Consider the following 135,000-nt stretch of genomic DNA (forward strand, 5'->3'; position numbering starts at 1 on the left):
GGAGAGAGAGCGATGGGAAACAGACCTAGAAACAGACTTATTTAAAGAGACATATTGTAAAGTCAAGTTTTGTGGATGAAGTCCTAGAGCAACTACACTTACAATGTCTTTTTTTTTTCTTAGGAACTTTATGGCACCTAGGGTATCTGCTGAATGTTTTGGTCATGGATTGGAAGTGATGGAGATAGTAATGGATCATATAATGATTCACTACTCTCCGGAAGACAAAGTTGACTTCTTTCAAAGCATTGTTCGAGGTTTCTTTCCAGGTATTACTATAGAAGAAGCTTGGAGAACCTACGACCGCACTTCCATGACCAAAGATGGGACACCCTTTCACCAGGTGTTCGTTAATCCAGAATGATCCCTATCAATGGTTTCGCAACCTACGCCTTTTGCAGATTCGAGTAAAGATGGGATACTCAGATGCCCTCTACCTTGATTCTGAGTTAGGTTGTTGTTCTATATCTGAAGTTTATAGCAAAATTAATGCGCTAAAGAGCATTGTAGGACCTGATAAGATAGAGAATCATAAGGAGTCTATTTTCAAGCATCCCAGTGCTAAACGCTCTTTTCCCATTTTCAAATGTAGATGGGGTTGAGCATGTATTGAGCAAAACTTTTATCTACTGAACAAAAGTGATTCATGAGCATTTTGGTTTGTTTTCCACTTCTCATGCAATCCTTTGTTGTTTTTCACATCTAGATAAACATGATGTATTTTTTATTCTAAAATAGCAAGCACTTAAAAAGTGAATATTCTACGAGGGTTACTTTTTAATTTACAAGCATTCAAACCTTCTCTTTGGTTGTCACATTTCTCTTTGCAACCACTGTAGTTTTTTGTGTACAGTAAAATGGAGATTAGTTGTGCCATTCCATTGGCTATTGCAACCAATGGCTTGATATCTTCTGGGATAGTTGTAAGTGCATCAGCGGGTGAAGAGGAGATACTGTCATCTCTTCCTACTATTCGCAATGTGCGTGCAGCAAAGAGAGCAGCTCGAAATGTCGGGAGGAATAGTGCACCTGCTAATGAATGGGAGATACTTTCATCTCTTCGTATTCGAAATGTGCATGCGGCAAAGAGAGCAGCTCAAAATGTCGAGTTGAATTTGAAGAAGCAAATTATAGAAACCTTGCTAGAGATCAAAGCCTCCTGCAATAGGATGGAGACAATGCACACCAATGTCTCGGATGTGGTTGAAACTTTAAGCTCTGCATCGGAGATTGAAAGTGGGATACTATGGAAATTGCGAGAAGAGACAAAAGCATCAAACTTGCAGAGATTAGAGAGTGAGGCATACATGAGAGAGAAACTTTCCAAAGTTGAGGATTCTCAAAATATGATATTGGCATCTATTGAGAATCTTCGAAAAGAGGCTTCGTGGAGTCAACGTGAATCAAAAGAACTAATGCCAGACAATAATCTACGACAAATCATGCCAGGATTGACAAGTATCGTCAACAAGCTCGGTGCTTTGACAAAGGTTCAAGGTTCAAGACTTTCAGATATCCGAGCTACCTCAAATAAATTAAGTGCTTTGGCTAGATTAGTTCGACCAAAGCAACGTCAAGTTTCTCAACGACCTATTCCTACTAATCCTACTAATGGTAGAAATATGTAATGTTTTGTTGTATCTTCATCAAACTGTTCTTTTTAATTGAGTCAAGCCGTTGTATCAAATGTATTTAGTCCTACTTATGGTAGAAATATGTAATGTTATGTTGTACCTTCATCAAACTGTACTTTTTAATTGAGTCACTATCAATGTGTCAAATGTATTTAGCTTAGAGGATATAGTTAGATGTCCCAGTTTATATTGATTTTTATTATGCATAAGAATGTTCTTTTAGTGACAGATCCAAATTATATCAGGTATATTGTATTTATATGAGATCTATTTGCACCTGATTTCATAGATGGTATCTGGACCACGTATATTATCACCTGGTCATGCATGACGTAGTCGACTATGTGATGATTCGCGAAAGGTGAGGCGCCAAATAGCACGAGAGAGAACAAGACATTCACTACAAAGTACTATTGGAACTTTATTGGAGTGCAATGAAAGGCAAAGCATGCATGTTTTACATGAAGGAAACTCTGAAGCCATGAATGCTAGGACGAAAATGAACTTAGTAGAGGGAAACTATTCTAAGGTAGAAAAGCACTGTTTGTCCATCCGCTTTGAATATCCAACGTCTCTCCTTTTACATCACAAGTCTATGGCACCAGTTCTATCCAAAAAGTGTGTGTTGCACAATTTAGGAAGCTTAGATTATGTTTACTCCAAATGTGGAGCAAAGGCCTGGAAGGACGAAGGAAAGACTATCCAAACATTTGTGGGTAAATATTGCTGCTCTGATGGAAAAATCCAAATACTTCCTTTGAATGAGCCACCAAATGAATTGAAATATTTGATGAGCTCAACCACAACAAGAAGTAGACAGTTCTTACAAAACATTCGAGGATATAATAATGCATTGGCATTTGTGTCTCTTGGTGCCCATATCGATGAGACTATTAGTTATGGTGGGAGAGGTGTATACACTTTTAAGGTTCACGGCTCTAACTATCATAGCATTGGTTCTTTAGCACCAGACGAAGGACAAAATGAAGTCCCACGCTTTGCACAATTATATTTTTTTGATACCGAACATTAGTTGAGCAACAGATTGCATCATGTTTAAAATTTAGATCGTAGTATTCTAAAGTGTTTACAAGTGATGATGCATAGAGTGAATCCTTATGCAAATGCTCTACGATCTGCTGCTTCTTTGTCTGGAGATGCTATTGTACCCAATATGAGGATAGTTATTGCGGAGCATCGTTGTGATGGTTGGCAATATCTTGCTCCAAGGGGTTCTGAAGTTGCTACAATTATGCCAGGACAAGGGGATGATAGAAATATTGGTTATCGCGACATTGTACTGAATTTTCGACACGGGGGTTTGAAAAGAATCTCCAGCATGCATCGAGCTTACATGTCCTTATAATATGTTTTATTATTTCCAAGTGGAGAGGATGGGTGGCATCTTTATTTACAGACTACCGATCGAAAAAAATTGAGTCAAAAGCAATATTATGTCTTTCGCTTACAAATAAGAGATGATACTGTGGAGTGTCTTCTTCGAGGAGGTAGGCTATTACAACAGTATGTCGTGGATGCTTATAGTACTCTAGAGGAGTCATGGCTTTTGTGGATGTGAAATAACCAAAAAACACTTCGTGGTGAAGTGTACCAAGGATTGGTTGACATGGTTGAGGCTAGAGATGGCTTAGAGAGGGCTGAAGGTCAAAATGTTGGCCGTAGAATTGTTTTGCCTTCGTCTTTTGTTGGAGGTCCAAGATATATGTGCCAACTATTTCAAGATGCAATGGCAATTGTTCGTAATAGGGGAAAACCATATCTCTTCATCACATTCACATGTAATCCATGATGGAAGGAAATAGATGATGCATTACTACCTGGACAAAGTGTTGTTGATCGTCCTGATATGACTATACGAGTGTTTTATCAAAAGTTCCAAGATATGATGCATTTACTTATCAAGCAAGCCGTATTTGGGGAGGTGATTGGACATGTTTCAGTGATTGAGTTTCAGAAGAGAGGTCTTCCTCATGCACATATATTGTTGATACTTGCATCCGAATATAAACCCACAGATACATTACACTATGACAAGTTGGTTTGTGCAAAGCTCCCTGACAAAAATGTGTTTCCAGAATTATTTGATGTAGTGAGTCATTGTAATGTTCATGGGCCATATGGTCCTTTGAACCCACGTTCTCCATGTATGGTTGATGGTAAGTGTAGATTCAAGTTTCCACGAACATTTTCTACGTCTATAAATGTAAACGAAAGTGGATATCCTGTGTATATGAGAAGAGATGATGGAAGGTTTGTTACGTCTAAAAATTACAATTTAGATAATCGTTGGGTTGTTCCTTACAGCCCTCTCTTATCACTAAGATACCAAGCCCATATTAATGTGGAGATTTGCTCAACTGTCACTGCCGTGAAATATCTTTATAAGCATGTCTACAAGGGACATGATCGAGCCACTGTTGTCCTTCAAGATGATGAAGGAGCTACTGATGAGATCAAGAGTTATCTCAATGCACGTTATGTTTCTGCATCTGAGGCTATGTGAAGAATATTTGGCTTCGACATGCATAGTGAAAGGCCAGCTATTCAACGATTGCAAGTACACCTTTCATTGCAAAAAATGGTTACATTTCAAGATGGTGATGATGTATCACATTTGCTAGATAATGAGCAAAATAGAAAAACTACCTTGACAGAATGGTTTGTTGCAAATCAAAATTATCCTGAAGCAAATAGCTTCACATATACTGACTTTCCAAATGGTTGGGTATGGAATAAAAGTCGAAAGGCATGGTCTCCACGACAACAAGGTGTTTCTATTGGAAGAATGTATAATACTACTGTTGGTGAGGTTTATTACCTACGGATGCTTCTCAATATTTGCAAGGGATGTAAGTGTTTTGAAGACTTGCGTATGTATGATGGTCACATCTATGATACATACAAGGAGGCATGTATAGCTAGAGGATTATTGCAAGATGATGAAGAATGGTCAATTTGCCTCCAAGAGGCATCTTTTTTTCAAAATGGAATGCAGTTGAGACAACTGTTTGCAATCATATTAGTCTTTTGTGAGCCACTTCATCCGGATGCTCTTTGGGATAGGTTTTGTACTGAATTGTGTGAGGACTATGTTTATGCCCTAAGGATGCGTATTTCAGATGCAAGTGTGCGATTTGATGTGGCAAAAAATCAAGCTTTGCTTCATATAGAATGCTTTTTGCAACAACATGGCAAGAGGCTTTGTGATTATATGTTGCCTGCAATAGACTCAACATTGGTATCCTTAAGTGAAAATGGTGCTATGGCTGAAGAAACAATGTTCAATGTTGATGAACACTGTAGTATAGCAGATCGTATGGAAACTTCTTTAAATGAGGATCAGCAAGATGCGTATCACCAAGTGCCACAAGCTGTTGACACACATTCAGGGAAGGTATTTTTCCTAGATGGTCCTGGTGGCTCAGGAAAAACTTACTTATATAATGCACTTCTTTCACGAGTGCGAGGAAGTTGTAGAGTTGCTCTTGCATGTGCATCTTCGGGTATTGCAGCTTTGCTTTTGAGTAATGGAAGAACTGCTCATTCTAGGTTTAAGATACCTTTGGAGCTTCACTCTGAAGCAACTTGCAATATAAAGGTAAATAGTTAACTTGCAGAACTTCTAAGGAATGCAGCTTTACTTATACGGGATGAAGCTCCCATGACACATCGCTATGCGTTTGAAGCAGTGGCACAGAACTTTAAGAAATATTATGCAACGAGATACTTTGTTTGGTGGAAAAGTCATTTTGCTTGGAGGTGACTTTCGACAAATACTACCAGTTGTACCAAAAGGTAGTCGTACAGACATTGTAAATGCTTCGTTGTGTCATTCCACATATGGAAATACACGAAGATACTGAGGCTTACCAAAAATATGCGTATAGTTGATTGCGACACAAATTCACTTCAACAAAGTTTTTCCCGTTGGGTGCTTGATATTGGCAATGGGGTTATGGATGATGGAGGAGACTTAGATAGAGTCAAAATACCTTCACACATGATGCTTCCAGGAAATAGTTTGACAGATCTTCTAAGCTTTATATATGGAGATTTGTGTCATTTGCAAGATCATGCAACTTTTTTCAGAGATCGCGCAATACTTGCTCCACGGAATAAAGAGGTGGATTTAATTAATGACTATGCATTGCAAAGAATGCATGGAGATCGCAAAGAGTATCTGAGTGCAGATTCAATTTGTATGTTAGATGAAAACACACATTTGTACACAATTGAATATCTGAATAGCCTTACTCTTGGTGGTGGTTTTCCACCTCATGCTTTAGTCTTGAAAGAAAATGCTCCTATCATGTTGCTGCACAATTTGGATCCAAGACGTGGATTATGCAATGGAACTAAATTGATATACAAGCAATTTCATCATAAGGTAATTGAAGCAAAGATAGTTACAGGATCAAATATTGGAGAGAGAGTTTTTCTTCCAAGGATTGACTTTATTATTGGAAGCCATCAGGGGCTTCCATTTCAAATGAAGGGTCGTCAATTTCCAATCAGGCTTGCTTTTGGGATGACTATCAACAAATCACAAGGGCAAACACTTGGAATTCTTGGTCTATATCTTGAGTCATCGATCTTCTCTCATGGACAGTTGTATGTTGCAATGTCACGTGTACGAAGTGCAGCTTCTATGAGGATTGTCGTCAATATTGAAAACACTCAAGCGGAGTGTTACTACACTCCAAACATTGTATTCAAGGAAGTATTACAACTAGCGAGCTCATAACAATAAGTTCAAATTGACATTGTGGCTCTCACTTAAAGTCAGACACACTTGATGTTAAATTTTATTCATACCTCTCAGATCAAAGTATTTCCCACGGATGGACCCTCGACGCAGTGCTTCCTATGTAGTGGGTCACATCACTGAATTCATTCGAGGTATTTATCTTCTTTTTTAAATTAGTTTATTAACTTGACCTATTATTTTCTCGAGAAGATTGGCTTATACATTGACTTAATCTGTTGAAGATCCACAGCAATGGAGGGGAAGAGTTCCTGCTATGTTTTTGGTGATCTTATTTGATCAAACTCATATTATATTGTAAGAGTTTTTATATATGGTATATTTGTAGTTTTAAGCTTTTATTGCTCTACATAATTCATGGATGCCTTTGCAGAGCTCACTCCCATCGAGGTTTTATCATCGTAGGTGTTTATGAAATGCTATACTTAGGTAGAGATATGTCCATGGAAGTTCTTGGATACTACCATGTTGCCTTTTCTTCGAACCACGAGCATCGTCAAATTCAAGTTAATATTTGGTTTGTGGGTGACGAGAGGCCAGTCAATGCACAACAGGTGGGGGTTGCTGGAGACCGCACTACACCATATCGATTGAGGATATTTACTCAAGTTGAAACACCACCCCGTATCTTGCAAAATGTATACAACATAGGTCCTTGGACTTATAGAATCCCTAATGTGGTCTCTCGAAGGCTACACTTTGAATAACTATTTTGTATTGTCTCTTTGTGAAGTTGTAAAATTTCAAAGTCTTTTGAATTGCTTTCGTTCCTCTCTCTCTCTCTCTATCTATCTCTCTCTCTCTCTCTCTAAAACAAAAGAAAGAAGGACATGATTCTCTAGGGCATGATCGTCAAAGTCTTCTTTATTCTATTTCATATTTTTTCCTCTTAAACTTCCAAATCTGTGCTGTTAGGGCAGATAAAGAATGGCACGACACATCATGGTTTCGTACACCCTCAATGATGTACCTACTTATATTAGAGGTATGTAAAGTAAAATTTTATCTTTGTTACTTACTTTTACCATGAATGAAATTTTTTTTGCCTTTATTTTGTATGTTTACACGTATAACATTTTTTCTAGATCCTCCATTGTGGAGGGGTCCTGCACATGCTGAGGATATTGTTCATATTGTCGAGGATTTTGAGATCCTTCGGTGCGTATAGCTTGAACTTGAATCCATATGACGTTAAATGTGTTGTTACTTTTTATGTCTGAATGGTTGGTTGTTATTTTCGTTGCAGGCTTCAATATTATTGCAAACATTCTGTCTTGGCATTATATGAAGCATGATATTTTAGAAGTGTTGTAGGTTATTATCACATAGAGTTTGATATAGATGATATGCGAATCACTGTACGAGAGTTAGGTATGCAACGCCCTCTCAATTGCAACTTTTCATACTGTAATGGAATTAACCTATTCAACTTGAGAATAGAGGAAATTAATGAGAATACTTTCGAGAAATAACTTTGTGAGCATAGCGGGTAGACATAATTGAAGATAGCAACATAATGATAGCAATTAATTAACTTGGCATGAACAATACTTTTGCAAGAGAGAGAATTTAGAGAACATGACAACAGTTGAGGACCGGATTTATGTGGAGCCGGTCCCCCCTCCAATAGGCATTTGTATTATGATTTCTCCCATTAAGAGAGACTTGTTACAATACATTCTTTGTGTTCCTTGTGACCTAGGTGATGCAATGAAGATGGAAAGCTTCATGCATCACAATCATAACATAACATGAACTTGAAGAAAGCTTTAATTGTCCCAAGCCTCAGTCCCAAGACCTCAAACACCTTCGAAGGTGGAGAGAGCTAGCAGGGAATGAGGGTAGGGAAGAGGAAGAAGAAACATTTCATAGGAGAAAGAACTAGTTCCTCACTTATCATACTCTTGTTGCTAGCATACATAATAGCATAGTAATGAAGAAGAAGGAGATGACAAGCTCAAGCATTGAAGCATGGCTTTTGGTTGGATTTGCACTCCATAGCCAAGAGTGTTGGTGTAGGCTCTCAACCTCTACTTGCTTGGAGAGGGAGCTCTTGCACTTTGCATAGCACACAATGAGAGTGATTGTGAGTGTGTGTGGGTGAGTATACCCCTCAAGCAAGCCCCTAGCTAGCTTGGGTCGACCCCCCCCTTGTAGCTCATGCTTGAAGCTCATTGGACCCTCCCAGGCCTAGCCAATCATGAGCAGGAGGCATTACAAGTAGTAGGGGTAGCCTTGAGACAAGTGTCCCCCTTTCCTTTTTGAGAGAGAGGGCTAGATAAATGCTAAAACAATTAGATAATTCATGTAATTTATCATTGGACCCCTTTGAAGCTTAGCCAATAGGCTTCAAGCAACACATGAAGGTAAACATGGGTAGGGGCCCAACATGTGTCCTTGCTGCCTCTTCAAGTTGGGGCTTCCCTTGTGTGTGTGAGTGGGTGTTCTCTCTCTAGCCCCTAGGAAAAGGGCTCGCCCCCCCTCTTGTAGGAATGCTTTTGACTTTAGGTGATCACGCACCTTACTCACCAAGCATGACAAAGCACTTGAACTAGGGGGTGTTCCCACAAGCATCTCAGCCAAGCTTCTCAAGGCACCTCAAGTACCTTAATCATGCAGCAAGTCAAGCACCTCAAGCATGGAGCCAATCAAGCACCTCAAGCATCTTAATCAAGCACCTCAAGCATGACAAACACCTCAAGCACGACAAGCACCTCAAGCAGGACAAGCACCTCGAGCTTGGGCCGGGTTCCCACCTCAAGCTCAGCCCTAGCTTACCTAAGGTCAAAGGACTTTTACACACATTTATTGGAGGTCTTCAATGAAGCTAACCCTAAGGTCTTATGCTCCATTGGTTAGCCTTGCTCTTTGATAGACCATCTCCCTTTTGGGCCCCTTTACCATTGGCCCCGTGTTGAGATAGATCTATAAGCACATATCTATATCTTAACACTTGTTCCCGTTTATTCTCCCACATTAAGTGATCAATTTAATATGAGAAAATCATTTGGGTTGGTTAGATATTAGATTTTATGACACATACGGTTCCTATGGAGTGAATGAATGGATGTTTAGAATCTATTCTTTGGGTGAATCACCTTGACGCTTCGGTCGCAGTGTTCGACGTGTCGGACCTTGGATCTTGAGAGTTCCAAGTAGAGTGCGTCGTAGGCTCAACTTCTCTAGATGATCGAACACTTTGATCCATTGTTTATGCATTCTAAGTGCCATATTTTTTTAGTTACTGTTGGCTTAATCAAGTGGGTTTTAATCTACTACATAGGTTAATGTGTGTGTGTGTGTGTGTGAGAGAGAGAGAGAGAGAGAGAGAGAGAGAGAGAGAGAGAGAGAGAGAGAAAGAGAGAGAGAGAGAGATTTGCGAATTGCTAATGTAGGTTAACATGGGTCATGATGTATTGGCTATTCTCCCAATACATATAAAGATGAATATATATTTGAAAGTTAAGGAAGAGTACATTTGTCAAGGATATGGTACATGGTGTTGGTGGCATCATTGGGTGTATTCATATGCTGATGGGTGGTATGGAAATTGTGGACGGTTAAGCATTACACTATGTAAAGTGTCACAAATATTGAGCGAAATAAAATTGATGAGAGTCCTACAAGAACTACATATGGTTGATATTTATTATGTCAATGTTTGTGGTTGTGATATTCAGTGTGGCGAAAGATATATCACAATCACAAATCTTACATTTCGGATGAAGAGTTTAAAATTTTGAAACTAATTGTGAAGTTTATCGATGCGGTATATTGGAGTGATCCTCATCCGTCCAATTATAGAGTAGAATTTGAGTCATTGTAAACAAAGAATTTGAGGTTGTTGTAAAGACTTTGACCTAATGAACCTCTTGACACTTTTTGGCATGACAATTAGTAATTGAAGTGTTCGTATTGCGCTTATACTTCTTTAAGTGTTTAAGTGGCCATGTTGATCATCTCTCTCTCTCTTTCATTTTAAGCTTTGAGTACTAATGTTGTCTTCTTTTCTTGCAGCCAATTAAATGGCCCACGAAATTGTGAATATTTTTTCAAGTGTAATTTTTTTTATTGTTGATGCCTTTGAAAAAAATATGTTACCTGCTGAACGGGGATGGCAATGGGCATGGGAAGTGATTGAGAAAAACTACACTGTTTGGGGTTCATATGTAGATGAAGAGTTGGACACGATTTACATCAAGTTGCTTGATCCCTATTTCTTTCCCAACATTAGGCTCATGCTCTTAAAGCAAGAGCTTGGATTGATTCATCATTACAAGATTTACTTGAGCTGGGTTCAAAAAATAGATTTAAGAGAAGTTTGTAGAGCTCCAACGCAATATCTTGATCCTGTTGAAATAACACGACTTAGAGTGCTATGCAAATATGTTCCTGAGCCTTTTTGGCAATAATGTAAACTTTTTTTTTAAAATATGTCTCTTTAGTTTAAAGGGGCCAAAGACAGAAAGTGTCGATCGTGTGTGTCATGGAGAAATGTATAAAGATGCGCACACACACAAACACATACAGAGTGAGGTGATAAAAACGAGCGAGGCCCGTCGGTAGGTGGGGCGCGCGAGTAACATAGTACGGCAGAAGGGGGAGCTCTTTACACGTGTCGACATGAAAGCTAAACTCAAAAACTGAGAGAAGCCCCTGTACACGCGACAAAAAGAGGGAGAAAGAGACCGCCGAAGGCAGCCGGCGTACTAGTTTCAAATATGCCCCTCATGGTCTATACAATCGCAGCTGGCGTGAGAAGACCTTTTTGCAAGAAAAGACGTGCTAGCCGGAAATGGATGGAAGCCTGATAATAAGCTACAATAGCAATGGAGGCAAGCTGCTAGGAGACTCATGCAAGCCCCATCATCATCATCTGCGCAGGAAGGCGGAAAAAAACCCTACCTAGGTTATTGGCCGACAGAGGCATGGACCAATTTTCCAAGAGATCTGATGGCAGGGGCAGTGATGGGTGGCGTGGCACACACCATTGTAGCTCCCATCGAACGCGCCAAGCTCCTGCTGCAGACGCAGGAGAGCAACATGGCAATTCGCAAAGGTCACCATGCCCGCTACACAGGCATGCTTGACTGCATTTTCCGCATCGCTCGGGAAGAAGGCCTTCCTTCTCTTTGGCGTGGCAATGGCAGTAGTGTGCTCCGTTATTACCCCTCTGTTGCTCTGAACTTTTCTTGCAAGGTATGTTTCCATCTTTGACTGAATCCAAAATTGTAATAGTCTATTGTATTTCTACGCTTAGGGACTTACTGCTTAGTGAACAGAAGTTATAGATGTTGAATATCTCATTGTCAGCTTCTGGCAACACATTGTTTAAGAGAGTAATTGAATGAAAAGCATCTGCTACACGTTTATGTATGCTGATCGTGATGTCCAATACGAGTGTACTAAACAGCAAGCAGACCCGAGGAGCATAACCTATTCAAGTCTATCAACCTGTTCAGAGAGAGAGAGAGAGAGAGAGAGAGAGAGAGAGAGAGAGAGAGATGTACTTAGGCTAATCACTATTACGAATATTCACAAAGTAAATTTATTTCAGAGTAAACACAACGTTTGTACCAATTTTGATAGCATGAATGTTTTCTTTAGTTATTCATTATTGAGATTATTTTGTTTCTAGATCTGTCGATTATCTTGTCCAGTATTTTCTTGCTTAACTTTGAATGTTCGATCTTGAGTTTGATACAAATCATCGGAATGCTTCAACCAAACGCAAATGTTAGCTGTTGCTACTCTTAAACTACACACGACCCACTTTAATGAATGAATGGTTCTCATCATTCAACCGCCCTTTTATATCCTTCACAAAAATGCTTGATTTGTGGCTCATTCATTACAATGTTTTCGTACTTAAATCACCTGCAATGGTAGATATATAATGTAAGAAAAATAATCTAGAAAATAGTTAATTATTTTTGCTAATACTGCATTGTATGTCAAAGTCGCTTCATCTTCATTTGAAGGAACTACTACATGTTCACCATGAGGTGGCTTTGAATACGATGAAGAAAATCTTCTTAAGGGACAATTCTATGGACAAATAAGAACCATAAAGATCGTACTCCTTGTACTTGGGTGAAAAAAATCAAAGTAGACCTATATGACTTAAATGAGTAAATTCGTCGTTCACAACCTTAAAAGTTTTTTTCACAATATTTTCTTAAAACACCTATATCTTTATTTAGATTAGTAGAGATAAGCTAGAGATATTTGTTATACCTCCTTCCTACTCTTTTGATATCTAATTATAAGCGTCAAATCTATACTTATAAACCACAAAAGTTTGTGAGTTGCTAAACTTGTGAGATGTATATTATATTATTCATATCATATTTTACATCAATGATGAACACAATTATCTGGTTACAAAATCAACGTTTCAGAATCAAGATACCTCAATTTTGATTTCCACGGAGGTTACTAAATAAAATCATAATCATATGAATACATAAGAACACACATCGTTTGATGTTTGAAACTCACATGGAATGTTATCTAGCAAATAAAGTTTATTTATAAGCATACCATTCATTTTCATGTCTACTCTTATCATCTAGAGTTTTTGGCAAGAAGAAAAACAAATTATGATATAAAAAAGGCATTTTTTCTCTTTTTTGTAATATGAAGTCAATTTGTGCTTCACAATAACTCTTTGTATCACCTCTCTAGGTAGTATAGAGCATGTACAATGATCTTCTTTGTTTTATAGAAGTTTCACCAAAATAAAAATAACTTTTATATATATATATGTCTTTTGCATGTCTTTCAATAGGTAGCATAGCAAGCCAAAAAAAATTAAAAAATATATATATATATATATATTTCCAAGTACTTTATGTCTTTTGCATGTCTTTCAATAGGTTAGCATAGCAAGCCAAAATATAGAGCAATTGGGATCGAAGATGAGGTAAGTAAAGCAACACTCAAAAAGAGCTTTGGAAAAATGTAGTGAGGATACAAGTTATGGGGTATTGGGCTGAGTGTCAATCTACGTGCTTGCATGTTGAAGATTATCATTATGCAGGAAGACGTAGACAAAAATACTTCATACTGACATTGTTAGTCAAGGGATTTTCAAAAAGGATAGCAAGGGAAGATTAAGGACATTGTGGGTTGTTTTCATCATATGCAAAGCTAGGTTTCCTTTGTAGATGCCATCACTTATAATTGCACCGTGAAGGCATTTGACATTATGCAAGCTATTGACAGAGGCAAAGAATTTTAGGATGAGATTTATAGTCAAGGGGGATTGTTTTGTGGTTGTGTCTGGCCGTACTTGAGATAGACATACCTTCTCGGCATGTGCAATCATCCACATCAAATAGCATATCGGACAGTTGATCCTTGTGCTCCAAAATGCATGGCCAAAATTATTGCTAAAAGACCGGAGAGATGCGGTGATATTGCCATACCTCTGACAGATGTGGACAGTGAGGAGAGTGTCTCGTCCTCAAGATGATCCTCCTCCCAAGGAATACAATGTACTCAAAAAGGAAAGATGGGGCCCATCTAACTGTATTTAGACCACTGCCACTCACCAGGATCCCAATCCAACTCAACCAGTGACCGTCCGTGCCTAGCTAGAACCTCCAAAGCGGTGCCTCCTTTGCTATGAAACAAGCCAAACACAAAGGCACCTCCCCAATGAGCCCACCCCTCAAACAGGCTGCCAACGAGCATCTAGGCGCTGATCAAGAGACACCTCATTTGAAAAGCTAGTCTAATGTAATAGCCATAGTGGCCAGTCTCTGCAATGTCTTAACGCCTTTGTCCTATGCTGCACAACAATCGGGTCTCCAGAGTCCGGGTCAAAGAACGCCCATGCCCATCAGCCATGATGAGAGGATAGAGCAGGCTGCCCCCCAATGAGGCCATGCCAGTCAGCAAGAATACCCACATCAATCTCTCGCAAACGTGCAACTAGGCCTCTGCGGATCCCATAGGCAGCACCAATGACCGCTGCACCAACCGAGGAAGCCTCTAACCAACGATGTAAAGATGCCGCCGAACCATCCTTTGTAAGGGGAGGGCACCACGTGCCAACGGAAAAGAACAAACTGAACAGACTTTAGACGCTTCAAAACAACTGAACTGAAAGAGATGCACTACACACGAGACGCGGAGTGGCGGAGTTCCACCCCAAGAGAGCATTGCCCCCAGATTGTGGTGCCCCTTTCGGTATTTCTTTACATTGCTTCAGCTCAGTACATGCCGTCAACACTGCTCTGCATCTCCACGCGGGAGCATGCCAGAGAGTGAGCCCTAGGCACATATGTAAAGGCCCCTTGGCCATCAAAAGCAGTCTACATGAAAAGCTTCAAATTCAAAAGCATGTGGTCTCCAAAAGTTGGCGTTAAAAGCTGCCAGTGCAATTCGCGGAAGTCCATATAGCATGCCACGTCATCAACCAACGCAAAACACAAGCATCCGTACAACTGCCACGTCTTAAGTCTTCAATGTGTGTGAGTGTGACTGCTTTCCTTTAGGCCCCATCAGACGGGAGTCCCATAAGTTGCTGGGGGTTAGGATTTTAATCCTAACCTTTCTTTAATACTTGGGCCACTCGACGAGGATCTCTAAGTTGGTTAGAACTTCATCTTCTTCTGCTTCTGCTAGGGGTTTAGGTCCCTCGGCCGGGATCTGTAGGCTGGCTAGGCGTTAGGCTGAGGGAGCCCTGACTCTTTGGGTATTCAGTGGCTTGACACGTCAACAATTTGTGACATCCTCCCATGTAGACTAGTCAATGTGTGTCCTCTCTCCTAGCTGTCGTCCCTCTAAATCTGTCACATATACATTCCAAATAAGTGGTTGCGTCTCTACCTCCTCCAAACAACAAGCTGGGCATTGATTCTGTTAGACTTACACCACTCTGTTGCTTCATAGGTGTAGGGCATACTTGTATGGCTAGTATGTCTCCGGGCTGGCCACCCATAGTCTAGGTTGTACCTAGTCCGGCCGCTCGAGTTGGGGCCGGCCGCCCACATATATTTCCATATATCATTTTTTTGTTGGGTCGTAGGGATTTTTATTAGGCCTTGCCTTACCTCCCCTTGGGCACCTAATTATAGGGGCCGGGGGGTACCCACTTCCACATCTCATCTCACAGAGATCACACGTCTGATTGTATTGGGTCTTCTACTCTGGCAGTTAGTGGGGGGCTGATTGCCCCCTCTTCACCATCTCTGGCGTTTGTCTACTGTCTCTCTCTCCTCTCTCACGCTTCCACACGCACACTCTCATTGATTCAAAGCAAGACGCATATCCATCAAAATCTTCAACAAGCAGCACATAAAGGGTGACAAATGAGATATATCTAAAGGTGCACATGTAAAAAGGAACAGATGGTCGAGTGCCAAGCGCCATCACTATCCATAGACCCAAAACGAGGAGAGTACGGGACAAAGTATGGTATAAAAATTGCTTCCAAAGGCTCAGCCTGAGGAAACAATCCGCGTACTATGGGCTTCGGCAAGCAATGCCTTGCTCTAATAACCGTGTCCTAATGAACTCGCGGCCGTGTATTAGTAGAAACACGTGAACCACTCCACAGAAAGTTGTGCACTAGGTGGCGCAAACGTGCCATAACTCCTTAGTGCCATGACTCCTAAGGAGTCATGTGGGATGGAAAGGGCCTATATTATATTATAAGTATGTAATCAGGAATTAGTTAGTCAGCAATTAGTAAGTTGTTAGTCATGAGTCAGTCAGTAAGCTTTCAGGTGATAGTTAGTCATAAGTTAGGAAAGGACATGTCACAACACGGGCACCACGTGCCAATAGAAAAGAACAGACTGAATAGACTTTTAGCACTTCAATAACAACTGAACTGAAAGAGAGAGAGATGACACGTGACACGGAGTGGCGGAATTCCACCCCAGAGAGTATTGGCCCCAAACCTTGACGCCCCTTTCGGTATTTCTTTATGTTGCATCAACACAGAACAAGTCGGTACTCCAAACTCTGCACCTTCTCCAAGAAGCATGCCAGAGAATGAGCACGAGTCTCATATTTAAAGGCCCTTGGCCTAAAAAGCAATTACAGTGAAAAGCCTTTAAACTTAAAAGCATCTGGTCCAAAAGCAAAGCCAAAAAGCTGTCAGCATAAATCACGAAAATCCGTACAGTTGCCACGTCATCAGCCAGCGCAATTTCGAAAATCTCCTTGCTGCCCTTAGGGTTAGGGTTTCAAGAATTAGGGTTTGCAGGCTTTAGGGTTTACAGGTTTTAGGGTTGGGGTTTCCAGAATTAGGGTTGCAGGTTTTAGGGTTAGGATTTCCAGAATTAGGGTTTCAGCAGTTAGGGTTTCTGCTCTCGGGCAACCACGTCATCACTTTGTGACACTTCTTCTGTTACTTGTTCTTCTTAGGGTTTAGGCCCCTCGATCGGTAGCTCCGTTCTTCAGTAGGTCGACACGTCAGCAGTTTGTTACATCTCCCCTTCTTGAAAGAGAGTAATCGTCCGCGATTACAGCATATCTACAAAACGACTCAAGTTAGCTCAAAAATTTCCGAGGAGACAATCAGTTTGCTTTTTTATTAAGGAGTTAGCTTCTCTTTTCTGCTCTTTTGATCAAGGAGTTAGCTTCTCCTTTCGTCCAGATCGGAACTCTTGATATTCCGGCGTAGTAAAATTAGCCATCACACCCAGACCGTATTGATCTTCCACAGGTGTCTTGATGCACTAAAATTACATAGCGAGACAATCTCATCCAATTAGGAATATTCAGTGGTTGGCACATCACAATGCAACACAAATGCTTACATATGCATGTTACAAGACATAGAAACATAAAGCCGCCGATGAACACTCCTCTCGCATAACCTATCAAGGTCCGGGCCGGGAGATATTCAACGACTTTGTTGCCAAATTGGCTTTATCTAACAGAAAAATAATTCTAAATGCATTATTGGATTTATAAGTGAGAGGGTTTTCTCGCTTGGAACATTAGGAAAAATAATTCTAAATGAATTATTGGAATTTTAAGTGAGAGGGTTTTTCTCATTGGAGACATCCGAGTACAAAGTATTCCTAGTGCGTCAGTCAAAGTAATGACGAGAGCACTAAGAACGGGAATATCTGTAAGACCACCAGGAACGGGTACTTCTGATGCGTCACATCGGATGGGTGACGGGGAGCATCGGGAAGAAGTATTCGACCATCCGGGAACGGACATCTCTGATGCGTCATAGGATAGGTGACATAGAGCATTGCGAAGGAGATTGTACCGTAAGTTCAGTAGGAAAGGACTAGGTGATGGGTATTCCTGATGCGTCACAAGGTGGGTGACGGGTGCATCTGAAAGGGAATATCCTTAGTCAGGAGGAAATTCCGAACTGTTGGAATTGTGCACAAGGAAAAAGCAAGCACTTGAATGAGGATGGGTTCAGATGAAACTTTGAGGAAAAACAGATGCTTTCTGAGAAAGCGGGATTGCTTTTCGGGAAAGTAGATGCTTTCCCGCGAGGAAGTCTATGTCTGCATTACAACTGTGCATGTGATTGCATCCAGGGACGCATGGGAAGTGCTGTGAAAGCATTGTTTTTAACTTATAAGGTTTTATTGAGTTTTTGGGCAGGTTCATACTATTTTTAAAATACGCCGGCCGCCCACTTAATAAGTGGGCAGCCGTCTGATAAATAGGGCAACAGATCAGCCAACGTTCTCTCTCTCTCTCTCTCTCTTTTTCTAGCAATTGTTTTTTATTTTTCTGCTAATTGAAAACGATTTTGCAGAAACTACCCGCGTGAGACACCGGAATCGATATGGTCTACAACTTTGCAGAAGGAAGTTTTTTCAAATTCTTCACTAATTTTGAGTTATCGTTGGCGAACTGTGTACATGCTTGAAAAGCAACTTTCGTTTTTGTTTTTTGATTTTTCTCCTAATTGAGAACGATTTTGCAAAACCAGCCTGCGGAGGCACTGTAATTGATATGGTCTACAACTTTGCAGAAGAAAGTTTTTTTTTCAAATTCTGCATTGATTTTTAGTTATCGTTCACGGACTGCGTACATACCTGAAAAGCAATTGTTATTTTTGTTTTTTTTTAATTTTTCTGCTAATTATCACTTGTGCGAAAAGCACTACCATGTTCTCCCTTACCGGGTAGAGGGTGTTGGTTCATAAGGTACTCAAGCTTAGTGAAAGCTGTTCTTGGTTGAAATCTCGGAATGGTTCCTTCCTTTCTGCCGTCCTACCCGCAATAGCAGGGAATTTGTTGGTGAACTACTGGATACGAGATCAATAGTTGACCTTCCGGATATTTGAGCAAACCAATCCATCGCATAAAGCAACGTTTCAACTCAATTCTACTCTCATAAACACTCCAGAGTGATTGTCTTGGTTAGACACATGCATATCTCGTGCATAAAAGCAATACGCAGTTTATGAGTTCCTTAAAGATTTAACTTTGATCAAAGACCTGCCCTCTCACTTAAAGTTTGAGGGTCTTCTATTCAAAAACTTAGGAGTTAGATTGAATTCCCTTACTCCAAACTTTCTCCGAATAGCAACGTATCCTTCGAGGAGAGGTAACAAAAATTCATTGTTTATGTGTTCAATGGTTCCCGTCCCACTGCGGGGATTAAAGTCTATGTACACTAAGGTTTCTACCCGGGCAGTTCAGTTGGACCTCTACAGTTGAGGACAACTGTTTATAAGTGAGAGGGATGTTGCTAAACTGACTTTATTTAACAAGAAAATAATTCTAAATGAATTATTGGATTTATAAGTGAGAGGGTTTTCTCGCTTGGAACAATAGGAAAAATAATTCTAAATGAATTATTGGAATTTTAAGTGTGAGGGTTTTTCTCACTGGAGACATCCGAGTACAAAGTATTCCTAGTGCGTCGTTCAAAGTAATGACGGGAGCATTGTGAATGGGAATATTTGTAAGGCCACCAGGAACGGGTATTTCTGATGCCTCACATCAGATGGGTGACAGGGAGCATCGGGAAGAAATATCCGACCATCCGGGAACAGACATCTCTGATGCGTCAAAGGATGGGTGACATAGAGCATCGCGAAGGAGATTGTACCGTAAGTTCGGTAGGAAGTGACTAGGTGATGGGTATTCCTGATGCGTCACAAGGTGGGTGACGGGTGCATCGGAAAGGGAATATCTATAGTCGAGAGGAAATTCCGAACTATGTTAGAATTGTGCACAAGGAAAAGCAAGCACTTGAATGAAGATGGGTTCAAAGGAAACTTTGAGGAAAAACAGATGCTTTTTGAGAAAGCGGGATTGCTTTTCGGGAAAGCAGATGCTTTCCTGCGAGGAAGTCTATGTCTACTCTTGCTAATTGGACTATTTTCTTATTTTCAATGATTAATCTCTTTTTTAGGATATTTTATTGTGTGCACTAAGAACTGTTAAAAGATTGTAGCTACAGGAATTGCCATCAAGAATGGACAACTCTGATGTGTCATTTGATGGGTGACGGTAAACATCGTGAAGGAGTTTCCGTAAGTTCGGTGGAAAGGGCCGGGTTACGAGTGCCCCTGATGCGTCACATTACGGGTGACGGGTGCATCAGTAAGGGAGCATCCCGTAGGCTAAGGAGGAAATCCGAACTGAGTAAGAAAATACGCGTAAGAACTCAAGCACAAGAATAAAGATGGGTTCAATGAAGCTTTTTACGAAAAGCAGGAACAATCGCAGGAAGGCAGACGCTTTCCCGCGAGGAATCTATGTTTGCATTGCATTCGTGCATGTGGTTGCATCCAGGGACGCCTGGGAAGTGTTGTTAAATGCATTGGTTTTAACTTATAAGGTTTTATTGAGTTTTTGGGCAAGTTCAGACCAATTTTAAAATATGCCGGCCGCCCACTTAATAAGTGGGCAGCCACTTAGAAGATAAAGCAACAAAACTAGCCAGCGAATTCTCTCTCCCTATTTCGGGTAGAACAGCGCAAAAAAAAAAAAAAAAAACCGGCCGCGATCTCTACGCGAGCAATTATTTGTGCCATGGCCAGGGAGCTATAAAAGCACCACATGCCCTCACTCACGGGAGGTACCAATATCAGCAAGAGAAGACTTTGCCGCAAGAGATCGCGAGACTACGAAGCACGGAAGTCGCTTTTCCCGCGCAAAAACGACAGGTATCTATTGTGGATTCGCCATACGAATTGTTGTCGCGTGTTTGTGTGGTTTGTTTTGCAGGAATCTCCCGTCTTACGGGAAGGCCCTTCATGGGAAGTACGGCTTCACGTCTAAGTCCCTTACGGGAAAGTATGGCTTCGCGCCTAAGTCCCTTATGGGAAGCAACGGCCTTGTGCCCAAGCCCTTTACGGGAAAGCACGACCTTCGGGTCTAAGATTACAGAACGGAGGGGTTTCCTCGGGTTCTCGTGCTTGTATAAGAATTCTCCCTGAATAAAAGAATACTCTTTACGGGGGGGGGACTAGCCCATCTTCTGGTCCCCAATACTGTGTCGATCTTCTCCCTTCTCTATGTTTGCAAAGAATTATAATTTTCAGATTTTCTAAGTGCTCGTGTACGCTCCCGTCTTGTGACATCTGCATTGCAACTGTGCATGTGATTGCATCCAGGGACGCCTGGGAAGTGCTGTGAAAGCATTGTTTTTAACTTATAAGGTTTTATTGAGTTTTTGGACAAATTCAGACCATTTTTAAAGGTGACCAACCGCCCACTTAATAAGTGGACAACCATCTGATAAATAAGGCAACAGATCAGCCAACGTTTTCTCTCTCTCTTTTTTTGGCAGAGCAACGAATTTTTTTTTGAAAATTTTGGAAAAAAAAAAGACCAATCTTTGCAAGGAGGAGATGCTGCTGCAGATTTCAGCCGTAAAGAAGATGTTGCCGGTGATGCCCATGGCTGCCCCAAGTGTACCGGATGTCGCCAAGACCCAGTGCGCGAGTTCCCTCGCGAAGAAGTGCCTATGAAGCGTGTTTCCATCGCGACAAGCTGCTGTTTTTCTCTGTTTTCAGCCCATAAACGTCGTAGATGGGGCTGATTTACAAGAAGGAACCCGAGAACACACCTCTTTTGTGTGTAGGATTGGAAGAGAGGAATTTTCTATGTAGAGATCTCTTCCGGGGAATTGCTTTTCGAGAATCGAGTTGCGTTTCGAGCGTTGAGACTTTGAAGGTAACGATTTTCATGTTATGATCTTTGAGTATTTGATTGCAGGTGTACTTTCTCTTCGTGAGGGAGTAGGAGCAGAGGAAGGCATGAGCCTCTGCAGGAGAAAAGCGCTCTGAGGAACTAGAGCCAGATCAGCCCAAGGGTTTCGTACTCGAGTTTGGGAAGTAGATCCACGGATCGGAGAGAGGTAGTCTCTTGAGTTGTGATCCGGAAGTTGGGACTCCCAAGTAAGGACTTCGTGTTCGGGAAAGCAGAGTTGTTCTGCGGGAAGAGGACTCTGGAAAGAGAGTTGGAAAAGAGTTGCAGGGATGCCATGCCCTGAGTCTGGAAGGTGAGATCCAGAGGCGAGAACCTTGATTCTCGAGGAATTGGAATAAGGAACGGAAGTTCCTTGGAATAGGGTTTTGCCCTAGGAATCGGAAGCTGAGGCTTCCGGGAACCATCAAGTCTTATTCTAGAACGAACGTGGTAATACGTTCGGTTCAAGTGCTTGTATAGACTTCTCTTTAGTAATAAAGATACTATTACGGGGGGGGGACAAACCCATCTTTTGGTCCCCAGTATTGTGTCGATCTTCTCACTCTTTATCTCTCTCTCTATTTATTTCTCTCTATATCCTCTGGCTTCAGTAATAAGTGATAAATGCTATTTATCCGAATGTATTTTATATTGTTATGCGCTCCCGTTTGTGACAGTGGTATCAGAGCCACTGTCACAAACGGGAGCACATAACAATATAAAATATACTCGGATAAATAGAATTTATCACTTAATACTGAAGCCAAAGGATATAGAGAGAAATAAATAGAGAGAGAGAGAGAGAGAGAGAGAGAGAGAGAGAGAGAGAGAGAGAGAGAGAGAAGATCGACACAGTACTGGGGACCAGAAGATGGGCTGGTCCCCCCCCTTAAAGAGTATTCTTTATCAGGGAGATCTTTTTACAAGCACAAGAACCAGAGAAAACCTCTCCGTTCTAAATCTCTGACTCGATGGTCGTTCCTTCCCGTAAGGGAAATCCGAGAGACAAGCTCTCAATCCTTTTTCCGTCTGTACTCAGAGTTGAGACTCCGCAGACAATTTCCGAATTCCGTTTCCGGAATTCCCAAGCGTAGGCCGAAGCCTTCTCGCTTCTCCTTCGCGATGAAGTACCTACAAACACACACGACAACAATTCGTATGGCGAATCCACAATAGATACATGTCGCTCTTGCGCGGGAAAAGCGACTTCCGTGCTTCTTAGTCTCACGATCTCTCGCGTCTTCTGGCGGCAGAGTCTCCTCTTGCTTGCATTGGTAACCTCCCTTCAGTGAGGGCATGTGGTGCTTTTATAGCTCCTTCACCACGGCACGAATAGCTGCTCGCGGAGAGATGGCGGTCGGTTTGTTTGTTTGTTTGATTTTTTTTTTTTCTGTTCTACCCGAAATAGGGAGAGAGAATTCGCTGGTTGGTTTTGTTGCTTTATTTTCTAAGTGGCTGCCCACTTATTAAGTGGACGGCCGGCATATTTTTAAACCTACCCAAAAACTCAATAAAACCTTATAAGTTAAAAATAATGCTTTCACAGCACTTCCCAGGTGTCCCTGGATGCAACCACATGCCCGAATGCAATGCAAACATAGATTCCTCGCGGGAAAGCGTTTGCTCTTCCCGGAAAACTCGTTAAAAATATTCCGCTTTTTAAAAAAAGCTTCTCAGAACCCATCTTTATTCTTGTGCTTACGTCTTTACGCGTATTCCTCTTTCCAGTTCGGATTTCTTCTCGACTATAGATATCCCCTTTCCGATGCACCCGTCACCCACCTTGTGACACATCAAGAATACCCATCACCTAGTCCTTTCCTACCGAACTTACGGTACAATTCCCTTCACGATGCTCTATGTCACCCATCCTCTGACACATCAGAGATGTCCGTTCCGGGATGGTCGGATACTTCTTCCCGATGCTCCCTGTCACCCATTCGATGTGACGCATCAGAAGTACCCGTTCTTGGTGGCCTTACAGATATTCCCGTTCACAGTGCTCCCGTCATTACTTTGAATGACGCACCAGGAATACTCTGTACTCGGATGTCTCCAGTGAGAAAAACCCTCTCACTTAAAATTCCAATAATTCATTTCTAATTATTTTTCCTGTTGTTCCAAGCGAGAAAACCCTCTCACTTATAAATCCAATAATTCATTTAGAATTATTTTTCTGTTAGATAAAGCCAATTTAGCAACATTCCTCTCACTTATAAACAGTTGTCCTCAACTGTAGAGGTCCAACTGAACTGCTGGGGAGAAACCGGAAAATTTCAAATCTTGCTCAATGGTGAGTTGAGCCAGCCCTTTCTCAAAAGAGAACTTGGAAATTAAATTAAACAAAAATTCAATAATTCAATACTTACCTTACCAGTTCATGTGCTTCCTCTAGTACCTCGAGGATTTCCTTCACCATTCATTAAACTTACGAGCCATGTAAGAACTCGTCATTCGCGTCTTTCCGAGAATCTGTTAACTCAATTCCACCTTCTCAATCCCGAGAAGAATCATCCTCCTAAAAATAAATTTAGGTCTATGTCCTTGCGCATAACCTTGCGCTATTAGTCCTCCCACATAGGGAATGCCCAAATCATAAGAGTATTAATCTTGATGTCTTCCTTCACAAACAAAGTGTGTGATCACCTTAAAGAAGGTTCTTGTTTCGGGCCGTCGCTCAACGTAGGCGGACGGTTCCAATCCGAAGATTCCTTGTGCACGGCGCACTTCCTTCCAATCTTTTCCTCCTTGCAAGCATCAATGACGCCTTGCCAAATCTCAGGCAGATAGGATTCTAGCCATAGCATTTTCTGAACGTACGTTCAAACCTGGTTCACAATAGAGCGAACCCTCTTTGATTCTCAGGGATGTTCTCCCATATGTAATTCTTCCCATTTTGAAACGGTTGGCGAACTATATTCTTACGAACATAATAGTTCGAATTTATTCCAGCAGCGTGTAAATGCTACTTGACCTGCTCATGGAGAAACATATACCGCAACCAAAAGTTGCTACTGTAATGGTAAAGGCATATAGCGTACTCAATGATCAACGACCATCAGAAAACCTCCTCTCCGTAGAGAAACTCAGATTCCTTGTACCGAACACATCTCAAATAGAGATTCTCGTATCGGAAAGATTTGGAATCTTTCCGGTTTCTCCCTGGCAGTTCAATTGGACCTCTACAGTTGAGGACAACTGTTTATAAGTGAGGGATTTTGTTAAATTGGCTTTATCTTATAGAAAAATAATTCTAAATGAATTATTGGATTTATAAGTGAGAGGGTTTTCTCGCTTGGAACACCAAGGAAAAATAATTCTAAATGAATTATTGGAATTTTAAGTGAGAGGGCTTTTCTCATTGGAGACATTGGAGTACAGAGTATTCCTAGTGCATCATTCAAAGTAATGACGGGAGCACTGAGAACGGGTACTTCTGATGCGTCACATCGGATGGGTGACGGGGAGCATCGGGAAGAAGTATTCGACCATCCGGAAACGGACATCTCTGATGCGTCATAGGATGGGTGACATAGAGCATCGCGAAGGAGATTGTACCGTAAGTTCGGTAGGAAAGGACTAGGTGATGGGTATTCCTGATGCGTCACAAGGTGGGTGACGGGTGCATCGGAAAGGGAATATCCATAGTCGGGAGGAAATTCCGAACTGTGTTAGAATTGTGCACAAGGAAAAAGCAAGCACTTGAATGAAGATGGGTTCAGAGGACACTTTGAGGAAAAACAGATGCTTTGTGAGAAAGCGGGATTCCTTTTCGGGAAAGCAGATGCTTTCTCGCGAGGAAGTCTATGTCTGCATTGCAACTGTGCATGTGATTGCATCCAGGGACGCCTGGGAAGTGCTGTGAAAGCATTGTTTTTAACTTATAAGGTTTTATTGAGTTTTTGGGCAGGTTCAGACTATTTTTAAAATACGTCGGCTGCCCACTTATTAGCTGCCCACTCCATTTAAGTGGGCAGCCATTTGATAAATAAGGCAACAGATCAGCCAGCGTTTTCTCTCTCTCTTTTTCTGACAAAACAGCGGGAAAATTTTTTTTTTTGAAAAAAAAAAAAACGGCCGCGATTTCTACGCGAGCAGCTATTCGTGCCCGTGGCTAGAAGCTATAAAAGCATCACATGCCCTCACTCAGAGGGGAGGACCAATCTTTGCAAGGAGGAGATGCTGCTGCAAATTTCAGCCGTAAAGAAGACGTTGCAGGTGATACCCATGGCTGCCCCAATTGTACCAGATGTCGCCAAGACCCAATGCGCGAGTTCCCTCGCGAAGAAGTGCCTACGGAGCATGTTTCCATCGCGACAAGCTGCTGTTTTTCTCTGTTTTCAGCCCCTAAACGTCGTAGACGGGGCTGATTTATGAGAAGGAACCAGAGAACACACCTCTTTTGTGTGTAGGATTGGAAGAGAGGATTTTCTATGGAGAGATCTCTTCCGGGGAATTGCTTTTCGAGAACGCAGTTGCGTTTCGAGCGTCGAGACTTTGAAGGTAACGATTTTCATGTTATGAATTATGAGTATTTGTTTGTAGGTGTACTTCCTCTTCGTGAGGGAGTAGGAGCAGAGGAAGGCATGAGCCTCTGCAAGAGAAAGCGCTCTTAGTAACTAGAGCCAGATCAGCCCAAGGGTTTCGTACCCAAGTTTGGGAAGTAGATCCACGGATCGGAGAAAGGTAGTCTCTTGAGTTGTGATCCAGAAGTTGAGATTCCCAAGTAAGGACTTCGAGTCCGGGAAAGCACAGTTGTTCTGCGCGAAGAGGACTCTGGAAACAGAGTTGGGAAAGAGAGTTGCAGGGATGTCATGCCCTGAGTCTGGAAGGTGAGATCCAGAGGCGAGAACCTTGGTTCTCAAGGATTTGGAATAAGGAACGAGAAGTTCCTTGGAATAGGGTTTTGCCCTAGGAATCGGAAGTTGACACCTCTAGGAACCATCAAGTCTTATTCTAGAACGAACGTGGTAATAAGTTCGGTTCAATTGCTTGTATAGACTTCTCCTCAGTAATAAAGATACTATTACGGGGGGGGGACCAGCCCATCTTCTGGTCCCCAGTACTGTGTCGATCTTCTCACTTTATCTTCTCTCTCTCTATCTATTTCTCTCTGTATCCTTTGGCTTCAGTAATAAGTGATAAATTCTATTTATCCAAATGTATTTTATATTGTTATACGCTCCCGTTTGTGACAGTGGTATCATAGCATGTTGCCAAATTGGCTTTATCTGACAGAAAAATAATTCTAAATGCATTATTGGATTTATAAGTGAGAGGGTTTTCTCGCTTGGAACATTAGGAAAAATAATTCTAAATGAATTATTGGAATTTTAAGTCAGAGGGTTTTTTTCACTGGAGACATCCGAGTACAGAGTATTCCTAGTGCGTCAGTCAAAGTAATGACGAGAGCACTAAGAACGGGAATATCTGTAAGACCACCAGGAACGGGTACTTCTGATGCGTCACATAGGATGGGTGACGGGGAGCATCGGGAAGAAGTATTCGACCATCCGGGAATGGACATCTCTGATGTGTCATAAGATGGGTGACATAGAGCATCGCGAAGGAGATTGTACCGTAAGTTCGGTAGGAAAGGACTAGGTGATGGGTATTCCTGATGCGTCACAAGGTGGGTGACGGGTGCATCTGAAAGGGAATATCCATAGTCAAGAGGAAATTCCGAACTGTGTTGGAATTGTGCACAAGGAAAAAAGCAAGCACTTGAATGAAGATGGGTTCAGAGGAAACTTTGAGGAAAAACAGATGCTTTTTGAGAAAGCGGGATTGCTTTTCGGGAAAGCAGATGCTTTCCCGCGAGAAAGTCTATGTCTGCATTGCAATTGTGCATGTGATTGCACCCAGGGACGCCTGGGAAGTGTTGTGAAAGCATTGTTTTTAACTTATAAGTTTTTATTGAGTTTTTGGGCAAGTTCATACTATTTTTAAAATACACGGGCCGTCCACTTGATAAGTGGACAGCCGTCTGATAAATAAGGCAACAGATCAGCCAGCGTTTTCTCTCTCTCTTTTTATGGCAATTGTTTTTTATTTTTCTGCTAATTGAAAACGATTTTGCAGAAACTACCCTCGAGAGACACCGGAATCGATATGGTCTACAACTTTGCAGAAGGAAGTTTTTTCAAATTCTTCACTAATTTTGAGTTATCGTTGGCAAACTGCGTACATGCTTGATAAGCAACTTTCGTTTTTGTTTTTTGATTTTTCTCCTAATTGAGAACGATTTTGCAGAACCAGCCTGCGGAGGCACTGGAATTGATATGGTCTACAACTTTGCAGAAGAAAGGTTTTTTTTCAAATTCTGCATTGATTTTTAGTTATCGTTCACGGGATTGCTTTTTGGGAAAGCAGATGCTTTCCCGCGAGGAAGTCTATGTCTGCATTGCAACTGTGCATGTGATTGCATCCAGGGACGCCTAGGAAGTGCCGTGAAAGCATTGTTTTTAACTTATAAGGTTTTATTGACTTTTTGGGCAGGTTCATACTATTTTTAAAATACGTCGGTCGCCCACTTTATAAGCGGGCAGCCATCTGATAAATAAGACAACGGATCAGCCAGCGTTTTCTCTCTCTCTTTTTCTGACAGAACAGGAAAAAAAAAAAAGACGGCCGTGATCTCTACACGAGCAGCTATTCGTGCCCGTGGCTAGGAGCTATAAAAGCATCACATGCCCTCACTCAGAGGGGAGGACCAATCTTTGCAAGGAGGAGATGTTGCTGCAAATTTCAGCCGTAAAGAAGACGTTGCAGGTGATGCCCATGGCTGCCCCAAGTGTACCAGATGTCGCCAAGACCCAGTGCGCGAGTTCCCTCGCGAAGAAGTGCCTACGGAGCGTGTTTCCATCGCGACAAGCTGCTGTTTTTCTCTGTTTTCAGCCCCTAAACGTCGTAGACGGGGCTGATTTATGAGAAGGAACCGGAGAACACACCTCTTTTGTGTGTAGGATTGGAAGAGAGGATTTTCTATGGAGAGATCTCTTCCGGGGAATTGCTTTTCGAGAACGGAGTTGCGTTTCGAGCGTCGAGACTTTGAAGGTAACGATTTTCATGTTATGAATTATGAGTATTTGTTTGCAGGTGTACTTCCTCTTACTGAGGGAGTAGGAGCAGAGGAAGGTATGAGCCTCTGTAGGAGAAAAGCGCACTGAGGAACTAGAGTCAGATCAGCCCAGGGGTTTCGTACCCGAGTTTGGGAAGTAGATCCACGGATCGGAGAGAGGTAGTCTCTCAAGTTGCGATCCGGAAGTTGGGATTCCCAAGTAAGGACTTCGTGTCCGGGAAAGCAGAGTTGTTATGCGGGAAGAGGACTCTGGAAATAGAGTTCTAGAACGAACGTGGTAATACGTTCGGTTCAAGTGCTTGTATAGACTTCTCCTCAGTAATAAAGATACTATTACGGGGGGACCAGTCCATCTTTTGATCCCCAGTACTGTGTCGATCTTCTCACTTTATCTCTCTCTCTCTCTCTATCTATTTCTCTCTATATGCTCTGGCTTCAATATTAAGTGATAAATTTTATTTATCTGAGTATATTTTATATTGCTATGCGCTCCCGTTTGTGACAGTGGTATCAGAGCATGGTCTCCTCTCGTTCTCTGTAAAGGAGGACGACTCTGGGAAGATACGGGAAGAAGCCATGACAAGCCAAGAGAGAAGTAAGCAGGCGGAACCCTAAGTCCTGCAAGGAAAAACTCACAGAGTTGGATTTTTTAATTTTATTTTCTCTCTGCAAGAAGTCGACACAAGACTTGGGATTCTCTGAGAAGGCGACAAGAGCATGATGCTCAAGAACCTAGAGAATCCAAGGAGCGGAGTGCTCGAGATCCTTCAGAATCCAAAAAATATCCATGAACGTCAATCGAGAACTATAGCCATGAAATCCCGCCATTTCGGGAAGGATATGAAGAAGGTCTCTAGACCTAGAAACACTTCCAGTCAAGTTTGATACTTTTGACGGAAGGGAAGATGCCCCGAAAGTTACCACTTTGATTCGACAAGTTTGAAGTTGCCTTTGTAAACGGCAATTTTTGGAAAAAAAGCATCGAAGATGAGGCATGTGACCAAACACCTCAAGGGGATTGCAAGTACTTGGTGGTATACCAAAGCTCTGCAAGGAACTTACAACAAGACTTGGATTCAATTCAAGGCTGAATTTTCCGACAAATTTTTTTTTCTCTACGCTTTGAGGAAGGCGTCCTAGAAGATTGGGATCGGTTTGCCCAATAGAAATACGAGCGAGTCCAAGCAAGTAGTGGTTCACTCTTGCCAAGGTAGCTCCACTCTTTACCCTCTCTGAGGAAGGGAAGATGAAGAAATTCAACGAAGGACTTTTGCCTGAATTTTGTAGACGCATCTGCAAGATACTTTGTAGCGGATGGTGAAGTCAGCAGTACAAGCTTAAGTGTACACCTCAGTGTACATAGAATACAATCCCCGCAGTGGGACAAGAACCATTGAACACAGAAACAATGAATTTTTGTTACCTCTCCTCGAAGGATACATTGCTATCCAGAGAAAGTTTGGAGTAAGGGAAACAAATCTAACTCCTAAGTTTTTTGAGTAGAAGACCCTCAAACTTTAAGTGAGAGGGCAGGTCTTTGATCAAAGTTAAATCTTTGAGGAACTCATCAATTGCGTATTGCTTTTATGCACGAGATATGCACGTGTCTAACCAAGACAATCACTCTCGAGTGTTTATGAGAGTAAGGTTGAGTCAGAACATTGTTTTATACGATGAACTGCTTTGCTTAACCATCCAGAAGGTCCATGATTGATCTAGTATCTGGTAGTTCTCCAACAGATTACCTGCTACTACGGGTAGGAAATTATGAAGGAACCATTCTGAGCTTTCAAGCAAAGAAAAGCTTTCATGAAGCTTGAGTACTCTTTAAGTCCACACCCCCTACCCGATAAGGGAAGATATGGTAGTGCTTTCCGCACAAGTGAATGAACACTCTCATTACGAGAGAAGGAACAAGCGACGACTACGGCTTGTGCTCGAGGAATCCAAGGATTGAAATCCTAGATTATTTGATGAGCGGGTTTTGCTCTAAGATCGATCCAAGGGATTGTCAAGTGAGCGTCTTTGCTCTAAGGATCTTACGAAGGGAAGGCAATTTCCCAGGTTCACCAAAACTTTTAACACGGCTTAAGTATTATGTACACTTTTGAGTACATGGATAACACACGAAGATGCAGACCTATGCCAAGGACCTCGACGAGTTTGTTATACTCTCTTGAGCGCAAGGATATTCCGACACGAGAATCTCTATTTGAGATGTGTTTGGTAGAAGGAATTTGAGTTTCTCTACGGAGAAGAGGTTTTCAGATGGTCGTTGATCATTGAGTACGCTATGTGCCTTTACCATTACAGTAGCAACTTTTGGTTGCGGTATATGTTTCTCCATGAGCAGGTCAAGTAGCATTTACACGCTGCTGAAATAAATTCCAACTATTATGTTCGTAAGAATATAGTTCACCAACCGTTTCAAAATGGTAAGAATGACATATGGGAGAACATCCCTGAGAATCAAAGAGGGTTCGCTCTATTGTGAACAAGGTTTGAACGTACGTTTAGAAAATGCTATGGCTAGAATCCTATCTGCCTGAGATTTTGCAAGGCGTCATTGATGCTCGCAAGGTGAATCATTTTTTAGGATTCTGTAAGGAAGAGACTCTAATGGGCGTCTGGAAACACTGCTGGTGGTAATAACTCGCAGGAGGAAACGATTGGAAGGAAGTGCCGCCGTGCACAAGGAATCTTCGGATTGGAACCGTCCGCCTACGTTGAGCGACGGCCCAGAACAAGAACCTTCTTTAAGGTGATCGCAAATTGTGAAAGAAAGACATCGAGCTTAATGCTCTATGACTTGGGCATTCCCTATGTGGGAGGACACAAGAGGTTTAATACCCTCTGGACTAACAGCGCAGGATTATGCGCAAGGACAGATATCTAGATTGATTTCTAGGAAGATTATTCTTTTCGAATTTGAGAAGACAGAATCAAGTTAACAGAGTCTCGGATAAGGAAACTTTGGATCAGAACAATTGGCCTATCCAAAGCAAAGGCCCGGAATAAGAACTTACTTTTGTAAGGTGGCACACTTTGTCCGCCACAGGAAGATTCACATGAGCTTAATGCTCTCGACATTCTCTATGTGGGAGGACACAAGAGGTTTAATACCCTCTGGACTAACAACGCAGGATTATGCGCAAGGACAGATACCTAGATTGATTTCTAGGAGGATTATTCTTCTCGGGATTGAGAAGGTGGTATTGAGTTAACAGACGAGTTCTTACATGGCTCGTAAGTTTAATGAATGATGAATGATATCCTCGAGGTACTAGAGGAAGGACATGAACCGGTAAGGTAAGTATTGAATTATTGAATTTTTGTTGAATTTAATTTTTATCTTCTCTTCTAAGAAAGGACCAGCTCAACTCACCATTGAGCAAGATTTGGAATTTTTCCGATTTCTCCTTGGTAGTTCAGTTGGACCTCTACAGTTGAGGACAACTGTTTATAAGGGAGAGCGATGTTGCCAAATTGGCTTTATCTGACAGAAAAATAATTCTAAATGCATTATTGGATTTATAAGTGAGAGGGTTTTCTCGCTTGGAACATTAGGAAAAATAATTCTAAATGAATTATTGGAATTTTAAGTGAGAGGGTTTTTCTCACTAGAGACATCCGAGTACAGAGTATTCCTAGTGCGTCAGTCAAAGTAATGACGAGAGCACTAAGAACGGGAATATCTGTAAGACCACCAGGAACGGGTACTTCTGATGCGTCACATCGGATGGGTGACGGGGAGCATCGGGAAGAAGTATTCGACCATCCGGGAACGGACATCTCTGATGCGTCATAGGATAGGTGACATAGAGCATCGCGAAGGAGATTGTACCGTAAGTTCGGTAAGAAAGGACTAGGTGATGGGAATTCTTGATGCGTCACAAGGTGGGTGACAGGTGCATCTGAAAGGGAATATCCATAGTCAGGAGGAAATTCCGAACTGTGTTGGAATTGTGCACAAGGAAAAAAGCAAGCACTTGAATGAAGATGGGTTCAGAGGAAACTTTGAGGAAAAACAGATGCTTTCTGAGAAAGCGGGATTGCTTTTCGGGAAAGCAGATGCTTTCCCGCGAGGAAGTCTATGTCTGCATTGCAACTGTGCATGTGATTGCATCCAGGGACGCCTGGGAAGTGCTGTGAAAGCATTGTTTTTAACTTATTAGGTTTTATTGAGTTTTTGGGCAGGTTCATACTATTTTTAAAATACGCCGGCCGCCCACTTAATAAGTGGGCAGCCATCTGATAAATAAGGCAACAGATCAACCAACGTTTTCTCTCTCTTTTTTTGGCAGAATAGGGAAAAAAAAAAAAAAAAAAAACAGATGGCCGCGATCTCTACGCGAGCAGCTATTCGTGCCCGTGGCTAGGAGCTATAAAAGCATCACATGCCCTCACTCAGAGGGGAAGACCAATCTTTGCAAGGAGGAGATGCTGCCGCAAATTTCAGCCATAAAGAAGACGTTGCAGGTGATGCCCATGGCTGCCCCAAGTGTACCAGATGTCGCCAAGACCCAGTGCACGAGTTCCCTCGCGAAGAAGTGCCTACGGAGCGCGTTTCCATCGCGACAAGCTGCTGTTTTTCTCTGTTTTCAGCCCCTAAACGTCGTAGACGGGGCTGATTTATGAGAAGGAACCGGAGAACACACCTCTTTTGTGTGTAGGATTAGAAGAGAGGATTTTCTATGGAGAGATCTCTTCCGGGGAATTGCTTTTCGAGAACGGAGTTGCGTTTCGAGCGTTGAGACTTTGAAGGTAACGATTTTCATGTTATGAATTATGAGTATTTGTTTGCAGGTGTACTTCCTCTTACTGAGGGAGTAGGAGCAGAGGAAGGTATGAGCCTCTGTAAGAGAAAAGCGCACTGAGGAACTAGAGTCAAATCAGCCCAGGGGTTTCGTACCCGAGTTTGGGAAGTAGATCCACGGATCTGAGAGAGGTAGTCTCTCAAGTTGCAATCCGGAAGTTGGGATTCCCAAGTAAGGACTTCGTGTCCGGGAAAGCAGAGCTGTTCTGCGGGAAGAGGACTCTGGAAATAGAGTTCTAAAAGAGAGTTGCAGGGATGTCATGCCCTGAGTCTGGAAGGTGAGATCAAGAGGCGAGAACCTTGGTTCTCAAGGATTTGGAATAAGGAACGGAAGTTCCTTGGAATAGGGTTTTGCCCTAGGATTCGGAAGCCGAGGCTTCCAGGAACCATCAAGTCTTATTCTAGAACGAACGTGGTAATACGTTCGGTTCAAGTGCTTGTATAGACTTCTCCTCAGTAATAAAGATACTATTACGGGGGGGGACCAGCCCATCTTCTGGTCCCCAGTACTGTGTCGATCTTCTCACTTTATCTCTCTCTCTCTCTCTCTCTCTCTCTCTCTCTCTCTCTCTCTCTCTCTCTCTCTGTGGCGGGCTGAAGCTCTGTGGCGGGCAAGTCTCTGCGCGCTGCCTCCCCTGCGCGCTGCCTCCCCTGCGTGGCTCCCTCCTGCGCGCTGCCTCCCCTGCGCGCTGCTCACTGCGCGCTGCTCCCTGCGCGTGGCCCCCTCCTGCGCGCTGCCTCCCCTGCGCGCTGCCCCACCCCTGCACGCTGCCCCACCCCTGTGTGCTGCTCCCTCCTGCGCGCTGCGCTGCTCCCTGCACGTCAAGACGACCAGCCCATCCACTGAAAACACACACCCCATCCCCATCCCCTGCCCGCTGCCCCCTGCATACACACAAGCTGAGTGTTCTCTTCCCCTCTTCTTCACAATATGAAGAGAGGGTAGCTACGAAGCCAACCATGTCTTCCCCCATCATCAAGACGCCGACATCGACAAAGAAGACAACGTCCTTCATGCTCACGAATAAGAGGCTTGCACAATTGGAGAAGGACATGAAGGAATGGCGGATGGAGAGAGAAATATGGAAGGAGGAGAAAGCCAACTTCATCAAGCTATGGAACGAAGAGAAGGAGGACATGAGAGCGGAAATCCAAAATCTCAAAGAGGAGAAGGAGAGAAGGGAACGGGAGAACGAGAAGGAGAGGGAGAGATGGAGGAAAGAGCAAGAAGAGATGAAGGCACAAATCGATCTCCTTCATGCTTCCCTCACATCCCTCACCCCCGAGGAAGGAGAGATTAAAGGGGAGGCTAAGGAAGCCCTCAAGGAGGAGATCACCAAAGCCCTCACCGCAAGCATTGAGGACAAATTAGAGGCCACCAAAGAAGGATGGGTCGAAGTAGTCAAAAAGAACATCAAGAAGGTAGCAAGAGAGGAAGCCCAAAAAGATGAGGTACTCATCGTACACACAACCATCGAAGAGGAGAAGATGCGACAAGCTCGCCGTCTCAATGTGCGAGTGACCGGCATCAAAGAAGAAGAAGGGTCTACACCCGAAAGCGATGGGCAAGCTTTATGCAAGAAAGTGGGATACAAGGAAGAAGAGATCCCTTTCTCCAAAGTTTGGAGAGCCGGCAAAGATCCAAAGAAAAGAGCTCTCATCCTCCAATTCGCCTCCGAGGAGTCTCGAACTTCCTTCCTCCGAAAGAGGGTCATCTTGAGAGGGATAGACGGCCCCCCGATTTATCTTGATGATGACCTCACAAAGATGCAACAAGATCACCGTCGCGCGTGCATGCCTCGAGTCCACCAAGCCCGCAAAGAAGGGAAGAAGGCAGTATATCGGGATGGTAGGGTTATCATTGATGGCAAGACCATCGCATAGGGACTCGCGGCCTGTGGGACACACGAGGAGATTCATGTCACGGTTTGGAATTGCAATGGAGACCTATGGACACACCCAGAGAGACTTGAGGAGGTGATGAGAGGTCGAGACATCATTCTACTTACAGAGACACACGAGAGCCCGGAGAGAGGGTTACCACGGATACATGGATTTCAGTGGGAGTCTCTACATCGAGGATGTATGCGCCAGCACACCACTCGCGGCTCAGGAGGAGTGGCCATACTCTTTAGACAGGGGCTTCACAGCAGACTACAGATTGTTGCCCGGGACCCACAGGCCCGCTACATGTGGATTCGCCTCGAGCTCTCACGAGACAGGATCGTCTACATTGCCCTTTGCTATTTTGCTCCCACAGGCTCCAGATTCGCCCCTATTGAGCAGGAGTCACCGTACGCATGCCTCACGGAGGAGATTATGGAGTACTCCACACTGGGTGAAGTCTTCCTTATGGGAGACTTCAATGCTCGTACACGCAGTGAGCAGTGTGAGACATATGACCATGAGGACCCAGAGACACTACACACTCTAGATGAGGAGGCTACTATGAGAGACACAGCAGACAGAGCTCCAGTCACAGCTTACGGACGACATCTACTTCGACTTGGCTCCCAGCACCGTCTCGTTATTTATAACGGGATGGTCCAGTGGCCCACCTCAGGGGGCCTGACTTGTATGCCACATGGAGTTGCAGAAGGAGGGGGGAGTACAGTCGACTATATTCTGGGACCCAGGGAGGCTACACACCTTATCACATCCTTCACCATTCCACCCATACCCATCGGAGCCGACCACACATACCTCTCTTTCTCCATCACCGGAGATACCATCACACACAGCTCCACAACACGCACTCCACACACCACCATCCATTTCACACATGAGTTAGCCTCTATTTACTCGGCCAAGGTCGAACATGGCCTATGTCTCCTCCACCCATCCACACCACTCTCAGTTCTCACATCACATATCTCTTCCGTTCTCCACACTTCAGCTATTAGCTCTTTTCCACACACCACTCACACAGGACGCACTCCCCCCCCGGGGCTATACCTCAGAACCGCTGGTATGATGATGAGTGCAGAGAGCTATACCGACGCCTCCATGCACGGCGAGCCTTAGGAGAGATCACAGAGAGAGAGGCCAGACGGCATATGAAGACGCTGACACGCCAAAAGCGGCGAGCATTCGAAGAGGCACAGGAGCTTGAGCTATACCGCCTATTCATGAGCATGGATAGCGCGACGGCATGGCGCACCCTGCGCGAGCCACGTCCGACTACAGCTATTGAGGATCCACAGATATGGCATGATTATGCAGAGCGACTTTATGAAGTACCAGGGCAGCCTCCTATTCCACAACCACACGAGCCTCGCCCCACGTGCTCCTCCTTCTTTACAGCAGAGATGGTAGAGAGGGCCATACGCCGCATGCAGCACAGACGATCAGCTGACCATACTGGATTACAGAGTGAGCACATCATTTATGTGGCCTCCACTATAGCCCCGTTGATTGCACATGTCTTCAACCGGGCTATAGGGGAGGGCTTCCCAGAGGAGTGGACACAGCACACCATAGTGCCTATCCACAAATCTGGCGACACCCTAGACCCAGGGAACTACAGGACTATCATGATTGGCCACACGATGGCCAAGCTATATGGAGCAGTACTTGAGGCACAGCTCAGCTGCTACGCAGAGATCGAGGGTTTACGAGCTCCAGGCCAAGCAGGTTTCAGACGAGCTTTCTCCACCATTGACCACATCTTCGTTCTGCGCTGCCTCATTGATGGGGCAAAGGCGCGGAAGAAGAGGCTTTACTGCTGCTTTGTGGACTTCCGCAAGGCCTTTGACACAGTCCCACGCGAGAGACTCTTCCAGCGCCTTCACAGCATTGGGGTACCAACAGAGATGATTTGGGCCATATATGCTCTATATGAGAGGGTGACGGGTCGGGTTCGTTGCCCAGGCGGTTTTTCAGAGACCATTGCTAGCACCATTGGTGTTAAGCAAGGATGCCCACTCTCCCCGACACTCTTTGGGCTATACATCGACGAGATCTCCGACTACATACTGCGAGCAGGGGGAGAGGGGAGCGACTTGGCAGGTACTCCGGTCCACATCATGTTATATGCTGATGATATTGTGTTGATTTCAGAGTCACCCGAGGGCTTGCAACGCCATCTTGAGGCCTTGGACGAATTCAGCACACACAGGGGGTTGACTGTGAACCTTGGCAAAACCAAGGTTATGATCTTTCACACATCCAGTGCAGTGAGGAGCGTCGCCACCTTCACAGCAGCAGGAGGACAGGTTGATGTAGTCACCTCCTATGTCTACCTTGGCATCACATTCACCAACCTACCAGGACCCTTCACTATGAGGCAGGCTGCTGTTGACAGGCTCACCCGAGGATATGCAGCTCTGGCCATGCTAGAGCGGAGGTGCCACCAGGCACACTTTCAGGAGCCCCGCACGAAGGGGTGGCTTTTCGACACCTTAGTCACCCCGGCCTTGATGTACTCGGCGGCAGTATGGGCACCAGGATTGACAGCTGACCAGTGGACACAACTTGAGAGACCACAGGTATATATGATCTCACGCTTGCTCCGCAGCAAGAAGACAGTGCCACACGACATTATTAGAGCCGAGCTCGCCACACCACCTATGGTTGTAGAGGCACTATTCCAGACAGTTTGCTTCATCCAGAGGATGAGAGAGCTACCTCCTGACAGACTTACCCGTAGAGCATTTGAGGCAGCTATACAGCTATCAGAGAGTGGGCATGAGAGAGCATGGTACTCACAGGTCAGAGCATGGTTTGAGGGACACGGTCTTGACATGGAGAGCCTACCACCATTCCAGTACGACCCCCACTCACCATATGTTCACCTCTCTCGCAGTGAGAGGAACTTGGTATTGAGACAGGATCTGTGGCAGCTATACACTAGGAGAGTCTGGGAGGCACCTAGCTTGGGGACGAGGATGTCAGATTACAGAGACCAGTTTCTCACCATATTGTCTGGGGGGTTCATACAGAGACCACGCTACATGGACACATATATGCCACATAGCTCACGGGTGGCGATTGGTCAGCTGAGAGTGGCTTCACACAGGTTAGAGATTGAGATCGGGAGACATACTGGTGTTCCCAGGGGGGAGCGAATCTGCAGAGCCTGCACAGAGGAGGTGGAGAGTGAGGAGCACTTTGTATGTAGATGCAGAGCATACACTGAGATCAGAGGCAGGTATGAGACCCTATTTAGAGGACAGCCCACTCTCCGAGAGATCATGGAATCTCGAGATCAGAGACAGCTCGGACGTTTCTTACTAGAGATACAGAGCCATCGGGACACACTACTACAGCCACACACAGCTACACAGACAGAGGGGAGACAGTCGCAGCTCACAGACTTCTTTCAGAGGATTTCCGCCCCCCCCTCACCAGACACTCAGAGGGGAGTGACACTCCCACAGGCGGAGGTGAACCGAGCTAGACGACGACCACGAGTCACAGGCTACAGGGGCGCGAGCTCCCACCACCGACAGATCGAGGAGATCCGAGCCCGGGAGCGCCGTGCCACTAAGGAGCGAGTGGCTCAGATGAGGGCTGACCCGACAGCTTTCATCCGGGTAGCCTTGGCACCAGACCCACCCATGTACCACATCTTACACCCCCCCATTAGTACAGGATGGAGCTAGATAGCTTGATGCATTCTCATGATTGTACTACCTTGAGCATACAGACATGCATATACCCCTAGAGATAGAGCTCCATCCCTCCTCAGATACTCCACTACCTACATTCAGCTCAGTTTTGTATCAATTTTGTTTCATTTGTCTTTCCGATAGACGGATGACATACACACAATGTACATTTGATTTGTCTCATAGGCCGATTTCGGCCTGACATAGACGTTAAAAATCTTTCTTTCTTTCTTTCTTTCTCTCTCTCTCTCTCTCTATTTCTCTCCATATCCTCTGGCTTCAATATTAAGTGATAAATTTTATTTATCCGAGTATATTTTATATTGCTATGCGCTCTCGTTTGTGACAACTCCCTCATCACTCCTCCCGCATAACCTAAAAAGGTCCGGGCCGGGAGATATAGAGGTCTTTTACAACCAAACGCCCCCCAGACCGCAGCTTGCGTCGTTTGGAGGTGCTGAGAGTAACCACTGCTCAAACTTCTTAATACTCCTCCCGCATAACCATCCAGGTCCGGGCCGGGAGTCACAACAAGAATTATTTTACAAGCATACAACGAAACGCTCCCCAGGCATCGGCCTGCGTTGTTCGGAGGTTTTCAAACATACAACGAAACGCTCCCCAGGCAATGGCCTGCGTCGTTCCGAGGTTCAAACAATACCAAAACAATATTTCTCACTTCTCCACCCAGGAGTAAAATCACCAATCATTGAAACCAGTATCAAACCAGAGTCAAACAATTCAAATCGGCACCAAAACAGGTTCAAAAATAGATACCATCCATTTCAAACAAATTCCAAACAGGATCACCAAACAAGATCAAACAGAACTCAAACTTAAAAAGCAATCTCGACATCAGTCGAGCTTGAAAAGTCGACTGACTTTCCATCTTGAAACCTGCACCAAAAATTAGGGCTAGGTTCCTTCCATGAGGTTGTAGCCGAGCACAGCATGGTCCGTCAGCTCTTGGACAAACAATGTTGCTTTGGCGGCGATGGTAGTCCCAAAATAGCAATCGCACTAAACCTCCAAGGTCATCTGCTCGTGAAGAGACATCTACTGAGAGATGTCGAGAAATTTCAAGATATAATCTGTTGGGGTTTCCATGGCAAGCATTTCAAGATACCCTACTCTGCCAGAAGTTGCACTCCGAAGGAAGATGTCAGAAACTATATAACTTCGGGCAAAATTTTTCTTGAAAGCTTGCCAAGTACTTTGAGTATGCTGCGTGGTAGCTATCAACATCTGCATGGCACTGCCTCTGAGAAAAATAGTGACTCGGAACAAATCTTGGATCCTTCTTTTGCAAGTGATCTTAATGGCTTATGCCTTGTAAGACATGAGCGGTGAAGACGGAAGCGCGCCCGATGCGCGATGAACTAAGGGTGGGAGTGGTTAACAAGATACCCAGAGAGTATTGGCCCCAAACCTTGGCGCCCCTTTCGGTGTTTCTTTATATTGCATCAACACAGTACAAGCCGGTACTCCAGACTCTGCACCTTCTCCAAGAAGCATGTCAGAGAATGAGCCCTAGCCTCATATTTAAAGGCCCTTGGCCTAAAAAGCAATTACAGTGAAAAAAGCAACTGGTCCAAAAGCAAAGCCAAAAAGTTTCCAACATAAATCATGGAAATCCGTACAGCCTGCCACGTCATCAGTCAGCGTAATTTTTGGAAATCTCCTTGTTGTCCTTAGGGTTAGGGTTAGGGTTTTTGTAGTTTTAGGGTTAGGGTTTTCAGAATTAGGGTTTGCAGGTTTTAGGGTTATGGTTTCCAGGTTTTAGGGTTGGGGTTTCCAGAATTAGGGTTTGCAGGTTTTAGGGTTAGGGTTTTCAGAATTAGGGTTTTAGCAGTTAGGGTTTTTGCTCTCCGGCAACCACGTCATCACTTGCTGACACTTCTTCTGTTACTTGTTCTTCTTAGGGTTTAGGCCCCTCGACCAGTAGCTCCGTTCTTCAGTATGTCGACACGTCAGCAGTTTGTTACAGGACATATTTTGAGGGGTGTGTCTTTTGACAGAGTATGTATCTTCTGGCGCCTTGAGAGGGGCTATATGCTGTATGTTGGATGGACGAAACTAATAAAGACAGGCGGCAGTTATCTATCAACGTGTGTACAATGTTCTGCATCCTTTGTTCTTCCTGATGAGTTCCTATGTGTATTTAAACTGTCTTCATTGTAATTGTACAAGATGGAAGTTGAATGCTATAACGGAGAGAGGCTAAGCATCTGTACATGTATTTCCTTCATGTAATTGGGGTTAGAGGTTATCAGGGATATGTCAGAGGCACTACAGAGACAAATCAGGGTCCCTGTCTATCAACCCCATTACTCTTTGGCGATCCTGCAAATGTATCGAAGACGGTCCTTGCCTATTGATTGATTGCAGGCGTAGCCTGATGTCAGAGGGTGAAAGTACTAAGTTACTTTACAAATTCCGACATTGGGTGTCAGAAGAAGAAGAAAGGGAGGAATACGATAATATTTTCCTGCAAGAGTATTATCCATTGTTGCCTAGAGATGTGCAGGCAGTGATCAGGAAAAAAGTGAAGTTCCTTTGGATGTATGTCCCATTTGGTATCTCCAATCCTCCTGCGAGGTGGGCCTTCTTGAATCCGAGATTGGTGCGAAGGTATCTTGAAGTCCGAGGGCGGTACGCACTCAGGCGATTGGCGTCGCGAAGATAGGCTTTAATGTATGAGTGGAGATGATGGAAGCTGACCACTTGTAGGACATCCATATTGGACAAGGTTTCGTTGGAGGACTACACAATTTGATGAGACATCAGTAGCAACAGAGGAAGATGAAGGCTAGGGCTCGGGGAATCTGGTGCATTTTCGGGGCAGAAAACAGAGAATTGAGCGTGCTGCAGATTCTCGCCAGGTTTGGGAAAGTGCCCGAATGCGCCGGGAAAGTCACCTTTGGCATGGGGATTTTGTTTGTGAAGCCTCTTACCCAAACTTACCAAGAAGGCTAGAGTAGGCCATTTTTAGCCCGGTAAAAGCGAGAGCTCTCGTAGGACTTGCAGGTTTTCTCCCAAGTTTTATTAGAATAAAAAAATACCGAAAGGGGCACTAGTCTTTGGGGCCTATAGGGTGTCATTGTCTGCTTCGTAGTACTCTAGCTGCCAAGCCGTGGTTTGTGTGAAATGTTAATTTCAATCACAGGTTTATTCGCGAAGTTTTCCTGTGTGTCATAAAGTCAAGTAAAGTTTATCAAGTAAAGATTCGGGTGTAAGCTAAAGTCTACCGCCATACGGGCCATTTTCATTGGCTCATGTGTGTACACCTCTTACCAAACTTACCAAGAAGGATGCAATGTTCCAATGGGTCCCTGATCAACAAAGAGCTTTTGAGTTGCTCAAAAAAATGTTGATGGTGGCACCTATTTTGATTACTCGAGATTGGAATCTTCCATTCCATATCTTTGTTGATGCAAGTCACATAGCTATTGGAGCAGTTGATGTAGGAGACTATAAGGGCTGGGCTGGTTCAGGCCAGTGTATTGGTGCTGACAGGAGTAGAACGGAACTACTTAGTGTCTGAAAGAGAAGGATTAGGAATGGTGTACTCTTTGAAGAAGTTCAGGCATTATTTATTGGCTAATAAGGTGGTATTTCATGTGGATCATCAGGTTCTGATCTATTTGGTCAACAAACCTCAGTTATCAGGAAGATTAGCAAGATGGGTTCTCCTACTTCAAGAATTTGATTACAGTGTGATGCATACTCCTGGAAAAGAGCATGTCATAGCCGATTATTTGAGCAGGTTGGAGACAGGTGAACAAGACATTGATGAATTTCCTGATGCAGGGTTGTTTCAGGGAATTTGACAGAGGACTGGTATGAGGATATGCTCCAGTTTGTGACTGTTGGGCTTTTTCTAGAGGGAATGGCTTCAGACAAGAGAGAGAGGTTGGCATTGAGGAGCAGGTCATTTTTTGCCATAGCTGGAGTCCTATACAAGAGGGAAATTGATCAGATCCCATCATGAGCATTTTTCAGAGCGTAGAACCCTTTTTTCCAAAGTACACATTTTTCACTTATTTATAAATAAGTGACTTTTGTTGGAAAAGTAGGTAGGGAAAATTGCCGAAGAATCTTTTAAAAAAAAACCCAATGGGCACTCTGTAGAAGCAGAAGACAGAAGGGAACTAAAGTGCACACGTTAGCCATGCAGCAGATCAGCTCTAGCAGTGTTTTCTCAGCAGTTTGGCGAGCATTTGTGGATCCCATCCTCAGCGTTTTTCAGCCAGCAGTCTAGCGTTTTGCAGATCAGCCCAAGCCCGTGGCGGTTTGCACATCCAGCTAGAGCACCAGCGTTTTGCAGATTTCAGTCCAGATTTGCCAGCGTTGTGTTTTCAGCCCTTATCCTCGTCAGCTCCGACCTGATCTAGTAGCAGATCCTTGCCGCGTGTTGCATGTCTACCTCATTCAGTTTTCAGTGTCACAAGGCAGCCACCACGTGCCAATAGAAAAGAACAGACTGAACAGACCTTTAGCACTTCATTAACAACTGAATTTAAAGAGAGAGAGAGAGAGAGAGAGAGAGAGAGAGAGAGAGAGAGAGAGAGAGAGACGACACGCGACACGGAGTGGCGGAATTCCACCCCAGAGAGTATTGGCCCAAACCTTGGTGCCCCTTTCGGTATTTCTTTATATTGCATCAACACAGTACAAGCCGGTACTCGAGACTCTGCACCTTCGCCAGGAAGCATGCCAAAGAATGAGCCCTAACCTCATATTTAAAGGCCCTTGGCCTAAAAAGCAATCACAGTGAAAAGCCTTTAAAACTCAAAAGCTTCTGGTCCAAAAGCAAAGCCAAAAACCGCCAACATAAATCACGGAAATCCGTACAGCCTGCCACGTCATTAGCCAGTGCAAAAAGCGAAAATCTGCCCTTAGGGTTAGGGTTAGGGTTTCCAGAATTAGGGTTTTCGCTCTCGGACAACCACGTCATCACTTTGTGACACTTCTTCTATTACTTATTCTTCTTAGGGTTTAGGCCCCTCGGCCGGTAGCTCTGTTCTTCAGTAGGTCGACACGTCAGCAGTTTGTTACATCTCCCCTTCTTGAAAGAGAGTAATCGTCCGCGATTACAGCATATCTGCAAAACAACTCAAAAATTTCTGAGGGTCATTCCGAGGGACAATCAGTTTGCTCTTTTTATTAAGGAGTTAGCTTCTCCTTTCTGCTCTTTTGATCAAGGAGTTAACTTCTCCTTTCGGCTGTTTTGATCAAGGAGTTAGCTTCTCCTTTCTGCTCTTTTGATCAAGGAGTTAGCTTCTCCTTTCGTCCAGATCGGAACTCTTGATATTCCGGCGTAGTAAAATTAGCCATCACACCCAGACCATACTGATCTTCCACAAGTGTCTTGATGCACTAAAAAAAATTACACACCCAGGCAATCTCATCCAATTAGGAATATTCAGTGGTTGGCACATCACAATGCAACACAAATGCTCACATATGCATGTTACAAGACATAGAAACATAAAGTCACCGATGAACACTCCCCCCGCAAATAACCATCCAGGTCCGGGCCATGAGCTGTTCAACGACCCCCTCATCACTCCTCCCGCAAATAACCTAAAAAGGTCCAGGCCATGAGATATAGAGGCCTTTTACAACCAAACGCCCCCTAGACCGCAGCCTGCGTCGTTTGGAGGTGCTGAGAGTAACCACTGCTCAGACTTCTTAATACTCCTTCCACATAACCATCCAAGTCCGGGCCATGAGTAACAACAACAATACTCCCCCCGTAAATAACCACAAGGGTCTGGGCCATGAGTAAAAAAAACAGCACTTTTCAATCATTCAATACTCCCCTCGCAAATAACCACAAGGGTCCGGGCCATGAGTAAAAAAACAGCACTTTTCAATCATTTAATACTCCCCCCACAAATAACTACGAGGGTCTGGGCCATGAGTATGAACAAGCATTCTCAAACATCATTTCTCACTTCTCCACCCGGGAGTAAAATCACCAATCATTGAAACCAATATCAAACCAGAGTCAAACAATTGCACCAAAACAGGTTCAAAACAGATACCATCCATTTCAAACAAATTCCAAAAATGATCACCAAACAAGATCAAACAGAACTCAAACTTAAAAAGCAATCTCGACATTAGTCGAGCTCGAAAAGTCGACTGACTTTCCATCTTCAAACCTGCACCAAAAATTAGGGTTAGGTTCCTTCCATGAGGTCGTAGCCGAGCACAGCATGGTTCATCAGCTCTTGGACAGACAATGTTTCTTTGGCGACGATGGTAGTCCCAAGAGATAGCAATCACACCGAACCTCCAAGGTCATCTGCTCGTGAAAGACATCTACTGAGAGATGTCGAGAAATTTCAAGTTATAATCTGCTAGGGTTTCCATGGCAAGCATTTCAGGATACCCCACTCTGCCAGAAGTTGCACTCCGAAGGAAGATGTCAGAAACCATATAACTTCGGGCAAAAATTTTCTTGAAAGCTTGCCAAGTACTTGGAGTATGCTTCTTGGTAGCTGTAGACATCAACATCTGCATGGCACTGCTTCTGAGAAAAAAAACAGTGACTTGAAAGAAATCTTGATCCTTCTCTTGCAAGTGATCTTAATTGGCTTATGCCCTGTAAGACACTGCAATGAAGACGGGAGCACGCCCGATGCGCGATAAAGTAAGGGTGGGAATCACTAATAAGTCCGGGTTGGAGGGCAAAGATTTCCCGAATAAAATTCCAATACCTCTGTTTGCTCTTTGGTCTAAAAAGCAATTACAGTGAAAAGCCTTTAAAACTCAAAAGCTTCTGGTCCAAAAGCAAAGCCAAAAACTGCCAGCGTAAATCACGGAAATCGGTACAGCCTGCCACGTCATCAGCCAGCGCAGAAAGCGGAAACTGCCTTTAGGGTTAGGGTTAGGGTTTCTGCAGTCTTAGGGTTTTTGGCAGCAGAATTAGGGTTTGCAGGTTTTAGGGTTAGGGTTTCCAGAATTAGGGTTTCAGCAGTTAGGGTTTTTGGCAGAAATTAGGGTTAGGGTTTCTGCTCTCGGGCAACCACGACATCACTTTGTGACACTTCTTCCGTTACTTGTTCTTCTTAGGGTTTAGGCCCCTCGGCCGGTAGCTCCGTTCTTCAGTAGGTAGACATGTCAACAATTTATTACTTTTGCAGATCAGCCCTGTAGTGGCGTAGCAGTTGCATATCAACAACAATTAGACCTAGCGTTTTCAGATTTCAGCCCTAGCCTCGCGTTGTCGTCGTCACAAGCGACATCGTTGTGTCCATGACGGTCGTTGTCGTTGTGAGAATCGTCCTGCAGATCAACAACAATTAGACCTAGCGTTTTCAGATTTCAGCCCTAGCCTCGCGTCGTCGTCGTCGTCGACATAGTACCTCCAGTCCCCAACATCAGTAGCATCAGTATCCATTAGCATCAGCATTGTTGTAGTAGCATTTGTGCAAGAATAAAGAAAGTACTTGCTCTAGCAACAGAGCAAGGGGGCCCTTAAGGGTTGGGACCTGACATCCCTGTGTCGTCTCTTTTCTCTCTCTTTCTTTCGGTTCAGTTCAATTCTTTCAAGTGAAGTAAAGTGTCCTTGTGTTTGTGTGCGGAGTACTAGATCCGAGCAAATCCTTAAACACTTCCGCTGCACCTGACAAGTTGGAGGAGGACAGGTTGATTAGTGCCTACTTGCGAGAGGTAGTCTAGAAAAGGAGGCATGCATGAATGAGTAGGAACAAAAACTTCAAACTTTTTTAAAAGGGAGATTGGGTTATGGTTTACAACAGTAAATTGGGTCTTAGGCGTGGTAAATTGAAGCTTAGGTATGTAGGTCCTTATGAGGTTGCTAGAGTACGAGGTCAGGGAACATTCCTTCTTTAGGATGAACTTGGGAAACCATTTGGCAAACCAATCAATGGTTATAGGTTGAAGCTATTTGTTGGGACTGTACCTCAAAGTGGTTGCAGTGATGACGTGGCAGTTAATTTTCTTGAATTGGGTGTTAGAAGTATGATTATAAACGCACCCCCCCCCCCCCCCCTCCGAGAATGTATTCTTCACCATCACCTGATTCTGAAAAGGGAGGTGACATCTCAAGCGTGAGTGGGTTTGAAGTTCTAGAGCGAGACATGCAACGACGAAAGGGGTTTCTCATGGGTGAGAGTGTTGCTTCACGCAGGTCGCCTATGGGGAGAGAATCGGCAGACCAGGACGATATGCAAATTATGCGAAGCGTGCGTTCTTCGCGCCTAATGAGTCCTGCAACTATGGTGGACATCAGTGAAGAGGAGGATGAGCCAACACAACAGTCGTCTCCATTTTATGCAAAGGGTAAACAGGTAACCGAACATCAATTTGTTGATTTTAAGGTGGAAATTGATGCATTCCAGTTGCATCATAAGAAGTGGCTCCAATCAATAGCGCTTTTGGATTACACTCTCTTGTCGTGGACGCATCGGCGGTTTACAACACAAATCAGCATGTTTGTGAAAAGCCTGGTGGAGTGTAATGGATTGGTGGGACATGGAGTTTACCTGTCGGTTGCGTTAGTGTCTGTTGTCTTTGGTTTGCCAGCAGGTGTAAGCAATGCAGATGACAAGGCTTTAGAAGAGTCAATGGATGAAGAATTTGGGAAAAGTGAGGGGACTCGACACTATGTTGCGTTGAAGAATGTGCAAAATCCTGAACGCATGCAGCAGTTGAGTGGTTTTTGGAAAGGGTCATGTTGCTAGTGAAGCTGGATTATATTTCTAGGGAAAATTATGCTATTTTGAATGAAGCAGAGAAAGGGAGGAAATTTGGATGGGCTACAATGCTCTATGAGCGCATCCACTCGGAGGTGTTTACTAAAGATAAGAAGGAGATGCATACGTCAACTAAAGTTGGTCCACTCATTGCAACTATTTTCATGCATGTCTAGAATAATGTTGTACTAAAAAGTTTGACACCTCAACCTGTTCAAAAGGAAAACGGGAGGCATGAAAGAGATGATCAGGTTATAACAAACCAAGCCACTCAAGGAGGCCGGCAAGTCATCACGTAGCACAGGTAGAATCGACGATTCCAACAATTCAATCATTGAGAAGTTGACGTTCAGTAAGTATGATAGTAAGATGGATGCTTCTGTGATTCATTCTTGGTTGCATCAATTTAATGCTTACTTTGCGACTAACAAGAAAACCAACAACAGTAAAGTTTTGACTGCTGCAATATATCTAGCGGGTGATGCCATTAATTAGTATCAAGCTTGCCAAGAGTCACAGTTGGCCGAGCATCTTGAGCATGTTGAGGGTGACATACCCCTCTCTCTCAATTGGGTCGACTCCAAGACAAGCTCAAGACCCGCTTTATGTCACCGCTATGCCTAGATCGATTAAAAGAAGATTGGCGTGGTCTTAAGCAAAATGGCACCCCTGTTATGTCTTTTTCTAACTGTATTTTGCAGATTGGCATTCAATTGCACAAATCAGATGCTGAACAAAAAGAGGCTTTCCTTTTTGGGTTAGATGAGTACATCAATTTCGATGTGCAAGTCTTCAACCCTACGGACTACAATGACGCCGTTAGAATCACTCTAGCACAAGAGATGAAGCACAACAAAGGTAAGCTGAAGGAGAATCTTCTTCTACACCTAGAGTACAGAACTCTCACAATGATAGTACAGGAAAGGGTCAAACTCAGAACACCCCTAAGTTGACACCTGATGAAAAATCTACTCAAGGAATCTTAGGACGCTGGTAAACTCTTGAAGAACGAACTGAATATGCGAAGGAGGGAAGTTGTTTTGAATGTCATACTAAAGGTCACATAAAAAGAGTTTTTTCTAAGAAAGCACCTAGAGAGCCCACAGAATCCACATCATCTGTTAATGCAATCAATGAGAACACTAATGTGTCCCAAGTTTCTAATGATCATATAGATGAGTCTCTCATGTAGTGTTATGGTCATGTAAATAGTCACCGCATTGTGATCTTGTTTGATTTGGATAGTATGCATGAGGTGATAAGCGACCTCTCGTGAAGAGCGCACGTTTCTTCCAATAGACCCCATTGTGATCTATGGATTTTCTCCTAGCATGCACTCTTCTTTCACGCATAAATGTTCTAATGTGACCGTTTTGGTTCAAAATAACGGTTTTCGTCGTAAGTTAGTGGTTTCTCCTCTCAAAGGATGTGACATGATTTTTGGCATCAAGTGGTTTAAAGATTATGATCCACAAATTAGTTGGAAAAAAAACACTCTCTCTCTCACACAATTCAAGGAGCACCTCCCATGGTTCTTCGTTGTGACTCGAACATTCCGTCTCTGCCATTAATCTCTCGCTCATGTTTTGAAAGAGGATATAACACGCAATCTTATAGTCTCTCTTAGTACACAGTCCCACAGTCTAGAAAAGAATCAATCATTGCATGAAAAGGAATCTCTTTCTGTCATTCCTTCTCCTAAACGCTTTTTTGCATGATAGAGATTTGATTGTTTGTAAGGATCATTAGGCCTTCAAGTTGCTCTAGTTTGTACTGAGTACACCTTGGAGTGACTGTTAAGCTAGATAGTTCCTGGCTTGTGAGCAATTTGGTGGTTTGATTGATTGTGTTCATACTAAAGCTAACCCAATTGTAGATACGATCAGTCATGCAGGACCGATCTTGGCTCTCACATTGAGGTTCACAGAACCCATGCAGGAAGTATCTTTTGTTCGCATGTTAGTCAGTATGTATTGTCCAAGTCTCTCATTCGTGACGGTCTCTTGTATTTTCGTCACCGTCGTTATGTGTTACCTTTTCATAGGAATGTCATATTGTAGGATGCACATGATTCACTCACGGATGAGCACCGATGCATGAAGATCACTCTAGAAAAGATAAAGAGTTTCCATCCAAGGAATTCACGATGTTTCATCATTGTCAATCATTTTTGCGTGCTCATTCCTTGGCAGGACATAGTCACTACAAAAGCACTAGCACGATTGTCCATCAAGCATTGGTATTGCCTTTGTGGTTTGCCACGGTTGATAGTTTTAGGTCGAAAAGTCAAGTTTAGATAGCAATTTTGGCATGTACTTGGTGAATGGTTTGGCACTCAGTGACATTGTTCATTTGCAATGCTTTTGGGAAAGTGCGTTGGGGCTCTACTATTAGGCATCCCTTGTACTGTTTATAAGTGCCCCTGGGGCCTCACTCTGTAGAGCATCTGGACGCATGTACTTGGTGAACGGTTTGGCACTCAATGAAATTGTTCATTTGCAATGCTTTTGGGAAAGTGTGTTGGGGCTCTACTATTAGGCATCCCTTGTACTGTTTATGAGTGCCCCTGGGGCCTCACTCTGTAGAGCATCTGGACGTAAAGTCTAAAAGCAGAGGATCCTCGAGGGCGCAACTTGCAAGTCTTTGGGGCCAGTGCTTCTAGGCGCGGAACTCCGTGGTGCCGTGTCCTCTCTCTCTCTCTCTCTCTCTCTCTCTCTCTCTCTCTCTCTCTCTCTCTCTCTCTCTCTCTCTCTCTCTGGTAAAGTTCTTTAATTTTGCAGTTTCTGTTCGTGTGTTGCTATCGATTTCTCTCGTGGAGTGTCCAAGCGTGTAACAAGAATAATCAGTGCTATTATTATCTTCATACTTTTTGGGCTCACCTCTTTATGTGGAAACCAACTCTTCTTACAAATTGACGACTGGCTAAATGCACAAAGCCCTCTGTAGGTTGATTGGCAACATGACGGACTCTCTTTTTCATGATGAATTTTGCGAGCTATGCAAAGCTCGGGGGCAAATCAAAGGGGAAAAAGCTTTAATTTTCTTTGAACCAAGAGCTTCGGAAAACAATTTGTCAAAACATTTTGCCGGGCTACTTGAAATTGATAATGCCAAGCTTGATAAATCTACAAGCAGATACTTGTGAAGGGTGAAGTGACTCCAATTTCACCTTTTATTGGTTCTTTGCAAGTCAGAGTGCAAGGCTACACGTTTTCAATTGATTCAATTCAGTGCCGGTCAGTTATACATAGCATTTAAACCACGAGGACCATGAAACCAGTCAAAAGGTGGCCATATCTCCTCCTCTGATGGCTCCAAGTCACTCCTCCATGGAGATATTTCTTGGGGCTCAGATCCACTATCTACTTGGCTGAAAATGACTACTTGTGGGCTCAATGAGAACTCTTCGGCTGATTCGGATTAGTGCTACTTAAAGAGACTGCTACAGGGTGCTTCCGACACAGATCTAACGCTGAAAACAGAGGCAATCTCAGATCTTGAATTCAGCTGCAAGAACACAAGCTTATACCTGATGTGAAGGTCGCTTTTGAAGGTCTGAAGGGGATTAAGATCTCAGCTACTAACTTCTTGCAAAAAGCAAGGCTTCTGGCTGATCTGTACGCCTTTTTCGTAATAATTTTGTGATGAGGAAGGTCGCCTGGGAGACTCAAGGTGCCGGTGCTTGTTTCTCTTACAAATGCAAACAAGGGGCTGAAATTTAGGGTTGTCTGTCATTCCTTAATGGCTGGGAGAATCGCCCCTTGCTGGGCTGCTCTAGAGGAGGTGAGAAAGGCTAGGAAGGCCAGATCGTTGCCAATCTCAAAGACTCTCAAACCACTAGGAGGTGGGCAACATCTGAGGGCGCCCTGGTAACCACAAGGGTATTTTGGATGCCCTAAAAAGTGGACCCCTTTTGCCTTTGTCCATAAAATCAGTACCTTCGGTTGTCTTTGGAGGATACATCTCAAATGAATCTTATTTTGTTTGTATTGAGACAGTTAGAAAAGCTGCCAACCCGTCTTCTTCTTCACCTCCTACTTTCAGCTTTTGCTACTTCACACACGCACACATTTTGCACACAAGCATTTTCACCGATGCAGAGTATGCTTAACCTGATTATTTAAGGGTATTGTCCATCAAAGTACAATTGTATCTCAGCACATTTTGTTTATTTCTCGTAACCATTGTGCGGCTGTTTTTGCATTCTGCTGTGTAAAAACCAATTGTAAATACGAGCTCACACTAAGAGTTTGAAACATTGGGGCATGTATTTGTCCTGGATGAGCTCACACTAAGAGTTTGAAACATTGGGGCATGTTTTTGTCCTGGTTGAGATGATTATCTGAAATCCCAACACTATCCTGTATTTGCTCTCACAGACAACTTCAACCTGTGCTACACTTCTTTAAACATTGGGGCAAGTTCAAGCATAACATGTTTAATGGTATATGTAAAACTCCTTTTTTATAGCAGTGTGCAAGAACTACAAACCAGAAAACTAGGGTAAATTCTATCGCAGCATACTTAATGGTGTCGATAGAAGTCCTTTCTTATAGCAATGGGTGTAGTGGGTTGTGTGTGTAAATCATGCATATTGTCTTGTAGGCTGCATGCATGTATTTCTTTTATGGTTTTGCTCATAATTTATTCTTGGCATTCAAAACTGACTTTTTGATGGTTCATGTATTTTCAGGATTTGTATAGAACGATTTTGTCTGGAGGTCAAAAGAGCAATGACCTATACACTGCAGCACGGTACAACTTTCTTGCAGGTGCCTTAGCTGGGTGCACTAGTCTTGTTGTTGTATATCCTTTGGATATGGCTCATACGAGGTTAGCAGCCGATACAGGAAGAACTGAAATGCGTCAGTTCAAAGGTCTGCTACATTTTTTAAAGACCATATACAGGAAAGATGGTGTAAGGGGTCTATACAGAGGTTTGCCTGCATCACTGCAGGGTATGATAGTTCATCGCAGTGTTTATTTTGGAGGTTTTGATACGGCTAAAGATGTAATGTCACATGAGTCAGAAAGTCTTCCCTTTTGGATGAGGTGGGTCATAGCCCAAGCTGTAACAACATCGGCGGGTTTAATCTCTTACCCTCTTGACACGGTACGGCGTCGCATGATGATGCAGGCAGGTTTGGAGCAGCAAATGTATGCTCACACCCTCGATTGCTGGAGAAAAATATATAAGATGGAGGGTCTTGGCTCTTTTTATAGAGGTGCCATGTCCAACATGTTTAGGGGAACCGGAGCTGCACTAATACTGGTCCTCTACGATGAAATAAAGCATCTCATGGATCTAACAATGCCTGGTGCTGCCAATTTCCAGCCTGAAAGTGTTCATTCATCAAAGCAAGACAAAGGCGACAATGGGCAATGACTTGCTTTTGTAGCATACCTTTTTGGAATCAGCATAGACTAGGATGAGAGTTCTCTGTACAGCTTATTTATTATACCAATGTAACAACTACACCAAGTGTTCTTTTGGTCTTTTGGTAGCTACAATGTTTTGAGTTTGCATGAGTGGTTTTAAGTCGAGCACCAGTGTAGTTTTATCAAGACAACTCTCTCTCTCTCTCTCTCTCTCTCTCTCTCTCTCTCTCTGTGCGCTGCCCGCTGCACTCCCCCTGCGCGCACCCCCCCCCCCCCCCCCCCCCCCGCTTGTGCTGGCGTGCTGTGATCAGCCTGCGTACATGCCGAAGAACGCCGTGAAGGAGGAGACGACCGAAACGGATAATGCCTACATCGCGGACACCCTTAACGTCCTCGTTAATCAGCTATACAAGCTAGAGAAAATTAAGGAGCAAATCTACCTCCTCCGTCGATCCATTTCACACATGAGCTAGTCCCCCTTACACTTGGTAGAGGCCGACAAGGGACTGCTCCTGCTCCACCCCTCTACACCACTACCTACACTTGCCTCGCACATCACATTTGTTCTTCAGACATCAGCCACCAATTCCTTCCCGCACACCACCCATACAAGCCACACTCCTCCCCAGGGACTATGCTGAGAGGCGAGATGCTAGATGAAGACACTCACATGCTGAAAGCGGAGAGTTTTCAAGGTGACACGAGCTAGAGCTATACCACCTGTTCATGAGCATGGAGAGTGCCATAGCACGGCGCACCCTTCAGGAACCACGGCCGTCTATCCCTATTGAGGATCCATAGGTATGGCACAACTATGCAGAGAGACTCTATGAGGTGTCGAACCAGCCCTCGATTCCACAACCACCCAGGACTTGATCCATGAGCTCTTCCTTCTGCACAGCAAAGTGAGCACCTCATTTATGTATCACCACGATAGCCCTGTTGATTGCACATGCATTCAACCGAGCTATAGGGAAGGGCTTTCGAGAGGAGTGGACCAGGCACACCATTGTGCCGATCCACAAATCTAGAAACACCTTGGACCCAGGGAATTATAGGACTGTCATGATTGGCCATACAATGGCCAAACTATATGGGGTAGTTCTTGAGGTTGAACTTAGTTCCTATGGGGAGGTTCAAGGCCTACAGGCTCCTCGCCAGGCAGACTTTCTCCACCATCGACCACATCTTCATTTTGCGTTGGCTCATCGATGGGGCAAAGGTGTGGAAGAAGATTTCCACAAAGCGTTTGACACCGTCCCATGGGAGAGGCTCTTTCGACAACTTCAAAGTTTGGGGATACCTTGAAAGATGATATGGGCCATCTATGCTCTCTATGAGAGAGTGATTGGTAGAGTCCATTGCTTAGGCGGTATGTCAGAATCTATTGCTAGCACCATTGGTGTTAAGCAAGGATGCCCCTTCTCCCCAATCCTCTTCGAACTCTACATCAATGAGATCTCCGACTACATCCTACGAGCGGGAGGGACTGGAGCCAACCTAGCAAGTACACATTATGCTATATATTGAAGACATTGTACTGCTTTCAGAGTTTCCAAAGGACCTCTGAGAGCCTTGGATGAGTTTTGTATAGACAAGGGACTCACAGTGAACCTTGGGAAAACCAAGGTCATGATCTTCCACACCTCCATCACATTTACAGCAACAAGAGGACCTATAGAGGTGGTCACCTCCCACATCTACCTAGGGGTCGCATTCACCAACAGATAGGGACTCTTCTTCATGGCACAGGCCGCCACTGATACTCACCCAAGGATATACAGCACTAGCCATGCTAGAGCGGAAATGCTATCAGGCACGCTTTCAGGAGATCCGCACGAAAAGGTAGCTATTCAACACATTAGTCACTCCAGCCTGATGTATGGAGCAGCAGTGTGGGCACCTTGATTGACAGATATCCCGTGGGCACTGCTTGAGAGACCATAGATCTATATGATTTCTCGCATGTTTCGAGGCAAGCACGGAGTGCCACAGGACATCATTAGGGCAGAGCCCCCGTCCCCCCGTAGTGGAGGCACTCTTCCAGACGGTATGCTTTATCTAGAGAGAGAGAGAGAGAGAGAGAGAGAGAGAGAGAGAGAGAGAGAGAGAGAGCTCCCGACCGGCAGACTCACACGGCGAGCATTTGAGTTAGCTATAGAGATATCAGAGTCTGGGTACGATAGAGCATGGTATACACAGATTGGGGCATGGTTCGGAGCACACAGCCTTGACCTTGAGAGTTCGCCACCTTTCCAGTACGACCCCGACTCCCCTCAGCTTCATCTCTCACATGGTGAGAGAAACATAGTGACCCGACAGGATCTTTGGCATCTCTATATCAGACAAACTTGGATCACATCTCCCCTCCAACAGAAGACGTCACACTACATAGATCATTTTCTTACCATACTAGAGGACAGGTTCATATGGCGACCACGCTAGATGGACACCTACATGCCACAACTCACGAGTAGCAATTGGTCAACTCATAGTGTTTTCACACAGACGAGAGATCGACGTGGGGTGAGCTCATGTCATTCCCAGGGAGGAGAGAATGTGTAGAGTATGCAGAGAGGAAGTGGAGATTGAGGAGCATTTTGTCTGCAGATGCGGATATCAAAGCCGATATGAGCCACTATTAAGAGGGCAACCTACCCTCCGAGAGATCATGCGCTCCGAGAGGACACTTCTACAGCCACCTACAGAGAGCCAAGTGGGGGAAGACAATCACAGCTTAATGATAGCTACACACTTCTCACTCCCAAACCCATCGAGAGGAGTGACTCTTCAGCAAGCTGAGGCAACCCAAGCCAGACGACACCCACATGCCACCTCAGGCCCAACCCCACGACTCCACCACAAACAGATCGAAGAGATCCGGATCCGAACATATCGAGCTGCTGAGGAGAGACGAGTCCAGATGATGGCTCACCCAACAACGTTCATCCGACCCTCCCATATACCACGTTTTACACACCCCCCCTCCCCCCCATTAGCACAAGATGGAGCAAGTTAGATTGATGCATTTACATGATTGTACTACCTTGAGCATATAGACATGCACATACCCCTAGTACTAGAGCTCCACCCATCCCCGATCTCATCTCTCATCACCCACCAAAAGTCCTTTCCTTTTATTTTGTACCAATTTGAACTATTGTCTTTTACAACATAGACGAAGGACATACCCACATGTATATTTGATTCTAACTAATTTCCTCTCGCTCTCCCATGGCAATTTTTTATAATGTCACTCTCCATCTCTCATGGCAGAGCAGTGTTCGGGAACAATCATTTTTCCAAACATACGAAATATCTTTCCCTTGAGGAAATTTTAGAAAATTAGGTTTATTTTTTGGGTTTCTATACTTTTTTTTTCTATTTTGGGGTGGAAATTCTCCTTTTCCTCTTGTCCTCAACTGACATTTTTGAAATTGAAAACGGCATGATATTATGTTGAGACACATTTTTCCCAAACAGTGCATGGTAGCTCTCCCCCAGCTCTGACCTCAAAAACAAAAAGAATATGAAAAATTTTAAAAATTGCATATTACTTTAAAAATAGAAAAAAACAAGAAAATTAGTTTGTAAAGGAAAAAAAAAAAGGAATTTAGATAGAAGTAAATTAAAAAATTAAAAATTTTATATTTCGATAAGGAAATTAGTTTATAAATTAAAAATTGCATATATTGTTACTTCAAAAAAGGAAAAAATATAGATAGAAGTAAAAGAAGAGAGTAGAATGGAGGAAATTAGTGAAATAGAGAAATGAAGGAAAAACTCTCAATGGAAAAAAATGGAAAAAAAAACATCAAAATTAAAAAATACATGGATAAACATTGAACTTATCTATCTTTGACCTCAAAAATAAAAAGAATATGATTAACTTTAAAAATTGCATATTACTTTCAAAATAGACCAAAAAAAAATTTAGTTTGTAAAGAAAAAAAGGAATTTAGATAGAAGTAAATCTAAAAATTAAAAAATTTATTGTTGATAAAAAAATTAGTTTGTAAATTAAAAATTACATATATTCTTCCTTCGCAAAAGGAAAAATTATATATTTTGATGCAAAATGAAAAAAGAAACAATATAGATAGAAGTGAAAGAAGAAAGTAAAATGGAGAGGATTAGTCTAAACAAATGAAGGAAATTTTATCAATGGAAAAAAAAGGAAAAAAAACAATAAAATTAAAAAATACAGGGATAAATATTAAACTTATCTCTCTAACCTCAAAAACAAAAAGAATATGGATAAATGTAAAAATTGCATAGTACTTTAAAAATAGAACAAAAACAAGAAAATTAGTTTGTAAAGAAAAAGAAAATCTAAAAAGAAAAAGAAAAAGAAAAAGTTTAGATAAAAGTAAATCTAAAAATTAAAAAAAATAGTTTGTAAATTAAAAATTACATATATTGCTACTTCAAAAAAGGAAAATATATATATTTTGATGCAAAATGAAAAAAGAAACAATATAGATAGAAGTAAAAAAAGAAAGTAAAATGGAGAAAATTAGTGAAATAGAAAAATGAAGGAAAATTTCTCAATGCAAAAAAAAAAGAAAAAAAACATTAAAATTAAAAAATATATGGATAAACATTAAACTTAACTCTCTCTTACCTCAAAAACAAAAAGAATATGGATAAATTTGAAAATTGCATATTACTTTAAAAATAGAACAAAAACAAGAAATTTACTTTGTAAAGACAAAAAGGAATTTAGGTAGAAGTAAATCTAAAAATTAAAAAAAAATCGATAAGAAAATTATTTGTAAATTAAAAATTGCATATTTTTGCTTCAAAAAAGGAAAAAATATATTTTAATGCAAAATTAAAAAAGAAATAATATAAATAGAAGTAGAAGAAGAGAGTAATGGCTAGTAGGAGCTAGTAGAATTTAAAAAGCTCGCACTCTCTCCCACTCTCTCTCTCTCTCTCTCTCTCTGTCTGCACACGTGTGAGCAGCTAAGGACCACAGAAAAAAGGGCAAATATGTTATGTTTGGCATATATGTTGACTGTCGAATGAACCAATGTGCAGACAAAGTGCCAAATAATTTGCATATCTATGCTCTACCGCTGCCTTGGGAGAGCTTACTGCATAGATCATAGAAGCTCTGTTCAAATGCTGTTGAGAATGTGGGCAGAGGCAAAAGGTTCACATCACACAAAACATGAAGGCAATTGGCCTTCAACACTACCCAAAGCATAAAGCATGAAATAGTGTAGAAGACAACTTCGCATAGCTTAAGTGTAAAGGCAGGCAACATATTGGCTGGGCTAATTTCTCCTGAGGTCACATCTCCTTGGACAAGGTTGGTCAATATTCAAACAGCTGTTACACCTGAGATGTACCATGTATTAAATGGCTTCATTCATTGAGCACAAGCTTCTTTTAACTTCTCGCAAAGATGAGCTAGACATGGTACATACCGCAAAGGAGAAAGGTGTGTACTATTTTATGAATGCAGTGTTACTTTGTACATGAGACCCCTCATTTAAGGGCTCGTGACTTCCTTTTCTACTTATTAATGTTCAAAAATGCCAATTTGAGCTTTCGCCTTGTTTCTTGGAGGGAATGCTCTAGTTACATGGTACTAAGTAGGGACAACATGAAGCATCCCAAGAAGCAAAGCTCAATTGGTGAGACCTTATAATGTAAACAAGGTCACAAGTTCAAGTTCACATTAAACCAATAAATTCTGCCACTTTTCTTCATAGCAAGTTTGGATAGCAAACAATTTGCAATTTTTGCTGGTTAAAATACATTATAGACCCAATTTTTTGAAATCGGTGGTACCCACATCAATTGGGATATGGTATGTATTCATTGTTATTCATGTAAAGCCATAGGGGCATTTGCAATTAATTTAGGTTTTTTCCCCAGGTTAATTTGAATAGTTGCTGCACAGTTGCAAGTCAATGTCTTGCCATCTCTTCCACATTGCCCCATCTTTGAAAATCAAAGAATCACTATGGAAAACTGTGAACTGTCTCTAAACCCAATATCTAGAGTCTTGTTGTACATTACAAATAAGTACATCATCCATAGTTCAGACAGAAATCGCTAGTTTGTAGAAATCAATAAGCTGCAAATAAGAATCTCATACATGGTTTAGCCAGGAATAAAATATTGCAAATTCATCAGTATAATATCCATTTTACATGTAGACAGAAGGACAAAATTCCTTCACTAAAGAAGACCACGAACAGCAGAGCTGCTTTGATTGCAGATTCTACAGAAATGTCTTCCAACCACCAATGAGGGAGTAGCTGGTGATGGATGACTTCAAAGTTAGTACAGTTGTATAACTTTGACAGCAAGGTCAGAAGTCTTCATCAAGCCGAAAGACATGGTTCCCCTCTATGCTTCCTAAATTGGCCATGACCGAAGCCTTCTGGTACTCACCAACCCTCTTCTCAAAAAAGTTGGTTTTGCCTCTGCAGCACAACATTTTTCATGTATTGAAGTTAGTGATTACACTCTGTAAAAACACTCACCACCCCCATTACTGCATTTCACTTACTGAAGCGAAATCAGCTCCATCCAATCAAATGGATTTTGGCCATTGTAAACCTTGCTATGTCCTAAAGCAACCTGCATGCACTTAATATCATTACAATTCCATCTATACTGTTTGCAAACCTATCAGATTGATCAAACAATCATACCATTAGTCTATCTGCAACAAAGTCAATATATTGGCTCATCAAGGTTGAGTTCATCCCCACAAGATCACATGACAAAGCTTCACAGACAAACTCCTTTTCTATCTCAACAGCATCACATAGGATCTCTTGCACCCTGGCCTGAGAAAGCTTGTTATCTAGCAGCCTGTGTTTCAAGTCCAACCAAGAACAGGATTAGGTGAAATCAAGGACAGACGTAAGGATCCATGCATGGTTGTCCACTTACGTGTAAAGAAGGCAAGCAAAGTCACAATGAAGTCCCTCATCCCTTGATATCAGCTCATTGGAGAAGGTCAACCCAGGCATAAGGCCCCTCTTCTTTAGCCAAAAGATTGCACAAAAACTTCAACAATAAAACAATCTTATCAAGTTCATTACCAATGCATTCTAAGCACAGAAAAATATCAAATCATGTACCTTCCCGAGAAAAAGATTCCTTCCACACAGGCAAAAGCAACCAGCCTCTCAGCAAAGCTACTTTGGCTGGCAGAAAGACGATCTTGGTCATTACATGAAGTCTCTTTAATCCAATCTGTGTCTTGCATGTGATGGTTGAGAAAAGAGCAATTTACCTTCCAATCCATCTCAGAGCCCATTCAGCTTTTTTGGCAACACAAGGAACTGTCTCAATGGCATTGAACAGCCTAGCCTTTTCTTTCTGATCTTTGATATAAGTTTCTAGCAGTAGGCTGTACATTTCTGAAACAAGCATCCGAGCACTATCAAGGTGTGGATTATGAATTGACCTTGCAAAATGCTCAATGCCAAAGGAAAATAGAAACAAGATTTACAAACACAATGAGGATCTCCTTAAGATTGATTTTCTGACAAACAATCAATTTGAATATGAAAATTCAACAATTCAATATCAACATACCTGAATGAACATTTTCAATGGCAATTTGGAAACCATAAAATGCTCTAGCCTGTAAACACAGAAGTTGTAAGAAAACATCTTGCTATGGGAATAAATCTCATGAGGGCAGCTAAAAATCACCTCAGGAATCTGGATCTCTTTCATGAATCGAACAGCCAAGTTTTCCAAGACAATGCCATCAGAAGCTGCAAAAAATGCAAGTACATGACTGATAAAATGCCTCTCGTCATGGTTCAAGCTCTCCCAATGTTGCTGATCACTTGACAAATCTACTTCTTCCGCTGTTATCAAAACAAAAACAATCAGACAAATAGACATATGAGCATGAAATATACAAAAACCTGACTAAGATTCACATACTGATTCATTAGCCTAGCATGCAAATGGAACGGGAGACTTCCATTAGGAAAAGCACGGTTTCCTCCTAACTGCACTGTGCTTGGCAGACAAGCAACACAATAACGTATCCTAGATATCTAACAAGGACAACAGCTATGTGGGTACGAACTCATCTCAAAGCAACAATACACAGCGTGATACAATTCCAAGTGAAGAAGCATGGCATTTTGAAACAAGATGAAACGAACATTTTGAAATGGAAGCATGATAAGAGACGTCTCATTTACCTGTCCAGAAACTTGCTTCCGCTTTTTTGTACATTTCCCAGACAGAAGGGTACTTGATAGGAAACATGCAGAACCTCTGGGGGTTCTCCGCCAGAAGAGGCTCCGGCTTCTCAACAAAAGGGGGCATTTTCACTGAGAAAATGAACGAGGGCAACAATTCGAAGTAGAGACGAATATCTGAGAGCAAAAAGCAGCTCAAATTTCGCGGAACTGGCAACGAGAAATTGTACGTTGAGCGAGCCTGCAAGCCATGAATTGAAATGGGTGAGCAAAATACGACTCAAGAGGATTGACCGAGCAGAGGAACGCGAGAATTGCCGCGTGAGGGAGAAAAGCGACAGCTTACAAGGTGGGAGCTCGCACAAGGTCAGCTATGGCGTGCTGCGTATAGTACAGAAAACCTATGTTGCGAATTTTAATCTTATAGAAGTAATTTTGGTAGGCCACATATTTTAAACTTTCCATTTTGGCGCCTCCTTGGCAAATGGCGGGTAACCGCGGGTTCGGTCAAGTTTTCGAAATTCAACGTCTTCTTGCATACACATCTTTCTAGCTTCCTTCACAAGCTTGTAAATACTTGCAAATTTGATCATTCCAAATTATTCGCTCTTGATTAGAAGAGCCAATCTGACGATATATTTTATCTCTAATATTGATCCCACTCTCGCAAAAGAAACTACGATATCGTCAGCCATTGCTTCGCAACTTGAGGCCAGAGGGTGGCGAATGAAGAAAAGGACCCATCGTGAGGGTTGGGGGGGGGGGAGGGGGGTTCAAACTCCACAATGCCAAGCATGGAATTCAATGGCTCATACCGTCTCTCCCGTTCAAACTACGAGACAGCTTTCAATTGAAACCTGCGTAGCAACAAATAGGATTAGAGCGCGCGGTCAGCCCATTGGAATTTTAAACGCGGGGTCAGGGGACTGAAGCTCTCGTCCCCACTCCACGTTGGCAAGTGCATGGAAGGCTTAGGGGGGAAGGGTGCCCAAACTCTACGTGGGTCCGAAACCCTCTCTCTCATTTTGGACAAATGGCAATACGCCACTTCAACCTCATGCTCTTGTGCTTCGTGTTCTCGTGTGCAATCTGAACACTCTCGGAGTCAACTTTTTTTTTGTGACTGTCCCAAATTGAACAAGTTTCTCTTTTGCTCTTATTATAGCATTACAACAAAAGAAAAGTTCTCAAACCATGCAAGCTAACTTCCACACACACCCCTCCCCCGTGTGGACCCAAAGCGCAATCCACCTTATCTTTCTCAACTTGGGAAAGGTACATCATGGAACATAAGACGAGTGTTGTAATGGAAATGGCCTATGAACTTAGAGAATAGCGGAATTAAGAGAATTAGAGTGAGAAACTTTGAGAGCATAGAGGGTGAACTTAATTGGTAGTAGCAACTCAATCATAGAGAATGGAAATGGCCTATGGACTTAGAGAATAGCGGAATTAAGAGAATTAGAGTGAGAAACTTTGAGAGCATAGAGGGTGAACTTAATTGGTAGTAGCAACTCAATCATAACACTTAATTAACTAGGCATGAGCAGTACTTTTGCAAGAGAGAGAGAGTTTAGAGAATATGACAACAGTTGAGGACCGGATTTATGTGGAGCCGGTCCCCCCTCCAAAAGGCATTTGTATTATAGATTCTCTCATTAAGAGAGACTTGGTACAATACAATCCTTGTGCTCCTTGAGACCTCTTTGGCAGTATGGAGATGGAAGCTTCATACACCAAGCTTTTGCATAATATCAACAATCAATCTTAGCTTGAAAACAATCAAGAACTTGTTAACATCTTTAGTCTTTGTGTTCCCTAAATCATTTGAGTGCATGAAGATGTATACTTTTATACATCAACTTGTGCCTAAAGCAACAATTAGTCTACCTTGCAATACAATTAATCTACTTGCATTAAGTAACTAATCTACTTGCAATAAACCATTATCCTTCTTGCAATAAGCATAACATTCACTTTGTAGAAAGCATTAACTATCCCAAGCCTCAGTCCCAAGACCTCAAACACCTTCGAAGGTGGAGAGAGCTAGCAGGGAATGAGGGTAGGGAAGAGGAAGAAGAAACATTTCGTAGGAGAAAGAATTAGTTCCTCACTTATCATAACTCTTGTTGCTAGCATACATAATAGCATAGCAATGAAGAAGAAGGAGATGGCAAGCTTAAGCATTGAAGCATGGCTCTTGGTTGGATTTGCACTCCATATCTAAGAGTGTTGGTGTAGGCTCTCAACCTCTACTTGCTTGGAGAAGGAGAGGGAGCTCTCGCACTTTGCATAGCACACAATGAGAGTGTTTGTGAGTGTGTGTGGGTGAGTATACCCCCTAAGCAATCCCCTAGCTTTCTTGGGTCGACCCCCCCTTGTAGCTCATGCTTGAATCTCATTGGACCCCTCCAGGCCTAGCCAATCACAAGCATGAGGCATTACAAGCAGCAAGGGTAGCCTTAGGACAAGTGTCCCCCTTTCCCCTTTGAGAGAGAGGACTTGATAAATGCAAAATCAATTAATTAAATCTCCTAAATTATCATTGGACCCCTTGGGTGACCAACCAATAGGCTTCAGGCACACCATGAGGAGGAACTTGACAAGTGTCCCTTTTGCTATCTTTGTACCATGCATGCCTTGTGTGAGTGTGTGGGTGTTCTCTCTCATCCCCCCTCATGTAGGGCTCGCCCCTCCTTGTAGGGATTGAATATTTGACTTTTTGACACCTCAACCCCTCATGCATAGGCCCAGTTCCCACCACAAGCTTTGCCCTTAAGCACTTTAAGCTTGGAATGGGTTCTCACCTCAAGTACAGCCCTAGCATCTCAAGCATGTCAAGTATCTCAATCATCAAGCACCTCGAGCTGGGTCGGGTTCCCGCCTCAAGCTCAGCCCTAGCTTACCTAAGGTCAAAGGACTTTTACAAACATTATTGGAGGTCTTCAATGAAGCTAACCCTAAGGTCTTATGCTCCATTGGTTAGCCTTGCTCTTTGATAGACCATCTCTCATTTGGGGCCCTTTTTTTTATCGGCCTTGTGTTGAGATAGATCTATAAGCACATCTCAATATCTTAACCCTTGTTCCCGTTTATTCTCCCACATTAAGTGATCAGTTTAATATGAGAAAATCATTTGGGTTGGTTAGATATTAGTTTTTATGACATTGTGGATGGACGATTTTGACGAATTTTAGTTTGTAACAACTCTGTGTTTGTAGATCTCTTACAGTGCATATCTTGGTGATAGCTTAAAGATTTGAGAGTACAATAGATAAACATGGAAGGGTAAGCATGCATTTCATGGCCTAATCCTTATCTTTTGGTCTATTCTCTAAGCTCGGTATATGACCTTAATGATTAAGATGAAAAATATATCAGACAGTGAATTAGGCTCTTGAATCTAATCCGTCAATTTTTCCCTAGTATTCAAGCTCACCAAGCAAGTTGCAAGGTTAAACAAAAAGGGGGAACTTCCAAGCCATTTGATGGCATGGATTAGGCTCTGTGTAGTCATGATAGCATAGCAAACAGTGACACACACGTGACCAGCACAATAATGTGGCAAGCCAGTGAGCTCTACTTGGCTCACGGAAGCAACCATAGGATGCATATGGGAACCCACACACACATGGTGCTTGCAACCTCGCATAATCTAATCTACACACTCATGCAAGCAATGGGAGACATCTACCCTATCCACACACTCAATCTTAAGCTACAATGTACCCAATACAATTGAAAAGCATGCACACACACCTATGAAGTGAATGCACACAAATGCATGCCCACATACTCATAGCACGGCCACAATGGGGAGATCAACTTTTATGACTCTCTCTCTCTCTCTCTCTCTCTCTCTCTCTCTCTCTCTCTCTCTCTCTCTCTCTCTCTCTCTCTCTCTCTCTCTCTCTCTCTCTCTCTCTCTATCCTTCTAAAGGACACGAGACTCTTCATCCATGGTGATTTCTTGGGGTTTGCTTTCACCCTTGGCAATCATTGAATACACAAATATCTCTCCTATTTGGAATGTATCTTGCTCTCAGATAGCATCCAAGGGAAAGGCCTTTCCCTCTCTCTCTCTCTAACTCTCTTTCTCTCTACATCCTGATAGAATCTATCAAGTTTTCTATCCTGAATTATCATTCTGCTTTTCTCAGGTTGCTTTCAACCCTAATAAAATATCTCTCTCTCTCTCTCTCTCTCTCTCTCTCTCTCTCTCTCTCTCTCTCTCTCTCTCTCTCTCTCTCTCTCTCTCTCTCTCTCTCTCTCTCTCTCTCTCTCTCTCTCTCTCTCTCTCTCTCTCTCTCTCTCTCTCTCTCTGTGTTGCTCTTTCTCCCTCTCACTATATCTGGTTATCCCTCTAAAAACAATTGGACTCTATATCTAGTGTTGCCATAATATATCACTTGGTTTTACTTTAACCCTTGGCAATCATAGGTTGCATGGTTTTCCACCTTTACTGATATATTTTGCTCTCCTTATGCATAGAAACTGCTATCTAATATTTACCCCAGTGAATGGGTCTTTTGCTTGAACTACCTCATGGCCTAAAAAATGATGTGTTGCCACGTGGGCATGGGTGCCCAAGGGGTGTGTAAATGGACTTTTGGGCGCCTACTGGGCTTTAATTAAATTGTTGTTTTTAGGCCATCATTTCGGCATGACAGAGGTACAGAACGAGCTGGATGCAGATTTTGTTCGCCGTTCGCTCTATTTGGGGGCCCTTGCAAATGGTACTGCCGCATATCCTGTGCCTTGGTGGGTAGATATTCAAGAGATGCAGATCCTTCTGCTTTGGATCGAGCTCCACAGCTAGCTAGTCGTGTGGGGAGAACATCACCTTGTAAGATGAGTTGATGCTCACTTAGCTTCCATTCGGTTAAAGGGTTTCTATTTCTATTTTCATTTTGTTGTGTACGTTCAATCGGGTGTGTGCTTCAACTCTACAAGCGTTTCTGGTGATGGCTCCTAGCAAGAAAACACATGTCGACACTACAGAGGTACTTATGCGGTCTATTTTGGCATTGGTGAATAACCTCTTTGGTAGGAAAGGATACGGTTTACTGGAATTTGTTGATTATGTTTTATTGAATATTCCACAACTGTCAATTATATTGTATGGGTTGTGATATGCAGTACGTACTCAATGATCGTATAGATGTATTATTTAATGAGGTATATGCCTTTGAATGGTTTGGTGAAATGGCCATATGGGTGTACAATGGCTAGATGCATTGTCTAAATAATGATTTTGAACTCAGTATACTGGCCATGGCTGGATAAATTTCGGATGTTCCATTATGTGTTGACTTTGAAATAATAGTTTAGCTCCTTGACGATCCTTGATATGTGGTACTCGGAGTTGTCCTCTGCTGGCCTTGGCAGTTGCCGACTGGCTGTATGTCTAAATATAGGATGTATGTGTTTCGGATGTTCTATTGAATGTTGGTTATGAGGTAGTGTTTGCTATCTGGTCCTAACTTCTTGCCGACTGGTTGGTCTTTATTTCTATGACTTTGTTACAAAATCTTAAGCTGTTTGTTTTGGGATGTAGCACGGCTCATTGTATATGGTGTTTGGATTGAGAAAGAGAGGAGTCTCGGGCTATGGAACTGATCTTCTCTCTCTGTTTGAGGGGTTGGGGTTGATTTACCTTAACTCTTGGCTTTATCTGGTAGTGGTATGTTGGAATGGATGGACTTACCATATGTCTAATCATCGGTTGAACTTTGATGTGATGTTCGACTGTGTGTGGTTAGTGGAATAGATAATCGGGTCCTTACTGATGTTTGGTATAAGGGAGGATATGCTACCCTTTGCTGGTCCTGGCTGTTTTTTGCCAACTGGTTTGTTGGTTATTTCACTGTTGCCGACTCTTGGGGTTGATTTACCTTGACTCTTGGCATTATCTTGTTTTAGTGGTGGAAAGGATGGACTAGCCATGTGTCTAATCATTGGTTGGACTTTGATGAGTTGTTCTACTGTGTGTGGTTATTAAAATAAGTTGATCAGGTCCTTGCCGATGTTTGCTATAAGGTAGGATTTGGTGATAGGTTCCAAGCTGACCTTTGGGAAGGGGGTAATGGTTACTGTACATTACTGGCCCTGGCTATTGCGGTTAATCCTCTCTCTATCTCTTTTATATGTCTATCACTAGCTATTGTATACAGAAAACATATGGATGGTGTGAAGGACTAGGTGCTATCTGGCCGGTTGGCTGGACTGGTTGCCGAGTGTATGGCTTGGTTGGTTGGGTTATCCTCGACTGACTCTTGTGTTGTTGTTGGTTGGGTACAACACTAATAGAATTACTGACTGGTTGGCCGACTATATGGCTTTGTTGGTTGGTTTACCCTCGACTAACTCTTGTTTTTCTGGTCGGTTGGATGCAGCAATAATGTTGTTGCTAAACTGTTGGGTATTCTTATGATTGGAAGGGGTAATGTTTGCTGTACATTACTGGCCTTGGCTATTGCGGTTAATTCTCTCTCTCTCTCTCTCTCTCTCTCTCTCTCTCTCTCTCTCTCTCTCTCTCTCTCTCTCTCTCTCTCTCTCTCACACACACACACACACACACACACACACGTCTCTCACCAGCTATTGTGTACAAAAAACATATGGACTGTGTGAAGGACTTGGTGCTATCTGGCCGGTTGGCTGGATTGGTTGGCCGATTATATGGCTTGGTTGGTTAGTTTATCCTCGATTGACTCTTGTATTGTTGCTAGCTGGGTGCAGCACTAATAGAATTACTGACTGGTTGGCCGATTATATGGTTTGGTTGGTTGGTTTACCCTCGACTAACTCTTGTTTTACTAGTTGGTTGGTTGCAGCAATAATGTTTTTGCTAAACTATTGGTTATTCTTATGTTGGGAATTGAACCAGCAGCTACTATAAACACATCTTGAGTAAATCCAAAGGTTTGTTTGGGGATTTGAGACAAGAATAATATGGTTTATACGGCCCCTTGTTCGGTTTGAGAAAACTGGTTGAAGCTTATGTTTGTAAATGCTTACACTATTTTTTGGAAGCAGACATACATGGCTTGATGGATAACGTAATTTGACTTGTTAACTGGCTGGCGGATATGTGGTTTTTTATCTGTTGACCATGGTTGGTTTCAAAGGGAATGTGACTTTCTGAAAGCTTTTAACTGCTTCAATAGAAGCATCATCCCTATAAAAGAGGCCTTTTGGAGCCTTAGCAGGATCAAAAGATTCAGTGGTGGCAAAACAAGAAGCAAGGCCACAAAGTTTTAGACAAGGTGGCTCCTTTAGCCGAGAACTGAAGAAGATCGGATTTGTGACTCATTTCAATAGCAGCAAGGTTAGAAGCCAACTTTTGAAGGTGAAGTACTCCTTCTTTCGTCTCAGCCACCAGATTGGCGCGGATAAGAACCCAATCATTAAAGGTTAACAATTCATGATAGAGTCATGGGTTTCTGTAACCTTTGAGAATTGGTTTAGTAGAGAAACCGCCAAAGGGTCCTAAATAAGTTTAATCACCAGCAAGGATGCCGGGTAGAAGGGAAGGGTGGAAAGGTCAAGAGCAGCCGAGACAGGGACAATCTGAAGTGAAAAACATCAAAATTAGTAAGATCTAAAAAGAGGAGCTGGTAGGTATTCCATCCTAAAACCAACCAGGACCTAGGTCATAATGGTTGTGTGGGATACCCCCTACCCTAGAAAATCCAGTTTCAAGCCGTATCTCCTAAGGAAAAAATTATGTAGACTAGGTCTTGGTGCCATATGTCTAAGACCCAAAGCACCCATGTGCTTAAGGAGAGAGAGTTTAATCTATTTACAATATACATATTAATCTATTTAAGCACCCATGTGTTATGTATATTTACAATATACATAACACATGAGACTAACTACAAAGACCAATGTCTACAGTCCAAAGTACAAAATCATGTATTCCTTTCGACTGAATATCCAAAAAAAAAAACATCTCAGTATCAGGCCATATTAGGGAAAGAAGGTCCTCATTAATGTTACAATATAAGTGTACAACATTTCATCTTCTCAAATAGCAGCTAAGGAAAGGACACCCTTACCTGCATCCACATTAAGGAAACAAACTTTCGGTTAGCTTCCAGACAGCATTGCAGGTAACTAGGGTGACCCAGTTGTCATCCATGTCACCGAGGTACCAAAAAAGAAAAATCATGCTGCTAATAAATATAGTGAAAAGTAATTTTTTGTATTCCATATGCCATAATTTTTTTAAGTTTCTAACAATATATGAAACTTCCTTGAAAAAAACTTGAAGGTTTTAGTTCAAAAATTTCAATTTTAAAGTGAAGTTTTAACAGGTCAAGACAGAGTTCCTGTTATAACAATTGTTTTTTATAAAAAGCCTACTGTGAATTCAAGCCTTGATTGGGTTCATTCCTACAGGATTTATTCCCGACAAGAACAGCTTGCTTGTTGCCAAAAAACTTCTATCATTAAAAAGTTTCCCTAGAAAGTAGATTTTCATGAGGACTCAGCTCGTCTAGAGCTTTTGTGGCACCTATCTCGATCGAGACTTGGGGTTTTCTTGCAGCCTTACCTGCCTCCACTAGTGAAGACTGTCAACTGGAGACCCTCAAGGGAGTTCAGTTCTTGGATAAAGGTGATGTCATCAAAGCACCCTTTAGTATGCATTTCTTAGATTCAAGGAAATGCCCTGTCTTATCTGGCACTTATGTGAGAACCAAGGGAACTATGACCTTTTCTAAACAAAGCAGGGAATTCTATTCTGAATCTATCTCGAACATCTACCACCCCTACATCAAATGCCCTTGCTACCACTAGAACCGATATGACTATGTGTAGATCAACAGAATGAGCCAGTGGACATATGTTGAGAGAGTCTCTCACCCAGTTTCTTGTATATACTAGTAGTTTAGCTAGTATGTCTCACTTATCGGCGCATCGCCTTTAAGTGGGAGTTCGTTGGGATAAATGTGTCGCGTCTTTGCTCGGGGTCGGACGTCCGATGTCAACTGCCCGCCCATGTATGTAAAATACCCTTATTCTTTCTATATGAATAATAAGGAGCTCATCACTCATAGTCCCGAGAGGTTGCTCCACCCACACCATCTCGTGCTCCTCCCCTTCCATGCATGCATCACACCGCACCACACACACGTGCACTCACAAAATGGACAAGGAAAGAGAGAAGAATCCCCTTGTTTGCAGCCAAGCAAACACTTTATCGTCTTCAAGTCCCCACTCAGGTGCCACTCCACATCAAAGCTACCAACACCCTCAACCTCCAACTTCTAACCTACAAGTTGGGAGTGTATTACTTCTGTGATCCATGGAGTTCTCTCAAAATCTATGAAAGTACTCACCTCAATAGCACCCAGCCACCAAATTTCTTTCTTTGATTGCACACTGAAAGACGGGGTTCGACTGAATCCCTTCGCTTGGTTTGCAAGAGGGCTTCATTCATTAGAGTGACACTTAGCCTCTCTAACCTTTGACCTTTCACTATTTGACACTCGTCAAGTTTCAACACAAAAGCGGTCTTTGTGTCAAGCGGTGCAAAACAAATAGAGGCAAGACCTTAGACTTCAAAGTTTATGATAAGAAGAACACAACTAAAATAAAGGAGTGTATTGTGTCACCTTCTTGAGGTAACTCGTAGAATCTAAGCATAGCTTGTTGAAGCCTTATGAGGTCCACAAAAATATTGTTTCACATTGTGTAAGGGAAGCCCTTCTCCAAAGGTCTTATGGAGTTTTGCCTACCTTTTCCCCTTGCCTTTGGTGTGCATGAAGCATAAAGCAAAGCAGGCATTGTGTCCTCGATGTGTAGGTATATCCCAATGCGGGCGAACACATCTTTGTTTGTGACCTTCTTTGCAAGGTTGACCTTGTGCAAAACGGGAAATAGGTTCTCCACAATGTCGCGCACTCTTAGGAAATCCTCTAGGAGTTGAAAAATAGCCTTGTAGGCTTTGGTGTTGATCCCAACCTCATCACAAGCTTGTTGCACGTCATCTTCACTAACCACATTTTCCAATTTTGTGCATAAGGTCCTTGGTGACTGCATCCCTAACGTGCTTCCCCCCAGGTGATTGTAACATAGAAATCACATCATGGGTATTGAGACAACTAGTGAGAAGGTTGACTCGATAATCTTGGCTTGTTCCACCACATGCCTCCTGATGAATGAAGTTTTTAGCAAACAATCAATAAGATACATGTTAGCAAATAGTGTGAAGTCAAAATGTATCTTGCAAGTGAAAAACAAATCACCTTGTGGCTGTCACTCGTTGTTTACGTGCTCCACCCGAATGTGCAAGGGTTCAATGGATGAAAACGTGCGCTTGCGCTCCCTTGCACCAAGGGGTGTTTCTTTCAAACATGTGATGGTGTTGGCAAGATTCATAATGTTGTTGTTGGAGAGTTTCAAACTCCCTCTCTGAAGATTCATGAAGGATTTGGGCACTGTCTCCAAGCTTGCCATGCCTGATTTTAGAAGTGGAGAGTGGCCACTACCAAGCTCAACAACACATTAAAGCCATAGGTGCAAGATTTTTTATGAGATGTAGAAATGTTTAAAGGCCATCGTTGCAAGCAAGAAGAGTAGAGTTTCAATTTTTATTCCCATAATTGTCTGTGGATTTTTTTGCAAAGATAGACATTAAAGTGTTTAGAACAATGATGTCCCATTAAGTGCTTAGACAATGAAGATGTATTAAACTTGGTGGATGAAGGTTGGGCTCAAAAAATAGTGAATAGTGTCTTTGGAAAGTGCAATCTTGCTCCATTACCTGTAAATACATGATCCATACCCAAAAATTCATCATATCATTTTTTTTATTGTCGACAGCATCATGTGGGGGGTGACTTGGTCCCTTTATATCAAAACATGGATGATTTTAATGAGAAACCCATTCAAGACATTGATGTATGGATTTCAGTGAACACCTGTCAACGTTGAAGATAAGAACGAAGTGCACATTGCACCAAGTGAGGCAGGACTTACACGATGAGGAGATAGATTTGCCTACAGCTTTTGCTTTCTGGATAGCTGGAAACAAGGTGTGTAGATAATGCTTTCTGTCTTTCTACCATTCTTTGCTTCTATGAGACATAATCTTACTTTCTCTATTTTTTTAATTATGGCTTGCGGATCCCGAGGAGGATTGAGAAGGAATTTCTGTGCCAAAAGGGATAGTGCATCTTCTTCCAAGCTAAAGCATGCTCCCTATTTAGAGCCCTACTAACCTATCAGTACTATTGGCAGATTGTATCAATTGTAGCAGGCTGACATTTTGTACAAAATATTTTCATATCAATGAAAAATACTTGTTTTGTGTAAATGTCTCATCTTGTTGGCTTCCATTTTCATTTGATGCCAGTGGTGTTCCCTCAATATGGTATGATTTGTATATGTTCAAAACAATAAAGTGCATTCTTGTCTTCCAATTGCTTCACAACACTATACATAGCTCAACTTGCAGGCCAAGAGATATGGGTAAGGATTCTAGATCCTCTCCCTCAAAGAAATCCTTTTCCTCATTTCCTGCGAGCAAGAAGGAGAACAAAAAAGAGAGAAAAACCCATGAACAGGAGAAGGTAGAAGAGGGAGTAGAAGAGAAGGTGGAGGTAGATTTTGAGCTAGTTTCCATTCCCCTCCCCCCCCCCCCCCCCCCCCCCACCCCCCACCAATGGTTGGCAGATTGTTTAGGCCCTTCAGGTGTAGGGTTGGAAGATGGCATGGATTATGGTTTGGGCCTTGGCATGCTATTGTCAACACAATTGGACTGTGAAAAACATGCAGAGAGATGCAAGGGCTGCCAAATTACAACAGAAATTGAAAGACTATTATTGGGAGCTACATGAGAGCCAATGAAAGTTGTAAAATTTACAAGGGGTGTAATGTTTGATCTTTACAAAAGATAAATAAGTTTGGTAAGGAGAGAATATGTATGGTTACAAAATGCTCTCGAGGAGAGAATATATATTGTTTACAAAATGTTTTCTATTTACAAAATGTTGGTTCACAAAATGTTTATGGGAGTTCTGGGAGTCTTAGGACTCTTTCTTGTGCTGGCCTCCTCTATTCTTATTGGGTCTTTCTTGGTGTATTTGGCTCTTCTTCTTTCTCTTTGTCCTTTGGCACTTTTGGTGTCTTCTTCTGCTTCTCTTCTTCCTTGGGCTTTGGCTCTTTTGGTGTTTTTTTATGTTTATCTTTCTCTCTCTTGGACTTTGGTTCTTTTGATTTCTTTCTCTGCTTCTTCTTTGTCTCCCTCTTTTGCTCCTCTTTGGCATGTGTTTGTGTTTTTCTAGGGCACTTTCTAGGGGTAACATGCTCCTTTTCTTTCTTCTCTTCCTTAGGATTCTCTTCCTCCCTTTTTGCTCTTTTGTGTGGGTTTTCCTTGCCATCTATGGTGTCTGGGCTCTTTCTTTGGCTCTTTGGTGTTGTTGTGGGTAGTGACATCTTATTATGTCAACCCCTAAGCCCTTGCACTTCTATAGGTTCTAACATGCAATGATTTTTGCATATCGATGTGCACATTTTTTTACCATTTAATGCAAGGCAAGAATTTCAAGAGAAATCAAGCTTCAATTGATGAGTAAAGGGATTTCAAATAAGAGGGCAGAAGACCTTACCTATCTACGGTGGCACTATTCCATTGGGCCAAAGACTAGATGCGCATTTTCGGACACACCTAAACATGCGAGGTCCTTTCTTTTTGTAAGGAGAGCATGTAAAGCTTGAGCATAGAGAAAATAATATGGGAGAGTAGGTTATGCTATTAAAAATGAGGTTTGTCAATTGTACAAGGTTTTTTAGTCTACTTCATGTTCTTTCACATCCTTGGTTTAGACTCTGTTGCCTATGAGTGTGTGTATTAGGTTGCACTCACAAAGATGGAGTTGCTTCAAGCCTTGGTAGGTACATGAGTGGCCTCATATACTTGCTAGAAGTTTGTTACTTCTAACCTTTTTTGGTGTTTTTTATGCATCCACAATCAACAGCTTTATAGATACTTTGACTTGGGATTTTGTCAGTGCCTCAACATGTAAGGAGATTTTGAAGCCTCCACTACTTTGTGGAAATTTTAGATATATGACACTTTTGCGTTGAGGTCTTGGGTGGTTGAATCCAGTATTTTCTTCAATATATCTTGCACTCGCATCAGGTTTTCAAGGATGTTGCTCATATTTGCTCAAAAATTGGCTTCGCTCGATTTTCTTTGCCTGTTGATTGGAAATCCTCTTGTAGAAAGCCATTGTAAAACCTTTCACTTGCAAATGATCTACTACATTGAAACATTTTTGGACCGTAAAAAACCTTACACCTATAGATTTGAATCTGGCTCAAGCTTGGGAGTGGCCATTGTACACTTCGTACATGAGGCAATGCAAGCTTAAAGACACTTCCCCATTCTTGAAAGGAGGTTGGTGGAACATAGAAATGACCATAAAATAATATCCCATTTTTTGCAAGAGACCAGCATCTAGGGTGAAATAAGTTGATTCATGCAAATTTCAATATATGAACTATTAATCCATGTTCTAGATAGTCAATCTTGTTTGTAGTTAGGCAGGAGACCTCTATGCACAATGAATACTCCCTAAAGACCTACTTTTGTAGTCTTCCATTATGTTGCATGAGGACGAGCATAGAGTACAAGATCAAACCATCATCGTAGAAGCAATGTTGAAGAACTTGATAGGTCCATGCATTTGCAATCCAAGATGGCCATCACATTGGAATCCATAGCTCCCTATAGAACCTCAACACATTCTAGTCATGTGGGTGCCACTTCTTGTCTTGAACTAGAAATTGAAAGTGATAGGTGATTGGAGATGGAGATTTGAGAATAGCTTTGGAAGGAGAGTCATACATGTGAATGGCTATTCAATTCCAAGACAATGTTGACTAGAGCAAGCAATAACCAATCCCCGAAGAAAGATTGATCAATTTATTTTACTTAACCATTAACAATTATGATCCAAGGATCTATGAAGGTCCCTCGATGTTTCTAAGCTGCTAAAGAATGTTCTTTGCATAACTCTAAGTAATGGTGTGGTGCAAGATTATGACTGAAACTGAACTAATATGGACTGAAATAGAACACAATACATGAAGACACCCAATGCAAAAGATAAGGATGCTTGGGGGAATGTCATATGAAGATCTTGTTTGAGAGCACATAGCAATCCCTTTTCTTGTATACTTCAAGGAATCCATGTGAGCCCCAATCTTAGCTAGTACTTAGAATCCCTTTAATGATGATGTCCCACAATGGGAGCCTGCACCAATTCTAAGAGCTCCAAAATTGTTAATTTGATGCCTCAAGACTCGAGCGGAATCTATATCTTAAATGCCAACATTCACCACTGCAATTACTCAATCAAACGTGCTACCACATGTGGTAGAAGCAGTCTTCTAGATACCAACAACACCCTCATGCCCCGAGCATCACAACTTAAAGAAAAGGGCAAAGGTATTATAACACACCCTTTTCCTATTCAAACTATAAAGTTTTTTTTTTTAAAAGTTCCTTGAATGGTACTCTCTATAAATAAAAATGTGAACATTTTTGGAATTGAAAATATCTTATTATTGATCCCACGCGATTTGTGGATTACCTCCAATAAATTTTGTACGTGCCACGACTAAATCATGGATCATGAGTACGTGGAACAACTCTAACTCTTGGGTTGCCTTGAACTCTTGCGTTTTAGCCTCTCGCTTAGTATTTTCAGCTAGTGTACATTGTATACGAAGTCTTTTGTATAGCTCTCTGTACTCCTTGTTATACCATCTATTATGGGGCATGGTGAGCATGTAGTGCTACTTGAGTCAGTATGATGTGGTAAGTTGTTAAGGGATGATGTGTTTACAATGGAGGAGAACAGAGTAGTGAGTGCCTTGAGAGGTGTAAAACAATGGGTACTTGCATATTAATCTCCTCCCATCCAAGTCCCTTAAGTGGAGAACTGAGTAGTGGGTGCCTTGAGAGGTGTAAAACAATGGGTACTTGCATATTGATCTCCTCCCATCCAAGTCCCTTAAGTGGAGCTACTAGGCTTAACTACCAAGACCCCTTGCCATGCATGCATACTTGTGGCTCCTAGCTTGTCTTGCCCTTGCAAGACTCTTGTTGGGGCATTTCCCCCCCGAAGATCTTTCTTTCTTGAAAACAAAAGTGGCGATTGTCCTCTTAAGAACACTAATGTTTTCCGAAGTGGAACCTTCTTCAAGTCTGCCTTTCCATGACTAGTACTTGACGAAAAACATGATGCCATGCTTATAACTAATAAAAATCCATCATTTTTCACGTTTATGCAATAGACTTGGAGGTTTTCGAAGTTAGCTAAGATATCATGGTTAACAACAATATCATCTCATTATAAGGATAGCTTAGGGGTGGGGCCATACTTTAGGCTTTCTAAGTATTTTGGAACTTGCAAATTGTCATTGTCACCTTCCTTAAAAGTGACCTAGAAATGCTCCTCACAAACGTACTTTTTATAGTGTTCTTGTGCTTGCAGAGCATTGTGGCAAGAAATTATTAACATATCCATATGGTATCATTGACAAATGCTCGTAACATGCCTTCAAGGACATGGCTGACCCTTTCGATATGGCCATGTATTTGTGGCCAAGCAACGGTACTTAGATTGAACATACTGCTTGTTAAACATTACAATATAGTGTTAGTGAAACATAAGGTATGAAACCTTAAATAGCTACTGAAAAGAAACAGTAAGCACAAACTACCCAAACTTAACCATCGTAATTTGAGATATAGTCACAAAAAATAATGCTTAAGATGAAGACTTAACAACTACTAGGAAAAAGAGCTATACTATAAACATTGAACCATAATTGGACATGGACATACATCATGCCTACGTTCAACAAAAGAAACATTATCATTCACATTAAATAACCCTTGCTATATATGCTAGATAGAATCGTAACTAGGTATGCAAGTCTTTGTAGACCGAGATACTTCCAAGACAACCGGTTTTGAAAACTTGGTATCATAAACAAGCATAATCATAACTTGCTACATTAACAAGCTTTCGTTGATATTTTTCAATTTTGGCCACTTGAATTGTTCAAAATACCTTGTGTTGTGAAATGGTCCTCTCAAATGGATGGTGACTAACACCATGAGACTTGTCGTGACACATTATAAAATACGGATATCATTGTCTTAGTCCATGAGAATTCATATTCTCCATGTATGAAATATGTCTCATATATTGATTTCAAGAATGTAGACATTCATGTTTTTTCCTTGCCAAAAAGGAAAACTACGTGTGGGGGTATCTTAGTAGGCTCTACGGTAGGCGAGAGAGGGGTCCTCATACAAACTTGCTCCAACTCGTCTTATTTGGCTAAACTAAACTTCATAAGCTCCTAGACCATGTTTTCCACACTTGTAACCAACAACGAGTGGCTTAAGAGAAATGATCACTATCATCGTAATTTGTGTGATCTTCTTTGTACTTGAACTTGACAATACATTATCCTCTTGATTTAGCCTAGCTACCAACATCCTGTATCGTGATACAAGCATAAAGATACTACCTCTTGTAGATCCTTGGAAGGATGCTAGCATTGGCAAGGTCTTCTATGACGCACCACAAATCTCAGCCAAGATTTGTCTTTGTCAAACAATTCCTGCAAGGAAACAAAGCTGACTTCCCAAGGACCAAGGCTTAATCTTTGCAAGCTCAAGGAGTATTGCAGATACAAAGTTATCTATAATGAGCAAATAGTATGTATCCTCTCCGCACAATGTGCATGAGAATGGAGGAGGTACAATCTTGAACCAACACAATATTTTTTTCAAAGTAGGGAGGTGGTTACTGATCTCAGGGAAATTTAGTCGATTGCAAGGCTCCTCTCACGTGGAGGAAGCGTACATGGCTTACCAAATCGACCCCAAGATTTATAATGAAAATTTACAAGAAAAATTTTGATGACTGAAGAGATAAAAAAAGTGCAAACAAGGGTTGCTACATTTGCAAAAAATGCATTTAAGACATGTTAGTGTGGTGGACCTAACTCCATGCAAGAAGTATTTTTTACACTTCCACTACAATATATGACATTTTGTCAAGAACAACATCAACCAAATTACATTCTACTATTTGGCTGATGATCAACAAGGTCGATTATACTTAAGATATACAAGGCATGCACAACAGAGCATACATAATTTAGTTATGAATCTTTGCACGAGGGTACTTATGCAATTCAACATAACGATGCAAATAATATTTATAAATGGCATTTATTTGCCTCATTTTATAGCATTTTAGGGACTAAGATAGTCACCGTATGTCCCAAGGTGGAGATCAAATAAGCATCTTCCATATTTGGTACAATATTTTTGTCAGTTTCCAAGTAACTTGATGCCAAATATATGGTTAGGATCAAGTGCAATGCATGGTTCTAGTTTTGCTTATAAGCAATCCTCTTACAAAATATTATTTTGTCTATATGATGGTATGCTCTATCATGAGTGTAACGCTTTGGGAAAAGTGCACAACAAGCTTCATGTTCCCTACAGCAAGACACTAAGTGTGTTTAGTAGATGTGCTTCCCATTCATTTTTAGCATCAATATTACTTTTTTCAGAATATTATGTTGTTTATTTGGCTACAAGCAAGTATGAAGCATGTTGCTATTTTTGAGTTTCTTCATTAGCATTACTATTTTAGAACACTAAGAGTGTGTCATTTGATGATAGCTTGGTCACATCTTAGGTCACCTTTAGCTATTCAAATTGTACGCACTGTGCAATAGTATGAGTGTAATGCCTTAGTAGATACTAAAACTGAGATCCATGTTCACTCTATCAGGACACTATAAGTGTGATGTTTGAAGTTAGCCTTTATCATATCTAGGATCATGTTTGGCTACTATGTGCAGGCATAAGGGCACATAGTTTTAAGTAGAGGGATGTAGGTGCAGTTCTTATGTAGCCATGATTGGGCACACTGCAATATCCGTTAGATTGTGGAGTTGAGGAGTTTAGGGATCCAAGAGATACTGTCAAAGAATCTAAGACTTACTTTAGATTCAATGGAACGTTTTCTTATTAAAGGATATATTTTTCTTTAAGAGAATTTTGAAGAGGAAACTAGAGGTTGTTTCGGGCTAATTTCATTGAACATTCACACATTAGAGCATTGAAAATCATGCACATAATTCAAAGACAATATGACAATTAAGATTGAAAACTTGATGAGGATCTGATTTGCTGGGAGCTAATCCCCCCTCCAAAAGGTCTTTGTATTATAATTCTCTCTCGAAGAGAGCTTTGATTATGACACAACTTGTGCTCTCACGGAGCTTTCCTTGAACAAAAAAGATGATGTTCTTCAAGATTCCATGGTGTGACCCTCCTTCCCAAGCCCTGAATACCCCAACAGAGAGAAAGAACTGTGGGTTGTGGGGTAAGAGGTAGATGAGGGTGAAATAATTATTTTCCAAGCAAGAGAAATTGTACTTCATATATGCTTGTTCCATGAGCAAGCTCTTAGCATAGATTAACATAATAGAGCAATGGAAAATGAAGAAGAAGAAGGAGACATTTCAGTTGATTGGATTTGCATCCCTAGCCAAGCTTTTGTGCATAGAGACTCACTCTTAAGCACCCACGTGAGAGAGAATGTGAGAACTCTTGCTTAGCCACTCTTGAGCACTCGAGAGTGTGAGAATAAGAAAAAGAGTGTGAGAACAAGAAAAAGAGAGAGCAAAATCCAACAAACCTCTCCTTTTGTATTCATGCAAACTTAGCATAACCACTTGTCCATTGAGAAGAAAAGGCTTAAAATGCAACTTAATGCTTATGCAAACACATGCCAGCCTTGCCTTTCTTGAAAGAACTCATCTCCCTTCTCTTTTTTCTATTTAGTAAGGGTGAAATCACACACACACACACACAACAACAACAACAACAACTTGCCCAACTTCACAAAATCAAGTGCAAGCTACTTTGGACATGTGGCTTAGCCAAACTTGCAAGATAAGGTCTAGGGTCAACATACCAAAACATGGCGGGGTTGATCTAACCTTATAGTTTGCCTTTTCCCTTTCACTTATTAAAAATCATAAACTTACCCTTTAATTTAACTAGCTCAGGTGCAAGACTTGAGCTAGTTAAATTTAGCTTTTCTCTTTCACTTATTGAAAACCATAACTTACCCTTTAATTTAACTAGCTTAGGTGCAAGGCCTTTGCACTAACCTTGGAGGCATTAAAGTCCTAGCTAGTCATGCTGCTTTGGGTAGAGAATCCCTTTTTACCCGTCGACATTCTTCCCATAATGGTGACTAACTCCACTTGGTGCTTGAAAGACTTAGTTGTCGCAAGCATGTCTTTACTTAGCCCTAATCATCTTTCATAGTAGATTGGCATGGTCTACTAGATGCTTGAGATCCTAAGCTGTTAAAAGCTTGATTCATGGTATGCATACACTTAAAACTTATGAACATTTAAAAGAAATCCTAGAGTAAAAAAAAGACAAAATCCTTTATAAAACATACTTGTTTATTGACAAAAGTCATTATAAGTTTTTACAAGATTTATATTATCCTTTAGTTAGCTGTTTTGTATCCACCTTGTATCTTCGAAAGGATAGTTCTTAAATTTAACAGATATCATCGGATAGTCTTACCACTTTTCAATACCTTGTCTTCATGTCATAGAATGCTCTCTAGTGCAACGATGGATAGTCTTACCACTTTTCAATACCTTGTCTCCATGTAGTAGAATGCTCTCTAGTTGCAAGATCTCTTCTTGACCCTCAAACTTGGAGGATTCTTCAGTTATCGGCTCTTTGGCTGGCTCCCCTTTATAAGGTTTCAAGAGGCTCACATGAAAGGCATTATGAACGAGCCAATTTGAGGCCAAGTGCTAGGTAACCTTAGCTTGTAAGCAGTTCATTGATAGGCTTTGGAAACTTGAGCAATACTCAATCATTCTCTTTGAAGGTCAAGGCTCGTTTACGCTTATCAGCAACATCCTTTTACTTTTGTTGCGTTTCATTTATTAAAAACCATAAACTTACGCTTTAATTTAACTAGCTCGGGTGTAGGACCTTTGCACTAACCTTGGAGGCTTTATGAAGCTAACCTGAGCTAGAGCCTACCTGCTTATTTAGGATGGACTTTGGGCTTTAGAGCTTTACCTCATGTGCAAGACCTTAGCACGATGTTTTAGAGGTGACACCAAGCTGATCCCAAAACTTACTATATTTAGACTGTTAGATTTAGACTATTTGTGGCAAGTTAGAAATTTATCCTAAGGCTTTCCAAATTTCATACTTGGAGTTTAAAGAGTTAATTTAATTACTTGAACTTACTATATTTAGACCTGCTAGATTTAGACTATCTGTGCTCTAGATAACCTCCTTTGTCTTGTTCCTTTGATCAAGGCTGCTCGGGATATATTCATCCTTCCTTGACTTGTAACTATGACTAAGATAACTACACTTGCTCTTTTATAAACTTCTCTCCTTTTGGTCCCACGCCTATGACCGAGCCAGTCCATTAGCACTTAGATCAACTTAACTTGTTCTCTTTTAAATCTCTTCATACTTAAGTGACCAAATTAATATGGAAAATACTTTAGAAGGTTAGAAATTAATTTCCATGACAGATACTTTAAGAAGGGCTCTTCTTCTTGATATGAAGAATAGCACTAGTAAATGTACCCACGGATTAAGACACGAGGTACAAACCTTTTTATGTATCAAGGGCAAGTCCCAATGCTCAATTGCTTAACTGATTAGCATTAGTGAGAAGCATTCCCGTTTTTAGAAGGAATTGCTTGAGAAGAGTGAGCAATAAGCTTGGTTAGAGCGTCTCACTTGAGACAGAATCTATCGTTAACTAAGAAGAGTGAGCAATCAATTTTTCTTAGTTAGAGCGGCTCCTTGAGATAGGCTCTATTATTAGTAGAGAAATGAGAGCAACGAGTTTTGCTCAATTAAAGCGTCTCGCTTGAGATGGGTTGCACTATCAGTCAATCAGTGACACCAATGAGTTTTGCTTAGTTATAACATCTCACTTGAGATAGGATCTAATATTAGTAGAGAAATGAGAGCAATAAGTTTGCTCAATTAGTCCAAGAGCATCTCGTATGAGGTAGGCTCTAATATTAGCAGAGCGAGAGCAATAAGTTTTGCTCAGTTAGAGTGTCTCGCATGAGATGGGCTCTTCTATTAGTTAACAAGTGATAGCAATAATTTTTGCTCAGTTAGAGCATCTCGTTTGAGGTAGGATCTAATACTAGCATGAGATCTAAGTAGAGGTTCCTTTTGGCCAAAGGAACAATCTCTTGAGAGGATATTTGATTGCAATCATTCCACTCAAATTTTGCTACGAGTAAATAGCTCCACATATGAGTACCAGAATTGATAAGTAGTAAGTGGATCAATTAGGTTGAAAAAGATATGGGGAGGAAGACTTTACTGTTTTTAAGAAGATTTGCTTCATTGATGTTTTCGACGACAAAAACTCTCCTTCAAGGGGGGAGTAATGTCAAGACAAGTATAGGACCAAGGGGCAGGCCTTAGGTAAGACCTGCTAGGCATGCAAGGTTCAGGGGCTCCTAAAGATAGGCTAGAGGGTCTATAAGAGGAGGAAGTTAGGTGGAAAAGAGCATGCGTTAGTCCCTCGTCCTTACAATTCCCATCCAAGTAAATGGGATCATCGATGAGTGTGTGCAAGATCACCCTCTCTCACGGGAAAGAAGTCCTCTCCATCTTACTCTGGATGTGCATGATTGGGCTTTTCTTTGTTGCATCCTTCCCCACTTTCCATGCTTTGCTTAGGGGAGGGGCCTCTTTCCATCTTCCCTGTGGATTTGTATGAATTGGTTCTTGCCTCTTTTATATCCTCTTGTACTTGTTTACAAAGGTTTATGTGCGGTATCTTCACCTACCCTTCCTTCTTGGCTTCCATTTGAACTTTGAGTGCTTTGGTTACCTCTTTGATCTCTCTCTCTCTCTCTCTCTCTCTCTCTCTCTCTCTCTCTCTCTCTCTCTCTCTCTCTCTATGGGTCATGCTTGCTTTGAGTTTGGTGATGTGCTCACGCATGAGCGTATCCATTGATATTGGCCTTGAGCTTGGCGATACATGTCAAGAACCCCCTTTGGATGCCATTGGTATTGCTATCCATGGGCTTTTGTTTTGTGTGATGTCCTCCTTGCGAGATTGGAGATCTTGGCATCCCTCATGGTTGTTGGCTAGTTGGCATCACGGTTTGCCTCACTCCATTTAGAGAGAGAGAGAGAGAGAGAGAGAGAGAGAGAGAGAGAGAGAGAGAGGGAGAGAGAGAGAGTTTAATCTATTTACAATATACATAACACATGAGACTAACTACAAGGACCAATGTCTACAGTCCAAAGTACAAAATCATGTATTCCTTTCGACTGATTATCCAAAAAAAATAAAAATCTCAGTATCAGGCCATATTAGGGAAAGAAGGTCCTGATTACTTCGTTAGCGAAGTGGCAAGTTTTCGCTGCTTGGCCCCTCAGCAGCCCACGTGGCTGCACCTCATCTCTTTTAGAAAAATAGCACCGACGTTGTGAAGCTCTAAAAAAAGCAGCATCGTCAGCTCTAAAAAGCCCCGTCAAACGCAGCAAACAAGCATAATAAAAAAAAAACGCAGGCCCGTCTTCTCCACAGGTAGTTTGAAGCATCAAGCGACACAAGCAAAACAGAGCGCCTCAAGGATTGCCTCACTACCAAACGACACAAGCAGTTTCTCTCTCTCTCTCTCTCTCTCTCTCTCTCTCTCTCTCTCTCATCCACAATCGATTCCCTGTCTCAGAGAACGGTATTTTCTTGGACTGCGATCATCTCAGGTTTATCTGATTACGGACACGCTTATGATGCCCTCCGTATGCATGAATGCATGTTGGAGGATGGCTTTGAACCTGATGCGTACACGTTCGTGAGCCTCTTCAAAGCATGTGGTACCATCTCTGACCTTGGGACCCAAACTCTCACACACGTAATGATGTCATCTACAAAAGTGATGGTATTGACAGCACCGAGATGGTCATTGTACTCCTGCACTATCTCCCCTGTGTTTAAATCCCACTGGACTATCTTCTTGTCACTCATTCCAGCCAGTAAAATAGATTGTTTATTGTCATCCGGGTGTAGCCTTACCACATAAGGAAATTTCCCTTTCCCCCTAGAGAACGTGGATATGACTTTACCTGTTTCAGTGTCTTACAACCTTACAAAATTATGACTAAAACCAAGAAAAGAGGCCTTAATAGCTAAGCAGCAAATCTGGCAGCGAAATTGACTGCCTACAAGTCTGTTGTAAAATCTCTTGAGCAATTTTGCATTGGATACATCTGATTCATCACGAGATGTCGTCGTTTTTGACAAGTTTGGATATGGCTGGATGCTTGTGAGTCTTTGTGCATACAATAACGTGTATGCAAGTTCCAAAGTATGTGTGTGTGTTGCTTTTATGAGATTTAATGTTGGTCTCTGTTGCTCAAATGTGGAAAGTTAAGTCACACCACTTCACTTATGCTCATGGGTGACTTCGATCAGCCTTAACATGAACTCCCAGTGTGCTGCTGTGTATTTGCGAGATTGATTTTCTCAGCAGCTATGGGTAATTTGTTTGTCTGAGGCAATCATCATATATCAAATGCAAGATGTTTGTTGATCTCGTTGCCACATACATGGAAAATACCTCTATTGATACAATGCAGTCAGAGGGGAATCCCCTCTTTTTTGAATGCACGTGGCTCTGTAGATATGGTGCTTGAATGTCAGAACCTGAGGATTTCCCCTCAGTGAGAACTCAGCATGTCCACTGTACTCGTCGCTCATGATGTGATTATGATGCAAATATGGAGTGATAGCAGAAGAGTTGCAAATCTTGCAGGAAGCAGATCTTCCAAGTCTTGTGCTCTCCAGACATTGTCGATGGCGATGCATACAGATGCTCTTGATGTTTGTAGAGTTTCCAGCCTTTCTTTCAATTTTCCTTTCCCCGCCAGCACACTTTGGAAGTATGTGGCTTGACCTCCTAATTGCCACAGTAGGGATGATTGCATCTCTCTGATCCCCATACTATCAGGGCTTTCATTCACAAATTCCACATGTGCCACATGATTGAATGCACATTGCGATTGTTGCAGCTCTTCTAAAATGTGAGCCAAGAGCGTCTCTTTGCCGAGCCCACCTTGGCCCACTATACCCACTAGACAGAGCCGTGGTGCCCTAAAACTGGCTAATCGTGTGATAAATTGCAAAACCTCGCTAGCTCGCTCCAAGCCTATTTTGGTGATGGGAGCTTCATCAGTGAACGTAAATCAGAGGGGAGCTTGGCAAGGGAGGCAAAAACAAGCGTGATACGATTTACAAGAGAGTTTAGCTCGGCGACTACAGCGTCGAGCTCGTTATTAAGACTATGACTGTGTAGAAGGCCATAGAAAGGGAATGAGAGTTTGCTTCACAGCTTGCAGACTTATGGCAATACCTGCTGCCTCTTCACCGAGGCGTGTGCATTTTGGAGTTTTCCGTCTAGCAGTTTTTGCACCCAGTTTGCATAGTGCCATACTTTCTCAAGCTTCTGTGATAGCTAAGTGTTGTTCATGGTTCTGCGGTAAGCACACTGAAGAGCTAGATTTGGTTTCGTAAGTAATGTCAAGATGCTCAAAAGCCGGTAAGGGGATTGGGATGACAAAGAGGCTCTATAAATCAAGGTGTCACAAAGCTAGTCCGGGCCTGAAATAAAACATACGTCTCATCAAGGTGCCACAAAGTTAGATTTCGTTTCATAAACAATGTCAAGATGCTCAAAAGCCGGTAAGGGGATTGGGATGACAAAGAGGCTCTACAAATCAAGGTGTCACAAAGCTAGTTCGGGCCTGCAACTCGACAAAGACCAATACTCTCGAAATCCACTTCTTGCGCTCCTGTTGTAGAGTAGCCGTGAACATGCAAGTGTAGGTGATTATCGTTGTTGGCTTTTCCAATCAAATCTTGCGCAATTTGTTGTCCCCCTTTGCACTATTCATCTCTCGAAAATTCAATGCTCCAGGGTTTGTGGCGATGATGCAGGGTGTGGTAGTAGCGTTGGTGCAATACGATCTACTGCATGTTGTCGGTAGGAGTAGTTGGAGGACCTTGAGGGCCATGGAGTACACAGATGGCGTTAGCGGACCAAGGCTAGTCACAACGCACAACACTACTAGCAAATCCCTCTTATCAGCTCTAATTGTTTGCTTGCTGAGGATAAAGGGGTCTCACTAGCAATTACAGCAGCTATGTGTGTATGTCCACCTTCAACTACCTTACTCAGCTCGTTTCTGCAAGCGCAACTACTTATGGCCTAACTCTACCGTGTTTCATTGCAGACAGATCAAGAGAAACTTGGACACAACTCCTCTACATTTGCAACGGTGACATATTCCAACGTGCGGTGAGTACAAAGTGCCACATTTTAATCTTGAACGCTGAGGACACAGTAAAAAGGAACACACCAAAAATTGCATGCTGCCGTGGGAATGGCACGTTCCCTCGTATTATAAAAATTGGGGAGGACTGTGCAAACTCCCCCGTGCAGGGACACCAGCACGTTTTCTTTTTTTTCTATAACATAAGAGAAAAAGAACGCATACAAATAATGAGATTACTCTCACAACCTTAAACCTTGTGCTATTACTTTTCTAATGCTTCGTACTTATTCTTTGCAAGGGACATTCAAGACATCAGCTACCACTTGCCTCTTCTCAGCTCAAAACCCCACAACAACGCAATCTAGCACCAGGTACATGGTTGTTTCAAACGCTTGAACTGTCCGTTGCTTTGCCGTGACTAGTAACTAAATATCACAAGGTTCTGATCGCATTGAACCATTAAGATTGAGTCCGACTGAAGCCTTCAATGGACCATCACCGAAAGCGTAGGATACACCTCAGCAAATCGAAAGGGAGACATCGCACTTCAATCAAGAAGAAGGCTAGATTTCTACCATGCTCACAATCATGGATTGATATCGTCAATTTAGTACACCGATGGAGTTCAGAAATAGCAATGACATTCAGACCTTTAAGCATATGCTTTGCTTGTGGTGTAGTTTTCATCCAAAGAAGTGCCTCTTTTCATTGTACTCGAGCCCCAGACGAGCCATCGGTTGCAATGTTTGCTAGCAGTCTACTGGTATCCAGCTTAGAGGCTACACAAATAGAAACACAATGGGTGTTGTGCTCCGCTTGTGAGAACTCAAGTGCATGTCGCAGATATTGTGTGCCGTTACTTCCAGACTACACAAGAAGAGTACTGAACGGAAATCAGCTTCACATACAGCTACTAAGCATCATTCACATATCTATCAACGCCATCTCAACAGTGACAACAACTGCACGTGGTACACTAGACAGATGTTCAATATTAGATAACCCTCTGCTATCATGGAGTAAAGAGCATAGAACAACCTTCACAGAGCAAGACCTAGCTACATCACAAGTGGCAGACATACTTGCATTCAATCTTGAGAACAACTTCGTACTACAAAAGTACATGTCGATGGCTGAATGACCGAATAAGAGGCTTGGCCTCTGCATACTAAGTCAAGATAGTGTGAGCAAGATCATTCAGCACCAACAAGACAACGCACCGTTTGCACTGATGGCGCAGCTTGACACGAGTTTGATGTTTGGTATCATCGAAAACATCGTTGAACCAGCCAGGAGAAGAGCATTCACCGCCAGCGATACTTACGAATTTGCTTCTCTGTAGCTCCGTGGCCGTCAACAATTGCTTGAGAGAACAATTACTTTCAAGCCCAACGGCATGCCTGCCGCATCAAGCTCCGTGAACGACATCACAATAGAGGCGGCAGCATTTCCATTCTTGTTCCCTTTCGGGAAAGGCCAATATGATGGTAAAATCAACTTCAGTATATATGTAAAGATACGTGCATCGACTCTGTTCTCGTTTACACCCTGTACAAGCCATACCTGCTCATAATGTACCAACTAAAGCAGGCTCTTATGTTGGCTAACAATACTCACACGAGCTTGTTGCAAAGGGACATTGACAACTACAAGAAGGCCAATCGTACAACAACTGACGAGGATACTGTGAGACATGTGCTTCGGTATAGCACCCCTTCCAGCATGCCAGGCTCCTGCTCGTGGCACTGCAAGAACCTAAAGGACTTGATAGCAATGGTGGATGAATGAGGAATGCCTGATTTCTTCTTGACTTTCAATGCCGATGAGGTCACAGACACAAGATGGCATGAGGTTGATTCGATCGAGCTAATTGCACGTCATTTGAACTCCTCCTTCACTTGGACAGACTGCCCAGTCGAATGCGCCCTCACCTTCCACACTAAATTCCAAATGCTTATGTCCAAATATATACTTGCGAAAGGTGTGTTGGGCCGTGTGCAACACCACTTGATTAGATATGAGGTCCAAAATAGAGGATCACTGCATGCTCATGTCATACTGTGGATGCATGAAGAAGACAAAGAGAAACTATCTGTTGAGATAACTGCATACATCCCGCCAGAAACTAGCACTGTGGTTTTTCCAGAAGTGAGGTGCCTCTGACAACTCGTGCTCAGGAAACAACTTCACAAGTGCCGTACAAGTTGTTACCACGGTCAAAGAGATGGAGTATGTAAACACGGTTTTCCATTTCATGCTCAGCCAAATCCAAACCCAGTCTTCAACGAACAAAATCACAGATGGCAATACTTCAGGCCCCGGCCAGAAATGTCGTACCGTACCACCCTACACTACTTTAGCTATGGGGTGCACATATAAATATACAGCGGGTCACCAATTCATCGTTGTCCTATTACCTCCTGAAGTATGCAACATTTCTATATTAAACAACACAAGACAACAACTGCATTAGGTTATGACGTTTGTTCTGGACATCCACCAAGGTTAAGAAAATGTTATTTTTGAAAAAAAACAAGAAGGTATAGCTGTGAACTTCTGCCATCTTCATTTCATTGTTTTGTTCACTGTCTTTGATACATAACGTTGGTCATTGGCTACAACAATGTTTTTTTTTTTTCATTCAAACTATGGCAGGCATGACAACTTATCAACTTCTTTGACTGAAATGCTTTTTCTTTTTAGTTTAGAATGGGTAGGCCGATTCCAGTTGATCTGATTGAGCAGCAGTCAGAATTTCAGACTACCATGTACATGTTGCAATACTGTCTCTACCCACATTTGCAAGAGCGGGTGCTCAGACACTACATGCATAAATGGAGTGAGTTCATTCCATGGCCAGTTCAACCACCTACCCCATGGCATCCACATTACATCACACTCAGTCGACAAATCACCATCGACATCGCCGTGCTAGCTGGTTGCTCCACAAAACACCATTGTATGTTGTTCGTTCAGATTGCGGACGTGCTCGGCCTACTCGAGACTATAGATTTAAATTACTCTAATGTGGTCCCCAGCCACCTTCAATCAGCTAAACAATTCGTTTCGCTCTATTTTTCTGTCAACTAGTTTTCCACACGCGCAACTCTGAAGAGCATCTTACCGATATAGTCCTCCTCCTCTTCTCCACGGAAGATTTGTCCATTTCATTATAAAGAAATCATTGCATGCTACATTCAAAGTTCCGTTCTTAATTCCTCAACTTTTTAGCATACTATTTTCATCAAATCGTTTCAGTCACTTACACTCACTTGGCGTAAGAAGAGTTGTGCAAAACAAATAAGTGCTCTCTCTCTCTCTCTCTCTCTCTCTCTCTCTCTCTCTCTCTCTCTCTCTCTCTCTCTCTCTCTCTCTCTCTCTCCTTTCATTTCGACAATCTTCTTTACGGATCTATACTCTGTATACCAGTTTGTTATCCACTTCCGGTTATACAGGCTGACGAAGCACTCTAGTTAATGTTACAATATAAGTGTACAACATTTCATCTTCTCAAATAGTAGCCAAGGAAAGGACACCCCTTACCTGCATCCACAGTAAGAAAACAAACTTTCGGTTAGCTTCCAGACAGTATTGCAGGTAACTAGGGTGACCAAGTTGTCATCCATGTCACCGAGGTACCGAAAAAGAAAAATCATGCTGCTAATAAATATAGTGAAAAGTAAATTTTTGTATTCCATGTGCCAGAATTTTTTAAAGATTCTAACAATATATGAAACTTCCTTGAAAAAAACTTAAAGGTTTTAGTTCAAAAATTTCAATTTTAAAGTGAAGTTTTAACATGTCAAGATAGAGTTCCTGTTATAACAATCGTTTTTTATAAAAAAACTACTGTGAATTCAAGCCTTGATTGGGTTCATTCCTACAGGATTTATTCCCGGCAAGAACAGCTTGCTTGTTGCCAAAAAACTTCTATCATTAAAAAGTTTCCCTAGAAAGTAGATTTTCATGAGTGCAAGCAATCTGAAAGTCACATTCCCTTTGAAACCAACCATGGTCAGCAGATAAAAAACCACATATCCACCAGCTAGTTAACAAGTCAAATTACGTTATCCATCAAGCCATATATGTATGCTTTCAAAAAATAGTGTAAGCATTTACAAACATAAGCTTCAACCAGTTTTCTCAAACCGAACAAGGGGCCGTATAAACCATATTATTCTAGTCTCGAATTCCCAAACAAACCTTTGGATTTACTCAAGATGTGTCTATAGTAGCTGCTGGTTCAATTCCCAACATAAGAATAATCAACAGTTTAGCAAAAACATTATTGCTGCAACCAACCAACCAGTAAAACAAGAGTTAGTCGAGGGTAAACCAACCAACTAAACCATATAATTGCCCAACTAGTGAGTAATTCTATCAGTGCTGCACCCAGCCAGCAACAATACAAGAGTCAGTCGAGGATAAACTAACCAACCAATCCATATAATCGGCCAACCAGTCCAGCCAACCGGCCAGATAGCACCAAGTCCTTCACACAGTCCATATGTTTTTTGTACACAATAGCTGGTGAGTGACATATAAAAGAGAGAGAGAGAGAGAGAGAGAGAGAGAGAGAGAGAGAGAGAGAGAGAGAGAGAGAGAGAGAGAGAGAGAGAGAGAGAGAGAGAGAGAGAGAGAGAGAGAGAGAGAGAGAGAGGATTAACCGCAATAGCCAGGGCCAGTAATGTACAGCAAACATTCCCCCTTCCCATCATAAGAATACCCAACAATTTAGCAAAAACATTATTGCTGCATCCAACCGACCAGTAACACAAGAGTTAGTCGAGGGTAAACCAACCAACAAAGCCATATAGTCGGGCATGCACCCATGCTAGAGCCTATATGTAAATCCTCAGACAACTCTGTATGGTCTGCAAAGCTCCACAAAGCGTCATGCTAGTGCCAGTCACCGTATGACTGACAATCCCTGCTGGCAAATGCTCCCACTGTAGCTACTAGATCGGGCCTCGACACTAACAAGTCGAACATGAGACACCCGAACGCTGACAAAATCTACACAAATATAGTTGTACTCACCTTCCTTGCACTATCCGCATATATTGCATCATCAGGAATACTCATCGCATATGGATGTGTCACTACCGACACTGGGATGGCTACGTCCCTATCACCCATAGGCGGAACTGTGTATCTTGGCACCAACTCATCAACCTCTAACATGAGCATATAAAAAAACTCCATGTTTGTCATCTTTGTTTGTGTCTCTAGGGAGCAAAAATGCTCTAGCCTACACAAACTCTGACAACACATGTTGTGTCTCACTAGAGCATTGCCGCTCTACCTCTGTCTCTACAAAGTCTACTAGCACGTCCTGCATAGCTAAATGCTCTGTCTCGTGATGAGCATGGTGGAGCTCACTTGCGAAAGAGACACGTCTCGTCTCCGCTCAAAGCATGCTAGCAACAAAATTGAGACTACACCATCTCGAACATCAGACACATGCATCTGATATACCAGGCCGTTGCCGACTGCTCCCAACAATCACTAATGAACCGCAATGCATTTGGAACGACTCCTCTCTAAGAACAACCAAAGTCTTCTACCTGTCTCAACGAGATCAAACTCTATCTCAGTTGAGGAACATAACACACATGTCGTAGCATGTATGATGCACCATTGGGCAAAGACAAACAAACATCTCTTGCACCCTCTATGTCAAATGTTGAACCATCGGCCAAGTACACACAGCCAAGTCTCCCACTAGAAAATGTGTTGAACCACTCACGACATGGTGTGACGTGGAAAGCAATATCGCTATCTAGTAACCACTATGGAGAAAGTCTGTTATCCATAGATATATTTGTAAGAGGTACACTCGAGGCAAACATGACATCACCATCACTGGCATAGACTGTCGTTGGAACTGCCTCTCTAGCATGTTTCAAAGCCGTATTTGCATCTCGCATACATCTCCATTGTTGTCTCATACATATGAAACAATGACGCCTAATGTAACCCGTGTGACCACAATGCCAACAACGCAAGTATCGACAAGAGCAAGACCGTCGTCTCTCACTGTCACACATATCTGTTGCCATAAGTGAATGCCAAAATGGCAACAAAGTGGGAGATTACTCGATCACTACACAATCATGAAAACCATGACCAATCGCATCAAAACCAATGCTCACATATGCATAAAACAACTCCACAATCTGCTATTTGCAAGCATAAACTAGGACAAACAACTAACCGAACGTAAAGCACATAACCATATATGCAAATAGATAGCAAACTAGGTCAAAACGCATCCCAAAAGAGAAACTGCCTGCAAAAATTTGCAAAAACCTATGAAACATTTGGGATGACTTGAATGAGTGTGCTATGGTGACCATTCGCCTACACCTTGGTGAATCCATTTACTTTACCATAATGGATAAGAACAATGCCAAAGATTTGTGGGATGCTCTATGTAAGGCTTGGGATGGCAACAATGCTTCGAACAAGGTTTTCTTGATGAAGAAATTGATGCACATGAACATGAAAGAAGGTAGTAATGTTAGTTCTCACTTGAGTTCAACAATGTCTATTCATAGCTTACTCCAGAAGATCTCAATTTTGATGATGAAATTAAGGCTATTTTCTTGATATGTTCACTACCATCATCATGGGATACCTTCAACACAGCCATAAGCAATTCTGCACCTAATGGCAACCTAGTTTTCAGTGATGTTGCTAGTGTGTTGCTCACTGAGGAGATTCAATGTCAATCTCTTGATGCGAGTGGGAATGGTGATGCATATGTGGCTAGTGGCAATCGTGACAAGCAAAGGCAACGTGGTCATAGCCGCGGTCGTTCATAAGATCGCAGGAAAGGTCGTAGCAAGAGTCACAACAAAGACATGAGAAGAATGTAGAGTGTTACTATTGCCATCAAAAGGGACACTTGAAGAAATCTTGCCGCAGAATGCAGCTGATAAGGGCAAAGAGAATGCAAAAACATGTGAAACATGTGACTGTCTATTTGTAGCCACATAAGCATACACTAATCCTCACTCTTGCGAGAGTGGGTACAAGAACACCAAACTGTGTCCAAGTTGACAAAACCTGTCAAAGTGAGAGTGAACACTTGATCACTATCAAAGTGGAATATATCAACCACTATAGAAGATGGCATAACACTGCAAACTTTTATGGTAGGAAGATAAGGAAAAACGAGTTTCCTTTGCAAAATGAGCCAAAACTCAACGCAAACCTCAAGTCAAAAAACTACAGATAACTACGTGAGTAAACTCAATCACTAAACCATCAGAGTAAACTGCAAATATTCATAAACCATGGTGAGAATCTGAGAAAAATCCGGCAGAGTTTCCCTTGAAAACCAAGTAAAAACTCAAAAAATCTCTCCAAACCGCATGAAAAATACACACTTAGTGTCTCATAGCAAAATCCACAAATGGCATACATAGCATTGCCAAAACCATGGCAAAATAGCTCACTTCTTATCGAGTGGCTCTATGGACGTATACCTATTCAAAAACACATGGAAACCTACGAACCTGCTACTTGTGAGCTATATGAACCTCAAACTAAATCTGCATAATGCATACATAGCATGAAATTGCACCAACCATGCAAAAATCTCTTTGTAATGTTCCACACAATCGTACATGAGCACTACATGTGCTGCATAATCCACACTGGAATGGATGTGCAACTTGTGAGCAAAACCGTTGGGAAACTGGCACACACTACCTCATCAATTGCGGTAAACATGTCAATCAAAAACATTTTGGCAAGAGCTGAGCACACTCGAGGAAAAACCCCGCTCCGAGATGGGCCGTCGGAGCCAAATGTGTCGGTATGTTCCGCCAAAGCTGAAACCTTGGAAAGCGTCGAAGCCAAAATGCCATTGAGAGTACGTCAGAGCCAGGCCGCTTCGGATGGGGGCTAGAGAAGACGTGATGCCACTCTCACTCTATCGTCGCCTATTGTGTCAATGATGATAACCACTTGATGGATCCGGTGATCCGTACAAGGGAAGGAGAGAAGGGGAAGGATATGAGGAGCAAACAGAGGTGTTTGGTGGAGCATTAGAGAGTGCCCATGGAGATGAATGATTGGACAATCTTGATGTTGGAGATGAAGGTAGAGAATGGAAAGTGTTTGTTTTGAGATGTCTTATGCTCAATGTCCAAGATCATGCACAAAAGGACAAGGCTTGGAATCCAATCTTTCCATTTTCTCTATCTAATACATGTACATTTTTGTACATTACACGCATTCATGCACATTTTTGATAGGCTATTGAAGCTCCACATTGACTAAGCCCAAGGGCTGCCAGCAGCAAATGTGCAAGTGCCCCCCAGACAACCTCAACATCGTCACAAAATAGCAAGGGCATTTGTGGAAATATGCCACTACTAAAAGACAACCGAGTTGCTGATTTGACAATCCCCCTTTGCTTGCACGATGAAGAGGTGCTCTAGAGCTATGGCAATCAATATAGAATGCAAGCAATGGCACTGGAGGCAATTCAAGAAGTTGTAGAGGCCCACATCATCTCTGTGCTGGAAGATACCAACCTCTGCACCATACATGCAAAGAGAGTGACGATACAACCAAAAGATATGTAGCTTGCACGTCGATTGAGGCGGGACTTTGAGCATTAGCCGAAGTGAAAAACTATCACTTTGTATTACCCCATTGGGGCTTTTGTAGAGTCAAACTTTTTGATAATGACCAAAGGATTGAGAGTTTTGTGTCTCCAAAATCATTTAACTTTTTAGCTTCTTAAAGCGTTTAAGTAAAATGATATCTATGTATTGAACAAACTTTGAGTCCACGAGTGTGAAGGGAAAAGGGGGTGAGTGCAATGCATGAAAAATTAAATTAAAGCATAATCTATGCATTTTAAGAGTCTTGGAGTGCAGATAAGGGCAAAAAATGCAAAAAAAAGGGGTGGCCACAAGGGTGTGCAAATGAGCCAGTCGGGGTGCCCGTCTGGTTGATTTGCACGCCCTTGTGGACACCCCCCTTTTTGTATTTTTTTTCCCTTGTCTGCTCCCTAGGGGCTCCATATATGCACACATTATGACTATTTTAAATTGTTCATGCACAAACTCTCACCCCCCCCCCCCCCCCCCCCAAAAAAAATAAAAAAAATCCCCTTGGCAGCAGGCACCACTTACAATTAGTTGTTATGCAAGTGAAAAAGGACACCAATCTCGTAATCAAAACACTAAGTTCAAGAATTTACAAGATACAGAGACGACATTGAAAAGAATGTGCAAGATAAAGAGGCAATTTCATATATTTTATTACTTTTGAGAAGGTAGAAATTTACATCATTCATTTGAGGAGCTCATAATTTTCTTAGCCATTTCCTGGCGCCTCTCTTGCGTATAAGGAAACTCCCCAGCTAAAAGGGAGTGCATTATTGCCTGAGGGTCAATTGAGCCAACAGAAGCATGGATTCCTATTTGGGCAAGCACCTTGCCATATAAGCCAGTGCCAAATACTCTGCATACAAGAGAGTTACACACTAGTAACACAAGATGTGCAGTTTGGGCAATGGTGCATAAACACAAAACCTTGCTCGAAGCTTTTAATAACCATGTCATGAAATGGCCTTGGGAGTAAACTCATTATGTACAATGGTAACATCGCCAGGGGGGAGTTTTCCTATGTAATGTGCAAGGGAAGATTGTGGTCCAAAGGCCTGGTGCTTGCTGCCCGCCCGTGTTGCAAACTCGTCAAGCTCCAGGACATCCTATCATAAACCAAACAAGGGGAAGAAAAAGATAATTAAGGTTAGTATGAACAACCTTGAAAGTAGGATAGACTTTACCTCTTGCTCCTTGTCCTCGTCCTCTCTATTGCCCTTGGCACATCAATCGATGCGTGACTTTACTGCATTGACGGGCTTTGGCTCACCATAGGGGGGTTTTGCAGTAGAGTAGGCACCCTTGCCACCATAGCCTTGGCTTGCGTGGCCTAAAAATCTTCCTCGGCCACGTGGAACTAATCTACTACTAGGGCCTCCGCACACACAAGTGCAATAGTGTCGGTAAAGCATCACCAAGTGGCATGAGCTTGCTTTCAAGGGCATCCGGAATGTTGTCTAAGGGAAACTAGGTCCTGGTGCATAGCACGCTCAGGAACTCATCCATGTGCAGGCCGAATACTTTCTCTAAGTCTTGCAAAAAGAGATACTCCTCCCCAACCACTACCACTAACAAAAAGCGACTGATTTTAACTTTTGGGATAGCCTCATCCATCAATGATGCATCCTCTAGAGTGTCACTAGTGCCAGCCACAATGATGGCTTTTTCAACCATTCCTTGAGCCCCCTAGGGTACTCAAGCTGAAGTGCCTGTCCTTTCACTGCAGGGTTCATGGGGACACCCTCCTGCTCCTTGCCATTCGTGATGATGGACCAAACATATAGGTGTCGAAGGCGTAGCTCTTCCAAATCAGGTTCCTTGCTGACAAGAAAGATGAATGTAGCCAGTCGAGAAAGGTACTCCACTCCCAATTTGCACTTCTTCAGTGCTGGCACCCATGGGCGTTCTCGTCCAAGAAATGGCATGCATCAACGACAATTTCTTGGAACCATCTCAAGAGCTTGGAGAATAGGCGGTCACCTTTGTGGATGTAGCGCAAGATATCACAAGGCACCCAAATCCCTGCATGTGGGGTAATAGATACAACATATTTTATGATATGCTCCTCCATGAACGTTGAAATGCATCCGTGTGGAGGGCAAGTGTGGCGTCAAGGTCGGGGAGATGAGTGAAGGTGTGAAGATCCAACTTTCCCTTGTAGTTGGTGTCCTTGAGGAAGTGGGTGAAGCGTGACAAAGGGGTGGATGTGGGTGCAGATGTAGAGGTTGTGGAGGTGTACGCTTTGTCGTACGTGTCGAAGCTGGAAACTTGCCTGTGCACTATGTGCGAGCCTCGAAAGGCTGCAAACACACAACTAGAAGATCCTAGTAAGCTCAAAGGGGCAGGGGTGTCACTCACCGCTCAATTCTTCCATTGTGAAGGATCTTGTGCTACGAAAAAGAAGGAGCCGTCGTCGATGCCGTGCTCAACCGCCTCACTGCCGCTGATGCTTCCGCAATGCTTGATCTCTCTCTCTCTCTCTCTCTCTCTCTCTCTCTCAAGCATACACACACACACACATGTGAGCATACAAAGGAGAAGGAGACAGAGATGGAGTAAGAGCACTTCTTAGCTTACACCTCAGAGAAGGAGGATTTTTAGGTCAAATGGACCTTTTATAAGAGTTTGACCCATTCACACATGGGCGCCCACAGTGGTCGATCGATGCAAAACTACTGTAAAAATAAGATAAGTGGTGCGTCTCTCATCAGTGATCACCTACACACCTATTGGACAGACAAGCCCGGTCCATGGCTCAATCAAATAAATAATATGAATCCGTTGAAGGTGATAGGGTGTCCGTGAGGGTTAACATGCCCCCCTTCCTGATGTAGATTCCATCCTCGGAAGCTATTGAGATGAAGCCCGTTCGTCAAGGTGGAAGGGAATCCGAGATTGAATGTTCTTTGCCTTCTTCAATCACTACAAAATCAACCAAAATTGGCACAGTAACTGCATTCTCATATGCAATTGTAGGCACACATATTGATTGGTAACAGAATAATAAACAAATTGTTAGAAGTAAACATTAAACAGTAATATAATTAGACGCATAAACATTTGTAAAGGTCAAAAAACTAAACAAGTTTGGGGTCGCTAATTTAACGGTCGAAAGGCACTAGAGGTCAACTCTTAATACCATGGGGAAGCTTCTCAATTTTCTTTGATTAATTAAGTTGTTTAATTGCGAGAGCCAAGTATTTCATGTCCGAGGGCTGCCTAAAGGCTATACCTAGAAGACCCTGTAGTTAAGCCACGATAAAAGGAATTGCTCACGAAATCATCTCCTGACTTATTCCTTTTTCTTTGACCCCCCAAAGTCTTTTCACATTGATTCAATTGTGTGTGCTTATTTTGCATGCCTTGGGTTTTTTGCTTTTCAAGGAAAAGCGCTCACACTCGGAACCTCTAGGACTCTAGTACCATAGGTGATACATGTGAGTGAAGTACCAAGTCAAGCTGGGATTTCTCTTCCAACTTAAGATTTTATATTGTGGCACTTTTGATTTTTTTGTTTGTTTGTTTTCAGCGTTTTATTTTTTTTATTTTGGGGGGTCATATAACATTGTTACCCTCTCCAAGCTCATCACACTAGTAAACTCCCTTTATAATACTTAAGCTAAAGGTCAGTAGGGACTAGCCCACTAGAAAGCCCTAGTACATTGCACACAATGCTGCTTAAGTCGGATTAAGCACCCAAAGTAACCATTGATTAAATAAGGAAGGCATTTCCCATGGTATCAAGAGAAGATCTATAACTCCTAACTTGGTCAAACTAGCTTAGTCAGATTGCTTGATTCTGAAACCTAGACAAGGGATTATGACAAAAAATTATATAGAATCTAATGTTTATACTAAGCAAATGCGCGGAATATTATGCTACCAATCACAATTAAAGTAGACAAACATGGATGCAAAAAACAAGGACAAGGGGCAATGCTAATGGACAAGAAACACATGTTCGTGTTTATGACCGTGCTTGATTCGAAGAGTAAACGAGAGAAAGACTCCATGAAGTTCCAAATTCTAATAACACCAACACATTCTTGTACACACTAGAAAACACAAAGAATACCTCTAGGAGGCACATCAGTGGGAAGAGGCACCAATCCTTTTTGAACACAATCAAACAACATAAGGAACCCTAACCTAACTATTGCACCCCCCCCCCCCCCCCCCCCGAGAGTCAAGGGAACAAGATATTGTAAAGATGGGGAGGTAACCCTAAGGCTAAACCCCTATCCTCCTCACACATCGAGAAAAACAAAGTCATCATTCGTGAGACTATACGTGCCATCCATGTAATCATGTAAATCCAATGTTTACTAAGAAGGTCACTAGATGTCTATAGTCATCTTGGTCAAAAGGGTAGGCTTGTGCAATGGGAGAGACGCTCTCTACTAAGTATGGATCAGTCGTGGTCAAGAGACATATCATCAATTCTAACTCCTCAAAATTCCTCTCACATCCTAGCGTACCTACCAAATCCCATTCACACGCAAGCACCGGAAAGACTATGTGAAACACTCGCAAAAAGTAAAGAGGGTACCTCTCACCCAAGGTAGGAGTGGATGTCTCTAGCGTACTAGCCATATCTGTACACACAGATAGATGATGATTAGAGTGCAAATCTTATAAGGGTCATGTCAAAAGGTCGTGTTCTTGTACATAATGTGTTTTTATGATTTTGTGTCATATATAGAACTTGTAAGTTCCTAGATTACTGTTTGGTGGCTCTTGCTCTTTTACTTGTTTATCTTGTTTTTGTGAGTATAAGGCTTTATAATACATTCCCTAAGATTGGGAGATTGAGAGGTCAGGGAGGAAGGTTATGTTAAGTATGGAGCCTGATTTACCCTTGTAATTTTCTGTGGTAAAAGCGCACATTTGTAAGGCCCCCATTATGAGGAGAAGCCATCGTGCGTGAAGGAAAATCACTCACCGGAAACCAAAATTTTCACGGACAAGAATCAGGGGCAACTTTAGAGGCCGCCCCTGAGATTTTTGTTTCGCCGGAATATTATGGCCGGCCGGTGGCCGGAAAGTGGTCGGAAAACAACCGGTCGGTTGGCCGGTAGTCAATGGCCGGTGGTCGGAAGTCAATGGCCGGTGGCCGGAAGTCAATGGCCGGTGGCCGGTGGCCGAATTCAAAAGCGGACTTGTCTTCTCAAGGGCGGCCACACATGGGCGGATTGGAGGGTCCGATTTGGACTTATTCGCACAAGGGCGGCTACACATGGCTGTCTCTCATAAGAGAGGGCAGCCCTTTTGGCCTATAAAAGGAGGCCATTTCTACACACATTTCATAGTGTGAAGTTGATGCAACAAGGTGAGTGTGAGGTGGTGAGAGTGAAGCAAGGCGGGAGCTCTATCAAGGGTTTAATCCCTTTGTAAACTACTTCTTCTTTTGAAGTGCTAAAGCCATTGAGTGGCTTCTTTCCCGTGGACGTAGCCCACATTGGGTGAACCACGTATATCGTGTGTACTCTCTCTCTCTCTCTCTCTCTACTCTATAATCTCTTGTGTGTGAAATCTATCTCTCTCCATTAAGTAATCTACTCAAAAATCTATTTAGCTACGTCTTATTTCTTAACAACTGGTATCAGAGCAAGGTTTGCTCGTAGCTAAATTATCTCAAGGAAAGGATTCCTTGAATTGAGTGGGAGTTAAGGCGAAGGAAGGGAAGCTCAAGATTGAGAAGTTCAACGGCAAAAACTACCAACATTGGAAGATGCAGATTGAAGACTATCTCTACCAGAAGGACCTCTATTTGCCACTAGGCGGTCTTGAGAAGAAGCCTGCAACAATGGCAGATGAAGCATGGATTGTCCTTGATTGAAAGGCACTTGGAACAATCCGGTTAAGCTTAACGTCAACGGTGGCCTTCAATGTTTCGGAGATGAAGACCACGGAGGACTTGATGAAGTCACTTGACGACTTCTACGAGAAACCATCGGTATCCAATAAGGTATTTCTTATGAAGCGCTTGTTCAATCTAAAGATGGCAGAGAATGGTTCAGTTGCAGAAAACCTAAATGACTTTAACACAAACATAAGTCAACTTCGATCGGTGAAAATCAATTTCGATGACGAAGTGCGAGCTCTCCTTATACTATCATCTCTACCGGATAGTTGGGACAGCCTTGTGATGGCTGTAAGTAATTCTATTTATGGCACACATACTCTTAAGTTTGATGATGTTGTGGATGTTGTGGGTGAACCACGTATATCGTGTGTACTCTCTCTCTCTCTCTACTCTATAATCTCTTGTGTGTGAAATCTATCTCTCTCCATTAAGTAATCTACTCAAAAATCTATTTAGCTACGTCTTATTTTCTAACAGGTTAAGAGGGAAGGGAGTGAATGATAAAAATCAGCAAACACTCCCCCCGTCCTTGGGTAGATCCTATCTTTTGGAATGATGTCATCACCTTTTGAAACCAGTTGTTCCAAGTTGTCTTGGGTGAAGACTTTGACCATAGTTTTCGACCGCCCTAGCCATTTCATCTAGTTGCAAGGGTGGTAAGTTACTCTCTCGTGATTTTATTTGCAATGTTGTTGTAGGTGGGGAACTTACAATGGGAGGTGAAAACTCTTTCTTGTTTGTGTGGATATGTACAATGGTAGGTGGAGGTTGTGTCAAAGCTTCTATTTCCGTCTATGAACTATATGAAGAGCAAGAAGCTTCATTCGTTATTTCTATGGTTGAACTGAGCGAAACAAGCCTTTCTCGCTTGGGAACCCATACTAGCTCCAGATCCGATGTAAAGTGTTCTGTGATTTTTCCTTTCCCATGATCTTCCCTCGGCTTTGTCGTCACAAGATTTGACTCACATGGGTCAGGTGACGTGTAAGAACACAATTTACGTTTTGGCACCCATATTTGATTATTTTCTTGATAATAGCCTTGGACTTCCAATAGCCGTTTAGGAATCCAACGCAACGTTTTTTTACATCTCTGGGAGCGAGTGGGGTGTTTCTTACAAGGCTCCTATTTTTTAGCATCAGCCATGGTCGCTAAAGAATCTTTGGGGACCCACCTGTATGTTTTCTTAGTTATATTGCGATGGGTCTTGTGTGTCTCAAGCTTTGTTTCAACTACAGAAGTTGAAGCTTTAGAGAGTTGGGCTACAGGGACATATGGTTCAACCTCCTGGACATGCACTGTTTTTTGTTTTATTTTCTCAGGAGGTAATATCTCAGGGACTATGGCTTGAGTAACAGGGCTAAGAGTTGGTTTCAGCGTTGTGACACTCCCTGTCCCCCAATCAATAGTGCATTTGGTTGCTATCATCCACGTGTATCCTAAGTTTATATTGCCTTCCATAGTTCCATTAGGCATGACCAAAAAGCCTTGAGCTACAACCCTGTTGTCATAACTGACAGAAGTGTGCTAGATACCAAAAATCGTAGTTTTTTTTCTTGTTGACACCCTTGATTTGGATAGTACTCACAGATAGGGATGGATTTCCTAACTGACACTACACCCCATATGATAGCAGATTATACTTAGCACTCGTGTCCAATAAGGGATTATATAGCACTTTCCCATAGGTGTTATTTAGTTCAATAGGGTATCGTAGAGGTGTGTCAGAGTCCAATCAATCATCCTCTGTTTCAACATGGAATGCATGTGTAGCTCAAAGGTTGGCCCCTCGTTGGCATCTAATACGTTGTTGTCGCTTCCTAGCCTCAGCTTGAGCTTGTATCTTCTTCAACTCTGCTTGTGCCTTGGCTTGCCTTTTTTGATGGATGGCACGTAGCTTCTCTTGGCTTAAAGGATCATAATATCTTTTAATTTTTCTCCCATTGAGGAATCCAATGGTTTTAACTCCATCAAGAGTCTGCACATGAATGGTACCTTGTGGAGTGATTTCACACACTCGATATGGTCCTTTTCCCGCATATTTCAACTTTTTATTCTTGTTTTTCACTCCATATATCACCAACATTGATATCTTTTTTCTTTAGATGACAATCAAACCATTTCTTCCTCCTATCTTTCTCCACAATTGCATTTTGCATAGCTAATCGTCTTTCTTCATCTAACCTCTCAAGGATATATAAGCGCTCAACTAAAGGGTTACCATCCCAACCTTCTTGTAAAGCTACGCGCAAACTAGGAATTACAAACTCCCATGGCATAATTGCTTCTTGGCCATATACCGTTTTGAATGGTGTGCAACCACTTTGTAAGAAGTATGGTAAGCCCATAGAGATGATGTCAGCTTCAAATCCCAATCTGTGCGATGAGCTTCCATTGTTTTGGTCAAGATAGAAATTAAGGTCTTGTTAGTGCTCTCAGCTTGGCCATCGGCTTGTGAATAATATGGTGTAGACTTATGGTGAGCTACCATCATGAAGTTTGTTGTGGGTTCCTTTATCACTCCATTTATAAAATGATACCATTGTCACTCACAATTTCACAGGGACAACCAAATCTTGTAATAATGTTCTCAAAGAGAAACTTGGCAGTTGACCTTGCATCAGCCCTGCGTGTTGCCCTTGCTTCCACCCACTTTGTCACATAGTCAATGGAAATCATAATATATCAATATTGAGTGTTACGAGCAGCCAGAATAATTGCGCCTACAAAGTCTAAACCCCATTTTTCAAACGGTTGAGTCACTTTAACAGGATGTAAGGACATCTTATCCTTTCGTTGTGTGATCTTGTAACGTTGGCATTCATCACATCCTTTTGCAAAAAGTGATGCATCCTTGAATAAGGTAGGCCACGAATAGCCTGATTGCAACACCTTTCTAGCGGTTAGCTTGCCTGAGAAATGTCCTCTGGCTATACCCATGTGGGCTTCTTGCAGTATGTATAAATACTCATCCTCACGAGCACAACTTCTAAGAATATCGTCCTTCCCTAGCTTATAGAGAGTTCTTGCAATTAGAGAATAAGGTTCACATTCTTTTAACAATTTTTGAGCTATATCCTTATGAAGCTCTTTGGGTGGAAAACCGTTAAATAAAAAGTTTGCAATATTCTCACTCCATTCATGCATGGTCTCAACTAGGAATAGGGAAGTATCGGGCAATTCATCATCGACTCAAGTAGGGGCTTCACCATTGGGTATGCGAGACAAATGATCCGCCATGACATGTCTTTTACCAAGTCTCACCACAACAGTAAAATCAAACTCAAGAAGAATCAACAACTATCATGTAATTCTTCCCGTGGAACAAGGTTTATTTACTAGATACAACAAGGCTTAATGATCCACATAGAAAACAAACTTGTTGGCAAGAACGTAGTAACAAAATTTCTTCACTGCATAAATCATAGCTAAACCTTCCCGCTCTGTAGTGGTGTAGTTTCTCTCAGCATCATTCAATTGACGACTTGCAAAGCTAATGGGTAGTCCAATTTATGTTCTCTTGGTTAAGCCAGAACACACCCAATAGAGCAAAGTTTGATGCATCAATATGCACATGGAGAATTACATTCTAATTTGGCACTCGTAGAATAAGAGTGCTAGTCAAGGTCTTTTTCAATGACTCATAAGCATGGTCACACTCCGCGGTCCAGTGGAACTCAATAAGAAGTTTGTACAATGGACGAGCTATCTCGGCAAAGTTTGAAATAAACCGCCGGTAATAACCAACATGGCCCATGAACCTTTGAACTCCTTTATAATTTGTAGGTGGTGGCAATTCAACAATGGCTTTAATTTTGCTCTCATCTGTGGAAATCCCAGTTTTGGACACTATATGCCCTAAAATGACTCCATGTTTAACTCAAAATTGGCATTTGAAAGGGTTTAAGGAGATGCGATACAATCTGCACTTCTCAAACACTTTTTGTAAACATGATAGATGTTCTTTTTAAGAAGAATAAACAAAGGTCATCTACGAAAGCTTCGCAAAACTCCCTCAAATATTCTCTAAAAGCAGTGTTTATTAATCTTTGGAAAATATGGCAAGGGGTAATGGTCCCTCCTAGTGGCGGCATTGACCTTTTTAAGATCCACGTACACTTAGAGTTTCCCACTCTTTTTCGGCACAATCACTATTGGAGACACCTATTCTGAGTGCTCAATAGGGTATATGAATCCGCATTTGACAAGCTTTTCAATCTCTTCTTGAACAATCTTTGCATACTTAGGATTCATTAGGTAGGTCATTGCTGGGCTGGTTTTGCCATGCTATTCATGAGAATCGTGTGTTGCACCACGGAAGGTGGAGCACCTTTCATATCATGAGCAAATATATCTTCGAATTCCTTGAGAAGTCCTTTAAGTACATACTCCTCAGTCTTTGTCAGATCTTGGGCAATGAAAACAGTTTGGACTCTTCTCCCGGGTCTGCTAACTCTATCTCCTTAACTATCACTCGACCGTCATGGACTCCATTGCTTCCATCGATAGGTTTTCTTTGAGCCTTTGTATACATAACCTTATGCTCCTCCGTGGTGTAGGATTTGAAATGATCGGGTGCAAAGTGTAAGTCTGTGGGGTCTTGTTGTTCTGTGGATTGTGATTTCACTTCCGCTTCCTTTTGTTGTTGAGCTAACTCTCGAGTTTGTCGTCTCCTTACGGTACGGCTCAACTTTGGCTTCTTTGTAGCCTTTAGTTGTGCGATGTCAATGGGTTGTGGACTACACCATATAACGCTTTGAAGGTATTCACCCCAGTTATCTACCAACTTTCGATGAGCATCACATGCCTCTATATAATTAAGCCATTTTGTGGTAGATTTCTTTTCATTTATTTTAGCACTCACATTTTCTTGATAACATCGCCTCTTATATCTCTTACTCTTCTTGTCTAATTTTCGATTATGGCTGATCTCTAGTGAAGAGTCACTAGATGAATCGCTACTTGTGTCTTCTGCTCTCCTAGATAGATTGTCATAGGGTACCACTGGGCCTTGAATGGTTTGTCCCCACATTTGCACTAACAATTAATTCAAATTCTTTGTCCTCAGAGTCAATTTCAATTGATAATTTTGACTTCGAATCATGTGGGCTATAGTCTTGTGAGACGCTACTGATTCCAATGTTAGTCAAGCCTTCATCTTGTAGGTCAACAAAAGCTATATACATTGCTTTTATCATATTTAAAGGTACGAGTGGTGGCATTTCATCCCCCTCATGTGTTACCCTGGTCGTCCCTCTATTTCCCCAAGTGTCTATGGTTGTTGCCAGGTGGACCCAATCCACATTGTCAAACTCAGTCATCCCAGGTAGAACATCCATATAAGGAGAATCTTTCCCAACATCAATGTCCACTTTACATGTGTAAGAATACTGCAATGGGGCCGAGTGAACTGTGGTGTCAGATCTATGATCAATTCTAAACCTGTTTCCTAGAGGATGTGCTCAACCAGTTACAAGATCTACTCGAATAACAGAGTCTTAGAATTGCAAGTAGACATGATATTTAGACTAGTCATGCACCATTTTTGCTTCCCTCATGAAAGGACGACTTAAGATCATCTCAGATGACATAGTGTGCTTGAGGAAATTCATAACAATGAAGGTATTCCTTATTTTGTGTCCAAAGACCTTGATCTTGAGATCTTGTAGCATTCCAATAGGCTTAACAATAGTCCCATTGGCCATCTTTACCACTATGTTCGTGGTCCCAAGTTGAGGTCTTCCCATATTTTCCCAGCAACTTTTAGTCCCAATGCTAATTCCAATGCCACCATCAAGGATTCCCTTCACAATTAATCCCTTGGTAGTGATTGGTATGGTCGCATTGGATTCATTGCCTTCAAAGTATTGTCCTAACTTGTTAACAGGTATTTCAACAACAGAGTTCTCATCTAGGTTCGATTGTGGATCTAAGCGTTCCTTCTCTATTGGCACCTCCCTAGCCCCATCCATCTATGAAAATTGTCGTTCTCCATTGAGGAAAGCTCAAAGAGTTAAGAATAGCTTGGGGTCTCCATATAATTTGGACATGATGGTGGTTTTAACTTCTGAAGCCATGAAATCCATCAATTTGGCAATATTTAACGGCACCTTTTGGGCTTTAGTCCCTTGACGTGGGAAAGATGGGATCTCCATTTCTCAACAGATATGCCTTTGCCGGACGATGCTGACATGGTGATGTATAGTCAAGTGGTTCCTGATGAGGATACATATGCAATGAGGTTGCTGACAGAGATAGGTTGGCACACATAGTGCATGTTTCATCGGCTTTCGGGTCTCTCATGTCTGAACTTTTGGTCTCGAGACCTGATCTTGCTTATGCGGTTGGTGTATTTGCAATGGGAGTTGTCAGTCGTGCGATGACTGACACTGGCATTGTGGATTGATTTGATAGGGTCATGTAGTCCCTCTGTAAACATTCTCTCCAACAAGAAGTGAGTACGCCCACTTTTCGATGACTTTAAGTCACTTTCTTCTTGGATGACACTAGGTATGGCTGGGAGTCTATGGACTTTGTGAGGTTGTTGTTGCATAGGTAACAATGTGTCTGTAATCTGGATCTGCCTAGGTACTGGCTCTAGATCCCTTTGGGTCTCTTCTACCAAACTCCTTAATTGCTTGACTCGCTCGATCTCCTCTGTAGAGTTTGGGTAAGTTCCTATCTTCTGCTTAGGTCCTAGCCATTGTGGCTCATGACGATCTTCCTTGTTGGTTTCTTTCCTAGTGGTCGTTTTGGTCTCCATGGTTTCACCTGAATCAGAATCCTCTTTAGTGTTGTTCATATATACGGAGTTGTCACCAGTCCCTATGTTGGTCTTTGAACTGGAATCTGACTTCACTGCTTTTTGCGATCTCTTCCTTCGTGTTTTCTTCTTCTTCTGGGATTGGGCAATTGATGCCGTATCTCTTTCTTCAAGAATATAATTTTGTTTTTGGAGCATCGATCGTGTTAGTACATTTATTGGTACCAAAGGTATACTTTGTGATGGCTCCTCGGTAACCTCAATCAAGTTTAATGGCATGATCTTTGACGCATTTCGATTATTCGGACATTGGGCAATCAAATGATCTATGCCACATCGATTACACATGAGTATCGGCATTGTAGATGTGCTCGCTTGATTGGTTTGCATTAATGTAGCATTCTTTTGTAGCCTAATAGGACACTTGACTACATGATGTGGACCCCCACATTCATAGCATTGAAGAGGTGGTCTCTTGGTAGTGCCATGTAATATTGTGGACTTTCTTCAAGTGCATCAATTCCATAGGCAATATTAAGGTCTATATCTTCCTCACAACCTTCCAAACCAACAATGGATGACTCACAACCCACTTGATTCACATAAGTGATTCTCGGATGTGGTGGTTGTGGTCCTAGCACTGAAGGTGGTAAGGGTGTTGTTTGAACAACATTTTGGGACCTAGGGACCATGTTTTGTGACATTTGTTCAAGAGGTGGGGCCGACATCAATGTAGGCACTCGAGGAGTGTCCGTCCATGCTAAGGTTGGTCTATTGGCCATTGCACGCTTAAATTCTATGCAATCCTTAGCTTGAAGACCATACCTCCCACAAGCATTGTAATTCCCATTAAATTTTACTCTAAAAGTAGGGCATTCACTGATACCATGCGGACCATAGAAAACTGAGCATCATGTTGCTCCCTTCTTGGATAAATATGATTGTTTTGTGGAGCATGATTGTATCTAAGACTCTCTTGAATGGCCTTGGTGAGATCTGCTAAAGTCATCTCATATATCTTTGGCTCCTTAGCAATAGGATTTAGGGTCATTGGCTGATGCCCCGATGCTTGTGAGCTAGTAGATTTAGGCTCAACAGACACTCTTTCTCCTTGAATCATTAAATTATTCTCCAATTGGATCGCATTGGTGGTGACTGCTTCCCAAGTGGTGATACCTCTAATGACTAGGCCATTGTAGATATCCTCATGTCATAGTCCCCTAATGAATCTATCAAGCAATTGTTTATTATTGAAGCGCTCATTTGGATCACAACGAGAATTCAAATTCTTCAAGCGACTAATAAAGTCTCTCACGGACGCTCCTTCCTCTCGTTGGGATTTATGGAGCTGAGATGCTACACCCCAAAGCACTCCCTCTCGTATGTATTCTTTCAGGAACAGTCTCCTAAGAGTAGGGTAAATTGTTTTTTCTTCCACCCTTAGGATTCTATACCAATCCCCAACCTTTCCACTTAAGGTTAGGCTTAAATCATTACTCTTATGCAGGTCATTGTGTTCTCCTAGAGAATTGCATATGCTTTCTCAGATCCCCGTCTCCACTAAATTTTTGTGTGAGCTTGGATATTTGTACTGCCTTACTTCTAGGCTCCCTATCAGGTGTGTTACACATATTCTCAGCAATAGATCAACCAATAGCTTGAGCAAATGTTGCCAAGTCACCTAAGTGAGCAGGCACCGTGGGTGAAGGTGCTCCAGAGACTACATGTGGAGTAGGTATTGGCATTGGGCGGTGCATAGGAAGCCCTTGGGTTCCAAGTTTGGTATAGTGTTGTGCCATGTGGTGGCCCAAAGTTCATATGTGTAGTGTTGTGCCATGTGGTGGCCCAAAGTTCATATGTGTGGCCCTGGGCATAGCAGACGTGGTAGTTGGTATGCTAATACTAGCCGGTATGGTCCCATCGAAATAAGAGCTTGGATGTTGTGGTTGTGGAGCATAGGTTGTTGAAACAAAGGGAGGGGGAGGAGCTACATGAGAGTACAAGGACCCATAGGTGTATATGATTGGTACGCACTTGTAGGTACTGTCTCGCAGGCATTGAGCTACCATGTAGCAGTGCTTTACTAACAAAAGAGGTCCATGGCGTGTTTCTTGTCATGCCTATCACTGGGGTAGGCATGGTAGCTGTGGTGGTATCAAGAGAAAGATGAGCTAGACTTGGAAAGGTAAAACTATCACTTGTGGGCTCATATTGTACCGAGACCCCTGGGAAACAACATATGGACAATCTAACGGACTTACCGAGGGAGTCTCCATCTGCGATAAGGTTGGTTGCTTAGCCTTCCTTGTATCCAAGAATCTCATGAGACTCGTTGAAGGCATGTGGATCCCCTTGTTCTGTCTCTCCAACTCAATAACTCTATGGATGACCTTTGTTGTTGATCCTCTATACTAGTAGCACTCGTTGTGGATTGTAGAACATCTAACCAACCCACTTGATAGGTGTGACATGTGTATAGGTCGGTTAGATTTTCCGTTTGTAGTTCGTACTCCCAGTTCTCATTTAGGAACGCTCCATCCAGGATTGAGGTGCTAGGGGTGTCCTTTGGACTAGATGCAATGTGGCTCTCTATGGATTGACCCTTAGTGGTTGCTAATTCAGGAGCACTCGATTGCTCACCTGGCATGGATGTTGACATAGGGGCTTTCTCTTTTAACTCTCTCCTTTGCTCTACCCTACGTAAGCTCTCAATTTCCTTTTCCCTAGCCTCAATGATATATCGCTCAACCTCTTGCACCTCTGAGGGGAATAGCTCTGAAGAGTCAGGGGGAGCAGTAAATGGAGTATTCACGTGCACACTCTCTAGGAGCATGGGGTCTACGGTGGTCATGAATGGAGAATTTACTTCCCCACCCCCATCATTTACATCGTTAGCTCCATGTTTGGAGCGAGTGGCTCTACTAAAGGTTTCCTTCAAGCGACTAAGCATGCTCGGCCAAGATCGTGGGCCCATGGCATGCATGTCTTGGCTTGAGCTATCGGGATTAGGCATCGGGTAACCCTCCATGATGCCATAGTCATCAGAGGAAGAGTCACTAGACGCAATATGTGGGTCTTGAGGGGTACTACCTTGGCTTCCTGTGAGGGCCTAGAGCCTAAGGTAAAGGAATAATGAGTGCTCGCGTAAATGCAGACACTCTCTATGTGTTCGTCCTCTAGCACACAACCAGAGCGTAGGTGCATGTGATCTCAACACTCTAGAAGTGTTGGTGGATGCCTGTGAAGGCTGCTCCCCTAAGTTTTTGGGCGTTTGCCACCCCTTTTCGACCCAAATTTACCCTCAAATTTTTTTTGTTTTTATGGTCCTTTTTTCTAAGCAAGCCACAGAATATGACATGCGATAGCTCAAAACGAGTGTCTTGGCTAGAGGGATGTGCCCTGATTTACAACCCCTGATTCGGTTACGTAAAGCCCCCAAAATCCTAAAAATAGTCTTTTCCTAGTCGGAGAGAAGGCTAAAATTAGTAAGTCCAAAGGGTGAGTGTGAAGGGGATGGTGGAGGACTTGAGAAACTTGTTCCACATGCCCTCCCTTCCCTTGAGTTCCTAGTCTTGGTCTTGGTCCTAGTCCTATTCCTAGTCCTGGTCCTGGTCCTAGTCCTCGACCTGGTCCTTGACCTAGTCCTAGACCTGGTCCTCAACCTGGTCCTAGACCTAGTCCTAGTCCTGGTCCTCGACTTGGTCCTAATCCTAGTCCTCAACTTGTTCCTAGACCTAGTCCTCGACCTGGTCCTAGACCTTGGTCCTAGTCCTGGTCCTTGTAAAATGATTTTGTTAAAATTTTCTTTTTGTTTTTGAATTTCTTTTTGGTCTCAGATATTTCGTGCGTTTTTTTAAAGTAAACTTTTTTAAAACTATTTTTTTTAAAAAAGTGGATAATGCTGCACATGGGGACCTCGCTCGCACACGCACACAACAGCTCTGTGTGGATCTGTCTAACCTCCTTACAACTAACACAACTAATTAACACTAATTACCTCCGATCACACACTGTCTAACACAGAAAGCTACACAATGTCTACACTTCCAAACACAACAACAATGCTCACTCACAGAGTACTCAATCTACGGACATGAACTTGGTCCTGGTCCTAACACAGCAACACTACTCACTCACTGGGTACTCAATCTACTCATCGTCTACTGCACATTCCCGATTTACACTAACTAACAGATCGGCTAACACCTGCCATTACAGATCTAACAAATCTAACAAAAACAAGTACACTGCAGCACTTAATAGAGCTTACAAAAATCTCCTAAGATTGCCCATTTGCAGCCACTTAACAGTTCTCACACTACTCAACAAAAAACCAAAAAACAGATGTGAAGGCTTTTGAGGTAGCACTAAGTGCTCCTCAAGCTTAGTGCAAGGCAGTCCCCGGCAACGACGCCAAAAATGTACGCTTGCCGTACGTGTCAAAGCTGGGAACTTGCATGTGCATTGTGTGCGAGCCTCAAAAGGCTGCAAACACACAACTAGACAATCCTAGCAAGCTCAAATGGGCATGGGTGTGTCACTCACCACTCAATGCTTTCGTCGTGAAGGATCCTGTGCTGGGAAGAAGAAGGAGCCGCCGTCAATGCCGTGCTCAACCGCCTCGCCGCTGTCGATGCCGCCACAATGCTCGATCACTCTCTCTCTCTCTCTCTCTCTCTCTCTCTCTCTCTCTCTCTCTCTCTCTCTCTCTCTCAAGCGCGCGCGCACACACACACACCTACCTGTGTGAGCACACAAAGGAGAAGGAGACAGAAATGGAGCAAGAGCACTTCTTAGCTTACACCTCAGAGAAATGAGGATTTTTAGGTCAAATGGACCTTTTATATGAGTTTGGTCCATTCACACATGGGCGCCCACAGTGGTCGATCGTTGCAAAACTACTGTAAAAATAAGATAAGTGGTGTGCTTCTCATTGACAATCACCTACACAACTATTGGACCGACAAGCCCGGTCCATGGCTCAATCAAATAAATAATATGTTAGGAAATAAGACGTAGCTAAATAGATAATTGAGTAGATTACTTAATGGAGAGAGACAGATTTATATACACGAGATTATAGAGTAGAGAGAGAGAGAGAGAGAGAGAGAGAGAGAGAGAGAGAGAGAGAGAGAGAGAGAGAGAGAGAGTGAGAGTACATACGATATACGTGGTTCACCCAATGTGGGCTACGTCCACGGGAAAGCAGCCACTCAATGGCTTTAGTACTTCAAAACAAGAAGTAGTTTACAAAGGGATTATACCCTTAATGGAGCTCCCGCCTTGCTTCACTCTCACCACCTCACACTCACCTTGTTGCATCAACTTCACACTATGAAATGTGTGTAGAAATGGCCTCCTTTTATAGGCCAAAAGGGTTGCCCTCTCTTATGAGAGACAGCCATGTGTAGCCGCCCTTGTGCGAATAAGTCCAAATCGGACCCTCCAATCCGCCCATGTGTGGCCGCCCTTGAGAAGACAAGTCCGCTTTTGAATTCGGCCACCGGCCACCGGCCATTGACTTCCGACCACCGGCCACCGGCCAACCGACCGGTTGTTTTCCGACCACTTTCCGGCCGCCGTCCGGCCATAATATTCCGGCGAAAAAGAATATTCCGGCGAAAAAAAAGTCTCGGGGCCTTCGCCCCCGAGGCCTTTAAAGTTGCCCCTAATTCTTGTCCGTGAAAATTTTGGTTTCCGGTGAGTGATTTTCCTTCACGCACGATGGCTTCTCCTCATAATGGGGGCCTTACAAATGTGCGCTTTTACCACAAAAAATTACAAGGGTAAATCTGGCTCCATACTTAACAATCTCCCACTTGGAGACTGATCTCCAAACCAAACCTGTGACTGCTTTCCATTCTGGCTTCTTATCCTTGAATGCCGATTGAAGATGAGCAAAAGCTCAACTTCTCCTTGTTGACCACCTTTGTAAACATGTCTGCAGGATTTTCACTTGTATGCACCTTTCCTAGCTTTAGCTGTCCCTCTTCCAAAAGAGTGCGTATGAAGTGATATCTCACCTCAATGTGCTTTGTCCTTGAATGAAAGGCTGAGTTCTTTACAAGATGGATAGCGCTTTGGCTATCACTGTACAAGACACAATTGTCTTGTTTGAATCCAAGCTCTTCTAAGAATCTGTGAAGCCACATAATTTCTTTGCTTGCCTCCGTCATTGCTACATACTCTGCTTCCGTGGTAGAAAGTGAAACCACTTTCTGCAGCTTTGAAGCCCAGCTTACTGCTGTGCCTCCAACCGTGAACACATAGCCAGTAGTGCTCCTTCGAGTATCTTTGTCACTTGCCATATCTGCATCAGCATACCCTTCTAGAAAAATATCAGTTCCTCCAAAATACAAAGCATTTGTTGTTGTCCCTTTTAGATACCTAAGTATCCACTTCACAACTTGCCAATGCTCTTTACCTGGGTTGTCCATGAACCTACTCGCAACTCCCACTGCATGTGCAATGTCTGGCCTTGTCCAGACCATAGCATACATTAGAGAACCTACCGCTGCAGCATATGGAACTTTAGACATATAGGCTATCTCCTCTTGTGTCTTTGGACACATATCCTTCGTTAGTTTAAAATGACCAGCCAAAGGTGTAGAAACTGGTTTTGCATTTTGCATTGCAAACCTTTCTAGTACCTTCTTGATGTAATCTTCTTGAGATAGCTTTATTGTCTTCTTCGTCATGTCCCTTGATATTTTCATACCAAGTATCCTCTTTGCAGCACCTAAATCTTTCATTGAAAAAGATTTGGACAGCTCCTCTTTTAGGTCTTTGATGTCCTGCATGTTAGCACTTGCAATCAACATGTCATCAACATATAACATTAGGATGATGAATTTCCCATCTCCCAAATTCTTCGTGTAGACGCAGTGATCCGAGTTGCATCTTGTGAATCCATGATCCAACATCCATCGATCAAACTTCAAGTACCATTGTCTTGATGCTTGCTTTAAACCATACAAGCTCTTCTTTAATCTGCAAACCATTTTCTCCTTACCTTTTACTTCATACCCCTTTGGTTGAAGCATGTAGATTTCCTCCTCTAAGTCACCGTGAGGGAATGCCGTATTTACATCCATTTGCTCGAGATTTAGATCATGAGCAGCCACAAGGCTTAAGACAAGCCTAATTGAGTTCATTTTTACAACAGGAGAAAATATTTCATTGAAGTCAATACCTTTCTTTTGAGAAAAACCTTTTACCACAAGCCTAGACTTGTACCTTTTCTTCCCACCTTCTTCTTCCTTTAGCTTGTACACCCATTTGTTTTGAAGTGCCCGCTTACCTTTAGGCAACTCAACCAACTCCCATGTTTGGCTGCGATGTAGTGAGTCCATCTCCACTTGCATGCTCTTCGTCCATTCTTCTTTGGATTCATGTTGCATAGCTTCTTCATATGATTCCGGCTCTCCAGAATCTGAGATCAAGAGATGGTTGAAGGAAGGAACAAACCTTTCTGGAGGTCTACTTGCTCTTGTAGATCTTCGGGGAATAGGTTGAGGCTCCTCATTTGGTTGACGTTGTTGCACATTGTCACCGTTTGCAGTCCTTGAGTCTTCACCGTCCTCAAGCTCCATGTACTCATCACCTGTTTCTTTTGTTTGTTTTCTTTCCAAGTAATCTTTGTACATATTTTGTTCGTTAAAAATTACATCCCTACTCCTTAAGATTTTACCATCTTCAGGATTCCATAGGCGATACCCAAAGTCTCCTTCTCCATAGCCAATGAAGAAACACTTTTTGGACTTTGCATCTAACTTTGATCTTAGGCTTCTATCTATGTGCATGAAAGCCTCACACCCAAACACTTTGAGAAATGCATAATTCACCGGTTTACCTGTCCATGCCTCTTCTGGAACTCCCCCATCCAATGCCGTTGAGGGTGACCGATTGATTAAGTACACAGACATACTTACAGCTTCCGCCCAAAGCTCAAGCGGTAGGCCTGCATGTAGCCGCATGCTTCGTGCTCGTTCCATGATTGTCCTGTTCATCCTTTCCGAAATCCCATTTTGTTGAGGTGTCCTTGGGGTTGTCCTTTGCCTCCGAATGCCATTGCTAGCACAAAATCTTTCAAAAGCTTGGCTGCAATATTCGCCTCCATTGTCGGATCTGAGGCATTTAACCTTGGTACCTGTTTCATTCTCCACAAAGGCTTTCCACCTTTGAAATATGGAAAATACATCAGATTTATTCTTCATGACATAAACCCATGTTTTTCTAGTCGCATCGTCTATGAATGTTACATAGTACAATGAGCCACCAAGTGATGGTGTACTTGTAGGACCCCAAACATCAGAATGAACCAACTCAAGTTTTTTATTTTTTCTTTCATTTCCTGATTTTTGAAATTTTACCCTCTTTTGTTTACCATAAACACAATCTTCACAGAACTCTAAGTCCACTTCTTTCAAACCTGGTAGAAGCTTCTTTGTTTGAAGGATTTGCATTCCTTTGGCACTCATATGCCCAAGTCGGTAGTGCCACACCGCACTGTCAACTTCTGTAGTTGCTGAACAAGCTGAAGGTTGCGTGCTAACAATACACAAGTAAAGTGTACCAACTTTTTCACCCTTGGCAACCACCAAAGATCCCTTTGAGATCTTCCACCGTTTGTTTCCGAATGCAATGTTGTGACCTTCATCGTCCAATTGTCCTGTAGAGATCAAATTTTTGCGAAGAGAAGGAACATGCCTAACATCTTTAAGCTTCCATTCATTTCCGTTAGCAGTTTTGACAGAAACTGTCCCTTTGCCGACAATCTCACAAGCTTTATCATCTCCCAAGTATACATACCCAAAATTACCTTTGGTGTAGTCTTGGAAATGTTGCTTGTGTGGTGTCGCATGGAATGAAGCCCCGGAATCTACTATCCAGGAATTAGACACATTGTCTAATGAGAGAATTAGAGCATCTTGCTCTACTTTACCTACCACATTGGCCTCCGATGTTGGCTTGTTGTCTTGAGACTCTGTCTCCTTCTTCTTCTTGGACCAGCAATCCTTCTTGACGTGGCCCTTCTTGCCGCAGTTCCAACATTCAAGAACTGACTTTGTGCGTGACTTGCTCCGCCTTGAGCGATCACGACCCTTTTGGTTTTTGAACCTCTCCTTAAGCCTTCCTCTTGTTTCCACTGATAGTGCAGCACTTGATGATTCTCCTGTGCTTCTCCTTCGCATTTCCTTGCTTAGGAGAACACCCACAACATCATCAAACTTAAGAGTATTTGTGCCAGAGATAGAATTACTTACAGCCATCACAAGGCTGTCCCAACTATCCGGTAGAGATGATAGTATAAGGAGAGCTCGCACTTCGTCATCGAAATTGATTTTCACTGATCGAAGTTGACTTATGTTTGTGTTAAAGTCATTTAGGTGTTCTGCAACTGAACCATTCTCTGCCATCTTTAGATTGAACAAGCGCTTCATAAGAAATACCTTATTGGATGCCGATGGTTTCTCGTAGAAGTCGTCAAGTGACTTCATCAAGTCCTCCGTGGTCTTCATCTCCGAAACATTGAAGGCCACCGTTGACGCCAAGCTTAACCGGATTGTTCCCAGTGCCTTTCGATCAAGGACAATCCATGCTTCATCTGCCATTGTTGCGGGCTTCTTCGCAAGACCGCCTAGTGGCAAATAGAGGTCCTTCTGGTAGAGATAGTCTTCAATTTGCATCTTCCAATGTTGGTAGTTTTTGCCATTGAACTTCTCAATCTTGAGCTTCCCTTCCTCCGCCATAACTCCCACTCAATTCAAGGAATCCTCTCCTTGAGATAATTTAGCTACGAGCAAACCTTGCTCTGATACCAGTTGTTAGGAAATAAGACGTAGCTAAATAGATAATTGAGTAGATTACTTAATGGAGAGAGACAGATTTATATACACGAGATTATAGAGTAGAGAGAGAGAGAGAGAGTACACACGATATACGTGGTTCACCCAATGTGGGCTACGTCCACGGGAAAGCAGCCACTCAATGGCTTTAGTACTTCAAAACAAGAAGTAGTTTACAAAGGGATTATACCCTTAATGGAGCTCCCGCCTTGCTTCACTCTCACCACCTCACACTCACCTTGTTGCATCAACTTCACACTATGAAATGTGTGTAGAAATGGCCTCCTTTTATAGGCCAAAAGGGCTGTCCTCTCTTATGAGAGACAGCCATGTGTAGCCGCCCTTGTGCGAATAAGTCCAAATCGGACCCTCCAATCCGCCCATGTGTGGCCGCCCTTGAGAAGACAAGTCCGCTTTTGAATTCGGCCACCGGCCATTGACTTCCGACCACCGGCCACCGGCCAACCGACCGGTTGTTTTCCGACCACTTTCCGGCCGCCGTCCGGCCATAATATTCCGACGAAAAAAAGTCTCGGGGGCGGAGGCCTTTAAAGTTGCCCCTGATTCTTGTCCGTGAAAATTTTGGTTTCCGGTGAGTGATTTTCCTTCACGCACGATGGCTTCTCCTCATAATGGGGGCCTTACAAATGTGCGCTTTTACCACATAAAATTACAAGGGTAAATCAGGCTCCATACTTAACATAATATGCATCCGTCGAAGGTGATAGGGTGTCCGTGAGGGTTAACAGGAGGCATCCATATCTAGTACGAGTTGTAGACAAAAAGTGTAAGAGCTCAAGGATTGTGAAAGTGAAAAGCTATAATGAGCTATCCAGGCCCCCCTTTCATAATGGTGACTTTTTGAAAGAAGGCACTTTTTCCATAATAAAAAACACTTTACAAAAAGGCACTTTTATTACTTTTGTCTCATTGTGACGCGTAGATTTCAATAATTACTAAAAATGGTACTGAAACAAGTTGTACACAAGATCGCTATTGTAGATCATATTCAAAGTCTAAAATTTACATAAGCGAAGAAAATTGATTACATAGGATATTGTTTTGGAAAATGCAAGAGTTACAAAGCTATAACAACGATAACATAGTTCCATCCATGCCCTAGTCATCTTGGGCCTTCATTTTGTCTTCCATTCTCTTTCCAATCTACAGGCATTCTCAACAATAAGTAGGCAATGATCATCAAAATTTGATGGAGTGAAAATTTGGTGGAAGGATTCTCACCTTGTGACCTTGTAGATGAAATTGAGCTTGTTGAAGGTCCTCAAAACCCATAATGGCCAAATGTTCTCGCACATTGCTGAGAGTCCAATGCTTGTTCACTTGGACAACTTCCAAAGCATCATTAGGCATCCTCACTATAATGTCAAAGCTTGCAATAACACCATCTACACATTGTAAGGGAGTCCACACTCCAAGCTTGCACATCCAACGATCATAGTGAAATTGTATGTACAAAGAGGTGTGGGGTCTTAAATAGCGCATCCACATCTTTACATACAAGCATTGTGGAAGTCTCCACAAATCCAAACTCTTTGAAGATATGCACAAGACAATGCATAGGAAAACACCAACTCAACCCCATAGACATAGAAGCTTTAGAATATTTCAAGGAGTTTTGGACATCTATTACTATCTTTTGCTTGAAAGATGCTATCGACCATAAATCTGGATGTGGCCAATCCATACTTAATAAGGAAGATATTTTAATGGGTTCAAGCTTCCCATACCCTTGTATAGAAGTAGGTACAATATAGGAGTGAGAATAGAAGAAAATTCTTCTTTGAACCAGTTTGGCTGGGCAAAGGTGTGCAAAAATTGTTGCTCCAATATCCGCATGTATAACATTGAATGTGCCGGAAAGGCTATGAAGTGGCTGCTCTTCCACCAATGCGGATGGAAATATGACTGCAGAATCATGGCAAATCATAATTATGAATCCATAAAAACAAACCCACTGCGACTTCACGCCAGCTTTGTATTCTCAAAACATGTACTTACAATGTGCTGGAATTGAGGTGGCTGTTGCAATTGCATGCTTGAAATTGAGAAAACATGTTGCACAATGGAGACGGTCCCCTTGTCCTTGCGGTTCTTGAAGCCAACGATTTTTCCTTTCCAATTATGATCCAAGTTTTCACGGTTTTGAACACGATGAGGGCCAATAGCAGATGACTGCATGTATTCCCAAGCACCTTTGGTGAACTCTTGTGGCACCCACTCACCATCTAAACCTCTTGTGCTGTGGCATGCAAGTGTTGTGACCTCATCCTTTGGCCGCCTTTGTGGAGTAGAGCTGGCCATGGGTGAGCAACAAAAATTAGGAGGAGGAGGAGGACCTTGATTGTTGCTACAATGCAGGTGGGAGAAGGGAATGAGATTGCTTAGTGTGCCAATGGGAGGTGGTGGTGGCATAGGGGGGGAGGAGCATGGTGGAAATGGAGATAGGAGAAAGTGGATGACCCTTGCTTGGTGTGGCAATTGGAGGTGGGAGGGAAGGAGAGAGGAGCTTCTTGCTGCAGTAATGGAGATGATAATAGAGAGAGAGTATTGGAGTAGAAGGTGAGTGTGATGGTTGCAACCAAAGAGGGTTTGAAAAAGGTGTTATAGAGAGAGAAAATCACTTTTTAGTTATGGAATAGTTTTAGGGGGGCTGATGTTTCAAAAGTTTTTGATTTTTTTTGGCATTTTAGGGTTTTTTGGTGCACGTTTTGACTTTTGGAGGTCAAAAAATGTTTTTTTGACCATAAAATAGATTTTGGGGGATTAAAGGAAGATAAGATTTGATTTTTGAAAATTTTAAAAAAATCCAAATTAAAAAAAAAAAATCAATTTTTTTTTCCCAAAACCGGGTCAAGAAGGAGGTTCCAAGTACCCCCTCCCCCCCCCTTCTCACTAGGTAAGAGGCCATTAAGAAGTGAAAGACTACTTTATCCCCCTACTTTTTTGAGAGCATAGAGTGTGTCCACCACCCTCTTTTCATTGTATGGCCTTTGATTAACCTTAATCCCAAAGGGCCCCTAGAGGGTTCATATTTTTCCTAATGATCTAGGAAGATTCCAAGTCTTGACGGCACATATAGGATCTTGTTAAAGTTTATATCTCTAACTTGCAAAAGTAAAAAACAACAAAATGTATTCTCAAGTTAGGAACCTGGTAAGCTCCCTCATAGTATGAATAATTTCTTTGTCTCCAAATATCCTAGAGGCATTCTTCCAGGCCTTTATGAGTAGTCCTATTTAGTCTCTTAGCAACATTTTCTTCTAATCTAGACGGTTTCTTGACACTTGTCGTAGGGGGCAAGGATGGTCCTGTAATGCACATAACTCATGAATAAATGGGGAAGGGTCTCAAACTTCCTCATTGCATCTGCAGCAAGTCCGAGAGGAGAGGTAGGCTTTAGCGAATCTATCCCATGTCCACACTACCTTATGCATGATTAGCCACAGGAAAACAGACTTATTTAGTGGGACCATAGGACTCCAAATTTTCTCAAATTCGAACATCCATCGCTTTCTTGAGTAGTTCACTTGCCATTTGTTGTTGAGCTTGACATGTAGGGGGGGGGGGGGGGGGGGGGGGGGGGGTTAATCCGAGAGGGAAACTGGGGGTGTTGAAGCTTAAAGCCCCCTTCCCAAATGAACATAGAGTACCCTATAGATTTGGTGGGATGTATTGTTCATCGTATTCTCCAAGGAAAGGAACATCTATTCATATTGTATTTGTTCCAGAGGTTAGCCCATCAATGTATGCCTTTTTTACTAAGTTTCTGGATTATAGGGTACTGTCTTTCCCAATGAGAGTTGAGGTGAAATGTGTGAGGCCTTCATAAGAGAATTGAATAAATCAAAGCCCATAATTTGCATGTATGCTTTACTGAACAATAGTGTAGACAGGGGAACATGTGCCTTCACCCCTCTTTCTTGACATTTGTGGGTATGCTCGAGGAGCATGGAGACCCATTCTTCTCTGGGCATATTAAGATAGATTTGACCACCAATTTGATAGACATTCGCTCTACTTTTTGCACACCATTCCTAGGATCCCTTGGTTCTTGGGGAGGGCAATTATCTCCCATTTAACCAAGGAGGATTTGTTTCCATTTATTTCATCAACCCAAGGAAAATGCTTGCATACTTCAATAATCTCTTGTAGATGCGAGTTAAGAGGGCACCAACATGACACGAAAAACAAAACATAGGCTATGAGAAAACGATTGATAACAACTATCTTTCCCGCCAAATAGGCATAAGGTCCACCCATCTCTGAATCCTTTTGCTAATTGTTGTGGATGGCCCAATCCCTTCTCTATTGTACAGAGACTTTGAAGCCCATGGGGATTCCTAACAATCCAAAGATTATGCTTTCTTCTATAACTTTACAACCTTGGTTGATGGTCCAACCAAGAGACTATTTTGATCCTAGTTTTGGAACATGACGAACAATGGGATGTATCAAAAGCTCCCCATACTTGAGAAATAGATAGAGTTTCAATTGCCACCAATGCATTGGTGTCATCTCAAATTTAGGAGAGGCACTATTGAAGACAAGTAGGGAGCTTAATCCCTTTTATCAACCCTAGGTGCATTTTCTCTTTAATCAAACAATTTAACCCATCCATTGCAATAGCAATGAGTAAAGGAGCTAGGGGACACTCATCTTGCCTCATAGATTTCTTAAGTTGGAAAGCTTATGGCGGATCCCCATTAATGCACAACTTTGCTCATGCATTCCCAAATGACACTTTGATAAAGAGAATGTTGCTAGGACCAAAGCCTAGGAAGTGAAGAGATTTGATTATGAAGTACCATTCCATCCTATCATAGGCGTTGTCATATGCATGGTCTATGGCCTCCCATAAAGCAATGACTGATTTTAGTATTCTTCTGCCCTTGATGAATCCTTTCTGTTTCAGCTAGAGAGGATGTGGAAAATACGTAGGGTAATGGCTTTGGCAAAAACCTTGTAGCTAGTGGTGAACATAGTTGAGAGGCCTCTAGTTAGACAAGAACTCCTTGGGGTCTCTTTTATGGAGCACTTTGATGACAACCATTGTTTATGGGGATTAGGAGAGTCTCAAACTTCAAAAATTATTCCCAAATGGATATTTGACTATATACAAGGCTTAGAGGGATCGTTAAAACCTAGTTGAGTTCCCTGGTGCATGATTAAGTTCATGGGTGGTCATGGATTTAGTAGCACTTGTCCATTTGGTTGACTTGGGCTTCAAGAGCAAAGTCAACTTCTTCATCTGAGGAGAGGGTTTGAGAGTGTTTCAACAAATGAGTTCTCCCATTCAGGGGGGGATTCCAACACCACAAATATGATGGGGGTAGGCTGTAGGGTCTTGCTACTTTCTTCTTTGGTTTGGGGTTTTTGAGTTTTCTTGGGGGAGGAGGCAATTTTGGGGGACTGGGTGCTCTTGGAAGGGCCAGAGGGTTGAAGAGGGGGGGGGGGGCATGGTAGTTTAGTAGCGGAAGCGTGATCCCTAATCACCAATGGTGTTGCGTTAGGCTATGGAGGATGGAACATAAGCTTTACCATGATGTTAGGGTTAGGGTTAGAGAGATGGAGATTAGGGTTAGGCTATGCCAAGTGCAAGAGCATTAGGGTAGAGTATAGACAAAAATGATAGAACTCAAAAGTGCAATTGATTCATTAGAGAATAGCCTCTTAAATAGGCTTAGTGCTTTACAATCATTGGCTAGAGATGTTGCATCCTCTTGCTATTGGACCATGTCATCATCTCATCTTTCCTAGGTGGATAGAGGGCTTTCCCACAAGTTGGGCTCACCCAACTTGTGGTAAAGCCCAACAAGTTGGGTAACTTTCCCACAAGAGGGCTTACCCCAACAATCGCCCCCTTAAGCCAAACTGGGGTTGTACAAAGATTTCATGTGTTTTGGTTCATTTGTTCATGTCATGGTGCACTCATAGGCTAACATGATTCATCTACTTAATACATCATGGCGGTTCTCACTGGATTTAACACTTCACGATTCGCAATTGGATACATCGTGGCGATTCTCAGTGGATTTAGTGACCATGGTTCAATGTCCCATGATACATCATAGCAGATTCATCTCTATGGTTCACAATTGGGACTTAAGAGGTTCACTAGTAGTCCTAGGTAATACAAAATCATTCATTAATTTACGTGTGAAGAGGTCGTCATGTGTGTCCTCTTCAAAAGTGTTTTTATATCTTTGTCGTTTGTTGTTGTTGTTCTCGTCTTCTTCATCTCCCTGTTGTTGTCATTATTTGTCGTAGACTTTATTTTCATGTTTTCATCATTTTTCTTCATCATGTTGTGGCGATTCTTAGCAGATTTAGAGACCATGGTTCAATGTCCCATGATACATCATAGCGGTTCTATTAGATTCATTGCTATGGTTCACAAGTGGGACTTAGCAGGTTCACTAGTAGTCCTAAAAAATACAAAATCATTCATTCACTTATGTGTGAAGAGATCGTCATATGTGTCCTCTTCAAAAGTGTCTTCATATCTTTGTCGTTTGTTGTTGTCTTGTTCATCTCCATGTTCTTGTCATTAGTTGTCGCATACTTTATTTTCATGTTTTCATCAATTTTCTTCATCATGTTGTGATCATTGGTCCAAAATGTCGAGGGTGCTGCCTTCATGGCTAATGGTGCAAAGCATGCATACAATTCACTTACAATGCTTGTGTGTGTGCGTGTGTGTGTGTGTGTGAGTGTGTTGATCATGTGTGTGCATCTTGTAGGGAAGGTCTTACCACATTTAGTGGCAGTGTCTAGTCCCTGTGATATGCCAAAAAATACAAGATCATCTCGAAAGCGTGATAGCATACACACCAAATTTAGTGTCATCCATGGATGGGGTCATTTGCAAGGTGCTTCGGCTTCACTGTAGACAATGGGAAGCCACTCCAAGATAAGGAGCTTTTGATGGCTTTGGCTCTTGGGCTGTGGCTGGCTTTGAAATGCTTGGCTAGTGGGAAGCCTTGCTTAGGTGAGTTGGTGGATAGGCTACGAGCACAGTGGACTACGTGTGAAGAGGTTCGAGATAGGCTTGAGGGATCGTAGATGGCCCCCTGGGCAGAGGGTAGCTTCGGGAAATGCCAAGCAAGCACGGGTACGTTAAGGTAGCTGCAGGTGGGGGTAGCCCGGGCAGGGCACTGATCGAAGACACCGAATGGAGCGCAAAAGACAAGGGCGGTTGGACCTGAAAATCCTCAATTAGCTACAACTGAGCACCGTGTTAAAGTCCGCCGCCCAGTGGGCACTTTCCTTGGGTGTGATTAGCCTTGCTCTTATTTTTGGGGGTCCCACCAAAGTAGGATCAACCATTGGCCTTTTAGTATCAACTTGGAGCCCTTCTTCACAAGTTTACAGTGGTCATTACATGCCCTTAGGCACACACACACACAAATTTTATTATTATTTTGAGCTATTATTCTACAGAGGGCACTACTCTTGCAAGTTTTAATTGGCATTTTAATTACACATGCAAGGCCCGATTAAAGCGAGGGAATATTTGACAGATTGCTCTCGACAAATGCATTGCACATGCACAAGTTGCTCAAGTTGATGATGGCATTAATGAAAGCTATGATATTATAAAGTGAGCTAAAAATGAGCACAATAGGAGGAAAAATTGCACACACACAATTCAATAATGTGAATCTAAAAGTAATGCAAGATCACTAGAGTGCTCGATCGTTGAACTAATGCAAGAAAAAAATTCTAAATGAGAGTTCCTCCTTACCTAATCACCAAAGGGTAGTGGAGCATGCTCGTACCCAAGTGGTGATTAAGGAGTGTGATTATTAAGAAAGCTAATGCAAATAGGAATTAATTGATATATAGGCCCATGTGTGAAACCATTGGCTTTGATACCACTTGCTAGGTTAGTAGCGGAAGCGTGCTTCCTAATCACCAATAGTGTTGTGTTAGGCTATGGAGGATAGAGCCTTAGCTTTACCATGATGTTAGGGTTAGGGTTAGAGAGATGGAGATTAGGGTTAGGCTATGCCAAGTGCAAGAGCATTAGGGTAGAGTATAGACAAAAATGATAGAACTCAAAAGTGCAATTAATTCATTAGAGAATAGCCTCTTTAATAGGCTCAATGATTTACAATCATTGGCTAGAGAGGTTACATCCTCTTGCTATTGGACCATGTCATCATCTCATCTTTCCTAGGTGGCTAGAGGGCTTTCCCACAAGTCGGGCTTCCCCCAATTGGGGGGTGGTGGGGGTGTTCTTGGACTGATTAGAGGACTAGGGAGGGTTTTTCTTGGAGTTAGAGTTTACGGATCCTTGTGAACTTTGGGGAGAGGGTTTGGGGTATTTGATGGGGAAATCTTTGCTGAAATGCCCCTTCTAACCACAATTGAAGCATGTAGACAAGAGGTACTTCTATAAGAGAGGCTATTTGAATTAATGTCAATCAACTGAGCATATGTCCATAGCGGTAGGGAGCGGCTAGGAGATATACATCTCTATCAGAACCTGGGGGAGCGAGAACATGTTGTACTCCCTTAGGGGTTGATTTCTTAGCAGAGAAGTGTTGTGGCATTTGAAGAGACACAGGGTATGGTTTCCCATCAGCCAAGAACCAATATTCAGAGCATGAAAAGCTTGGGTCTTTAAAGATGAACATAAAACGATTCTTAGGTTGACAATGTATTCTACAAATCTCAATCCCAAGAGGCAGCTAGTTGTTTCAAATCCAAGCCCTAAGAGTCTCTATTGGTGGTCGTGGCCCTGCAAGCAAGCCTATCAAGGCAGTTTCAAGAAACAGTTCTTGCTGCCTAATATGAACATAGGGAAGGACTATTTGGGGCTTACTAGTGACACCATCTGCTTGGTGTGCTCCAGAGTCTCCAGGGCTCTTCTCCTTGAGCAAATCTTCGAGAAGGGGATGGGACACTCTAGGTTTGGGGTTGCAGTCACAACAAAGTTCACAGTAGGGAATTTGTTGGTTGCATGGATGATGGCGTCTCTAAAAGGCTTGCACTGCAGAATCTTCTCTGTGATTGACGAGCGAGGGTGACATGGGAGACACTAGGGGATTCCATGGAGGTAGTACATCCTAGCCCATGTGGGGATGGGAGAGCTTAACTTTAACTTCACTTACCATGTATATTTTTAACTTTACTTACCATTACTTGACTTTTAAATACAATTATACAATTATCTGCAAAAAAGAATTGAACAAGAGTAATCGTGGGACACTTGTTTTTCTTGAAAATTAAATTATGTAGCACTGCGCTCTTGTCTGTTTTTGGTTGGTCTTGTATATACACAGCAATCAACCTCTCGCGTGGAGAGAGAGAGAGCCCCACAGCTGCAAGCTCCATGTCTGGCAGTTTATACTAGTAATACATGAGGACTTCACGAAAGACGAAAGAGACTCTGTGTTGCGTCCATTTCTCCACAGACTCTCTGGGTTGGAAAAACAAGCACAAGGTTTCCTGAGGCTAAGCTAAGGCGGCCGCCAAGTCTCTACAGCACACACAGTTGTAACTATGGTGGACGCCTCTTATCGTGTGTTCCCGGATTATCCTTCCGTCTTCACTAGGCATCAGCAGCCTCAACAGACCTACGTGCATTTCTTCACCCATTTCGACAGAGATCAGAACTTCATTCGAGCTGGCCTGTCTGCAGGTAGGCCTGCTATCTCTACTGAAAATGATTGCCTCTCTATTTCTGCAAACGAAGACACCCAGCACCTTGATGCTCTCAAATTCATACGGGTTTCCAAAACTCTGGATTCTAGTGATTACGATTACATGGAGTTCTTGGCTGCCCTACATAACATGGACGTACCCTCCATAGCCACCCTTCTGCAGAGGAATAGTTACATTTCCAAGTGCATCATGGCACATGAACATTTCATCGATCAAGGTCTCGATCAGAATGTTATTTTCTGTAGCCTTCTTGTTACATCCTATAGCTACTGCGGGTACATTCACCTGGCACGTTCCGTATTTGATAGAATGCACTTTCGAAATGTCGTCACATGGACAACCTTGATCACATCATATGTTGATCATGGGCTTGCAGATGAGGCCCTTTCCATGTTCTCAAGTATGTGTTCGGAAGGCATTGAGCCCAATCAAATTACCTTCCTCGCAGCAATGAGTGCATGTGCGACTGCTGACTACCTAGAAGAGGGCATGAGACTCCATGTCTTAATTGCTTCCTATGGATTTGATAATGATATTGCCATCAACACTTGCCTGATCAAAATGTATGGTCAATGTGGTGATGTTGAGAGAGCAGTATGTGTATTCAGGAGGATGAATAGGCAAGATGTGATATCATGGACAGCAATTATTACCGTTCATGCTCAGCTAGGTCTCAGCAAAGAGGTACTTGAGCTTTTTCATGAAATGGAAAGAGAGAATGTGCAGCCAAATGTGTTCACCTTAGTCAGTGTTTTTGGTGCTTGTGGAAATTTAATGGATTTAGCACAAGGTAGAGCAATCCATACTCGTCTACTTGATAGGAAATTGCATATGGATAGTGTTGTTTACACCTCTTTAGTCAATATGTATGCTAATTGTGGTGTGCTGAAAGAAGCACTCCATGCATTCAATGAAATACCGGAACCTGACGCTGTCTCTTTCACGGCCATGATCTCTGCTTACACGCAAAATGGCCAGGCTCGAGCTGCTCTAGAGATGTATCAAGTGATGTCAGCAAAACAGTTCAAGCAAAATGCAACTACTTTTTCCATGTTACTCTGCATATATGCAGAGTTGAAGTTGCTACCGGAGGGGCAAGAGATCCATTCCCAGATTATCAAGCATGGTTTTACATTAGATCTTCCTTTAATGAATGCCTTGCTTTATATGTATGGGAAATGTGGATGTCTACTTGAAGCCAACACGCTTTTTAAACAAATGCAACAATTTGACGTCGTGTCTTGTACTACAATGATGGAAGGCTTTCTTGAAAAAGGCCAGGGAATGAAAGTTTTTGCCTTGCTTGATCAAATGGAACAGGAGGGTGTGAAGCCTGATGATGCTACCTATGCGATAGTTCTAAAAGCTTGTTCCGTTCTGTATATGCCAGGACAGGGCCGCTCATTTCATGCTTCTTTAATTGGTAAGGGATTCTCAATGAATGGTGTTCTAGGAACAGCACTTTTGGAAATGTACTGTAAGTGTGGTGCCCTTGAAGATGCAAAGAAGGTCTTTAATTGCATGGACGTTCATGATCAGATTGCTTGGAATTCCATTATTATGGCACATGCCCAAGAGGGAGATGGAAAGGAAGTAATCCAGCTTTTCGAACGAATGAAACAGGAAAAGATTTCTCTAGGTGAGAGAACTTTTGTCGGGCTTCTCTCTGGATGTAGTCATGCTGGGTTGGTGAAGGAAGGGTGCTCCTTTTTTGAATCCATGAGGCATACTTATGGAATTGCACCTTCTGTGGAGCATTATGGGTGCATGGTGGACCTTCTAGGACGGGGTGCATATCTAGATGCAGCTGAGGACTTCATTGAGAAAAGCCCACTTACACCAAATGGTTGTATGTGGTCAGCTTTGTTAGGAGCGTGCATGAAACATGGAGATGTGGCTCGAGGAAAGCGAGCAGCAGGCTTTGTCACAAGGTTTGAACCTGAGAATGCAGCACCTTATGTGTTGCTTTCTAGAATGTATGCCTCTGAAGGGAAAGCCAAAGTTTCACATGCTTTAATACAAAATGTGGCAAAATCAGGTCTAAGGAAGAAACCGGGTTGCACGTACATTGAGGTGAACAATGCTTCCCATAAGTTTTTGGCAAATGAGGGGCTGCACAAAGACAAAGACGACATAATAAATTTGCTAGAGAATTTAAAAGCTCAAGCAAAAGAGATGGGATATATCCCTGATACGAAGTTGGTGCTGCATGATGTTGCCGAGGAGGTTAAAGAACACCTACTTGGCCATCATAGTGAGCGGATGGCCCTTGCTTTTGGCCTTCTGAACACACCTTCAGAAACCCCTCTCCATCTTGCAAAGAACTTACGAACATGTCCGGACTGTCACAGTTTTATGAAAGTCATATCTAAGATTGTAGTTCGTGAAATTGTACTAAGGGATGCTAACCGGGTTCATCGGTTCAAAGATGGCGTGTGTTCTTGTAAAGATTATTGGTGATGTAGGTTGTATTTGTACAATTCAACGGTTGCTTTGAATATATGCCGGTAGCCAACATACTGAGCTCAATTGGGAATCACATTGTATGAATGGGCATCACCTACACCTTGCTCGCTTTGGTTAGTTTTGTCCCTTATAATATTATGAGGAAAGATGCTCCGTGCAGGTGTACTGGATAAAATGCTGCTGCTACTTGTGAAAGAGAATATGGTGTTCTTGTGAGTTTTGGCTGCTGGGGTTGGAAAAAAGACAGTTCAAAGTGGCCAGACGATTGAAGCCATAAGTTGGGCCTTTAAGAGCGTTCTGTCCATATTCTAAGCACCTTTGAGGGAGTCATAAACATCTGAGAGGCACCGGGATACTTTATGGGTACATGCAATTGTGTAGCATGTATTAGAGTCACTGAACCAACAGAAAGCAAATGGTTGGGGCAGGAATTGCTGGAAATTTGGCCTGGCTTGTGGCATTTGAATAGATACAAGAAAATCATAGTCTCCTTCCGTGCATTGTTGAGAGGTCACAACCTTTCTGACATCTACGCCTACGCTTCCGAATTGAGTTGTCTTAGCTGCAGAATCTGCTGCTGTAGCTAGTCATTTCGATGATCACACATTAACAGCAATACAAGGGCTACAAACAAACTCTGTATAGTCTTGTTGCACTACCCTGAGGGGCACGCAATTGAACCAAATGCTTATTTAGGTATAGAGAAAGGCTGGCAAACAGAGCTTGTGCAGCTCACGAGAAGTCTTCAGCTTTTGCCAACCTCAAGGCGCACCCTCTTTAGGAGGACTTCAAAATAGCAACTTCTTAATACCCTAATGCTACATCCTGATGCAGCTAGACATAGAAATTATATCAGATATTGACTGACAATAGAACCATTATTTATAGATACGCGTCACATACTTTAAGAATTAATCTTTGAAGGGCTTCTAGACATGTAGTACCCCTTCTTGTGCCACATTGTTTAAATTTTTTTGAACACCTTACTTGAGGAAGAGCTTGTTGTGAAACTTTTTGTTGTTGAGAACATGTACAAATTTTTTTCCATGTGTGCGCAGTGAAAGGGTGGGAAAGATTGCAATTTTTTAATTGTGGCACGGAGAATATCTTGCTACTTTGCAAGGTGGACAACAAGGGACAGGTAAATTTGATTGAGGTATGCCTCAACCCTAATGTGTGATCCATCTTATAGTCTTTTCTATGGGGCGTATGTTGCCTTGTCATCCTAGTAATTATCTTAGCCATGTAGACTGTTTGGCATGTGAAGATATCGCTAATCCCTAGCACCCATCCAAGGGACTTTTTTTGGAGGTCAATGAGCCATCTAGGTGCCATTTCCAAGTTGTTAAAGTGGCCTCAAAGGGAAAACTTGACTTTTGTAAGTTGCATGTAGATCCACCGCTCCCTTGATTCTCTATAGCCACCGCACTATTTGATTCTAGCCCTTGTGCTGTATAAGGCTTAAGCATACCCAATTAGTTCATTTCCTTCTAATGCAAATTATCATGTTTCTTTTTACATCTTGTGTGGTGCTCTCTTGTTGATCCTACTTAGGCCAACAAGTGGAGCCATGGTGTGAGAGTGCCATGCTATTTGCCCTAACCCTAATTTGATTAGCTGTAAACCTCTCTCTCTCTCTCTCTCTCTCTCTCTCTCTCTCTCTCTCTCTATTGCTTATTCCACTCATCATGATTTATTATGTACTTTGGGATAGGGCCCGTAATGCTAATTCTCTTCTTTGTGAGAGGATGAGTGAGTAGAGAGATCATTATCTCATCTATTAACTTATTTAGCTCTTTGCATTAGCATTGCATTTGCACAAAAATTATGTGCTTACACACAATCAAAAAATTCCATTATATTCCTTACATTATCCTCTCCAATAGTCCATGCTAGCCTAATTCCTCTCCTCAGACCTTGATTGGTGCAATTGGATCTCTCTTGATCTCTTTTGGTTCAATTCATGCTAATAATCATCCATGGTGCTATTTAGCGTCATTGATCAAGTCATTTCCTAGTTTTTTTGGTGCATTTTTTTGTTTGATTATAGTGCAAAATCAAAAGTCTCATATCGATTTCTTGTGTGTGCATCAATAGCCCTATATACAATCTTTGTTTAGAGCTCGTAACCTTTGAAAGTTGATTAGCTCTCCAAGGCCAAGGCAAGAATGAGCAAGAACAAAGGAAAAGCAAAGGTCAACCTTGTTGCAGAGGAGACTAATTCTAGTGAAGATGAAGAAGTCACCAATCTTTGTCTATAAAATGATGTTATACTTTGAAGAATGAAGATCTCTTTTGCTTTGGGAGCTACATTTCTTTGCACCTACTTCTTTGGGAAGGAGTCACTATTTGATGTAGTTTCACTATTTGAGTCTCTTTTCTTCGAGCCTTTTGAGGCATCCCTTAAGGGAGGATTGTTAGGGTGCATTCTGCCTCAACCGTGATCTCTTAGAGTCTTTCCCATGTAGCATTTATTGCTTCCTCAGCATTCTAGTCATTATCCTGGTCATGTAGGACATTTGGAGGTCAATGAGCCTTCTAGGAGCCATTCCCAAGTTGGTGAAGTAACCTCAAAGGGACAATATGAATTTCGCAAGTTGCATATAGATTCACCTCTCCCTTGATTCTCTCTAGCCACCTCACAATGCATTCACTCCTTTGGCCCTAACTCTAATGCTATATTAGTACACCCATATAGTAAATTTTCTTCTACTGTAAGTTATCATAATTCTTTTACATCTTGTGTGGTGCTCTCTTGGGTTGACATGCGTCAACAAGGTCTATTTTGAGGCCTTAACAATGAAGGTAAAAGACCTAACTTGAATTAGACAACTCAAATAATGAAATATTCAATAAAAAAGGCTTTGATTAGAATGCCTTCTATTTAACAAACAATACTGAGGAATCCCTAACCCTGAGCGAGATTTTCCGAGCGATCCCTAATCGAGCAAAACAAGGGAAGGTACACTATCAAATAAACAAGATCACATCTTTTTACTACAGATCAACGACCACCCCTCCTCAGCTCTCCTTGATCTTGATCTTGGCAAAACAGCGCCCCATCTTTGTAATAGTTGGAAGCACTATGAGCACATCACACACATATTGGTGCAATAGATCATTGATACAGATTTGTCACATTGGAACTCGTCAAAAATTAGGTACCAAAACAAGACACTTAGGTGTCCCTTTTGTTAGGATTTGGATTACTTGCCATGCATGTAAAGATAATCTCAAAATATCCTTTTGTGGACCCTTCATATAATAGTCATATTATTTATAAAAAATTTATCCTTAATATTTTGAATTTACCATGATAAACAATTGGAGTAATAAATAACACTCCCATACAACTACATAAGATGTTTTGCTTGAGTAGGTACCCTAAGATTAGAAAAAAATATTGAAGTCTTGATTAAAAAAATATAGATTACTCAATTATACAAATGATATATAATTGAATAAGTTTGTCTTAATATTAAATGCTTTAAGGTTAAAATAATTTTGATAAATTGTGTAGGCCCAATGTAGAATTTTGATGCCTCCAAAATACATTAAGTGAAATATATTAGTTCTTGATGCCCAAATTGAAGAAGGCACTTTATTGTCTCAAAGCAATTGAATCTCCAAATAGAGAACTAATGTTAATGATAGTGGGCATAGTGGCACCGTGGCTCGAATGTACACCACTCTCTTATTATTACATCCTGCCCCTCGGGACCTCATGAAGAAGATTGAGAACAATGTTTTTTGCCGTTGTCTCTTACTTTAGAGACTTAATCTCTTGATTGATTTGACATGATACCTTTATTTGCAATGACTGTACCTTGAGAAGCCGAGGGCATAGAAAGGATTTTTAGTGTACCATTGACTTTATTAACATTCACTTTGCGAGATTGGATGCATCATTTGGTCATAATTTTGGTGGTCATAATGTTTTACTTTATTGGGATACATATTGCTAAATCCTATCCCCTTGGATGCTTGGTTTCTACCTCACTTAACTCTTTGAATTCAGGTTTTACAATAAGATATGAGAAGTTTATGAGCTAACCCTTTATTAACACATGGGGGATATGATATTTTTTGGCAAGCATTTTTTGGAATCCGACAAGCAGATTCCAAAAATATTCTTTTTTCTCTCTCTCTCTCTCTCTCTCTCTCTCTCTCTCTCTCTCTCTCTCTGATTTTTTTCCTTGGTAAATACACCTCGACCCCACATCGTTGTCACCATCGCTTTTGCTCCATTTTTCTCTCCCTTGACCCTCTCTCTCTCTCTCTACCTCTCTCTCTCTCTCTCTCTCTCTCTCTCTCTCTCTCTCTCCCACACACACACACAACACACACACACACACACACACACACACACACACACACACACACACGGAGAAGTATACACCTAAATCAATTTACATCAAGATTATTGCTAACAAAAAGAGAGATTAATAGTTGTATAACTCAAGATAATCCAAAACATCTTTGCCAAAGGCCCAATTCCTACCCAATCTATATTAGCTTTGACAGCTACAATACATGTCAAAAAATGTGTCACAAAATTGTACAATCTTGGGCTTCACTTTAAGTTTGGATATGTGCGTTCACGACTAAGAGCATTAATACATGTACTTTGCTTAACACGGATTGATGTATGAACATTTTTCATTTTGGCTCAATCTAAGTACTCTCAAGAAAATGAAGTACAAGTGCTTGCAAGCCAAATAAGATTTTTTCTTGGCCTCCCTATCGTTGAAATCAAGGCATGTGCAATAGAGTTCATCCTTGATGTGCAGTTCATAACCCCCACATGTCCATCTACTGCGTGATGCTCAACTTTGAAGAAATCATGTGCTTTGTCTACAATGCATTTATCTTCAATCACTTTATCCTTTAAATAAAGTGATTGAAGAAAATAAAGTGATTGAACATTTTTCATTTT

At 42.3% G+C, this 135,000-nt stretch overlaps 5 protein-coding genes across 5 annotated transcripts; 4 read left to right on the forward strand and 1 right to left on the reverse strand.

The window, feature by feature from the left end:
* The first annotated feature begins 4,176 nt into the window (after positions 1-4,176).
* LOC147451856 (uncharacterized) lies at positions 4,177-7,734 on the forward strand. Its single transcript, XM_086519177.1, has 10 exons — positions 4,177-4,563; positions 4,651-4,780; positions 4,883-5,253; positions 5,345-5,450; positions 5,543-5,831; positions 6,478-6,554; positions 6,645-6,717; positions 7,336-7,405; positions 7,506-7,578; positions 7,667-7,734. The coding sequence occupies exons 1-10, from the start codon at positions 4,177-4,179 to the stop codon at positions 7,732-7,734; spliced, it is 1,644 nt and encodes a 547-aa protein (XP_086375303.1).
* Positions 7,735-11,125: 3,391 nt separating this feature from the next.
* Positions 11,126-53,327, forward strand: LOC147451857 (ADP/ATP translocase At5g56450-like). The gene is made up of 2 exons (XM_086517728.1): positions 11,126-11,619; positions 52,492-53,327. The coding sequence occupies exons 1-2, from the start codon at positions 11,275-11,277 to the stop codon at positions 53,182-53,184; spliced, it is 1,038 nt and encodes a 345-aa protein (XP_086373854.1). The 5' UTR covers positions 11,126-11,274; the 3' UTR covers positions 53,185-53,327.
* On the forward strand, positions 47,103-52,476 carry LOC147451858 (uncharacterized). Its single transcript, XM_086517729.1, has one exon. The coding sequence runs from the start codon at positions 47,103-47,105 to the stop codon at positions 47,784-47,786; it is 684 nt and encodes a 227-aa protein (XP_086373855.1). The 3' UTR covers positions 47,787-52,476.
* Positions 53,328-59,293: 5,966 nt separating the features above from the next.
* On the reverse strand, positions 59,294-61,834 carry LOC147451859 (ribonucleoside-diphosphate reductase small chain-like). The gene is made up of 10 exons (XM_086518842.1): positions 61,719-61,834; positions 61,373-61,613; positions 60,867-61,027; positions 60,747-60,795; positions 60,442-60,568; positions 60,287-60,352; positions 60,096-60,212; positions 59,852-60,014; positions 59,707-59,777; positions 59,294-59,620 (listed from the first exon to the last, which is right to left on the reverse strand). The coding sequence occupies exons 2-10, from the start codon at positions 61,497-61,499 to the stop codon at positions 59,506-59,508; spliced, it is 996 nt and encodes a 331-aa protein (XP_086374968.1). The 5' UTR covers positions 61,500-61,613; positions 61,719-61,834; the 3' UTR covers positions 59,294-59,505.
* A 65,333-nt stretch (positions 61,835-127,167) lies between these two features.
* On the forward strand, positions 127,168-131,055 carry LOC147451860 (putative pentatricopeptide repeat-containing protein At3g13770, mitochondrial). Its single transcript, XM_086517731.1, has one exon. The coding sequence runs from the start codon at positions 127,437-127,439 to the stop codon at positions 130,056-130,058; it is 2,622 nt and encodes an 873-aa protein (XP_086373857.1). The 5' UTR covers positions 127,168-127,436; the 3' UTR covers positions 130,059-131,055.
* The last annotated feature ends 3,945 nt before the right edge of the window (positions 131,056-135,000 follow it).

This window comes from Adiantum capillus-veneris, chromosome 8, assembly GCF_014529385.1.
Source record: "Adiantum capillus-veneris isolate H3 chromosome 8, ASM1452938v2, whole genome shotgun sequence".
In the NCBI taxonomy this organism is placed as follows: Eukaryota; Viridiplantae; Streptophyta; class Polypodiopsida; order Polypodiales; family Pteridaceae; genus Adiantum; species Adiantum capillus-veneris.

Excerpts from the sequence above, each read along its gene's own strand:
- LOC147451856 (XM_086519177.1), top strand. The coding sequence starts at position 4,177 with ATGCATAGTGAAAGGCCAGCTATTCAACGATTGCAAGTACACCTTTCA. Across the intron at positions 5,254-5,344 it reads AAGCAACTTGCAATATAAAG|TGGCACAGAACTTTAAGAAA; the intron begins GTAAATAGTTAA and ends CGTTTGAAGCAG. Across the intron at positions 5,451-5,542 it reads ACTACCAGTTGTACCAAAAG|TTGATTGCGACACAAATTCA; the intron begins GTAGTCGTACAG and ends ATATGCGTATAG.
- LOC147451857 (XM_086517728.1), top strand. The coding sequence starts at position 11,275 with ATGCAAGCCCCATCATCATCATCTGCGCAGGAAGGCGGAAAAAAACCC. Across the intron at positions 11,620-52,491 it reads CTCTGAACTTTTCTTGCAAG|GATTTGTATAGAACGATTTT; the intron begins GTATGTTTCCAT and ends ATGTATTTTCAG.
- LOC147451858 (XM_086517729.1), top strand. The coding sequence starts at position 47,103 with ATGTATTCTTCACCATCACCTGATTCTGAAAAGGGAGGTGACATCTCA.
- LOC147451859 (XM_086518842.1), bottom strand. The coding sequence starts at position 61,499 with ATGCCCCCTTTTGTTGAGAAGCCGGAGCCTCTTCTGGCGGAGAACCCC. Across the intron at positions 59,778-59,851 it reads TTGTTGCAGATAGACTAATG|GTTGCTTTAGGACATAGCAA; the intron begins GTATGATTGTTT and ends AAGTGCATGCAG. Across the intron at positions 59,621-59,706 it reads ATGGAGCTGATTTCGCTTCA|AGGCAAAACCAACTTTTTTG; the intron begins GTAAGTGAAATG and ends GTTGTGCTGCAG.
- LOC147451860 (XM_086517731.1), top strand. The coding sequence starts at position 127,437 with ATGGTGGACGCCTCTTATCGTGTGTTCCCGGATTATCCTTCCGTCTTC.